The 119,632-nt window shown below is 39.8% G+C and overlaps 1 protein-coding gene and 1 long non-coding RNA gene across 9 annotated transcripts; one reads left to right on the top strand and one right to left on the bottom strand.

Annotated features, from left to right (window-relative positions):
* The first annotated feature begins 4,011 nt into the window (after positions 1–4,011).
* Positions 4,012–119,348, top strand: LOC124184622 (LIM domain only protein 3-like). 6 transcript variants are annotated; one of them, XM_046574551.1, is made up of 7 exons: positions 4,012–4,041; positions 16,381–16,510; positions 60,656–60,686; positions 107,572–107,683; positions 108,194–108,457; positions 117,477–117,729; positions 118,641–119,348. In XM_046574551.1, the coding sequence occupies exons 2-7, from the start codon at positions 16,505–16,507 to the stop codon at positions 118,785–118,787; spliced, it is 813 nt and encodes a 270-aa protein (XP_046430507.1). In that variant the 5' UTR covers positions 4,012–4,041; positions 16,381–16,504; the 3' UTR covers positions 118,788–119,348. The 6 variants fall into 6 exon arrangements, with proteins under 6 accessions (XP_046430507.1, XP_046430508.1, XP_046430510.1 ...); XM_046574552.1 differs by lacking the exon at positions 4,012–4,041 and adding an exon at positions 78,380–78,449 and having other exon boundaries at positions 15,973–16,510; XM_046574554.1 differs by lacking the exons at positions 4,012–4,041; positions 60,656–60,686 and adding an exon at positions 78,380–78,449 and having other exon boundaries at positions 15,973–16,510.
* On the bottom strand, positions 5,804–7,360 carry LOC124184623. 3 transcript variants are annotated; one of them, XR_006871228.1, is made up of 3 exons: positions 7,242–7,360; positions 6,564–7,041; positions 5,804–6,340 (listed from the first exon to the last, which is right to left on the bottom strand). It is a non-coding gene; the product is annotated as an uncharacterized LOC124184623 (long non-coding RNA). The 3 variants fall into 3 exon arrangements; XR_006871226.1 differs by lacking the exon at positions 5,804–6,340 and having other exon boundaries at positions 6,514–7,041; XR_006871227.1 differs by lacking the exon at positions 5,804–6,340 and having other exon boundaries at positions 6,514–7,141; positions 7,242–7,340.
* Positions 119,349–119,632: the final 284 nt, after the last annotated feature.

The following is a 119,632-nucleotide window of genomic DNA, read 5'->3' as shown; positions in this document are numbered from 1 at the left end:
GCTAGTAGTGCTGCGATGTAAAAAATGATCGGGGAATGTGGAGTTGATGTGGACTGATTCTCCGTCACAGCATATTCGAAGGTAGTCTCCTTTATAGACCAAGTATCGATACTGAAAACTTCCAAGGAACTTGAAATTTCTTGGACCATTTGTGTGAATGCAGCATCTTCCATAAAATACTGTCGTGGGCCACACGTTCGTATAGGTGAACTTAAACTCGATTGATTGACTAAACTAATGTCATGCTGGAATGTATGCGACAACAAAGCAGTCAACAACTGATCATCTACTCAAATCCATACACAACTCAACATGTAAACATTAAGCTCCAGCTGACCCAGATCATTTTCGACAGCGTAGGTGTAACGGCGGAGTTTAGTGTCTACAGTTCTCAATTTGCGATGAATAGCGGGGAACTCGGTCTGCTAACAGGGAGCAACTAACGAGCACCACTGCACACACAGCAGACCATCGACAACTGATCGTCTCATCACCGTGCAGATTAACCGGTTAGCGTTGCTATTGAGCGAGCGTCCGCGTCCATCAGCGATGAACACGACACTGATCATCCAATGTTCTGTGGCGGATGATAGCTGTGCCGGTGCTGAACACGGAATCAAGGTTTTGTGTAACCAACCGTCATTCTTTCCCGATCAGCTACGAGGAATGTGCTTCTTCCACGTAGCTTTTATACGTACAATGCTTGTTTTTGTCTCGAGGTTGCTGGCCGTCTCGGTGTTGGCCTTAGCGTCAACACGGCGAGAGGACATATCGATTACCCGGTGCAGTTAAAGCGATGGAATAGAAGACCGTTCGTCTCACCCCTGAATCTACGTCGCAGAATTCCTGATGTGACGTAGGTGGGTACACCCATCATTTTCGCGGCTACACACGGACGATCTACTGAGATTCGGCGTACTGTACTCACGTCAGTATGGGTATGTATATTTCTGCGTCTAATCAAGTTTGGAGAATTGGACTCGACGGGCATTCCACCTCATAGTCATATCTTGCTGCAGTATTGTAAGCCTGTTTACACCCACCTGCCTAGACCCAACGTTTTCACGTATGAACTCCGCGATGGTAATACAGTTGGGGTGGTGGAGGGTTAGTTACTCGGGGTGTTGGTTTGTTCGCTGGTTGGCTCGAGTTAATTATAACTGATGGTTATCAACCGGTTAACTCCGACACGCCATTACGTGCTTGGACTGGCGTTCTGTCTGTTCCAGGCTGACTGTTACTGCGCGTTCTCGTAGTCGACGGCGGTTTCGTAGCGCCATTCGACACTTTTTTTCAATGTGCACGGATTTCATTCGGGATGGAATTTCTCTCTCCGTTATACCTGTCCAATGAATTTTGAAATCCGTAATAACTACCGATTGAATGGAGAAGACGAAGGTCGCGTGAGTCAGACACACGCTTTGCGAGCAAGGGGGCGAGGGATAAAGTGGAAAGAAAATAAAAGGCAATCCCAATCACTTTTCTACCGCTTCGCAAGGAGGCGAGTGGGCACCAGGCACCAATCTAGTAATTCTCTCTAAGCAGAACAAATGTTTTCGTTCCTGGCTTTGCGAGCAATCATCGCTAAGTCTTTTAATTTCCTATATTGAGGATGGCTCCGGGGTGTACGGCGGTGGTAATTGGCTGTCAGGGCTTCCCAGTCCTACCAACCTACCGGCAACCAACCAACCAACCAACCAACAACCCCGAGAGATTGGTATCGCTTATAATTAACTTCTCCATACCACGAAGCCGGCGTTCAGAGCCAAGTCACCGACAACCGACGCAAAGTAGCTGTATAGGTATACCTCCGCACGAGGTGGGCGGAAGATTGTCCCGTGGAAGAGTTTCTTTTGCGGTTAAAACCGTCGGAAGTATGTGTGTGGGAAAAATTGACGCCCGTTCTAAACGTCCTTGCCTTATACGTAAAGCTTCTCGAAACGTGCGGCCCAATAATTATTAAGGCCATTCGTTTCACGCAAATATGTATCAGGGTCTGTTGACTTCGTTGAGAAGAATTTCAAGGCGAACCTCAGGATCGGGGCGTCAAATTTTTATACATGCTTGCCGGCAGTCGTGATCATCGCATGTTTGTGAAATATCTTCTCGACACAGAACGTACGTCGGTGTTGACGATGCCAGAACATAAAGTGTTACTGCTGCCAAGGCGGGAGTAAAGTGCTTGGAGAAAAAGGTTCAGACGCAAACATCGCAAAGTAGGTGCAAAGAAAAACAAAAATTCCCCCACGGTCGTCAGCATTCAGCCTGTAACGATCAAATTTTCGAGAACTGTTCGACATCTAAGCATCGCAAGGTCTGTACCTATTCAAACTTGTAATTCCAACAGTTTGAAAAGTTGGAAAAAAAATAACACGCGAAAGAAGGTTCGGGGCACTTCTGACATCCGGTTGGAATATTCAAAGTATGTATTGATTTTAAATCGATCGACAAAATATTCGAGAGAAAATGACTGGGGATTTCAGTTTCCGGTTTTATGTACAGTCGAATGCATGTATAGTATGTTCTATCGACAACTGTGCACCTGTTGGCTTGTACGTAATATGACTGCGAGCTGTGTGTGGAGTTGAATTGATTACATTGTAGTTCGAAATGGGCAGAGAATTTTGCGTATTGCCAATTGATATATATATATACACGCAATACATTGCGAGTTACAATTATCGACGCATCCAAAGGCGATTTGCAATTGCCACTGAATCAGTACTAGTTTGCATTCATTTAAGTAAACTGATTCCAAGGGTGGAAAATTGTAATTCGAACTCATTGCTGATGAGAATGAGACGTAGAGAGTGTGGGTAGAAAATCAAAACAGTTACGAGTATAATTAAATTTTTCTTCCAAGCGATGGAGAGGGAAAATCAAAAAAAAAATCGTTAAAATTTACCGTATAGTTCTTTCAAATCCTGAAACGCGGGCATTTACGTTTATGACGTACACGCACAGCCTCGCGAGTGTCTGTACATATATACGAAAGTTTTCAAGTACCATCAGAAATATCACTGTTCCTCCTGCAGGGGTGCAAGTTTCGCCCCCTGCTCGGAGGAGGCGTATTAAAATATCCACTTCAGAAAGAATCCCTAACTTTTAAAAAGCCTACTATTTGAGTGAGTAGCAGCCGCCTACAGTCGGTGTGCCTCGAAGCGAGTTTTATGCTTCCCGCGCCATGCGGTTCGCGTTGTAGTAAGAGCAGGCGACAGGCGGGCACAAGGAGGGAATCAGGCGGGCAGGCAGCGACTGGGAGGAAAAGCTTCTTTGAGTGTGAAAGATACAGCGGGCGAAAGCGAAACAGTCGAGGAAAGAGTGCTTCTCCTCCGTGGATTCGACGGAGACGAGGCGTACGGAGTTCTGCGCGCGAGACCAGAGAGTCCTCTGAAGTCTAAGTAACATCCATTCTCGCCTCCTTTCTCCTCCTTCTCCTCCACCTCCTACTCACCATTTACTTTACTTTACCCTACTATACTTCACTTACTACCTCTGCCCAGTTTTTATTTGCAATCCCACTTCTTCTTCTTCTTCGTCCTTTTCTTCTTCCTATAAAAACCCACACACCTGTACGAGTATTTACGGTGTCCCTCAATACGCCTCAATGGTCAATCCCACGCGTAGAATGTTTTCACGAAGATGGCCAGGAATTCAGGAAACTTACACCGAATCACGAGGTTCTCACTCCCGGTATGAACGTGCGATTTTTTACTCGAGAGACTAAAGTTAAGCGAGTAACTTATAGTTTATAGAACTTGTAACTGTTCCTTTCGTTACTTCACGTGGAATCGGATTTTTAATAGACAGTCGACAGAAGAAGAATTTTACAGCTGGGTTAACTAATATTGCAACTTAACCGGTTGACCGGTGCGAGTTCTTGTAGTTTTTGTGCCAAAACCGGTACTGGTTTGTTTGTATATTTTTTATAATATTGAATTTTTCAATTCTGATTTCAGATTTGAATTCTGCGACCTCCGAAACAATAGTGGACCAATTTTCGTCAAAATCCATCGAGAAACATCAGAATTATTAAAAGACGTATGTATATACGATCCATTACCAGTCAACCGGCTGATTTAATACAACGATCAAATTTCAATATCAAACTTTTATGCAGAGCTGTTTTATTCATGCATCGAATTCAATGGTATTCGAATCAATTGCGCAGGTACATATAACTTTTCTTCCGACGAAATCTATACCTTACAAAACAATTCCCCTCAATTTCTCGACAAAACAGCAAGTTCCAACCGATTCAATATCACATATTTTATGCTTCGCAATAATATTTTCCAAGCGACGCGTCGTGTACCCACAAACATACGACTCGCCGTCGCGACTTTTCCCTGCAATCCGAATAACCGCACCGCTACGGTAATTATAAAGTAAGATTACACAAAGCGTAAAAGTAAGAAAAACAAAAGGGAAAAATTGTAATTTTCGCCGCCCTCCCCCCTTCGCCTTGTAACATTTCCCAGCCGTGAATTTTCCGGGGTTTAACAAAGTCTTTGGGAACGAGTGTATCAAGGGTGAACCAGACGAGCCTTGGTTTTCGCCCCCTGAATATCAGTAGTAGTAGCCCTTGGTAACTAGTTTCTGAACAGGTCACCCCAATTAACGGTTCCACATACACCAGCCAGCACCACCCCTGGCGCCAGCCCCGCCCTGCGGGAGAAACTTATAATTGCGAAAGGAGCTGGCAATTATAATTGCCCCCCGGGCCGGGCTGTTGTAATTATCCAAAAACCGTCCGTGAGCCTGGCTTCATGTACAGTTGGCGCCTCTTCCCCCGACGTGACTTATTACCACTTCAACTTCCGGCTCCTGGCTTCACGACGACGCCGCGGCGTTTCTTCCCATTATTACTCGCGGTACGATTCGCCCCTGTTTATCGAGTTTCATTCATTCGTCATCCGCGTGCATCGGATTAAGACGGCTCTGTCCTTCTCTAACGATTATTTCGAAGGAATGGATGGGAAAAGCTCAGTCGGTACAGCGATTATGTATCAATAACGTGGTTAAGATGATTCGAGTAATTGTTTTATTTAAATATAATACGTGTAACTGTGTGATTGTGAGTATTGCACCGAGTAAAATTTTTAGTTGCGGTTACCGCTCAGTCTTTATTAACTATTATCATTTTTTACCACAATCGAAAAATATAGTTCTTGGTAGAAAATGAAAATTAGTTTTTTAGCTGTTACCGGAAAGTCTGATATCCGTTGCTATTCTTTCTCATTACGATCACTGTTGCTATATTTTCTTGCAACTGTTGCGAAAATTGAATGCTAGTACAAAAATAAATTGACGCTGAAGCCTTGTTTAGCTAAAAAAGTAGAGTAAACCTCAGAAACTGATTTTGCGTTGCAATTATCAAAAAAGGATCGTCGATAGCGCAAAATGGTTACGCGTACCTCGTTTTTCGTAATTCCAACAATATTCAAACAGTTTTTTAACGATATATGTTTTACTGAATTTTTCTAGTTATTATAACAAATGAAATTTTTCTCGGTGTGCTGATATTTCGGTTATTGTTGATTACTCACAACCAGCCGAATGAAAACAGTCGAGTTGAGATTCTTGCACTGTTACGGCGACTGGAGTAACTTGAACGACTTGAAATTCGGAAGCATCGGTCTGATTTTAACTTTTAGAATCTCTAACGCTTCAGGGAGTGAGCTGTTAAATTGAAATCCAAACAACTGTATATAATTTGTTTGTTTCAACGATGAGAACATTATGTTACAGAAGGTCTGAACTTTGTCATACGTTTATATTGGTGAAAAAAATACTTTTCAAAAACCAGTGACATCCAATAACGACGACGTTTGCGTACAAAAAAAATTTCACAGTCAAGTTACACCGCTTTTCAAAATTGTATTGTTTTTGCTACCTAGCTACCGCAACAATTAATCTACTGCGAATTCAGTTGACGTCAGCGTGAAAGTTACGGTAACGGTAACTGGATTAGATTCCAGTCAAACTGATTGTCACATTTAGTAGAGTAAACTTTTGTTTATATTAACCATCGCTTGAACGAGCCCGGCAAATATGAGCCGAACGAAAATAGCCACTTTTGCGGCATCACAGCTTTGAGTGCTTTGCAGAAACAATGTGGAATTAGATGAAATCCCCGCAAATTTGCGTAACGTAGCCACCCGAACTCCCTTCTCTCTCCCGCTCTTCTTCCCCTTGCTTTTCCTCTTCTTCTCCTCCTTCTTGTTCATATTAAAATTTCTCCCGCAGCCCCGCGAGTCGGGTTAAATTGACGCCGGAGGCTCGGCCGAGGCTCGGCGTCGAGGAGAGTAAGATAGCCGCTCGGCGTAACTCTCTTGGTCTGGTAGCAAATCGATTATTTAAACGGTATATCGCATCCTACCTACACTCACGTCGTAACGGGGAGTCCACTCGTGAGTGCACACAAAGAATTACACGGAGTGGGATAACGGGACGATGCGATGGAAGGGGGGGGAGGTCGGGGCGGAGGGACGGAGCCAAGACTCCGGTCAATTAAGTGCAGGAAATTAGAGTTTTAATTACGCAGTCATTCAGAAAATTACATCGGGGCCGCAAAGGAGGTGCTGCGCAGCCTCGAGGAGAGGAGAGGAGTGAAGACGATGACGGCTGAGAGGGTCTCCTTACCACCCCGCTGTACAGGGTGTTTTCCATTTATAACGAATAATGGCTTCCAATCTAGAGGATTTCATTATTTCCGAAACCCGACCGTGGCGTTGCCCTTTTTTTCCATCACCGTCTTCCTCCCTTTTGAATTATACTCGGAAAGATCGGTTTTGCGTAAGCGATTCTTGCGCTTATCTCAGTATTGTGTTCTGCTGGATTCAAAAAGAAGCGGGTACTTGAACAGTTTAAACGATACATTACAAACGTTTCGATACTTCGACAAAGCTCCAACGGATTTCCATTTTGCGGAACTTGTTGCCAACGGTCAATTGGATAAAGAATTTCCGCAAACGAGAAGTTGAAAACCGGGACACAGCGTGTGAGTAATTGCGAAGAACCACGTCGATCTCGACGACGCTGTTAATTATCAAAAAGGTGTTCAAGCTGACCATTATGTATTTTAAAAATACTCCAAAAAGCCACTGCGTTATGCTACGGTTGAACATGCTCGCTCACGCTTTAGATAAAAACGTTGAATGTGTCACGGATTAGCTAATTTTGTCTCAAAAGTGCCGACCGTGCTTACAGTCTTTTTAGAGGTGGTTATAGTTAGTTACCTGCAACGGTGAAACGTCGGGTTTGTCCGTCTACGGATCCGTTGCCTTTTGTCCCACGGTGAACGAAGCGGCTAGGTGGTAACTGACGCAATGTAAATGAGTTAACTAGAGGATGATAACTACGAAACACCTGCTTCTACAGGAGCTACTTGGATGCAACCTTTCCTGCAGCTCTCTCACTCTCTCTCTCTTTCTCTCTCTCTCTGCCGTTTTCTCTCTCGTGCACGCGCAACTCGGCATTGTTCACTGGAGACTTTTTGTCTTCGACCAGAGATAAATTATCCTGACAAACAGCGTGTAATAATATTAGATGTACGTAACGGGGCGTAATTATCTTTGCGTTAGCTATAGTCGCCATTCACAGTTGAATAAATATATAGTCCCCCATGCGTCAACTGTATCGACAATGTGCAATTTACCTCGGCTCACTATCGTCCTTTTTTGGTTTGCTGTGTTTTCACCTTTTAAAACAGCTCTGTAATACCAGATCAATTAATTCTTTGGCAATCGTGGTTAACACCGAACAGTATCGATGTGCTTGTCGATATTGTTTGTATTGCGATGCGGTTAGGTGGAAATGAATCTCGGTGAAAACAGAACAAGCTTATAAGCTGGAAAACTGTGTTGTTCCACAAAAATGTTGACAAAGTTTGTTTAATTTTATTTCCTTGATGTTGGATTCGTTCAATGTACTACTTGTAAATTTTATTTACTTGATGTTGGATTCGTTTAATATACTACTTGTAATAAGTGAATTTATTTTTCGTTCTCCAGCGTGTTTTATAATAATTTTAGCTATAGTAGTTTTTTTTTCTGAAAATATGTTCGCGAAGAACCGTCTCGATAACCGTATCTATAACATCGTTCCATTTTCTTCCAAGTTCTATTTGTTGATTGACAGAATAAAATTGTTGTTAAACTGTTTCACCAAAAGCTTCAAAATTTTGAAATCTCCTCCGGGAATTTTCAAACCATGCATTTGCACGTCCTTCAACTGCTGTTCCAATAACTCATAATCTTAAATTATCCGGTACAAACTTGAGTCGAAAATAATCTTTCAAGTCACCCAAAAAAATGCAACACAAATTTGGTATACTATCTTTTATCGAAAAATTGTTACTCAAAACTTGTATTTGTGGTCTGTTGTTAGCTGTTACGTTACTTGCATGTAGTCCGGTTAAACTAATTTCCGCACGTGATGCGTCAATTTTCGTATTGTATTTTCTTTTTTTTTTTTGCCTCTTCTCCAATTGTTGTCGAAGAGTCTGTGTATCGTGTTATTGTTCTGAATCCAACATTTTTGATTTAGTACGAACGACTTTAGCCGTGAATCGAATTTGCCAACGGGCGTACCGATTTTATTTGTCGCTCGAAGTTTCGATCTGGTAAACATGGAATTACATTAATAGATATCTTAAATTACATCAATAAATTGTCCAGTTTCTTACAATTAACTAAATGGATTCTATCTGTTCTTCTTACTACTCACATTAAAATATAATCTTTAAAAACGATCATTTTTCAATTCATGACATATCACATTCACGCATAACGGATTAAAAACTATTATACCTTACACTACGATAAAAAAAAAAAAAAAGAAGAAAACCATCGAATCCAACGAGACCTGGTTTTACGAAGATGCAACCGGAAGTACGCAAAAAAGCTCGTCACACCGATATACCACGTACAACGTAGATCGGAGCTTCGCGCGGGTTTGGCAAACGAACTTGGGGCGTGGGTAACGTAATCGATTGATTAGGTCGTAACCCGACAAAGATTGTGGAACATCCCGTACATTAGCAATCAACCGTCAGCCCATTCACTACGGGCATCGTACATATAAACCTATACATTTACGATACTGCACACTGCAGGCAGCATACAGAGTCAGGAATACACCGCATCTGTAACTGATGCCTAACCCTAAACTACAACGACGAATCGGGGTGGCGAAGTGGCGGCGAGAGGAAGGGAGGGACGGCAGGGTCCGGGGGATAGGGAGGGAGGGAGGGGAGGGGGCAAATCTAATTACATGGTCTGTGACGGCTGCTCGATGGGCGATCCTGACCCCCCCCCACCCTTTCCGCCCCCTCCGCCCCTGAACTTGCCGCGGGCCATTCGGTTCTCCACAGTGATATTACCTGGCCGAGTTGACATCCGGTTACGAGTTATACTTCGCTAGCGTCGAGTGGGTGGTGGGTAGGTTGGTGTACAGAGCTACAGATGGTGGAGAGAGACACCCAGACCGTTACTCGAGCATTAATTAATGCGGCTCCGATCTATTTAAATCGATTACACGAGTTGCAGTTGTTAATTATCTTCCCCTCCGCCCGGCCCCGTCTTTTCTATAGACTGGGATGCAGGTAACTGTATAAATAATTATAACTCAGCGTGTGCGCTTGTATAATTTTCACTTTTCAACGCAGTGTTTGAAATTAAAAAAAAAAAATACTACAAACAACGTCGGTTCTCGGATGGAAGATTATTAATCGAGGATTGAATGAAAGTTATACTTATATAGGTATGGAAGAAAAAATATTTTTATACCGAGGACTCCTCTATACGCGGTGCATTTATTTTATACGGTTTGTGTTTGGACAGATGGTATGTGTGTACCGACAATGTGTGTACGTGTTACGTTGGCGAAAGAGATAAGATCGGTAGATTAACTTCGGCTTGCCGTTGTACAGAACTGACATAATCAATTGCTGCGTTGTGGCACGCACTTAAACATCGTTAATGATTTATGAATCGAGTGCTGCTGGCTACGAGATAGCGAACATGTTTGAATTGTTCATTACAGCGAGATTAGCTTCTCGTATAGAAGTTTTGAACAACGGGTGACAGATGTCAGGAATTTGTCTGTTAGGTATTTACAGTACGGGAGGAATGTCAAGATATAGAGAAATAGATGTAGAGATATAGAAAGTTGACTGGATCTAATTTTCGAAAAAGAATCTCTCATTGAAATCCAAGGCTGCAGAGGAAAACGCCTGTTGCAAACTGCGCAGATTGAGTGGTTCATTATTTTTAGAAATATCGATCATCTTCAATTTGCATAAGAAAATGACAAAACGAGCCGTAATACGTGTACGTAAAAACATTGAAATCGTATTGGTGTTCCAAAAATTAACAACGCTCGGATCTTTCTGATTGGAATTCGTCCAAGGTGTTGAAATATTTTTCAAAACCATGGAGACATTGCTTTGATAAATTCAGCCTTTGAATCATTGTCATCCCGCAATGGATGCACGGATAAATTCTCAATACGCAGCTTTCTCAAGGATTCGGGTGTTCCGTTATTCTCTTCACAATTCAACCCTTATTCCTCAGTTTTTACGCGAACAATAAACCGCCGTCGCTTTTTAAATCCCACCACACCATCATGAAAACTACATTAACACAGAAAAGTACACGAGCCAAAATCGGTTAGGAAGTTGCAACAAAAGAAAAAAAAAAAAATCATCAAGACGTTAACTGAAATAATCGAACGAAAACAATACAATGTAGGTGTAATACAGGTATGGAAAAAACATCCCCGGCAGCGAATAAGCGAGTTGTCGGTACACGGGGTGAGAGGGATGCACGGGAAGAGGAAGAAATGGTGGGAGGGGGGGTGGAGAGGAGAGGAAGCCGTAGATGAGAGAGTAGAGTGTTAATTTTCGAAATGAAAATGAGACATCCATCTTTCACGAAATGCTTGGCACTCGACACTTGAGCACTCAGCCCCATTCTCTCACTCAACGCATTAGAGTAATGAATTAATTTCCATCCCACCCCTCCCCCCGACCGACGGCAACCCGCCATCGCCACCCACTACTCGCTATCCTGGATTTAAAGTCTATTTTCTTAATTATAACCGAGCGACAATGGCGCCCCGCGTGTTATCACTTTGCTTAAGTAACGTGCCTAAAGTGCGGCTGTTAAGCGGCCGCTCTTATTTAGTAATTAGCCATTAAGATTAGTAATTTATTTAATGGATGGGAAATGAAATGTAAAAAAGTAATTTCTCTGCAGTATACGTATACATACGTATATATATATATATATATATATATATATATATATATATGTGTGTGTACGTGTGTATGTATGTATCGGGTATATGGACTTACAGTATTACACAGGCATGGCGCAGGACGCCAAAGTGGAACACTTGATCATCGAAATTGCGAGTAAAACATTACTACACTTGGGTACTTACGCCCTGCAGCCTGCAGGCTATCAGTTAATTTAACGGCCCGAGCCATCCCTTATGCTGCTCGATATTCGTCCATCGATATCCTATGTATATACATATATACGTACATACATATATATATTATATATATATATTATATATAGACATACATATATATTACATACCCACTTTCATAAATTCAATATCAATTCAATTTCATCATATAAAAATAACACCCCGTCGTCAACGTTCTGCTAGGCGGAATTCTCCGATTACATAAATTGATCGTTCATACATCCAGGTGCTTTTTTTTTTTTCATTTTACATAATTTCTAAAAGCATTTTCACTGTATATGTATATATGTATGTATATAAATCAATCTCGTCTGCATCTTAAGACCAAATCCAATTTAAGAGTGTTTACCGATCGTTGTTAAGAGCGAAATTCTGATCGAAGGGGAACTGTAATCGCGAAGAATATGAGTTTGAATAATTATGCAATTTATATAATCATTTCATCGAGTTGGATCGGGAACGAATCTTATACGAACTCCGAGTTCGTAAAAAAATATCTTGGTCGTCGAGTGTTTTCTCGTTGATATTGAACTTGGAAGACTTACAAAACCGTAAACTAGAATGTAACAGTGCTTGGGATCGTTTTGACGTTCGAAAATGATTTCTCGAATGATCGAAGATGAAGTTCGACAAGCTGCTGAGCGAACATAGCCGCGTTGTTATTTCGAAGTCGATTTAAGATCGCGATAAGAAAATTGTGACGGAACTATGTTTGGATGTCGTAAAAATGTTGGTAGCAGAAGATATTACCGTATTCATGGGATTAGAAACCATTAACCTTTGAGGGACAGTTTAATTACAGAAGCGATTAAACATCTTAACATGTGAACACACTCGAATGGTAAAGCAGGGAAAACGCGAGGTGGCAGAACCCGTGTGCGACCAATTAACATACTAATAACCAGCCGGTCTTGAGAGGACCAAGCGTAAAACCGCTGCATGGTTAAATTAAAACCTCTTAACCAGTCTAAGGAACGTGGAACCTGGTCCAGTAGGAGAGGCGTGATTTTCTACGCGTTAGAATAATTGCTAACCCTATCGCGAGTAGAGCGAAAGGCACGAGAGGGATGAAGAAACATCTCTCGAGGAATAAAGCGGGATTTCGTTTCGGGTATCCAAATCGACGTTTAATTCGTTTTCTCGTCAATTTTCACTCCCACTTCTTCTTATCGTCGCAAAAATTCGACGCGGGCTTTTCACGATCGCGAACGATAAAAATTCATCCAGTTAATTCGGTTCGCTTCGATGCTGCGGATGATCGAGGGGGGCTCAAACCCCTCGCTAGAATCTTAAAGATGAAAGTGGTTTCTTACTGAGCGTGGTGACGACGCCCACTGAACAATTTAAATCTTGCACTCTCTGTTTTATATGGGGTAGTTTTACTTTGACGGTAAAAAAGGTAATGCTAAAGTAGAATAAGAAGGGGAGAAAGCGGAAAAGACAAACTCTCCGGGGGGGGGGGGGTGGGGGGTAAAAGAGTCCGATGTATATTTATACACGCTGTGTCGCATCGTATACTTTTTCAGGTTTTTAAGCTAATTGTGTTTCTCCGTCGTTTCCGTTCTTGCCGATTCGTCCATCCAATTTTTTTACTTTTTTGTTTTTGGAAAAAAATCACGGTTTATATTATTTCCGGTTAATTAATGCGAACAAAGTTTTTGAAAAATATTATGCAGAGAAATCACTGATTGCTTGGATTTTTATGTATACCTGTGTTTATAGATTGTGAAAAGTTTAAACCAGTCGTTACAGGAACACTGTACAAGGGGATAATATTCTTGTTCGTAATTCTTCGCGTCACCGTTCCGTATTTATACACTCGGGAGTTTTCTTAGGACGCGATTAAAGCGCCCCACATAAATGCGGCCCCTGCATCCGTCTTCTTTTCCCTCGTAACACGTTGCTGCATTTTCAATTACGCGAGGTTTATATTCACAAACATTTTATAAGGCAGGAATGCCGGAGTCCCACGCCAATAAGAGTGCAGGTCTACACCGGAGAGCATGTTAGGCATTAATACCGACGCTAATGAGCATTTCTAATTACGACAACGAGGAATAATTATAACTTATGATATTAAACCGCACGTGCACGAGAGGGGAAAACAAATAAAACTAATTGTTAATGGGAAGGATATTTCATCAGATTTATAACGGTAAAAACAACGGCAATCATTTTCTTGCGGACTAGCCCAGTTATTATACGTCAATTAAAATACAATACGCGAACAGTAATTAGCTGATTAAATCGAAAGCGAGAGGTCTGAGCTGCGTGTCGAATCGCCCTCTGCAACTCTGGTTTCTTTTCTCTTCTATTTAACTTCGCCGAAACTTGACTGGCCGCGGGTTTTCTTCAAGTTTTGAAGAATATCCCCGATCTGAAAGAAAGAAGAAAAAAAAAGGTGCTCTTGATTAGCGACACCGAAGAAGATTGGAAAAAAAGTATCGACTTACGAGTAATAACAAAGATTGGATTTGTATTTGCGTAGATGTGCATTAGAGTTAGAATTAACGATTTTACAATTATTATTAAATTTTTTAACGTCAAAGAAATTAACGATTCTACTACTTTATCTGCAAATCACTTTTTGCCACTAAAATTTTGTCGGTGCAACGAGGATTTGTACGTTCGATGCGCGGGACGGGCGACTTTGTTCCTTTTGTTACAACGGAAATTGAGATGGGTAAAAAAGATTTTTCGTCGTACCGCTCGTATGCGTAATAGGTATATACGTATATACGTACAGCGACGATCGATTGTTTAATAAAAAACCGTAGCTGTCCGGCGGTAAAGCCTTTACGCCGTTGTCAAATATCTCCCCAGCCTTTTATTACGGGAAACTTTTGATAAAGGCCAAATCCCTCAACCGCTAACTCTCTATACGTGTACATGGGGCGATAAAGCTCGTTCATTTTCGAATGAAATAAATAAGTCACCCGTTATAATCGGGAAATTCAAACATGGAATCGAAGAAAAACTGCTGCATCGACTTACTTTGTTAAATACCTGAATCTTACGATGTTGATTTAGAAAATGAAACGTATAATACATAAGAAACGGATATGGGAGCGTATTTTTTTTTTCTTTATCTAGTTCTACCTATTTTATTTGTCAAGAAACATCTGCTAGATAATAACGAAATAATTTGTCACTTGAAAGTTTGAACAACCGATTGCGCTTTTCTTTAGACAATAACAACAGCGCGACTCAATTCATATTGTTTCCCATTATGGTCAGTCTACTAACAACAAATACTCCGGTCCTTTTAATCATTTGCGGAGAAAAGCGTTATTCATATTACGCGTAGCTACATTGCTTACGGATTTTCTCAGAAAGTTCCGCATCCATGAACGGAATACCGCGACAAAACCTTAATCTTTCCGATTAACGACCGTAAATTTTTCATTCCCAGGGTGCTTCACTTGAAGTTGAAAAATGTAACTATTCAAACGAATCGATAAATAATACGCGGTCCAAACTTGAGTGATATTCAAATAATTTTACGTATTCTTCTCCACCCAATAATATAAAGCCAATTTTACATAAAATAAAGGAATACGTATAGATGTGAATAATATATTGCAACGTTTTGGCGAACGTCACGAAATAAATACGGGTTCGGGAGCTTAATTGGCGAATCAATCAAAGGCGGAAATTAAATATCGAGAAAATGCCTTAATGACAAGGAAGTGTTTTCAATTCAACGTCCGAAACAAGACTGTTTTTACAATAATATCATTTGACGCAGCAATCTTATTCATTTTATGACACACGAAGTCTTACATGTCTTTTATCTGTGACGACTACTGGAACGGTTGTAAGGGTGATTTTACCCTTTCTAACGATACGTACGTACACGGAATAGACGAGTCTTTGTTTATTATCTACGATAATTAAGGTTGTGTATGACATAAATTAATGCGTAACAATAAAAAACGATCATCTTTCTCTCTCTCTCTCTCTCTCTCTCTCTCTCTCTCTCTCTCCCTTTCTCTGGCGCGGTCTTTTATCCCCCGTCGTCATTCCGATCGGTATCTCGTGTAATTTCACGAAACGATCGAGTCCCGCGATCTCATCCACCTGTAATATCTATACCGAAAAGAAGTCCCAACAGGGAACCGAAGAAATCATTCGCCTTTATTTATTCCCGGCTCTCTCTCGATCGGATCGAGTCCTCCTTCATCCCCCCCCCCTCCCTCGCCACTCACCCCTCACCCTCCCCCAGGGCCTCGGATACCTTCGCACGTACCTGTAAGGACGGGGGGACACATCCAGCGGCCGATACGGCGTCGCGACGCTACCGAGAAGGGACGGGGTTTGGGAGACGACGGGCGTCGATGGGGTGGGAAAGCGGCACGCGTATCAAGCCGCATTGCGCATGAGTGGGATTTTCCCCGTGCGTGACGTCACCAGCTCAGTGGCACCGCGACGCGCGCGCGAGTTCATTCTCAGTTGGACCGCGGTGACGAACGGACACGGAGGCTGTCGGTGAGATAAGAGGTGGGAAAATTTGAGGGACGACAGGTGCGAAGAGGGGTGCTCGTTGCCCCGATACTACGCTCGTCTCACTTCCACCCCCGCCCGGGTAGGGAGGGAGGGAGAGAGGGTGGTTATCCGGTTACGGTGCGTCAGGATCGACGATTTTTTTCATCCGACGTATCTTCAGTGACGGATTGATTCGGTGCGGGCTCTAGATCGTTTGATACAAAACACAAGTGCGGCCCGTCGGTGCCTATTTATTTACACACGTACGCAGACACACGGAACAGTGTGCGGCGATTACAGCAGAGCCACGCGACTCTTGGTGGTGGTGGTGTTGTTGTTGTTGTTGTTGTTCTTGTTATTGTGCGGATGTTTCATCTCATCTTTGTTAATACGCAGTGGTGATACGCGGCGCAAATGGTTCGTTGAACATCCCCGAGGTTCGATTCGATCAGATGCTGACTCTTCGGGCCGGACTATCCATTCCGGATTTTCATCACCTTCTGAGCCTCGCCGTTGTCTGATGCCGGTGAGTCGACGAGATATTTGTATAACATGTTTCACCTGTTGTCGGGTATTTGATTCTATTCTTTGAAAGCATGATCAGGCGACGGTGTTTTACCGCAGGTTTGTAAGGTAAATTTAAACTACACCATTTTGTATGCACTCGCAATGAAACTTGCTTGTATATAGTTGAATACGAAAATCAAAAGCTCGTTGGAATTGAGTATCGAGTTCTCGTTATCGGTTTATTTTGTGTCTTGTGCTTTACAATATTATAATCCCACGATTTATAAGGTATCCTGTGTTTATCTTTTTTTTTTCTTTTTTTTTCTTATGCGTGTGTATTCTACGTTCAATTCTAATAACACATCGACACGCGTTTCTGCGACTGACTCATTATACGTTATGAAAATCTTGTATGCATCTGTTAATTATCCTGATTTTAATTACAAGCCGAGCCGTAATATTCGCACGGTTTTCCCTTAATGCCCGTCTATCCCACTACTCACGTACGCGCGATAAGGGGATCGAGGTTACAAGTTTTTAGGTGAGTTTTACAGAAAACTGCGAGAGTCGAATAGACGACGCCGCCAGAGAGACCGACCGAATCGCTTATCTTTTCATCCGCCTTACCGTCTGCGGCGATATCTAATGAATCCGACCGCCGTCAAGTAAGTCGGAAGTCAATCTTCGCGGCCGGAAGCAGTCCTCCCCCCCCCCGCCCGCCCGCCCCCTCCACCCACGCCGCAACCGCCACCCTTCAACTTTCCCCGCGGCGTCTCAGGCCCCCCTTTCATATCGCCGGCGTTGATCCTTCCTTCTCGCTCGCACTCTTCGTGACGAGAAGGCAACCCCTAAATGAAATCCTGAAATTAAAGCCGTATATTAACCCCACGGCGTCTCCTAAATTAAAAAACAACATTTTACGGCGAAGGCCGGCCTATCCGCCAGAGTTGTGCGCGGGGCACCCTCTCCCTCCCCCCCCCTCACCACTCCTCATACCCACCCCACCGATCTCTATACACACAGGGTTATACCCGGTCTCGACCGCCATTCTATTGTCCGTAAATTGCGTTTTTAAATTCGCGGGCTGACGCGGGGCGCCGGGACGCCGGGCGTCGGGGGGGGAGGGCGGCGGAGAAGGCGCGTGGCCCAGTTAGCGCCTTTCCAAAATCTCCGGCCACCCCTGAATCGAATAGCGTTTTCCCTACCCTATGGCCTGTTATACACCAAGCGCGGTTTGCCACCGTGTAATGGATTCGTGGAAAACTTGGGTCGGCTTCTGCGGCTTTTGGTGCAACGGTTATGAGCGGGTAATTCGCTCGGGGAATCGGCGAGGATGTCATTGTTTTTTATCCCACCCTTTTTTTTTTTTATACGATGTTAATTTTTTATTCTTTCTTTTTCATTTTTTCACGAAGAAAAGTCGCGCACTGAGAAAAAACGGGACAATTTTTTACGCTCTTTTTGCTTTTATTTACACGTATTATGCGTAGTATTCTGATTCGAAAGACTAACGATTTCGGGTTTTAATTCGAAAATCAAAAATACCCGCACCGATTACGTATGTAATTTGGCCGAAATATCGAGTTTCAATCGTGGAAAATGTAACTATAAACGTGAACCAAGGCTAAAAGAAGAAAATATATTTTTAAATCCTAATGTACTTGTGCTTATTATAATTATCTTCGCAAACCATCTCTTACACGTTATTTTTCAAGATTAAAAAATAATACCGATTTGGATGAATTTCAGCCAAGTTTAAATAGCCTGTATCGCATAGCGACAAGATTGAAAAATTTTCAAAAATATATTATTATTTGTTACATGTAACTGAATGAAAGAGGTTTCAATTAGTAATCACGAGTTTAGTGATTTTCGTTTATATAAATAGATAAATTGGCAATTACCGGCGTTTTAGAATGGAATCGGTACATGAAAAATCAGTTTCACGAGTAAAAATAAAATATTTTTTTCAAATCCATCAAATCTGAAATTGTTCAAAAGAAATGTTTGTCTCTCAAAGTCGAATCAGGGCGCAGCTAATTATACCAGTTGAAAAATACTTCCAATCGTTGATAATTCACGAAAGGACGAACTGTTCTATCTGAAAAAAAAAAAGAAAAAAAAATCGAAAAGTAATTAAAGAAAAGAGAAAAAAAAAATGACGTTCCTGTCAGTGCACTCGACCGATCGAAAGACGTTACAGGCATCGATGCAGGCATTCGCCGCTTGCTGTACGCTGCTATATCAGTTCCGGGTCGCCTTGATTTCACGCTCGTGATTGGCTGAGTTCACCAAGTGAAGTTGGTCGGTCGCGGGCCGCGGATGCACACGTGTAAAATTAGCAATCAACGCTCTCCGACGACGGAGATTCGGCGGTGACCCAACGCCCAACGGACCGGTTGAAATTGGGAGTCCTGAACCTCCGACACGGCTACCCTCGAGGAGGATCGAAAACCTCGGGTGAGCGTTAATTGTTCGCTTTTTACCGCCGATGTACCGCGACGAATCCTCGACGCACAACGCGTTAACACCGACCTTTGTCGTTTGTGCCTCGCCGCTCGTCGGCTCGATGTGTACATTGCGGCCCTTGAAACCACTCGGAGAAATTACATTTTGATACAGCTGGTGCGAAACTTGATTAAAATGAAGGTCGGGCTGCAAACGCGTTTGCCGGAAATATTTTAGGAATTGTGAGATAATTTTATACGAATATGCTTTTCAAGATTACGCAAAGGGTCGATAGCGATTGGAAATGATCAGGTCATCCAGCCTTCTTGATATATTGTAACAGCTCATTGGTGAACAAGTAACGAACTTGTACGCTTGTTGCCTGTGACATGTAGGTACAGGATGGTTGTCAAGAACCCTAATCTGTGGTAGAACTTCATTTTTAACTTTAGAACCGTCTGTGAACTGCTTTAAGAATTGTTGGAAATCAACTATACTTTACAAAGTTTTCAAAGAAATTCATTGCAATTATACCCGAAGAGAGTGAGTTGTGCGATAGGAGGAATTTTGAATAAGTATCAACGACCGCTTTTCCAGCATTGAAACACATTTTTTTCCTCAACAAATTCCCGTTCACTGAAACGCTGAGACAAAAGTCTCTTTATTCAGGTTCAAAGTCCTGTGGAAAAAGTTTCGCTTCATTCAGTATCTCCTATTTCGCGATCGCGCATTGCACTAAGAACGACGCTGGGCGTAAAGAATATCCGAAATCATCAACGCGGAATTCGAGAATCTTCGTTTCCTACCGAAACGGCCAATCAGCTGTTCAGGCGTCGCCATATTTTCCTGCGACAGTGGCGCCGCGGCGCGAGTCGCGTCCGCAAGGTTTGGAAACGCTCCGTACGTTGGGAGCAAGGGCTGTATAATGGAAGTTGAAATTGGTCGGGCCTGTCCTGGCTGGGCAAGCGAGCGGGGTCGACGGGGAACGGAGGTGAAAGCGGGTGTGCCGTACGAGCAGCTATCGGCGGAAGGGAGAGGGTGGCGCATTCCATGCCGAAATTGCTTCGCACTGCGATCCGACCGAATACAAGGATCCGGTCTGAGGTTTAGGCTTTCGTCGTCAAAAAATACGTAGCTAAACCGTAGAGAGAGAGAGAGAGAGAGAGAGAGAGAAATAGTGCGGGATAAAGAGCGGGACGGACGGAATAAAGAGAAAGACGGAACGCCAGAGAGAGAGAGAGAGAAGCGTTGATTAAAACCGCCCTTCGAGCGAGCGAAGCCGGGCACATGTACACAGAGAGGTGAGCGGGTGTGTTCAGAAACAGTCGGCGAGAGTGGAGGTGGTAGGTGGTAGGCGAGCCAAGGCGTTGCTTGCTTAATTACTAAAAGCTAATCAATTCCAGGGAAGTAAAGTTTAAATTGCAAACTGAAGTATAGCTCTCTTCCTATAACGTGTAGGTGGGTGCGGGGGAGGGGGGGGGGGGTGAAGGAGGCGAAGGGGGGTGGGGGAGACACGAGCCACCTATTTCCACCCCGCAAAGCGATATTACTACTTACTACATTCGACGGAATTACCCGTTATGTACCTCCACTCCTCTCTTCCCCTTCCTTCCTTCCACCCTCCCTCCCTCCCTCCCTCCCTCTCTCCCTCCATCGCCCCTCTGGATCGCAACACCCTGACAAGTCGTTGAAAATCAAAACTGCGTGTAATCCGACCCCTGTTTATTTATACCAGGATCGAGGGTGGACGGACGGTGAGCTTGCGCAATTCTGATGACCGGTGAAAATTGAAAATTTTTGTTTTATTTGTCAGGGGAATACGGATGAGGGAGAAATTTCACGTTACTCAATTCTCTTTTCTATCTTTAACGATTAATTACATGTGATTTCATCGAGTTTAATCTCAATTTATTACGGCGAAATTGATACGTCATTGATAGTAAGTTTAGCAATAATTGAATACATAAAATAATTGATTTCCTGGAATGTTTAATTTATTTTACGGTTGTCGGATGTGCGTTGGAAATTTACCAGTTTTGATTGCATATCGCAAGGCTTTGTATTTTGATATACCGATAGGGATTTTCTGTTTTTTCTTTGCATGTATTTTAGATTCGTGAGTCGCGTCAATTTTTAAAAATTAATCTTTGAATCACCTTCGTGTCACATTGTTCTCATTGGTGACGGGGATTGAATTTTATCCGTGAAAAACGTGAGAAAATTCAAGTGATCTAACCGTAAATTTTTTTAAACCACCCTTACGATGTGTTTATAGCCGAATTAAATTTTCGCACACATGATTTTTTCAACATTAATCCGTTTAAAATTCGAACGCTCATCTTTTTCATCTTCGACTCTTTCGGTAGTTCTTTAGCGATTTAATCATCGTATGCAGTGTAATTGCTTTCTTAGAGGCTAGATCAGTTAACCTGATTATTATAAAAAAAAGAATCTCCTTGGAAAGACGTAGAAAGGTAAAACAAATCTGCGAATGCTGGCTCGCTTAAAGCTCAAAGATTAATGGTTGCCGGGAAGGATGGCTGCGAATCGGATAGTAAACTTGGTCCGACTACGTGTGTATAATATACGTATAAATGTATGTACACAAATGCACGGGGTATAAGTCGTGACCGAAAGAGCGACGTCTCTCTCTATCTCTCCCTCCCTCTCGCTTCTCCCTTATTCTTTCAATCTCACTTATTTCTATTTTTCTCGTTGTTCCCCCCGCGACGTCTGTCTCTCTTCACCACTCTTCTCGGCAGCCCTGTCGCGAAAACTGTATCAACTCTCGACCGTTGGTAAAACAAGCAATAAAATCAATGTCGTTACTGCCAATTCAATCCGCAAGACACATTGCGCAATTCCACGTAGGTAGGTATACAATTTTACGCCAGAATGCCCCTCCCGCTTCTATTTACTTCGTCAGATAAGGTACTCCCTTATTCTCTGTATAAATCCACACACACACACACACGCATATATACCTAAGCGTGCCTCTATGCGTACCACACCACCTATAATTTCAGTCAATTCTCTTGTTATTACACTTACAACACAAATAGAAATAATTTCAATCATCCAACGCATCTTCTTTCAATATCCTTTTAACCAAATTTTCATTCACTTTTCCCGTCGTTCGGAAATTGTACAAGAAACATTTTTTCTCACCGTCAAATTTTCTTCACACCTCCGATGCGCGCACTTTGAAGAAACCGTACGCTTGAGTGCGCTTGCGCCAAGTTTCTCGCTCATGCGCAGTCAGGCTGACCGACGACGTTCGTGCGGTCGAATTTAAGTTGCTCGGGGTTTTCGAGGTTACGTCGAGTGTCGATAAATTTATAAAGTATTTTAATTACAGAATCGAACGAGTGTGTGACATGATCACGCGATCGCGACAAACTTTTCTGTATCATCAATTATTTATTAATCGACGAAGTTTTAGCCGGCTAAATTAGGATTATGCGGTGTTGAAAATTCTTTTGAAATATTTGAATCCCGGTAATCAAACATCAACTTTTTCCTCGCGATATGGGTTATTGACCGTATATGTATACAAATGTTATACGTATATATATATGTATATATATGTATATCTGTGGTGTTATGAATAAAATACGACTCGCTGGACAGACGAATGGTAGGTAGGTGGATATATGTATAAGGTTATTTTCACGTGGGTGCCTTGAATTTCGGAGGTCTGCGCAGACTTAATTTAATTCCAATCCAACACGCGATCTCGACTCGTATAATCCAATACGTCGAATTACCTTGTACCAGAGTTAAGCCCCCCCTCCCCCTCCTCCCTCCTCCCCCGCCCAGCCCCTGACGGCGCTTTTCTAATTTTTTAATCAAATTATACGCCAACCTCTCTTCCTCTCTTCCACTTCCTCTTTCTCCGTCTCTTCGTGTATTCATCCCCCACCCCCCTCTCCTATGCCGTGAAACGCTATTAGTTTATAGTTGGCCGCGTGTATTGGACAAAAATAATGTATTTGGCCGGTACCGCGGTTGCATGGTGGGGGGAGGAAGAGGAAGGCGGAGGAGGAGGCGAAGAGGGGTGGAGGGACGGAGGGGGAGGGGGCTGCGGGTTCACCCACTTAGAAGGATGGACTGTGCGAAATTGCGAAAACTAATTCCATTTCGTCGGCGTATAAGTCTTGGCTTCTCCGGAGGCAGTAAACCAATCACATTAGAGGCGCCCCCTTCCCCTCCACCACCCCTCCCCGCCGCCACCCCTTGCCGCCTTTCCCCCCTCACCATCCGGCATCTCGCTCGCCAACATCACCGCAACTTCTGTTATCCGCTTCTGCAACCCCCACTTTTTCCTTTTCCTTTTCCTTCTCCTTATTCTACTTCTTCTTCTTCTTCTTCTTCTTCTTATTCTTATCATTTTTCCTCCCCGTTTTCATCCTCTTACGCTTCTTTTTATTTTACCCCCGATGACCACGTGCCCCCGGATATCATGTTCTATACGTTTTTTGGTTTCTGATCGACGTGTGCAGTCCAGCTGCGTCGAGTTGATACCGAGAACTATGGGGGTGTCTTTGTTGAGGGAGGAGAAAATTGTTGTATCACGATTTTTCGGTGGGCCTACTTATAGGTTGTACGATGTACGGTGGAGGACGATTTGAAAACGGTTTTAAAGGATCCGCGAAAAATGTAGACTTATAGATTTTCAGCGAATTATGGGTGTGTGTGTGTGTGAGAATGTAAACTCATTTCACTTTATTTTTACTCAAGTTCGTTTCTCATTTTTGTAATTTTGCTCCAATTTTGGTTGTTATTATAGAAACTCGAAATAATTTGTTTGGAAACCCTTCGATACCATGTTGTCAAACTTTTACGAAGATATTTTGAAAGCTTTGGGTCAGAACAGTTTCATACAGATTTTATCTTCTTGACAGAAATGTAAATTTTTTTGGGTTACTTATTTTTTCTCTCAAACTTATTTGAAATCCGTTAGAAATCTTCCGAGAATTTATGAAAGGATTCAAAGGATGTATCGAGGAGTACAAATATTTTAAATCCATTACGATACTATGAATTTGCAAATAGGTACACGATTTTTAATTCCTGATTAAAACATGAAAATGATCACTCCAGGTCTGTGAAAAAATTTTTTCATTGTTAATCCAGAAGACTACGAGATTCATTTTTGACGAATCAGAGTTTGGAAATATTGCTTATTTTTATTCTTTTCGAAATGAAAACTGTGTAATTGTAAATTGTGAATACTTTTTATACGTATAAAAAGCTGCATCTGAAGCAAAATCAAAGTGTTCAAAACTGGATGATATTAATACTCTCGAATTCTCGGATGAGATTCGCTTATTAATAGTAACTTCGGGCAATATCATTTACGATTCAACGGCGCAAGATTCAGTAATTAATTACATCGGATTCCCATCGGGATTGAATCCAGCAAATATAGATTCATGCCGGAATGAATGTTACCGGAGCCAAGTTGGGTATCCTCTGATATTTGCCTCTCGAACCGCCGCGTGTAGAACCAATCGAATCGAATCGCTCAGACTTTGAATATCATTATATCATCATTTCGTTTAATTAATTATCATACCTGTAACCTTTCTTATGGTGTACCATAAAACGAAACGCATCGGGGACCGCGACGATGATCGTTAAACGACGCGTATCGGGCAGCATTCGCCTTATGCGAATGCAGCAGATCGAAAAAAACGCGAGAAATCGAACGCAACGTACAGGGCATTCCTTAGGAACTCGATCAGCTTCTAATGGATTTTCTTTTTCACCATGATCAAAGCGCAAAATACGGTTTGAAGCGATTAAATCGTTTTAGAGTTAGAAAATTTATGGATCGTTATGAAATATTTTCAGAAGTGGAAGTAATCTTCTGTTCTGTTTCTGTTCGTTTTAATGGGTTCAAGAAATTTTAACCAATGATTTTAACGTCGCTAACGGCTTCTACGAGGAAATAACTTTATAAATTAACGTGTCGATAGGTTTGTGAATTAATTATAACTAACCTGAATTAATGAGAATTAACTGGATTACTAAAAATTAACAGAAATATAGAGAATTAACTGAATTATGAAAAATGAAGTCAAGTTGATTTGAATTACTTTGGATTCGTGCCAGAATTATCTGTTCACAGAGAAGAAAATTAAATTGAAATCAAAAATTAAGTTGTATAAAAAAGAAAAAAAAAGAAAACTTCGAATTAACAAGATATACAAAAGAATGAATTGAAATCACTTTGAATTAGGTTGAGTCGTCGAGAAAAAATGGATATTCATGAATTGAAATGTACTAAGTTGAATGAAAGAAATCTATATAAATTAAAAAAAAAATTAATTTGAAATAAAAAAATATCAAGCCGAATCACACGAATTTATTTAAATTAATTCAGCTCAAAAAATGATTGCGTCACTCAAATCTTGACTTACTTCCTTCTCGAAACTGACGGTTGTACAATATTAGAAGAGTGGTGAACGAATGAACAAGGAATGGACGTGCAAAACAATATCCGAAAGTCGTGCGACTGTTTCTTGCTCAGAGTTGGGACAACGATGCGAAAAGTATTTATCAAACTCAGGATGATTATTGTCAGCCATTGGTCACGTGTTCGTGGAATACCTCTTACGTGTACGTATCTACGCTTTGACACGCAGCTATTGTTACATCTACCGCATTTTAACCACGGGAATTGTACCAATTAATACACATTCACATATATGTAACAATATGCATGCTTCTGTATATATTCACACGAAGCCGATATGTAATTTTCTGTCAATTAACTTATTATAATTACATCGTTTCCATATTTAGCGATCCGATTACCTCCCAGGCAATTTCTCTCCGTCTTCTCATCCCTGCACAAGTGTCAGCTGTACGAATACACGCGTATGTACAAATATATATATGTATATCTACGCTGCACCCTAGATCGCGTGATGATGCTAATTTTATTAATAGAAAAATAATTATGAGACGAAAAAGGAATTAAATTAAAATTCAAACAGGCTCAGGTGACATGCGTGAATATGTACATATATATATGTATGTATAATATTAATTATGTGTGTATCTAAACGTACAACGGTGTATATCCGGTGTGCAATAATATATTATTTTTACATACAACTCGATACGTAATATATTACACATGGAAACCGTTGTGACAATTTATCGGTTTAAATGGATAAGAAGATGAAGAAGAGGAATAATATTAATCAACAAATGAGCTGCCAATAAGGACAAGAAAATGAAAAAGGAACAGAAGCTTACCTTCTTTCTCTCACGGTGTTACAACCAGTATGTAACGGTTTTTTTTTTTGAGGTTCAACCGATACGTTTTGATTTTATGTTATATTAGAAATCTAGATATATTCAATAAACAAAATACATTAAATCAGGAGGAAACAATGTAGAACACAGATTTATTGAGTTTTGGTATAACCTTTTAAAAGAACAGGCAATCATAGAAAATCTCATTCACTCTTTCATTCACACGTTAAAATTACTCAATGCGATTACCGACGTTTTGTATATAATTATTCTGGTAAAATTTTTGTACCATATTAACGAAAGACTGGCTCTCTTTTCCTTTATGCTTCAAATTTAAAAATGATTCTAGTGAAAGAATGAATCTACTGACAAAGGACTCTAAATTATGGTGAGATTACAATAAAGTTAACAGACGAAGATATAAAATACTGACTTAAGAAGGCTATTACAGATTTGTGGCACAATCCACCTACAAATCAGTAATGAAACGATGACTTAGCTGGGAATATCTCTGATGAAGAGAGGTGGCCTAACGGCTCCGTAGATGATCATGGATGTTGAAGTTCTTGGATATTCCTTTTATAGAATCGGTCTTCACCGATTATACTGCGTGGTCGTTCGTCGATCAGATATTTGGATTTGTTCTTTAGGCTCACAGGCTCCGAAAGATTGGGATTCCGTTGGGTTACACTTCTTGTATGAATCGTCGTCTCAAATTTTTTTTTTTTTACTTGTTTTGTTTTCCCAAATGTTAACGAAATTACAAGAATGTGAATATGACAGGACTAGACTTTATATCGACCGTTCGCTTCGACCCCGGCTCGCAGAGAGAGAGAGTTACACTTATTTCACCGGATAGGTGATCTTGACCGACGTGACACCTAGAGTTAAGCGTTTGCCCTTTATTTTGAAACGTTGTATGTGCTTAAGGCGCGTACATACGAATTACTTTATATTCTATGTGACTCGCATGTAATATCGTTACATCACCCCCCCCATTTTCGAGATTGTTGTGAGAACGAAAATATCGAAAATTACTCGTTATCCTATATTTGCAGTAAAATCTAAAAACCTCTCTTTAAATTACTTCTTACTTATCAATCATTCAATCCATTCATCCTTCATCATTCATCATTAAAATTATCATTTTAAAATCTAATCACATTTTCTTTTAGCAAACATTTTGTTTAACTGGACTTACATCTAAAAAATTCTATAATCTATGCATGTTGGACTTATTAGAACATTTGAAGGATTCATGACGAGTTTTTCGTGAATTTTCATTACAAAAAATTATCTGTTATTTAGCACTTGGATTTGTGGGCTGATAATATTTGCGTAAACTCACACGATTGAAAGTTCCCAAGTTTTTGTTTTTATTTTTTGTATCTATTAAATTATATGCATTTTCATTAACTTTTTTGTTTATTTTGTACGGACCTTTAAACAAATGGAAGAATTTGTGTGTTAATTTATCGATAGCGGAGGATGGATATGGTACACGTAGTAAAACTAGATCTCCTTCATTTAAAATTACAGTTGAAATTGATTTTTGATTCCGGCTTCTATATTCAAAATTTTTCTTCAAGTTTTCTTTGGCTAACAATATTTTAATATCGTGACTATTTTCAATTCTGTCTGGAAATTTTACAATTTTTGTTAATTCATCATGCGCTGTTTTATTAAAATGAAGTTCGTATGGAATAAAACCGGTGCTATGGTGTGTTGTTAAATTTAATAATTTTTCGATTTCTTTGACATATTTTGCCCATCTAGTATGCTTATCATTGCAGAAGGTACGGAAAAATCTCCCCAGTTCTCTCATCACTCGTTCAGTAGGATTGGATTGTGGGTGTCTAATTGATGAATAGCAAACTTCTACTCCTTGTTTTTCTAATTCGACTTTCCATCTAGCAGCTGTGAATTGAGTTCCATTGTCGGATAGCAATCTTTTTGGTTTTCCTACGTTTTTAAAGTACTCGTTGATTATTTTATTTAATGCTATTGTTGTAGTAGCTCGTTTTATGGGGTATAACGTAACTAGTTTTGAAAATGCATCTATTGCAACTAACAAATATTGGACTCCCCCAATAGATCTCGGCAGAGGGCCATAGAAGTCAATTGTAGTCAATTCGTTCGGGTGATCAGCTGTTACCTGCTTGTACTTTCCTTGCATGCTGTAGGATAATGCCTTTGTTCTTTGACATGTGTCACATGCTTGAATACGTTTTTTGATACCTTCTCTCATTTTTCGCCAGTAATAATATCTGTTAATATATTGGTATGTTTTATATACACCCATATGACCTATTTTTTCATGTACAGAAATTACGAGTAAATCTACTATACTTTGTGGGATTACTACTCGCCAATTTTGATCGAATTTACTTTTATAAAACAACAAGTCTTCATGTACTTTGTAACAACCATCAGATGAATCTGTATTGCATTTATTTATGATATTTTTCAATTCCTCATCTTTTATTTGCAATTGTTTTAAATTTTTCAGGTTTCTTATCAACGTTGGATTCATTTTAATAGTTTGAGATGCGATTTTGTTTAGTTCGAGTTCTACATTATCTACTAGCAGTTGGTTTATTTTTGCTATTAGTAACTTGTTACGTTCGTTTGTACTTTGTTTCCCGTTGATATTTCGGCTGAAAAAATCTGCCACCACATTATCTTTTCCTTTGCAATGCTTGACTGTGAATGTGTACTGTTGTAAGATTACAACCCATCGTGATAATCGTGGACTTAAAAACGGTGCTGTATTTATAAAAGTTAATGCTTTATGATCTGTTATTATTTCAAATGGACTTCCAATTAACCAAATTCTAAATTTATCTAATGCATACATTATTGCCAGTAATTCCTTTTCCGTAGTTGTGTAATTTAATTCTGCTTTCGACAAACATTTACTTATAAGTGAAATAATTTTATGGTTATCTTCCTCATCAATTTGGTACAAAATCGCACTTATTCCAAGATCGCTTGCGTCTGTTTGTACTCTACATATGACGCCAGGTAAATAGTGATTAAGGGTTACACAGTTTATAAAACTTTCCTTTATCTCTTTAAATGCTTTCGTATGTTTCTCTGTCCATCTAAACGGTGTATTGTCTGTTAATAAATCTCTCAAGGGCGTGACATAGTTCGAATATTTTATGCTAAACTGCCGGTAAAAGTTACACGCTCCTAAAAATCGTTGTAAAATCACTTTACTTGTTGGTACTGGAAATTCTCTAATCACCTTGATTTTGTCTGGGTTGGGACTAACTCCCTCAGGTGTTATAACGTATCCGAGAAATGCGATTGACTTCTTACAAAAAAGTGACTTATTTAGACGAAGTGTAAAATTGTGTTTCATTAAACGATCAAATATTAGGCTTAGGTGTTTCATATGAGAATCAAAATCAGTTGAGGTTATTAAAAGATCATCTATATAACAAGTCAGAAAGGAGGTAAATTCATTACCTAATGCCATATTTAGGGCACGTATGAATCCACTTCCTGCCGTCTTGAGACCAAATGGAATTCTGCAAAAATGGTATAAAGTGCCACCGTGTAAAAAAGCTGTATATTGACGTGAATTTCTCTCTAGCGGGATTTGCCAATATCCATGTGTTAGATCAGTAGATGTCATGTATTTTACACCATGATATTTTCTTAATAATTCATTTATTGGTGGTGGACATTCGTTATCAGACTCAATTATGTCATTTATATATCTGGCATCTAAACATAACCTCACTCCATTCTCCCTCTTTTGTACTATTCGCAATGGATTGCAGTATTGACTATTTGATCTTTCTATAATTCCTGCTTGAAGCATTTTCTTTATCTCTGCATCTACTGCTTCTCTAAGTTTAAATGGTACCGGGTATGATTTTTTAACGATTGGCTTGTCTTTTAGTAATTTGATAGAGTGTTCATAAATGTTTGTACATCCGGCTTTCTCTGAAAATAGTTTTTCATATTTAATTAGCAATTTTTCCAGCTCAACTTTTTGCTCTTCACTTGTACCCATAAGATTATTCGCGATCGACCGGACAGATTCGAAAAAGTTTTGATCATTTGTTTGAGATCTTGTTACTTGAATTTGTTCTATTAAAATTGATTCGATATTTTCATCCAATTTATCTTTAAAAAAATTGTGATCTTCCGATTCTACTGTTTTCTGGCAAACTAAATTCTTTTTGTAAAAATTATGGTCTTGTGATTCTATTGTTTCTGCGTTATTTTGTTCATGTTCGTTTACATTTTGAAATACAGATTCATTACATTTTATATTATTTTTTACACACATCAAATTTAGATTTTCTAATTCATTATTTCTCGGATTATCTCTTTGATCTACCGATGCAATTTTATCAAATTCACTTATTGCTACACATATATTTTCCTTATCTACTAAAATATTTTTATCAATTTCATCATTTTCTACAAAGATATATTTTAAATTTATTTCTGTTTCTTCATCAATTTTATTCTCTTCTACACAATCAGATTCATTGTCAATTTGCATCACATTTTCATGTGTTTCTGACATTTTATCATCATTATCACATTCAGGATCTTTAGTTGTGATATTTTCAAAAACTGTTTTTATATCTTCATCATCATTTTTATTTTCTTCATTATTATTCTCTTTCTTTGAATTCTTTTTAAATATTTCTTTACCTATTTTTTCATGTTCTTTTTCTGAATCTTCAGTTCTTAAAATTTTGATATATATTTTCGCGTTTTGTGCAAATGAGCTCAACCTTTCCGCAGGTTCCCGGTCGTATGAGAAAAGTGGTGGAGCTATTACTTTACCTTTAATACTAATTGTTTTCTGACCGTAATCTAAAACTACTTTATTAATATCAAGCCAATCGTTACCAAAAATCACACTACTAGACAGATGCGGTATAATTAAAAAAGCTGTTGTGATTTTCTGCGATCCTATATGAACATCAACCAAAATTTGTCGCTTAACCGCTGTGGGCTTTTTCCCAATTGCTGGTAAAACTACTACATTTGTAACTGGTAGTTCATTTAAACTATGATTACCTTTGAGAGATTTATATACTTTTTCAGACATACATGTTACTTGGCTTCCTGAATCAAATAAAGCTACCATTCGATAATTTAACACATTTATTACTACATTTGGACCATTCGATAAGTTTTGTTTTACTCTTTCAATTTTTTCTTCAGCATTACCAATTTCGTGCATTAAGTCCTCAACTAAATTTGCATAATCCCAACTCGATGTCGGACTTATACACATCGAGCTGTTTATTAGTTTAAATTTCTATTTGGACTGGTTTGTAAATTATTGGTGTTAGTTTGCATTTGAGTTTGTAATGACTGTATCTGATTATTGGTTCCTGAGAAATAAGGTGGTGGATAATTGACGTTTGGTAAATTCATTTGGTTGCTTGTTGATGCTTGAACTTGCGGTTGATATTGCCATGGTGATAAGTTTGTACCAAATTGAGGATTTTGATAAAAGTTGTTTGCAGCATTTGGATAATTTTGTTGCCTACTTGTATTATTTATCTGTTGCTGTTGTTTATGTTGAATTTGCATGTTGTTTACATTATTCACTTGATTGTTGTTACTTTGATTTTGATATTTGTGTTTATTATTGTTTCTTTCTTCATAATTTACATCTAATTGCGATAAAGCTTGTTCTATTATTTTTGTATCCGCCATATTCACAGTTGCTAGAGTATCACGAATTTTATATGGTAATTGTTGGATAATGGTATAGTTTATTTCGAACTGGTCTAGTTTCGGTAATAGGTATTTTGCTTCCTTAAGCTGTTTAAAAAAATATGTTTGAAGTGAACCATCCTGTTGATTATACCTTCTTGAACTCCACTTTGTTTTGACTTTAACTTGGATTGGAATGGAATAAAATTTATTTTTAAAGGCTTCTTTAAAATCATTATACGTGTTGATAGTTTCTTTACTCGCTTCCCACCATATTTTTGCTCTACCTGATAATTTACTTTCGACTATCGACAATTTACACTCTTCCTTCACACATTTTAACCTGAAATAATTTTCCAAATTTTCCAAATATTCAATAGGATTTATAACTTCTTCATCTGTAAACTCGGGAGCTTTGGCATCAATGTGACTTCGTTGCAAACTTACTATTAACTCACTCACCGATATTTGATCGTTATTGGTAACTGGTTGTTGAACTGGATTCTGTATCTGTTGAAGAGCCTGTCTTTGTTGTTCGTTCTGGAGCTTCAACAATGCGACTTCGTTTGCCAGCTGTGCGTTAGTTGCTTGTTGTGCCTGTAGCTGTTCAATCGTATTTCGTAAACCCGCGAAACTCGCCATTTCCTCCTTCAAACGCTCCAGTTCTCCCTCCATCTCGCCTGTATTATTTCGTATTTGACTATTGCCTGCTTTTGATATGTCAGGTTCTGACCTCCTTGGTTTATTTGTGATCCTTGACCTAGTTTTAACAGGTGTTCTTTTAATCGTTGGTGCCATGTACTTTTGAAATTCTTATATTTCTATTTATCGCGTAATATATGTTTCTTACAATTACTACCTAAGGTCAATCATACAAACATTCAACGACGAAGTTTCAAATTTAATCCTATGTTTACTTTCTTTATGTCTAAACTTTATGTTCGGGCGCCATTTTGTAACGGTTTTTTTTTTTGAGGTTCAACCGATACGTTTTGATTTTATGTTATATTAGAAATCTAGATATATTCAATAAACAAAATACATTAAATCAGGAGGAAACAATGTAGAACACAGATTTATTGAGTTTTGGTATAACCTTTTAAAAGAACAGGCAATCATAGAAAATCTCATTCACTCTTTCATTCACACGTTAAAATTACTCAATGCGATTACCGACGTTTTGTATATAATTATTCTGGTAAAATTTTTGTACCATATTAACGAAAGACTGGCTCTCTTTTCCTTTATGCTTCAAATTTAAAAATGATTCTAGTGAAAGAATGAATCTACTGACAAAGGACTCTAAATTATGGTGAGATTACAATAAAGTTAACAGACGAAGATATAAAATACTGACTTAAGAAGGCTATTACAGATTTGTGGCACAATCCACCTACAAATCAGTAATGAAACGATGACTTAGCTGGGAATATCTCTGATGAAGAGAGGTGGCCTAACGGCTCCGTAGATGATCATGGATGTTGAAGTTCTTGGATATTCCTTTTATAGAATCGGTCTTCACCGATTATACTGCGTGGTCGTTCGTCGATCAGATATTTGGATTTGTTCTTTAGGCTCACAGGCTCCGAAAGATTGGGATTCCGTTGGGTTACACTTCTTGTATGAATCGTCGTCTCAAATTTTTTTTTTTTTACTTGTTTTGTTTTCCCAAATGTTAACGAAATTACAAGAATGTGAATATGACAGGACTAGACTTTATATCGACCGTTCGCTTCGACCCCGGCTCGCAGAGAGAGAGAGTTACACTTATTTCACCGGATAGGTGATCTTGACCGACGTGACACCTAGAGTTAAGCGTTTGCCCTTTATTTTGAAACGTTGTATGTGCTTAAGGCGCGTACATACGAATTACTTTATATTCTATGTGACTCGCATGTAATATCGTTACAAGTACTTATATACGTACGTGCAATTCGCAATCGTATGCATGCGTATATATCGAATGAAATTAAGCCGCGTAATGAGACACCCTCGTTCGCTCACCGCAGTATAAATGCAACGGTGCGTGTGTGTGTGTGTGTGTGTTTCAACATTGCGTGCGAACGCTTGCAGATTATATTATAGTTTTTTCTTCCATTTACGATGTATATTCATTTGATTTATTTTTGTTTTTTGGACTTTCGTAACGGGACTGTCTATTTTAAAAAATAGACTTAATATAGATAACTTAATATAGACTTAATATAATAAAAAATAGAAAAAATATATTCAGTGGCCATATATTTGAAGACTGAGGTTAAATTTGAAAGAGTTTGAAAATTAAGGAAACCGAAATCATCGATTTGTGGATATTTACCTAAGCAGTGTCGCACGAAGACCGAAAGCATGACCGATTTCTCGCAACCGATTTTCTCCAATCTTCGTTTTGCTGTATAAAAGAAGCCAGAAGCAAACAACCTGACCGTGCGTTTACGAAACACACGATTGAAATTTCTGTGACTCGCATTTATTATCCCCGAATCTGCAGAGTTTCATTTGATCTCGAGCTTGCAGCCTCGGTTACGGGCAAATAGACAGAGGGATGTGAAAAAAAGTTGATATTAACATTGCGGTTTCGTTCTGTTTGGTCGCGTTTGCTCGACGCTGACATGACGTGACGATGAAAAAAAGAAGAAGAAGAAGAAGAAGAGCGGGTAAAAGGAAACTAGCGATGGGGGGGGGGGGGGGGGGGGGGGTCGAAACAAAACAGAAAAATTGAAAAAGGTGGAAAAAGGTGAAAAAGAAAGTTGGTAATTATAAAATTAGTAAAAACAATTTATCGTTTAATCTTGCATCTCCTCCCACTCCGTTCTCTCTTTCTGCCCCCTCTTCTCTTCTTATTATCCCCCCCCCCCCCCCCCTCCCCTATCCTCGCCGCTGCCGTGATACCCGACTGTCTTATTCTGCCTCTGGTGAGAGCCTTTCCGCCGAGCAATGATATACCCTATAATAAAAATTTTATAATTACTTTTTACTTCTATTAGGGAAATTTTAATTAAACCTAAGAATTTCTTAACGAGAAAACCAGTGCCGTGTTCCGCTCATTCAACGGGAGACGGAAAGAAAGAAGGAATGAAAGAGAGAAAAAAAAATGAAGAACAAAAAAAAAAAAAAAAAATAAATAAAAAGAAAGTAAAGGAAAAACGGATATACGAGAAGAAGAGAACGGCAACCCAACTGATGAAACAGCACTTAAGTCACGGTGTTTTAAGTTTATAGTATTACACGTACTGTACGTATGCCACCCTGTATAAGTATTTGCAGTCTATGGTCACTTTGTTGACTCAACCAATTTTGCATCGTACAAACGGAGATGTTTTTTTTTTTTTTTATAACTTGATGCATTTTTTTTCTAAACTTATCACGATTATTCGTTGTATTTTTATGCTTGAATAAAAGTACATGGTTTCACTTTTCTGTGAAACTTTCATTGCAATATTTACAAGGTTTACGGTAGTGACGTTAACGCAACGAAATATCGTTCAATCACAATTTTGCAAGTTTAAAAGTGAAATTCAAGAAGTCGTGTTTTGAAAAAGCGATTCTCATTCAAATTAAATCGTTAAATTGATAACTTGATTTGTCTCAGCGTCATCAATTTTGTAGATAATAATAAATGACTGATAATATTTCCATCCGATTCATCAAATATATATTAAATTTTCTAAATGACTTCATAAATCATACGAACAAAATTATTTGAACGGTGCTTTGAACAGCTGGTTACGAGTAAATAAACGATTTTGTACGTGAGAAAATTTCACCTTTAGCAGAGAGCAAGGAAAATAATTTTCCCAGTGTCAAATCTGATACCTCAGATGCTTTCGAAGCGAGTAAAGTATGATTACGATACTGAAACATTTCCTTTATCATCCTGTTCTTTAATTGTTCGCATGCGTTAGTATATTTGAGTATACAATATATGAGTATATTTAATATGTATACACGCATATACATATCTTGGATATGATGTACAACCGACATCGTTGGTTTTTGGGCGGCACGCCGCTATATTAGAACGATCAGCTCCCCCCTCCGCGGGCGGAGAAAATTATATTTGATTCTAATCTAGCAAATGGGACGGCAGTACAGTCTATTTATTTACACTTGACTTGACTCGCCGCTGCTGTTGCGGTGGTAAAAGATTTGTCGGGACCGTGCAGGAAAAAATTGATCCAAACGTGCGCCGTCGAGGGGTGAAAATTTCTATACGTTCATTTTCTGCTCCGTTCGAAGGAACAAAAATTGCGGTGCAACAAAAGCGAAAGGAAAACGAAGAACACAAAATCTACGGCAAACTAAAGGAATTTGGAAAATTTGAGGATGAAGTTGAAGAAGAAAAAAAAATAAATAAAAAATAACTGCGGAGAAATTATACCGTCAGTAGGGAAAATGTTCGACGTTGAGAGCGGGTAATATTTTTCCCAAGGATCTTTCCCGCGCGGACAATAGATTTCCTAAATCGGGAACAAGTTGGTCGGGCATTTATAGACACACACCAGTCAGGGCTCGACGAAGTGGCTATTTTCCACCGACTGCGCTCCGATTAAAAATCCAATTTCGTAGAAATAAAATGCCATTTTACCAAAACTTTAACCCCTCTCCCCTCCTACTCCTACTCCTACTCCGACCTACCGGTAGCAATTTAGACTCGGCCATTTTAGGACCAAGGAATGTTCTCAGAGAGAACTAATTTATTTAGCAGCTCTCAATCGGTCAATAAATTTGCGAATCGCTTTCTCGCTCAGCTCTCGCGCGCATCTTGATACTTTTTCCATTTACTGAAATTGATATTACTTTCGCCGAGGCGACGGCTATCTCGATATATACTTGTGTGTGTGTATATATATATATTATATATACACGAACACACACGTGTACAATATTCGTTCGGATTGTATCTAACCGGCACCTCTGACCTTGTATCTATCTATTTATCTGTCTATTTATCTATTTATCAAAAAAAAAAAAAGCAGACGACGAAAAACTTCTTTTTTAATCGAACGCATTTTTACTAATGATTGATTACATTTTTTATAAGCAGTTAAAAGCCTGGTAGATTTAGTTCGATTTTATTTAACGATCGCTTGTTTTTTGTTAGAAAACTATTCTTCACGAATTGATTCGGAATAATGTTTTCTGTCGATAGCCAATTTTACAATGCTATTTGTCGATTGAAACTATTATCAGTGCTATCAGTTACATGTACGATGAAAAGGTGAACGTGTGAAAAAGTTTTCATCTTTGAATATTTTATGCATTTGAGAATTACGTGATGTGAAAAGAGAATATCTTAAGAAATTTCCGGATAAATGTGAAAACGACCTCGCTGCATATTCACTGTAAATTCTAGATGAAAAACATGCAACATAATTTGATTTGATCCAAGGTAAATAATGAAATATGGTAAAAATTGGTACTTCATTCTTTTTCCAACTCACTCACTCTAATCAATAATTTTTTTTACAACGTTCGGTATCTCCATATTTTTTTTCTTAAATATCCGTCTCTTGAAAGTTACTCGGGTCAAATTTTTCTCAGTGCATTTTGTTGCTTTACGAATTTCTTTTTCATATTCAAAATTTCATTTTACTCAAGATAGCTAATTTGCATTGAAACATCATAGTTAAAGACTATCTCAGAATTTTTTCGGGCTATTTCCACGCAGTGATATTTTACGAGGAGTTTCCAACGACCCCCGTACTCAATACAAGATTCTAAAAAATTAACGAGACAAAGACCACCGAGTAACTCGAATTAACCTCGTCTTTCTCTTAATTCTCGTCTTTCTAGTTTTGCGTGATACAGTTTCTAGAATCGGTAGGAATAGGAAATTAAATTCTGCCAACCGCGCTGTCAAGCCTTGAATTAATTCACTTCACTTTCCGGGATATTAGAAATCTAATTCACTTGCCGGATTACGCCTCCTTCTCCTTTCTGCGTACCTTCGTGTAATCTAACTTACAGCGTCAACTAACGCGAGCAAGAAAGACCGAGCCTCGGATCCTTGCGTGCGTGGCTTTTAATATCACGTTTCTACTCGCGAAAGCTGATAAAGCGTAGCGTAATTTCCGAGATTCGGTATCGTTTCACGGCAGTAATTGACACTCGAAGAAAGAGCTAGAGGCCGAAAAAAAACAAAAAAAAAAGAAACTAGAAAAACGCGAGTAAGAAAAGAGGAAAAATCGTTCATCAGAATTATATATTATACCTACTTGAGTTTCATGTATTCGGGTAAAACTTGCCAGAATCACTGAAAAAGAGCGTTATATTTTTCAATCTTTGTCAAAAATTTTGTGTTTATAATAAAACGTGTCTGTGTCTTTCGAAATTTTCTATTTCGTTTATAATTGACGGAATATTTTAGAAAATTAGTGTTCGATTTTTTAGTCTTACAATTAATATTATGTAAATATATTATAAGAATCGAATGCTGTTGCAAAATAAGAGAAGATGAAACACGTGCGTTCTGTCGATGAAGGAAAAAAAAACCAACGGATCAGGATAATTTCTCCGTGAGAGAATTATCGAGACGCCGACGAGGGACTTTTCCGAGTCGTTGGTGAATTGAGCCGTGCAGCTGCCGGGGCCTTTGGAACGTGGCCACCGCCAGAACGGAGGATGATTGAATTATGGAGCGGTCGCGAGGTGCGCCATTCGTCGGTAGCTTTTGTCCAGATTTTCGAACCTAATTTCCCGCGGTTTCGCGCGCCACCTTCGTTCACGATGGATTAACTTCTGCCAGCGCGGCAGACTCCGCTGATAGAGAGAGAGAGAGAGAGGGAGAGAGAGGGAGAGAGAGAGAGAGAGAGATGCTCTCTATCCCATAATTCGCGTTCTCGGATAGACGGAGGAGGATGAGGAGGAGGACTGAAATCCCACCCGAGGCAGGTTCTCAACACAAATTCCTTTCAAAGATAATTAATTAAATGACCAATTAGGGAGATTATAATATGCCCTTTGCAAATCGCGCGGTATTCGTCTGCGTATATACGTAAAACACCGTCGGCGTATTCTTTGTCTCTTCTTCACTCACAAGGCCACCCGACTCTTATTCTTCCCTCAAGTATTATTATAATCAGTTTTTACTTTTGCAGCTGTATCCGTATAAGCTCTAAAGGCAGTTATATTCCGCAATTTCTTCATTTATGTACGTAGCGTTTAATTAGCAATTATAACTGTACTTGTGTATGTATGGGACATTTCACGCCAACTCAGCGAAACGATGATTGTGACATATTTTCATTTTATCATGGATGTTTCCCGTGTCAGTGAGACTTCTGAAAACGTTTTAAATAAAAGAAATTTCACTTGTTTTTAAACACCCGTCTTTGCTATAGGTATGAATTTTTCCATCTCCAAAAAACCCAAATTCGTTTCTACGAATCAAGAGAAGAAACGTTCAGTTTTCTGGAATAAAATATTTTCACGCAATATTAAAAGTGGAAGAACCTTTTTTTTTCTATTTTTTTCAATTCCTTTTTCTATTTTCATACCTGTTCCAAAACTATTACATTACATAACGCATCTACGATTTGATCAGCGACTCTTTAAATTTGTTTACCAATCCTAAAACGTACTCACGATTTATTTTCTAAAATTTCTTTTTTCAATAGATTTTCGAGGAGTACGAGAATAGGAAAAAAATCGATTGAAAAAATAAAATGAATACGATTTCAAAAGTCGAACTCAGCGTCCTTCCACTCCGATCGTGAATCTAGCGTGAAAATTTTTCTTTCAGATGTCGTACTAATGTAGGAAAAATTCTTGATGACGTGAAAAAATTTCACGGTCAACCGTTTACCGAGTTGGCGTGGAATGCCCTATATACGCACGGTATTTCTCTACTTTCATCGCGTTTATACTTACGATTAACCGAATCGCAGGTTCGCATATTATATACACGCACACGATGCGAACGGTTGTGTTTGTACAGGTTGTTTGCGAATTTAGGACAAAGAGATACGAAGCTTTCCTCGCGTAGGTACTTTCAGAGAATAATAGGTTACACGAACCAGTTGCCTCTAACTCTGAAATGAATCTCTTTAGTTAAATATATGTAGGCGTAGGTATAACCTTTTAATATACATGCATGAATGTTATTGAGTGCTTCTGTGTAATTGTAATTAATGCATAATTGTTGGACCTTCAATTATTGAAATAATTGAAACGGAATGTGGGGTTTTGATGATACGTTCAAATTTTGTTAGGGCAACAATTATCTGTCGAATTTCACGACAATTCAGGGTTTCGTCGGACTCATTTGCGTTACGATTTTACGTCAGAACCTGAGCATTGTTAACAAGAACAGCGTTAAGAATGATTGTAAAATAAGATAAAACGGAAAATGTCATTTGTAACGTAATTATATGTATATTTGAGGGGATGAGATTTTTATCAGTTCATGGTATATTTTATTCATAAAGTGTGATTTTTATTGTATCGTCTTAATTAATATGCCGCCCAAACGATACATATACATGATATTATGTCGCACTGAGAAAAATTTCATTTGTTATAGTAACTAAAATTGTTGGAATTACGAAAAACGAGGTACGCGTGACCATTTTGCGCTATCGTCGATCCTTTTTTGATAATTGCAACGCAAAATCAGTTTCTTCGGTTTACTGTAAATTTTTAGTTAAACAAGGATTTGACATCATTTTATTGTTGCATGAGCATTACATTTTCGCAGCAGTTGCAAGAAAATATAGCAACAGCGATCGTAATGAGAAAGAATAGCAACGGATACCAGACTTTCCGGTAACAGCTAGAAAACTAATATTCATTTTCTACCTAGAACTATATTTTTCGATTGTGGTAAAAAATGAAAATAGTCAAGGACTGAGCGGTAACTGGAACTAAAAATTTCTCTCAGTGCGTGATGTGCGTTTTATACAACAGAAAAGCGAGCACATAATATTAATTTCGTTCTTAATCAACACGCGAAACGGTAAGATTTATTATAATTGAAAATCCGCCACCCTTGAGACAATCTGTGCTCATTCAGTAGGTATACCATGCATGTATAATATGTTATTTCACGCATACGTATACATTACCTATATATATATAGACTTATATATTATGGGTGCCTACCGTATATGGATGTAAAATTTTAATCCGCTCAAGAATGAGAGCTGCTGTTGTAATTATTATTTTAGAAACCGGCAAGCTTTTGTGCGGATTAATTTCGAGAGAGTAAATTAGTTCCGAACTTGGTTGGTACGGTTATATTGCATCACGTTCCGCAGCTAATAGTTTATTACGTGAAATCAGCGATGGGTAGGTGTGCAGAGAGGTTGGTTCGCCTACGCCAACTAACGTTCAACTATTTATCGCAACGCATACATACAAATGCCGATATAATTCTACGTTATTATATCCGTTATTGAATACATTATAGCTGTATTGTTGTAATTCAGTGGTGCATCTTGATTTAGATATTGATTTCTATGTTCAATTGTTGACGTTGCTTTTGTGAAACTATGGCATCCTGCTCTTTTTGTTTTTACAATTTCAGCTTGATCTCATTTATTCATAATTAATAAAATTTGGAACAACGATGACGAAGAGTTATCCGTGAACAAATTAGGTGTATACAGCGTGTTGTGACATACATTTATTGTACATACTATGTGTGTATAATACATGTTCACTTGATTTCAAATTTCAGACACTAGCGTCTCATTACAGTGGATGTAATGTGATGCGGTTAACGGAAAAAGCCTAAGAAATAAAAAAAAAAAATACATCGTTGTACTTGTAAAGAACAATTGAAAAAATTGTCGAACAATTAATAAATTGGTAGGTCAAGTTGTTAGTAGACAATCTGAAACTGTGCCAATTTTTGCTACAATTGCGATAATTTTAAATATTTAAGACGATAATATTCTAGAAACGGGATGCGAGACTTGGTCCGTGGTAGAAAAAAAAACCAAACATTGTCGAAAGAAATTTTTTTCACTTACGTAAAAGACGTGAACAAGTACTGCATGTTTGAAGAAATAATTGACGCCAAGCGAAAAAGTTTGCAATTAGGTTACATTATTGTGCGGTAAATCGGAACTCCGTTACATTGGAATAATATCTATCATGAGATTCGGGCCTGATCGGCGATCGCGAGTCACGATTTTTTTATTTCTTTGTTACAAATAATTGTCACTCGTTGTTACACGCTTTTGACTCGGAACAAATCGATTACTCCGAAACAGAGACGTGCCCGATTATCTCTTTAAATTATTGTAACGTCCATTTTACAATTCTTTGGCACAGCTGTGACAGAGTGGAATGAAAATTAAGTTGAATCGATCAGGTCAAAACGTTTGAAAAAATTAATGTCTCCTTACTTTGAGGAGGACGAGACTCATTTCTGATTTTGTGAAAATAGATTTGGTTTTATCGATTGGTTGGAATTATAATTATCAATAAGGAAGGAGCGAGAATTTTATCCGAAGATATTTTTAACGAAACCAAAATTCGTGATATCCGATTAATCCAATATTGTAGGTTTTCATCATTAGTTGTACGTAATTTTTAATTGTTTTTTTTGTTAGGTATATCTGTGGGTAGGGTGGTTGAAAAAAATTTTTTTTGTATCGCTCTTATCCCCGCAAATTTTAGTGTCTGATCGATAAAAGATCCTCCCAAAATATCATTTGTCTAGTTCAAGTCTAACAGGTCGCTCTTTTAATTTTAATTTTCCATTCATTTAACATGCGAAAAATTTCACTTTTCATGAAAAGTTAAAATACTCGTTAACTATTCAATATTTTTCAAATCAATACGTAGATCATTAAAGCTGATTCTTCGCGCTTTCCAAATTTCTATAGCAAAGCATAGAGCGAAGCATCCTTGGAACACATATTACAGAATATTTGAGGCGTTAGGAGGGAAGAAAATACTTTTTTTCTAACCAACCTACCAGTGTCAGGATGTCGCGTTATAAAATTGAGGAGCGTCGAACCTCTCGACTCGCTAATTAATAATCAGACAAACAAGAAATATCCGTAAGTGGACAATAATCGAAAATATAATACGAGGTACACGCTTGGTAAGGGAAAAACGTGCAAGTCCTTGCGATCGAATCGCGTTTCAGACTCGGACTGCACCGCCGTATATGTATACCTATTCCTGTTACATCGATAACTAGTTAGTCGTGGATTGGATTTTGCGAAAGTCCTTTGCTGATCCAAACTCAATTTTCAGGATCTCATTCGGAAAACATAACTTACTTCCGATATTTACGAGTTCCATTAGGAAGCTGTCAGCCAGTGATCCTGTTGCGTTGTGCCGTGGCGCTCGATACGCTCGGCGTCGAAGGAAAACGTCTCCGTCCTCCACCCCACCCCCCTGCCGCCCCCCTATTCAACCACCCCCTTTCACCCCTCATCCTCACATCGAGGCGTTGCATCCTCGTCGACGGATTTATCAGCGAGCATCGACTTCGCGGGGTGTAGTTGGCTACAGTTCCTCCTCCGCTTTCCGATGCCTGCAGTTGGTAAGCCTGAAAGGCACCCTAACCTAGACGTCCTCGTCGATTATTATTCGACAACTGTAAGATTTGGAAACCACGTGCTGGTCTTAGAGAAGTCGGTCGAACGCGTTATTCATATTATACGTTTTATTGGAAGCATCGAATTCATGGAGGAAATTGCAGTGCTCGATTTCGAGTGGAATTTGTGCCACACCTGCAATATGGGTCGTGTTCATTCGTAAATGCGTTTTTTTTTATTTTTTTTTATTTTTTATAACAAAAAATCAACGTCGTAAACCTGAGCAACAATTCATCGACACGAAAGATCTGAAGATTGTAGCGTATTGTCGAAAAGTTTTAAAACTCGTTGAGGAAAAACTTTGTTGATCGTGATTTTTTGATTCTGCGAAATCATTTAGTGAATACTTGAAGTGAAAAAAATTTTATACGACGCTCAAGGTCAAATATCTCATTACTTCTACAAATTTGCAGTAAACGATCAGGCACTCTTAATCGATGAGAGGTTTAATGGTTTGATCGAACGGTTTCGTACAACGATTACGTATCTGCAGTATCGTTTCGTTGGCACCATTTGTTGGAAAAAACAAGTCAAAATTAGTGAAACACTTTTGAATGCTTTGGAGATCGAATAGAGTTTTTATATTTTCTTCAATTCCATAATATAACAAAATTATTTCTTACGCAATTAATCAATGAATGACATATTCTAACATGTTTTGAGAAACATTATCTCATCGTAGGTGTTTTTGAAAAATTTCAAGACTGTTTCGACGCTTGGAGAAAATTTATGCTTCGTTCGAATGACGAACGAGTTAGAAATATCAAATCTGCGATCATCGGGACGATAGACGTGAAACACGCGCCGCGTTGTGTTGTACAGATCTAATATCACGAGCTATGTTATTCCCAGAATATAAATGCAGTAGGCGCTTATGCAGTTGCGTGGCGAATGGGTAAACTATAAATGCGCCCGTACCAACGTCACGGGCATATCAATTTTTCCGCATTGTCGACCGGAGTCCTAGAGCTGAAATTGTTTTCGGATCGTCGCCGGTTTTCCTTATTCAATTTTCTCGGCGGGGGTTTTCTTCCGGCGCTTTTCTCTAGACCTCGAACCCTTCTCTCCGCCCCGACGGAACCCGAAAACCCATGGAAAACTCACTTGAAACTGTCAGGGGGCTAACCTGCCGATGATTTACGACGGAACCTGTGACAGCGAGAAAGATTCGCGACATGCACACCAGTCACGGCTTCGCTACGTATTATATACGCGATTTTCTCTCTATCTCTCTCTCTCTCTCTCTCTCTCTTTCTCGACAAACGATTATTAGCGGATTCGATGAGGATACGGGATTATAAAGCGTTACTTCATTCAATTTTCACGACTCCTTTTTATTCATTCAAATTCTACCCTCGTGTTGAGAATTCAAATTTAAAACATGTTTTGATCAATGTTCCAATATGGCGTCGCAGCTGTGTCGTCAGCTGTTTCGTTTTACAGGTTAATTATGAAGATACGCGTAGAAATAACCGAGGTACAGAAAATGGCAAAGATGGAAATACGGAGGTACAATTTTTTCTCCGACATTCCCTGGTTTTGCGTTATACTTGTTTTTATCTTGATATAATATTATTTACGATCTTTCATCTTTTCGCCGCGCGTTCGAAGGTCGATTTCACCGTAACCTTAACCTAAACCTTTTCCCATCCCTCCGATCCCTCCACCCACCAACACAAACGCAACAACTTGGTATTATATAAATAATATTTGAAAGCGGCGCACGCGTTGAACGTTAATTTCACCGACACCTGGAGCCTCCCTAGCCTCGTGGGTCCGTTCGCCGTGGAAGAACTCCACATTCTCAATGCACCGCATTCATCTCGCGTCCTACAACCCATCGCAATATTTTCCAATCAACTTTATTCGAGACATAGAACATCGCATGCAGGCTACAGTTACGCCCGTATTTTATACATGTTGCCAAATTCAATGCGTATTACGTAAGCGTATGCGGAGTACGTGCAACAACAACGATATCAACAACAACAGCAACAACAACAAGAAAAACAACGTGGGGGGGAGTAACGATATAGCGAAAGATGAATGTAGAGCAATGAAGAAAAAAAAAAAAGAAAAAAAAATGACACGAACGAAACAGTAAAGAAAACAAAAAATATTGGAAATATGAAATGAAACTCGAACGAACGAAGAAAGGAAATAGGGGGAAATAAACGCGTGCACACATTATTTGTTTGGTTTTATTTTTTTTTATTTAGTTTTTGTTACCCTGTACGCTGTACATATACGTGTATGTTGTACCGTACATATCGATATGTTGGTACACACTGTGAAATAAAACGGGACGAGGGTTGCCTGACTCTATACGAAAAGCCGATTTGCTGGAAAGATTTAAAACGAAATCGATGTTTATTTGTTTTCGCGGTTCTCAGGCCTACCCCTCCGTGAAATGGATCTCGCGCCCTCTGCCGGGCTTCTTCTTCTTCTTCTTCTTCTTGTTCTTCTTCTTCTTCTTCTTCTTCTTCTTCTTCTTCTTTCTCGCGGCTCGCCCGATGCCGCTTACCTTTTCTTATATTATATACCAGGCGACGCAAGGGCGTGGAAATACCTCTATCATTCCTTCAGGAGGAAACCAATCTATAATGCGACTCGAATACACGATGAAAATTTAAGGGGAGAAAAAAAAAGAAATTTGAAATGGAAACAATTACACTCAACAAAGCAGAGAGCATGCTACTCGAACGTATTGTTGTTTACTTATCTGATTGATGCAAAATTGATATATATATATATATATTGATTACGAAAATTCAACGCGCAAGTTTGAAAAAATGAACGAGGTACGAAGTTGAATATCTTGATTCAGTTTTACAATCTCGTTTCGAATTTCTGAATAACTCGTATCACATGTTGTTGCTTGTAAAGGGATGGCTCATTTTTCTTGCGACGAAAACGGTGTTGACAAATCGGAGAATAGGAGGATCCTGGTATCAAATTTTCAAATAGGTAAAAATCGATTTTCACAGAATTTCAAAACATGTAACGATGTACCGTGAAATGTGAAAATTGAATAATCACTTGCGAACTCTTCGGTTGCTATCATACGTTTTTGCGATTTTTTGTTTCTCATCCAAGTTTGAATTTTTAATTCTCCCGTCTGTTCCGCATCAACGTCGGAAAGGAAAAGAACACGCATCAGCGTGTAATGGAAAACACGTACCTACGTATCCGTACGATCATAAATACCCGCGTAAGAAACGCTACAGTGCTGCAGCAAGAGACGGGGAGGAAAGAGGAGCTAAAGTTCCGACCATACAGCCAATGCATAGAGAATTACGGAGTATCTCGCGTACTCAATATCCAATAGAGGGTAAAAATCTCTTTTATATTAATGCGCTCCATAAATATTAGAAAGTAAAATATAAGAGCTGGAATGTGTGACCCGGGAACTCCGCGGTGATGGAAGCTGCGAATCGGGGGTTATATAGGGGACTGAAAATGAAATCCGAAAGAGTCGCGTATCTCCGGTTATGTTATACGATTCGAATCGAACAATTTTTATGTCGGACATCGAGGGTACGGATCGTAATGCGTATCGTGATGTATTCAAGAAAATGGAGACGGTTCAACGTTACGAAGAAATTGCGGTTCAAACTGTGTATTGTTATTTAGAAAATAACAGTCGGAATATTCCGCTCGTATAATAAATAAAGGCTATAAATAAAGAGAAAAAAGAATTAATGCTCACGCGAAATTAATATTTTTGAATCTTATAACAAGTATGAAACTTTTGGTATTCCAGACAAGAGTGGCTGTTTAAAAACACAATTTATACAAATACCAGTCTGCGGGTAATATAATTTTATCGTTGATTTTGATACATTTTAATTTGTAACGCTGGCATAATTTTATTAATCGATTCGTTTTCGCGTAATTATAACAAACATTTATATTTACATAACGTTCATGCACGGTCATTATATCTATATACGTATCCGTGTCACTTGACGTTGTGTGCGATACGAATAATATAAAATTAATAACGCTTGATCCCACAGGGTGAAAAGTTAATTTCCTTTCGTGTGTAATACACACCCTCACCTCTCTCTCTCTCTCTCTCTCTATATATATATATATCTATATATACATATACACGTCATATCTATATGCGTATTAATACGCGCGGGAAGCGCATCTTTGGTAATGAGATTGGACTCTGCTAGAGGGATGTTATAAGGGCGGTTATAAAGCTCTCCGTACAGCCAAAGTATCGTTCAGCCAACGCACGTGTCTCGCAGCGGTAATGTCAATGAATATTTTTCTTCCCACCGTTTCCACGATATCGCGTACAACTGTTGCGAATGATTCCTTTTCTTCTTCATTCACCTATGGCGAACGGGAATTTGTCACTTTTTCTTCAATTTCTTTTTCATTCAAGGGACCAATACTCGTTCTCGTTTGATTGACCGTATATTATTCTCGGAGCGAGTGCTTCGTCCGAGGAAAATAAATCGTTTACTCTCCTCTCAAGGCGATATTTGCATGGTCGTGTATATGCTCTGCAAGCTTTTACACGCAACTCGCAATATACACGTATACATACACATACATATACATTATTTGCATGTATTGTATATACAACGGATTATGTGCCAATCTATATGCATTATGTAAAATTTCCCAGTCTATGTGGGTGCATTATATTTATATACATATTATATTTATACTCGCCGTCATAATATCGGGTATACGATACGAAAAACCAAGGACGTTGAGTTATTACGTTCAGATGGTAGATATCAGAGAGTCGCAGGGGTTTTATTAAATTTGAGACAATTGGAAACATGACAGCTCCTTAATAAGCTTCGGGGGATGTGACACCCGCCCCTTTCCCACCTCGCCTATCATCCGCCACCCCTCTACCGACTTCGCCTGCCCCCCCCCCCCCCCCCCCCCCCGAACCCCCTGCGCAAACATCCCGAAAGCCAATTATTTCCACTCCGGGACGAGCGAAGCATTTCCAAAAGACATATTACCTCGTCGCCAACCCCCCGACGCCCGGCATAGAAATATGCCGAATAATTACTGGCATCGCGTAATTCAAACTCATTTATGCATTATCAAGGAGATTGGTTGCCCGAAAAATCGATCATTTTCATTCATTTTATCACGAGATTCTCGCACATTGAATATTTATCACATTATTTTATTAGGCAAGCTGCGGAGATTTCTTTAGGAGTAAAAAAATACGAGATACTCGATATGGGAACGAACGCTTGGATTCAGATGCCTCCTTTCAAATCTCCTAGAAATTTTTTAAAATCTAACAGATTCGTTCGATTTCACTCTACGATGCCTCATTTTATTCAGATTTAATATCGCTGTCCGATGATCATACCGAATATCAGTGCGGTGTTGTTAGAATTACGTATTCAAACACGATGAGAAGACAATGTTTCAGTGAACTTCTAGGAGTAGAGGAAACTAATACCTCATATCTTATAGATTTTTAACAATTTTAAAGTGACCTGAAACGAGGTACAAGTATCCAAGTTCTAGTTATTTAATTTTGTATTTTGACTGAAACCTTTATAGATGATTGCTAGTACAGTAATGTGATAAATATTCAACGAACGACTATGTCACAATAAAATTAATAAAATATACCAATTCTTGTTGAAACGAATGTCTTCGAATAAATTTCTGCAGTGAATATGTACGCGTTATTAGAAGAAATAAAATTAATCAATTTATATTTACGCCGATTTTTAAACGACCAGTCAAGAGAATTGAGTTAATTTTCTCATTTATTCGAACGGAATTTAGTTGACAGATAAATCGAGATATCTTATACGAATTGAAAGAAGCCACTGAAAAATCAACCGAAGTTTATAAACTTTACTCGAACGGTTGTTCGATTAACGCGGATTAACCGAATCTGATGGGACATACGGGCCGTCTCTCAGATTCTTATCGCCTGAAAATCGATGCAGAGAATCGCTGTATAGGCGGGTATGCGGTGCAATGCAATGCAAGAAGTGTAAGCACACATGTTGAACGGTGAAGCACACAGCAGTATTTCGCGAATTACACGACAACGAATCAAATAAGAAACGTCGTCTCCTCTGTATACGCAGGTTGTAACCTCGGTAAGTGGTAGACACATGTAATAGTGTAACAGTAGCCGGCCGGCTCTCCTGTTCACCTACTTCAATAATTCTAACGAGATTAATATCAATTAAATCATCGCGAATGTTGATATTGCATTCTCCAATCTCGTGTAATAATTGAAACTGCGTAATTACGCCCATTTATACACATGCGGGATACACGCGGATAGCAAACTCTAATAGTCACCGCGTGCATTTGCCATCTCTCCATTTCCATCATCGACGTACGTCGTCTACACCCGTGTACGTATGCAGGGTAGATATCGTATGTATAACGCACACTCGTCACGCCCAAATTGACTGCCGTATTATGACTGAGGTTTTTAATTGATCGAAACGCGCGTAGTTGGTTAATTACGATGACTGGGTTTCGCTATTAATTTTTATTTTTTCAACCACCCGATGAATTCTGAAGCCTCGAGATTTTCGATTACTCGATAAAGTATAACGTATAACGAAGGGAATAACCTGTTTTGTGTAATAGAGCGGCGCATGATTGTGCTCATGCACAGAAGTACGACACGGTAGGTATGTAAGGCATAGTCGCATATACATGTGTGTGTACGTATGTATGTATGGCACGAGAGGCAGGAACGTCGATATTTATTGCCAAACATCGGGTGAATGTAAAATTCAGTTTTCAATCTAAATGCACTCGTATTGGCCAAGGGGTTCTCTCTTCTGGCGTGCACGCGCCTTGAATAAAATGTTTATTGTGCATTAAAATGAGCCACCCTATTGGCTCCTCGATCTTAAGGTCCGATCCTACTGGCTGATTTTACGCTCTAGGCGAAAGTAAGATTGGATAACTTTGCGTGTGCGCGGTTTGAGTTTTATACAAGATACATTATTATGTATTTAATACGATTCGTTTTAGATAAAGGGGCCTCTTTCCTTCCTTCCTTCCTCCCTCCCTCCCTCCCTCTTGCTTCTCCGCCCTCGTCCCCTGATCCTGTTCTTCTCTTTCTTCTTGATTTATGCTCCTGGGATCGGATGGCGGAGATCAGTTTTCATCCAAAGGAATTTCGCACTCTTCTCCCATCGTTCAAATATCTTTCCTTACTAGTCCAAACGTTTCATTTATTTATTTATTTTTTTATTCTTAAGTATAGATTTTTCATATTTCTTTTTGTCAATAAATAAATACCACGCTAACTAAATGTTTGAAAAAATGTGGTATCTGATTCTAAGCCGTGCATATTATTCTTCCCTTTGCCACTTTGTTTCTGATAGAAAATGAATGCGGAAAATTTTTGGCAAAAATTATTACAGCCGTGTTGAGCGAAGATTGAATCTGAATAATCTCACTTCAGGATCAAAACTGACAAGTCATAAAAATATGAAAAAATCGAAAGAATGAAACAAAATTCTCCGGCCAACAGCAGCCGAATATAATTACACACTTTTCGTCGTTTGTTTTTAGAATCTTCGTTGTGGAGCTGGCCCCGATATGCGCGTCGCGTCGCCTCGCGTCTTGCGGTTTGAATTTAATTAAATATTCTTAGTGGTTGAGCGCAGTCGACTTATCGAACGTAAGGCAATTTAGGCCGTTTCCTCTTTTTGCATTTGTTCCTTCTCATTCACGTTTTTTTTTTTTTTTTTTTTCTATTTGGTGTAACGAATTAAACGCTTTCGAGGCTCTCTTCTCACCGTCCAGACCCCCGAAGAATTCCCGCGGATCACGAACGCGCCTCAATGCAGCTTCGTTCCGTGAAATGAGAAAAAAAAAGAGGTAAAACTGTCTTATCGTCGGTCGGTAAGAACATCGACTGACATTATCGACGCAGCAATACCGACCGAGCGAAACCCGTTCGTTTCCCGTCGATCCTAGATCATTACATTCCGGCACCTGTGATCCGTCGGGTTGTTTCAACGTTTCCGCACCTAAAGCCGCGTCGGCCTCATGCAAACCTTATGGACTCGTCGACGTGGTGCCTGTCCATAGTTGAAACGGAGCTGGGGGGGGGGGGGGGGAGGACGGGACTCAATTACATTAACACTAATGTTATTAGCGCGGCGGCTGGAGGAGGATTGTTTTTGCCACGTGTGTCACTCCAGACTGGCCGTATGCACACCCCTTCGCTCTTGGTCTGTCCGGACTGAATTTTGCAGACGGCATTTGAGTGCATTAGCAGATTTAAACATTCCGTTTTTCCTTCCTTTCCTTTCCTTTCCTTTCCTTTCCGTTTCTTTCGGTGGCTCTCTTTTTGGGAAAAGTTTTTTTTATGTTGCCTTGAATCCTTTTGCCGAGCTTCTCGGTTCACGTTTTTGCAATTTTTATCTGCAGACGGAAAGGATTTTGGAGAGCGTGGCTGGAGGGAGGAAAGGCACCGCCTCTTTTTTTTTTTTTTTTTTTTTTACTTCTTTCAGATACCCAGGGATTTTAATGGTCCACGTTATTATGCGAGTTTTCGGCACCGCGAACGCGCGCGAGCCCGCTAAACTTTTCAACGACAATGGAAAGTCGCTTTAACTGGATTTCGCGGTGTAGTACCGTTAGTCATTTCAGTTTTTCAAGCCTCGAAAGTTTTTTAACCAAAGAAAAATAGTCCCCGCTTCGCATCCTGAACGATTTGTGGAACAACGACGTTATGAAATTTAGGAAATAAAGTCAAGCTCGCATTCTGCTGGATCTGCGATTATCATTTCTTCGACAAATTTCGTTGAAATCGAAACAATGCGAATTTCACTTTCGGCAATTTTTTACAAGCAACAATTCCGTGGTGCGGACCTAAATTAATAATTGCAACCTTAATACATTCGGGAAAAAATTCTTTTGAATTTTTTCCTAAACAAAAAGATTCTGTTCGAATATTAACCTATAAAATAATTTGCTGATTTATGTAAGCGAGAAAATTTCATTTGATTCAACTGAAATTAATCTCTAACCAATGAATTTTCCTTTCGAGGAAGAAAATGTTCCAACAGGTTCACATCAAAATAGATATTTTTCTGGGCGTCTAAGGAACAGAATCTTTGGTCATAATCAATATTTCGTCTAATTGATTATCGTGAAAAAAAGTTGTACGTGAAACAGCAATTTCGAATTTTCCTCACAACTGTTTGGTTAGAAATTGAAACTGTTGATCGAGGATTAATGAAAGGGTTCGAGTTATGCCGTGATTCCGGTTTCAAACCGGGTACTCGATGCTTTTCCCGTGTAATTAATTTTTGACACGTGATACGAAAAATACGAAAATCCGTTGTTCACACACGCGTGCGCGTGTTTGTTTTTTCTTTTTATTTTTTTTTCTCTTTTTTTCGTTTAGTTTGTTTTATAATCACAATATCTTCCCAATCTCATCGACGCCACTCGTCGATTGACGGGTTTCACGGTAACTCGTAATTATAACGTCACGATCAATGTCCGTTTTGACGTGTATAACGGGGACGGCGAATCTCGACGCCGCAGCATATGCGGCGACAAATTTTCACCCGTGATACGAAACGCTTTCGGATTATATTACTATTAATCTGCGGCCGTGGTTGCAGCTGGAGTAATTTTCAAATTCGCCTCAATTGCGGTTGACGGATTTTTTTTTTTATTAAAGATAGAAAAATTTTGATGCTACTTTTGCTTATCTATTCGATCGGCAAATAGGTTTTATTCGAAATTCTTTATCATGACAATGAAAAGTTTGTACACTTTTTCGATCTTGATTAAGCAGAAAAATTTCGCCGCTACCTTTTTTTACTTTGATCGATTTTTTATGAGAATTACAAAGACCGGCTGATTTCTAGTTGTAAAATGCATAAAAAATCATTGCAATTTTTTTCTCATTCGCTACGCGAATTGAGTTGCCTATTCGATAAGAATCTATATCACGTAATTGCAATTTACGCTCTGATCCGTGCAAAATTCTTTTCCTCTCTCTGTGAAGTGCTTCAGTACCTTGGTATCCTTCTAAGGATGCGTGGGAGGTACAGTCAGGTTAAAAATGTGTCGAAATAAAAACGTAACAACACAAACGTTTTAAAAGTCTTACCGAAGTTTACCGATTAGAATCAGACTAAAAAAGTCTGCCTGATCGAGAGCAAAATTTCAAAGTACTTAATTTCAGTTGTAAGTACCAATTTTTATGAAAAATGTGAGAAAAATTACATTGTTCTACTTTTCTTAGCTGCAAAAATGCCAAGACTCGTTTGATTTCGAAGAAAAATAGCTTATTTTATTTGTAAATGATTGCCTCTCAGAAATCGTTCAACGTTGATTTTTTAAAACCTTTACAATTTTCATACGATCAACTAACGATTGGGTCAGAAATACGTTATTGATTCTCGAAATCCAACTCGAGCGGTTTGTGAATAATTCATTTCAGAATAAGATGAGTAATATTGCATATCGGTCACAAAAACAGGACAATGAATACGAATTTTTCGGTGAAAAAATATCAGAACAATGTAAAGTATTTACAGTTAAAAGTTGAAATTTTCGAATTTTTCCCTCTACGCCACAAGAACTTTTTAGTTAAAGGCAACTCAATTGGCCGAAGCTGAACTTTTGTACTTGATTGTACATTCCAAACATTCTCAAGTATCACTTGATAGATACACCGTTGCGTTTACAGTCCCGGCTAAAAAGGGTCTGTTAAAATGTTGCACCCTTTCAGGCGGATATATATATGTATATGATATATATATGAGAATAAAGCTTCCCCTGTACAAACTGGGTGTCTAAAAACTCTTTCGTTTTGCCTCCATCAGCTCTGAACCAGTTTCGAGAAGCTGCCGTATTTTCCCTGTTTTTTCCAACGTGTAGGACGTATAGAATCATGGATAAAATTTGCACTTATGTATTAACTGAGTTAAAAGCGTCCTTTCGAAAAAAGATTCTGTTCAGAAAATTTTCTCGACGGTGTGATCGGCCTTTTCGTAAAGATCGGACATTAAATTACGCTCATCAGAAAATAACGATCAAGCTGCTACAAGAAAAGTCTTGTTTGAATTCTTCAAAGTGTACCACTTTCCGTATCAGTCACTTTATTTTGTCACGTCTAAGAATGAATAATAGAGTAAAATTATTGAGATAGACAGACAATTATCGGATACACGCACACATTTTTCATCGTTCAGTTCTTTTTTGCCATACATGAAACTCGTTGACGAACATTTGGGTAAGATGTTTCAACAGAGAACAGTTCCCACGATCTTCGCTGTATCTCGTGTAAGAAAAATGTTTACATATCTACGCACGCTTGACGCACGTAGACATTTTTATTTCACCCGAAGTTGATTTTATGGTACCACGAACGCGCGTACGCGCACATGTCGCCAATTTTATACAACTTTTTTGCGATTGTCAGTGCCGGATGTCCTTCATTACGGTCATAAACTCTGCGCATCATATTTTCTTTGATGTTGGTAGCGCGAGCAGCGCCGCGTCTCGCAGATGAGCCAGATGCTCCCGCGATTTTCAGACGTCGATGTGCTTGTTCTACACGTGTACGTATTACGTTATGCATACGCTTAACCGTTTCCTCTTGTAACCAAACTCTGCTTCGACACAATTAACTCTGTTACTGTTTCGTCGCGAAAAGTATAACTCTGCCATCTCTCAAGCCGCGAATTACGAATGCAGGGTTTTGTCTCTTGATTAAAGTAATCAATCTACGACGTATCTGCTTGTATAAATACATAATTAACGAAATTTTCATGCGTCTGGACCTTGTAAACTAGTTTGCTCGTTATGTTTAGATTTTTAAAGATATTCTTTATTTCAAGCAACACGAGTCAAATGAATCTTTGCTTCTTTAATAAATAGCGTTCGAGTTGGTCGAAAGTGACAAATTAACGCATCGGTGGATATGCGGTTGTGCATCTGAATTTTTATGTCGAATGAGATGCTTGATTTCGGAAATTCAACCGATCCATGCGTTTTCGAGTTCGGGCTCGAGAATTTGAATTCTTCAATGCTGCAGTATTGACCGTTTTAAATTAATCGAGATTAATTCTGTCAATCTGTCGCAACATAGATCAAACACATTAACCAAAAAAATGAAAAACCATATCTCTACCATCAGTCTATAATATCTGTTCTACGACAGAAATTTTTTCACATTTAATAGCGAATCGTTGTTCTATCCCTCCAGCTTCTTGTCGGGAAATCTAAAAAGGGAGAATACAAGATAAGACGACGTTTTCAAAAAATCAAATCTTGTACTTACTCCCAATTACTACAGGACCCTGTTTCCGTTTATAATAATTGTTCAAAGAAAGAGACAGAGAAAAGGGGTTTGAAAGTCGGAAGCTTACGATTAGTTTGACCGCAGCTGATACGTATTATTAGGCGCGCGATACGCGTGTGCCCGTATCATCGGAGTTCGGGATGGTGGTCGTACTTAAGACTCGGTTAATTATTTTCTTAAAATTGCATTCCGATCCGATAGGAACCTTCTGCAGGCAATATGAGAAGGCAGCGGGCTAGCATGGCAATCTCCTTCCATCCAATATCCGAGTTTTTTGACAGCAATTTCGGTCACGTCCGATAATATATCTGGATCATTAATATAAAGCCTCCCCACCGCCCCTTCTCTCCTCTTCGGCTCTCTCGACGCGACGGGGGCCGAGGAGGAGGACGGGTGACGGGGAAATTGCTTTTCAATCCCCGGCTGCCCCTAGCCACCTTCTCCCTACCGAAAACCCCTCTTACCACCGCCCACACTCCCTACGATCGAGACCGGACCAGATATCATCCTCATTCTACACATATCGTTATTCCCGAATCGAACCTTCCGATACACGCGTCGTTGCCGTCCGCTTTTATAGGCACTACCAGGGATCGCGTTTCTCGCGATTATAACCGGGATGACTTTTCGGCATATTTAATGCAATTTTTAGGAGAGTTTGTAAAAATTTGACGTATTGCTGTTAGAAACGTTTGTTGTTGGTGTGTTTTTTTTCTCAAACATTTTGCCGAAATCTTATCTTTCATGGCTTTTATTATATCGAGAAGATTCAATTTCTATGGAAAATAAATTTGACAGGGTTCGAGAAGAAACTCTTTTTCCTCGCAATATTTTATCCTTTGGGATTGTTGAAATTCTTTGCAAGCATTGTCGAGGTTAGTTGGTGATTTTTAAATGATCTCAATTCACGAATTCCGATTTGTCTCAGGCGACAATGAACCCCGAAGAATATACTCAACTGCGAGGTGATCCATAGTCAGTTTACACTGAGAGAAATTTTTATTTCCGGTTACCGCTCAGTCCTTGACTATTTTCATTTTTTACCACAATCGAAAAATATAGTTCTAGGTAGAAAATGAAAATTAGTTTTCTAGCTGTTACCGGAAAGTCTGGTATCCGTTACTATTCTTTCTCATTACGATCACTCTTACTATATTTTCTTGCAACTGTTGCGAAAATTTATTGCTCGTGCAACAATAAATCGACGTTAAAGCCTTGCAATTACCAAAAAAGGATCGACGATAGCGCAAAATGGTTACGCGTACCTCGTTTTTCGTCATTCCAACAATATTCAAGCAGTTTTTTCAGCGATACCTGTTTTACTGAATTTTTCTAGTTACTGTAGCAAATGAAATTTTTCTCACTGTATATATGACACAAGCGTGTAAAAAGAGAGCGAGCAGTATAATCAGCGTCACGATAGCTCGTCCTGTTTAGGGAAAGCGCATCTCGGGTCATAATTGTTCCAGTCGAACTTGCGTGAAATGAGAGAACCGACTGTAGACGAGGGTCGTCGTCGCGTCGTGTGACTTACGCGGCATAACATGTGCATACCTACACATGCCCGTGTATGTTCTTCGCACAGATGCCTAAAGGCAGTGGGTATAGCGTATGGCGGTACACCCTCTATAAAGAAGAGCTTCTCCCTTTCTACCTCCCTCCATCCCCCTCTCGATCAGATAAAAAATGTATTATGGCCACCATGATGGAGGACGAATACCTCCGACAGAAACCCGGTAGTAGGCACGGCGGTAACATTTCTTCCTGTTTTTATAACGCCGTGCCTGATTCCATCATTTTCATACGAAACACGGATTGCCCCCGTCTCTTCTCTTTTACCGCGAAGCTCACACTTTACCTTATTCGAACTTTGATGCAGGGCTGCGATCTAAGGAAATAAGTTCGTTGCAACCGTCGCAGGTTGCGTTACCAGCGAAAAGTGTTAAACGGCGTAATATTCGAACGTTTCATTCCAAGAATTTACTCAGGTTCATAAACTGTTTCACCAGTTTTGTGTCTACGGTAGATGGCGGATCGACTCGTGCAAAGCTACCTGTTGGTGCGAATTTTAGCTCGGTAAAACGGACACGAGGCTGAAGATAGCAGCCAGAATTAGCAGCTGAACTTTCTAATGTTCATTCGAATAAGGTAGTGAATTTTTACAATGCATAAAAATCAATTTTTAGCCGCATTTTGTAGAAAATTTTCTCGTGGTAAAACAATATTTCGTTGTAAATATCAAAATCAATGAAAAAATTGTTTCAAAATCGCAAAAAAAATCGTGTCGAATAAAATAGACTTATAAATACAAAATCTCAATTTTACTTTAGTGAATTTAACAAGTAATACTTTACTCATGGTATTATCAAAATATTGAATAACCTCTGGTAGATTCATTCGTTAAATCTATTCGGTGAATAAAGATTAGTAAAATTTACGAAATCACGAGAGCTACTAATTGATTACCTCTATCAAATGATATGTTACATCGTGCATCGATAATTTGTTTTTACTGAAGTGGCAAAACACTCTCTGTAACGCGTTAAAAATCCTTTCTCGAAACAGACGTGTGTCAATTCACAATGGCATATCTCTTTGTCATTGTTTGATGTGGCATTAAATTCATCTAGCATAAAATACAATCAAACGATAATGTTTTTAGTTACAACAATCAGATAATCATTTTTCAATACTTACAAAATGATGTAAATGATTTCATATCCGATTTCGCAATCGCCACAGAATCTATGGGTTTCTGGTGACCTAACTTTCATCAAACATTAGTGAAACATTTTTCTTTCTGCGCACTATGAATGTAAAATTAACTAAACATTTTAGTTGTGTAAAAATAATGTTCGGTCGGATGTATGTTGACCCTGAATTTTCATTGCAAGGACCAAATTTTGGTCATTGCGACGAATTTTTATTCCGCGTGTATTCCGTCGAAAGCATGGTGGTAGAAGAAAAGACGGGATTTTTATCAAGTGTCTTTGGATTTCAAAGCAGTGTAACGTGGCCTCCTTAAACTCCAAAACCCGAACGCCAGTAGTTCAGGATTTTTAAACTCCTTCTACCACGTTCCAGCCTCGGTTCCTAACTAAAAATTTGATCATCGGCTGCCTAATCGCAGACTTGCCAACCGACACCTGAGGCGCTTACATCTCCAAGAGGGAAATATCGAAGCTTTATTTAAATCGAGGGTGGGAGCGGTGCATGGAAGCCGTATGGGTATTTTTGCGAGCGAAATGGTAGAATCTCGTCGACGGTAAGGTAAAACGGTAAGGCTTCCTCGGTTTTCCCTGTCACACTGGCAGGCTTACGTACACGTGTACTCAAGAGGCGAAAGAATCGACTCGTCAAGAAGAGCGTGGACATAACTGACCGGGACAGAGCGGGTGTATGTACAGAGTCTCGAAATCGGATTACCAGCTTTCCTCTTGCCCTGCAGCAGGGCGGGTATTGTGTATCGAAAATACCTGAATACCTCCGAACCCCTCGGCGTGTCAAGACCGTCGGTCTGATCGTGGGCGAAGCTAGTTGCTCACGGAGATGCTCGTGGGTCTGAAGAGGTGAGAGACCGTAGAAAATACTTGGCTATAGCCGGGACGAGGAAGGACAAGGAAGGACAAGGTAGGGGCAGGACACCGGCCTTGCGTCCATGCTGCTAGATGGCTGACAGAAGCCATGCGCATCAGAATCCACCTACTTAAGCACGGATAAAATTACCCCCGGTAACGCTTCTGTCTTTCTTACACCCCGCTCGCTTCAATGCTGCCGCCACGCCGCGTACGCCAGACCGAACTTCGTCCATCTCTGCTCCGGGCTTCGGGGTAAATAACTTACCAGTCTACTGGAAAGTATCCGCCAGGGGTTCTCGGCGCGTCTTTGCCTTATTCCAACTCTCTTCGATTCTGGTTATGACGTTTTACTGGCAAATCCGACAAATTTAGCTACAGAAGTATCGACGTTTTTTGGAAAAAACATTGTACCTCGAAGAGGTGCACGGAAATGTTGAATGGAAATAGATTTACAGCATGTGGTTTGATCGGAAGGAAGAAAAAACTGACTTGTGTGTATTATGAGTTTAGTTTCCGATCGTCAATTTGGTACGTCAGAAAAGAGTGGAGGTTGAGAAAACGTTGGATCGAAGAGGTTAGGTACCAGTGACGTCACAAGTGCCGTCGCGAATCAAAGGTGTTGGTTGAAATCGCGCGGGATATTTGAACAGTAATAAATTGCTTTCATCGCGGTCGAAGAAAAGTAGCGTATACGTTATCTTTTCACTGTTGAGAAACATTTTCATATGCAAAAAAGAATCTTTTACGCCCTGCAACAACGAACGTATGAAAATATTTTAACGATGATTCGGATTTGGAGTTGCGACGTGACTTGTACGTCGAGTTGTTTGAATATTGAAGGTCTTTGGACCGACCGAATCATCTGCCATGAATTGCGAAACGAGTTGGGTTTTTTGCAAATACAAACAAGCCGCATTACGAGCTGAGAAAACGAGGCTACCGCGATGAACGTCACGAGGGAGATAGCAAAAATACCGCAGACACGCAGCGCTCGAACAAAGCCACCAGATATGATTCCGCCTAATCACCAACTTCCTATGCGGGTATTTGGTCGGCTGGAATATGTTTAAGTCCGCTGTCCTTCGTTATATATCGCGCAGCTGGCTTATTTTACATTCCGGGTGACCGGGTTGTTTTGTTTTATTTTTTGTTAATGACGCATGAAATATTTAAGCCCTCTTTTCCGTCTCCGTTATCGCGGAGCTACCTGTGCACTGCTATATTAATGCATGCGCGTGTGCGTGTGTGTGTTCATGCATCGCTCATTCCGTAATACCCTTTCTTTAATTCTGTTACAGGCGCGCCTGTCACGTCAGCAGAACAGAACCGGTGAGTGAATATCTCAACGGCATGCAAAGCAATTGTAAACGTATCCCGTATTTGATCGGGGTTGTTTGACTTGCCGAGCTTTTCAAAATCTCTCTTTTACCCTTTCTTAGAAAATGTGTAAACCTCGAAACAAGTAACCGCTCATGTATTCAAGTAAGTCAAACATCAAAAGAGCTGGAGTATGGAAGACTGACTGATTATCAGGGTTCGCTACGGCATTGTTGACCGAGTCTTTTACCACTTTCTTTTTCTACATCGAGGGCTTCTCGACTATCCTTAGTTCTCTGTATGAAAAATACATTCGAAAGGCGCCGGTATCGCTCGAAAAATTATTTATTAGGAAGACAACAACGATGCCGTAACAAGTATCGCAGTACTCGTCGGCGATCGGAGAGTCGTGAGATCTCTTGAATTTCTCATATCGCATGTTTTTGCGTCAAGGTAGAAAATGATCTTGATTCTCGGATGTACGGGGAAGTGTTTAAGAGTCAAGAAACTTGACTTAAAAAAGACAAGCATGTTTTTAGCGACATCCCGTGGGCACGAGGTTATCGGAAGAAAAAGGCGGAAATAAAGGAAACAAAAAAAAAAAAAAAAAGAAACAAGATTGAAACGCGGGGCGGTATCGCACCTGCGCATAAATTGTAACTTACCTGTGAAAGATCGTACATTATACACACCGTCTAATGAAAATGCGAATAACAACGATAGCGGCGGATTCAGGGGCGTGCCGTGCCATACTGGCCGCGTACGTATGCAGTAAAGGGGAAAGCAAGACCCCGTTAACTTGGAGCTCTGATTACATAGCAACTGTGGCGCATAACCGCCGCGCGTCTGTCTTTCTCAAAGACCAATTTCCGGGAGTCGATATGCATATTTACATGCACCCACATACATATATTACACATTATACAGAGGTCATGGGTATGTGGGATCTAGTCAACCTGGTGTACGACAGCACTGCGAGTTTCTCGTTATACGGGACCGAGGAAAATTTCCATATCTCGGTAATTGTAATTCACCGCATTCGTTATTTACAGACACGTTGCACACACGCTGCGGTACGCGTGTAACTATCAAAATGTCACCGCACACAGGCACGTACACCGATCGAGTCGACACTCTTTACCTCCGTCATTCCGACGGCTAGATACGCTGTGCTTGCGGGTATTTATATTTATAGACTTGTTCTAATTAAAACGGAGCAAAGGTGAAAGAGGTCCTCGGGTTTTGATCGGGGTGAAGAGGTTTGGCGGTAACTCGCCGTTCCTCCGCGTGCACCTCGATTATGCACTTATCGACCTTTTTTTCACCGACAACACTCTTCGCTTCCCGCAGTTTCGGGCAGAGCTTTTTTCAAGCCGTTGACCGTGAACGCTTGCCACCTCACGAATATTCGACTTTATCGCCGGGCGATCTTTCCGTGGGCAGACAGTGGGACTTGATCGGTACATTCACCCTTGCGAGCTTCTGATTGCGCCCAACGCGTCCCACCGCCGTTCGCGAACGCTGATTGACACTTGTTCCTGTCTGGCAACGCCAGTGCCGGTTGAATTTCCGTCGTCTCGGATCGGGTGAGTAGAGTGAAATTTACGCGTGTCGGGATGTGTTGGATCTGAAAAATGGATGTGCACGATACTTGGGTGTGCGGTAATCGACGTTCGCTGCTGTGTATCCGATGCTTTAACGCCCTCCAAACGATGACGTGACTCTTGATCGGTAACAAATACGCGAGACTCAAATCTAGGCTGTTTTTTGAATTTCTACGTACTTTTTCTCTAGAATTTTTGGTATTATTCAAAGGTTTGACATTAACCATCTACAGACTGTGTATTTTAGCTCTTTATCGATTCGTCGTCGAAGTTCTGTTCAGGTGTCGTTTTAACGACAGTTTAATAAAGACACTGTGCGAAAGAACGGATCCTGCTTGAACTGACGATATTTTTATTTTTATTCACCGAGAACGATATGTATCTGAAAAAATTGATCAAATTTCACGGCTAAATCGCGCATGAAGCGGAATTCGATAGTTTGATCCTTCGTTAGCGTGTGAATTACTAAATTCGACACGACGACATTGCGATTTTACTTTCCAGCGATACATTCACGCAATTCAAAATAATAATGTTCGTAAAAAGAAATGATTGGAACTGAAATTGAGAGAATTTAAAAACCCCACGTCGAAGATGCCAAGAATGAAGGAACGATTGGCAAGAAAAATAAGTGAAATTTGCGTTAAGATCACGGCTGTAAAAGTGATCGAAAACGACGACCTCTGGCGCGTTTACGAACGGCTACGTCCCTGGTGGGCAAAGTTCACCGCCTCCTCGTCGGGAATCGAACAGGGATGGCGTAGCGCGAGCCCCGCGACGTCGACATCGTCGCCCTCGAGAGGGAACGAAGGGAGGGAAGAAGGAAGGGAGGCTGTACTTAGTTAGCGGACAATGCGGCCCCTAATGAACAGCCAGGGGCGCCAACCCCCGCCAGACCAACTACAACGGAGCAACCCGAAATGACCGAGTCGCCCTGTAACACACGGATGCAGAACGTGTCGCAGGTGCCGGCAAGTGGAAAACGTCGCGAGCGAACAATCGCCTTTCGTCGATTTCACGCTTTGCCAGTTGCCGGATCATCGAGAAACTCGGGAGTTTTTGTTGCTCGTATGATTTAGCGAACGCTTTTTTTTACAGCCAAATTTTAGCTAGGCACTCTGAGTCCCGACTTCGTTACAGGGACGATAGTCAACGATGGTTGAGAACCGCTGTAAGCCTCCGTGGTTGTAATTGGATTCAATTGTCCCGCGTTAAATCAGTGACTCCTCCTTGTCTCCTTCTTCCCTCCTCTTGCCAGCTCTCTCTCTCTCTCTCTCCCTCTCTCCTTCTCTCTCGTCGTCGCTCTTCGCCGATACTATTCGCTTCCCTTCGTCGCTCTGCCGGCTATATCCTTCCTTCCATCATTCGTCACTAGGGCGACAGATCGGGTTTGTCGAACAGGTGAGGCATGGAAGACAACGCCGATTCGATTCGAATGCCAGTGTATTATAATTCCTGATTTACTCTCAAAGTTTATCACGTGTAGGGAACATGTTATTTTCATAACCGTGTTGAACGATTCTGGTAAATGCTTCCACTGGATGGTTTATCAACTTTTCCTTACACGTCTTCGAATTTATAGTTATCGTTTTTCACCTTGCGCACGAATTTTAACGTTCGCAAGAAAGACGTAATAATGCCAGTCGGATAGAGAGATCTATGTAGCTTTCAACGGCTCAAAAAAAAAAAAGGAATGAATGTAACCAACAAGAAAAAAAAAAAAACGTCACGGAAAATAGGCGTCCGATTTTTAAAACGATGCGAAAAATTATTTCGTGATCAGGACATCGGAAGTGCGATGAGTCGGGATAGTGAAAAACCTTTGACTAATTCAAACTTATTGCTTTTTTTCAAAGAGCGACAACACTGTCGTGCACGCAGGCTTGCCTGATATTAAAATGGATGAAGTGATTGGTACATTTATCAGAAATACAACCGTTTTTATTTAGTTTAATTTCAATCGGTACATTTGACCAGTAGGACAGAGACTTACGGTTTAAATAGATTCGGAACCCTGATTGATTTACCAGTTCGATGTTACAAAAATGAAGCAATCGTGTGAATTTTATTGAAAACCATTAACAACTAAAGTTCCTTTATTTGGATCTGCAATTTTTGATTTTTTTTTTTAAATTTATTTCTAGAACCGATTCTTCCAATAAAATTCTTCAATCTTCCAACCTTGCCTTAAGTACTTTTGCAATGGACTGCGCGTCGCTGCATGCATCATCAAGATGTTAATTTAGCACGTTTTTGTACCGGAGATGTCGAATAGTTATTTTCAAAACGTGAGCAATTCTATCTCCGCGTTTTAAACATCGTTGGTACAGCAGTACCTCAAGCGTAGAACCATATCAAATTTGAAAAAAGTGAAAACACCTCGCACCTTAAGTGTGCAGGGTTATTCCGTTGCTGGTAAAACGCGAAGCGTGGATAAAAGGATAAGAAAGATAGGAAAAGAAGCCTCTGACGTTGCGGTTGAAGGTGGGAGAGGAGGCTGCAGTGAAGAGGAGCCATCTGGCCAATTTCACTTCGTACCTACTCTACAATATCCTCGTTGACTAAAAAGATATCGGAACTGTTCTTCAGCCCTGAAACTCCGGCTCCCTGCCGGAGCAGCCACCCTACGCTTCGTAAATACTCGCCACTCTATCTCATTGGTAATATTGTAAACGGTAATTTTACTAATGGCACTGTGCCTCGGTACCTCGTCTCTGTTTTTTGTCTGCTGGCCTGAGTACGGGAAGGAAAGTGAATACGTGCGGTAGGCAGGCATTAATGCGTCATCCCGAAGGGCCGCTTCCTACGATTCCGGGCCTACACTGAAAAAAATTTCACTTCTTACAGTAGCTAGAAAAATTGAGTAAAACAGTAATATATACATAATAATAATAATAATAATAATAAGTAACCTAATGTGTCATCCTGACTATGAAAAATTGTCAAAACAATTGAGCGACGTTTTGGGTATTTGAGTCAAACCATAGAGTTCACTTTAAAGTCTCATGGAAGAATTAATCTATATACACGAAAATTGCTGTTAAAAAATTGACGTACGCAATTGTATGAAAAGCGTGTGTAATTGGACTGATTTCAGTAGGGAAAAGTCGTACGTTTGTGAGGAAAAAAATAAATAATAATTGGGGTATAGTGGATATTGGAGGTATTTCTATAGATCCAAGACTTGGAGTTAAACGTTATTCCGGTGTATTTCTGTTTACTTATTCAACACCAGACAACAGGCGCGTCGGCATCGAGTGAAGTGAGCGTAGGCAAAAGAATAGTCTTGATCTAAGAAACCCTCGAAATGATATATCTGCGTAATTTATCTCTATATATTTGAAACGTTGCCTGCATACTCGTTTTATCTCCCACAAATGTTTGCCCAAAGAATTAGTGAGAGAAAAGAAAATCTCGTTTTATCTGCCGCGAAGAATTAGGTTGCCCCGAAATTTATACTTGTGGTAACAGAACGATGCCGTCTTATTGTCGGTTTGAAATATCATTTCTTATACATCCTTGTACAAGGCTTTACAATTTTCAAACCAATCGAAATAAATGCTCGTTTTTCCACAAAATTACAGGAAGGAAAAAAAAAGTGGGGCAATCTTTTCTGAATTAATGTTTTTCCAACGGTATCCTTTTCGTCTTGCGGTTGACTGAGAAGCCTGTACATCGTCAGGGAATTGGACGATTCTGATATGAGAAGAGGCGAGTCTCTTGTCTGTTATCTTTTCTTGAGTTTACAATTATCTGTTTATTTATCATAGCCTTGAAAAAAAAAAAAGAGAAAGAAAGAAAAAAAAAACCTGGAGAAAGGAAAATAGGAAGAGGAGAGAAAAAGAGAAGAAACGGCTGAACGCACATGCTTGCCCTAAGTTTACAGTCTCCTAAATTTATGGATATTTGTACAAGGTAGACATCACAAGGTAATCGTTTAAATAAACACGGAGTTTACGGGCTTTGCCGATTGGTAAGAAACATTTCGAAAAATTTACACCACCTAGGAAAAAAAAATATACCATTTTCACAGTTTTCTTTGGAATTGGTGTATAATAATTCAATCACACGTCCGAATACACGTTATTTTTTCTTCTCTTTATTCATTTCGCTTCTTCATGCTCGCGGGCAGTTAAAAATTCAATGATTTCAATCTTTCTAATTTATATTGCAAAGTATAAATAAGTTTTCTATTTCATCGCAGTTTCACATTATACGTGCGTGCATTTAATTTCGATAGTACAGACGTAATATCAAGCACTTTAACTCCTTTACGATCCTTATCATTAATTAACTCTGTTTAATCGAACGTTTATAACCCAACCCAACGTTCCGAGTCTCTGGAATGACTTGAACGAATGAAATTTAACGAACGCTTAGTTGGGTAGAAAAAAGGCTATCAAGTGTAATCGTCACTTAAATGCTAACGCAAAGAACACTCTGCGAGTATTCAAATCTATTCAACTCGATATTTAGTTTTCTAATGCTCGTGTCGGCATTGCAGCCAGGCAACAGTTTCTCCAACAAAATGTCAATCTTGCCGTGTAAAACTCGGCTTGGTTGAGAGCCTCTGTTCGAACACGGTGGGTTCGCTCTTCGTCTCTCCCTCTTTTTCTTTCTCTCTTTCTCTCCCGATGCGAAGGGTCGCGTCGTCGTCGACGACGGCGAGGACTCACGTATTAAATACAGGCCTCGTTAAAAAATTCTGGAAAGCGAGTCACGATTGGCCGTCGTCTACCTCTACCGATATCTCTGTCGCACCGCTGGTTGACTTTGTGCCGCGGTAATTGACCCTAAAGCAGCAGAGAAATTGGGAGAGGGCTCGCCATTCGGCCAAACTATTCCCCCACCCCACCCCCCCCTTCCCCCCCATTCTTCTTCTTTTTCCCGCAGTCCCCCGATCGTTGTTAAATTATGTACCGTAATTTGTTTATGCGAGGAACGATCGAGGATTTATCCAATTGTCACGTCGTTTCATCACTCGTCAGTTTTTTCGAACCAGACTTTTTAACTTAAAATTCTAGGCCAGCTATTTATTTGAGGGTACACTAAGAGAAATTTATAGTTCCGGTTACCGCTCAGTGCATAACTATTTTCATTTTTTTACCACAATCGAAAAATATAGTTCTAGGTAGAAAATGAAAATTAGTTTTCTAGCCGTTACCGGAAAGTCTGGTATCCGTTGCTATTCTTTCTCGTTACGATCACTGTTGCTATGTTTTCTTGTAACTGTTGAGATAATTTAACGCTTGTGCAAGAATAAATTGACGTTAAAGCCTTGTTTAACTGAAAAAGTAGAGTAAACCGAAGTAACTGATTTTGCGTTGCAATTACCAAAAAAGGATCGACGATCGCGCAAAATGGTTAGGCGTATCCCGTTTTTCGTAATCTAAACAATATTCAAGCAGTTTTTTTTAACGATACTTGTTTTACTGAATTTTTCTAGTTACTATAACAAATGAAATTTTTCTCAGTGTATATTTGCGTTCAATAATGTTGTCATGTAAAACATGTAAAGTAATGAAAAATGTACTCTCTCAAAGGATAATAGAAAAGAAAAAATCTCACCAACTCTCCACTCGAACAAACACTGTATACTGGAACGCGTTTTGAAGATTGAAAAGAATTGTACAATTACAGTTTTATTCGACATTCGGCAATGATCGATTTTTATTTTTGAATTCTACGTTCCGTTTCTTTAATTTCTTCCCCTCTAAATTTGACTTCATTCACGTTGCACGCAATTAGGATCAGGATAATCGTGAAAATCGGCAGAGCCTGAAAATGTTTGCGGAATTCTTTGACGCACTTGTCGACAGCGAATGCGGAATTTCGAGTTTCCTAAAAGCATAACAAACGGTAGGTACATAAATTTCGATTTTCCCATTTCCCGAGCGCGAGCGATGCAGCTGGCTGAATATTACGATCGTGAAAATGGTTCAGTCAAGTACGGTATAACGTTTGGCTAATATTCCTATAAGATTAATATAAAAGTTTTCAACCCTTCTCTACGAGCTGTGCACACAGGGAGGGGATAGAGCAGACCAACAATTTCCTCCCGGATCGGGTCGGGTTAGAGTCGGGTTATGAGCTCGCTCAGGATAATTTTATCTATAGCTAAGACCCCGGGATGTCTGGCTTACTACGCCACTTACGCGCCATACCTTGCCTTAACGATTCCAAGCAACTTCGCGCAGCTTTTTCTCCCAATTAACAATTTCACACGAGTCCGGATTAAATTATCACCGAGAAAATTATCAAAGATTACTTTTTTCGAGCGATGAACCTTCACGGGTGTAGAAATCTTTGTGCCGACGCTTATCGACGTGTTTTCGATGCCAATTTTTTAGGCACGAATGTTTGAGTTTTAGTCGTGACGGATTTGTTTTCGTCGAATCATATCGAATCTCAACAGTCGTTTGTTATGACAAATTTACGTAGGACATAATTGTGCGACGATTAACTCTGGAAATTTTGAGGCATTGGATTAGAACAATCCGGAACATTGAATCTTTTCGAAATTTCAATCCGCAACCAAACTCTCAACGGTTATTTATTTGTTGTTACCTTTTATTTCTGCTACACAACGCGAAACGGTGGAAATAATTGCGTCGTTACGAAGTATCTGAAATGAAAAATGGAAGTCGCGTAATTTCGTGAATTCTTCATGTTTGGATATATTTAAATACCCTGCCTCTTTCTAACACTTGTAGCTCAAGTTCTTCTTCGCCCCAGTTTTTTATCGTCCCTCTAATTTTCACCGTAGATTCACAGTTTGCAGTCTGGAATGTGATATTATAATACTCGAAAACGACGAAAGATGGATAAATTAGGCACGTGTAATTAAATGCGCGTATACTTCGTCACGTTAGATTGGAGCGTGCAGCGTCGCTAATATCGGGCAAGAGTTTATATTTCCATCAGCAGTCCGTGAATAATTATCATTCGCAACGGTGTTATTTCGTCGAACGAAAATTCCAGAGGTGGGTAAAAATTTAGCCACGCATTAGATGCGCGATTATTCGCCGTGGCGGTGTTTATTATTCCGAATTGAAAGAAGAAAAAAGTCGTGGCTAATCCAAAATCTCGCAGCTGAAATACGGAATCAAACCGTCATTTATCCTAAGATTCTAGTAAAACGGGTATCGTTATGATAAAGGTTAAAATATTAGTTAAATTGAAAAAAAATGCGGAACAATGGGTAAAAATTTATTACGGTACCACGTTTTCCGTTTATCGCAACTTTAAACATGTTTCGCAACTTTAAACATGTTAGCCACACATCTGGAAAGGCCTGAAAATTTTCTATTTTGGTCATGAAAATAACCAAAAATATTAGTTTTCTATCACGGGAATTAGAAATGATTTTTTGAGTTCACAAATTTCTTTTCTTTACGTCGAGAATAAAAACTGGCTTGAATCGAATTTTTGTACATTATATTTTTTTCAATTCGAATTGAATTTAAACCGATACAGAGTTAATAAGCTAAACGATTTAGGTTTCAGTAACTACCAGAACTGGGTCTTGGAGAATACCTGGAAATGTCATGGAATTTTTTTCTCAAAAATTTTTAGCTATTTTTAAATTTTATCTTAAAATTTTTTAGCCCGTTAAGTCTGTTGGCTTATGGATTGTACGCGATAACCGAACAACGAAAATTTCTCTCTGTGTACGACGAACAGCTCTGTTTGGAAATGTATTCCAGAAGTCGGCTCCTAATGGGCAAAAATGAGCTCATTATAAACGAGGAGCACTCGACGAAGCCGGGAATTAGGAGGCGGGCATGAGTTAACACCAAAACCCTCCAGTGCAGCCTCTTCATCGTCGGGGCATAGACGCCTTTCACTCCGATGTCGTGGCGCGTCTGCGGACACCCGTCTTCCCATTTTTCATTTTTTTTTTCTCTCCATCTCGCTCTCGTGCAAACCCCGTTTTTACCACTGATACGAATTTTACGAGGGCCGAAACTTGAATCCTGAATTTTAATTAGGCTCCTTCAAAGATTCTGCTGAAGAGAGAAGATTAGGCAAATACTTGCTCGGGATTTAAGGGGACTCTTGGGTTTCACCGCTTCGAACTGTTTCCCCTGTGTCGCTAATCGCTGCATCTTGATTGATAAGATAGCTTCGTTTCTTTTTTATTTGCTGAGAAAAATATCGGTTTGTCAGTCAATAAATATTTGTCCGGTGTAAATAAATCGGTCGATTTCAGCATTCGGTTCTCCGGTTTTTTATTCTCCTCTTTTTAATTCAATGGTATAAATAACGAATGTTCCTGGACATTTTTTCGACGCAATTCAAATTCAATTGAATTGATTATATTGTAAAGTGAGAGAATTGAATCGATGTAAAGGGAAAAAAATCCCGATGATTTATTAATAATTTCGTTGATTGAACAGACAGTTGAATTGAGTGATTCGAAAAATTGATCGATCTAAATAAATTCACAGAGTGAAGTTAATTCTGCTCCATCAAGTGAACACGCTGGTAGCTGCGACTGATTACAAAAACAGATAAACGTTTTCATTGTTGTAATGATTGCCTGATGAACCCGTCAATTTCCGCCAGCAACGCAGAAGGAATTTGATGAATTTACCACCCAAAGTATAAAGAAAGAAATGTTATCTTTTAAAATTTTTTAATGAAACAATTACCATCTGATTCGACAAAAAAAATTCGGGTTATTAGGTAAAACCACATTTATTTTAACGAACAGAATATTTCTTTTGCCATATTTAGTGAATCCTACAAATTGTGCGCGCGCGTGTGTGTTTATTTTTTCTTTCAATTATTTTAGTGTGAAAAAAACAGTTATTTTTGAATTTTTTCACCTCACGTTCCGGCGAATATGAATGCACGAAATTGATTGTGAGGCAAGTTCGTGAATGATATCGTTAACGGATCGTATTGTGCGTTTTCGGGGAGAAATATAACCCGCGTTTGGTATCCGCTCGAGATTTGATATCCCGGTTTGAATGAGAGGTTGATGCGGCGTTACGGGGCTAACGGGAATAATAACAGCAACAACGACAACGACGACAACAACAACAGTGGTGGAAAAAAAGCATCAAGTACGTACATCAGGAATGAGCTGCAGGCGACAATGGTCGTGTTTAATTGCGAGTAACGCGATACGTGCGTGCCCCATATAAGCGGCTCGATCTGTCGGGGATTTTTTCGTAAATTTCATACACAGGGATAAGGGGTTATGGGGATCGCGAATTTGTGTGCGAAACAGGCGTTGTACGTTCAGCGGAACCGACAAACGTGCGCACGTGCATACGGATACGCACGCACACGCGCTTGGAAACCTATATAATATATAGCTGCAGAGATCCGGTCGAGTTGTGGCGTTGATTGCGCCACAAAGGGTGCAATTATGCTTGGCCCTGCAGCAATCACGGGCCATTCTGCGATTCCGCCGTTTGACCTGCCTGGCCCCCCCCCCCCAAAGCCACCCGCCGCCACCTCTCGCCCTTCCTTTTCGCGTCTTTTTATTTAAATACAACCTTCAATCCCATCCGTAGTCAATGCAATTTAAACCTTCGTCGGTGGGAAGTTGGGAAAAATGTGTTAATGAACGATTGTGGGGAAAAGAAATGTCGTAAAATTAATGAAAACCGTACGAATGAAAGAAAGAAAGGAATGAAAGGAGAATAGAAGGAAAGAAAAAAAAAAGATAAAATTCGGTGCAACGCACGTTTATACCGATAATACATTTTTTTCTCCACTTTCCCTGATGGCGAATGTACATGTATATATTATAGCCGAAATTTACGAGGAATTCTTAGCTTACTTTTTACCGTATATAATCCAATTATAATTCTCTTGTACCCCCAAAGTTAAACTCATCTCTTTACCAAGAATTTATTCATCCGAATTGTATATATGTTGCGAAATTTCTTTATATACTTCGCGACAGTGAAGAAACGTGTCTGAATAAAGCCTGTGAATTTTCAAGTAAACTAACAAAACAATTTTATATTCCCATATAGTAATAATTCTTCATTTTTATTACGTATTTAAATTTTTCCTTCACCTCCGGTTGGATCCCCAAAATTACGAAGGCGAATTACACGCGTCACATGATTAATTACGACTGGAATAATTTTTTATGCCTAGTTACGGTAATAAGATTGATTGCATATTTACGGAATCAGATTATTGAAAAAGTCGGCAAATTTTGGGCATTTATATCTCTGCAATCGATTATTCGATTCGATTGGGGTTTGTTTTAAACGAACGTGTGCATATCCAACTTTGGTTACATAGTTTTTTTTTGTTTTTTTTTTATCAGAATCGATGTATATGAAGCATTGCTATTGCCGATAAGGTCAACCATTTACTTCGGTGCGTCATATTTAGCGCCACCTGTGATATTTCAAAAACGGTTATACCGATTTACTTCAAATTCGGAAACGGCATTCTTGTACAATCCACCCTCTTTGTCATGATCTGATTTCTTCCATTTTCAATCCCTTAACAAAACGGCCACCGTTTGAAGTTGAAATTTTAGTTTTCGTTTGAATTTTACTACTTTACTTTACTAATAAAAGAAATGTAACGATGAATTAAAAGAAAATTTGCAAAAGAAAACAAAACCATCCTAGAATACCGCGTGACAAAGTTTAAAGTGAATCGATTTAGTGGTTTTAGAGATATAATCCTGGGTAATGCAAACCATGTCGTGCGAAATACGCTTTCCGTCGATTGATTTTAGTGAAAAGAAATATGAAAGAGAAGTTCGGTCTACATAATTTTGAAACGTAAAAGAATAAAACAAACCTCGATCGAATTTAATAATTTTTCATCGTCGATCTGTAAATTTCCAATATTCACCCACTTTTCGGCTGTATGCATGCGTAATATACTCGTATAGCTATGCAACATGTATTATACCCCCGTAATTATCCGAGGAAGCGGTCCATTAGTCCGAGCTGAACCGACTAATACAACACTCTGGGAGGTCCCTTGGAAACGAAGGGATCCCCGTACTCCGGGGGGCCTTTGGGCCCCTCGTACCCCCGTTTGGAACGAACGCCGCATCGTCTCGGGTCAGAAGTGTCAAGTCGAGCCTCTTTCCTTAATTGAGTTTTTACGTTTCTGAGTGCTTCTTAGCGGAGGTCCGCGTCATGCGTTCGCCTATCGTTACGATACATCCAAGACCCTCGTTTTCTATACAAGTTCGTTACATTTGCTTGGAAAAACGATTCATTTTCATACGATACACATCCTATTAGGGAATTCTTTAACGACGCGCCGGTTTTTTTTTTTTTTCCCGCCCACAGGCAAAAAAAGAAACGAAAACGTTTCAAGATGTACGAGTCAACGTCATTTTAAATATAATTTGTTTCGATTCGCCAACTTGTTTTCACTTTTTCAACGATTTTTCATTCAAGACGAGAAATCTCGTACGTAATTGGATGTAAACAATTTTTCCCACAAATATCAATGTTCAAATTAATCAATTTTTCGGTCAATTTTTTCACGCCTGCCAAATTTAAACGTTCATGTATTTGGCCATTTTTTCTCAACGTAATTTTACTAAAACTCGGTGATTCCGATAATCCTTTGAGCATTATTTGTTATTAAAAAAAAACACATCAATATTCACTTTGAATCAATTTAATTATCTGCTCAAAAATAATAAACTAAATTCATTAATTTTCAGATGGAATAGTTTATTGTTTTAGACCATCATAATAATATCTTTTGACACTATCCAAATTGTAAAATGATTTATTTGTAACATAAAACAAGAAAAAAAAAAATCAATCGTTCGCTCAATTTTTATACAAAGCTAAATTATTAACGGATAAATCGCTAATTTTTAATTGAAATTCTGCTCGTATTTTTTCCGCCTGTCAGTCATGAACTGTAGGAAATTAATCGGTAATGTTAATCACAGGGGAAAATACTCCACGGGAATGTAAACTCCCACGATTTTTTTTAAATTTGTACTCGTTGAAAAATTGTTGGCCGGTTTTATTAAATTTTGTTTAACATATTGCATGTGATCGTTTTAAATATACAATTTCATTCAGTTATGACGATTGCTGGCACAAAATCGTAAAATTATTGTTTATCAGGCCGCGTCTCGAGATGATAACAAGATCATGCGATTCGGTGTAATTCGTCAACTTGTGGGATATTGTTTGCATGATGCAGCGGGTTAATACCGTAATAATACGAAGAGGCGATACCCGAGTTAAACCGTTCATTTCATGGAGCATAAAATTAGTTCTTCTTCATCTCCTTCTCCTTCTTCTTCTTCGTTTTCTTCTTAGTCTTCTTCTTAGTCTTCGTCTTGTTCTATTTCGCGGTTACGGAGTTTAGTAAAACAGGATGTCGCCGTGACGATATAATTTAAGCGTTGGTTTATTGTATAAAAGGCCTCGCTGCCAGTGGAGCCCCTAGGGATATATTCCAGATGTCCCTGGTCTCAGAAGAATTTTAAGTCAACTTACCAGGCCCCGTTGCCTGGATGCGGGAAGGCGTTTTAAAACCTCCTAATCTCTCTCTCTTTCTCTCTCTCGCACTCTTTTTGCCTCCACCACTCGGTATTAACGTGCTTTTGTGGTTACGTATTATAAAGAGAATGGAAACTTGCCTTCCGGAAGCTTCATAACCGCGACAACTTCGTACGGGCGAGCTTTCTTTGAAGTTGACAAATTCATTCTCGGTTCATCATCGCCACGTTTATGCGTAGCTTTTGCGAATTCAACAAGCGTGACGATCACTAGTAAAATTGCTAATTTATTGCAATTAAGACGTTGAACTTTACGACCAGTTTTTTTTTTTTTCGAGTCATTTTTTCTTCTTCCATTCCGCCGTATGTGATGGAAAGTTGAAAAATTTACAAGTTGCATACTTTTACCTGACTTACAAAAATTCGCGTTGTCTTATACACACAAATTTTGGAAAATCACTCGGCATGAAAGTTAAATTGATTTTTTTTAAACGTGAAATAAAAATAACACCGTTCAAAAGAAATAGTCAAAATTACAAACGCATCGATTCGACGAAATTTTCTTTGATTTAAGTAAACAGTGGCTAAAGCAAGTACCGCTTATGTCAATCAAAACAATAAAATAACTTTTCACTGTCAAATTTTCATCAGTGATGTTTTAATTTTTTTTTTTTTTTTTTTTTTTTTTTTTTTTTTTTTTTTTTTTTATCCCGGGAAGCTGCAATTTCGGTAAAACTTTGTTCGAAGCTGCAAGTAAACGATGCAACTGTGAAGATATATTGAAATTATTCCGTCTCGTCTGAGGCTTCCGTTATTGAAGTAATTAATCAAAATCAAGTACAATATGAGACATCACGTGCAGTAAATTAGAAAAAAAATATGACAAATTTTCTACCACATTCAAACGGTTATCCGATTCTATTTTTTTCCACCATTTCCGTTCGGATAATACGTACACGCAATAAAGAGCGAAAAGCGCGGCTTACTACACGACTGTTGACGTTATTCCTTTTTGACAAACGTACGTTATTGCAACGTTCCAGGCGGGGGTAAATTTTATTTGCTTTTTCTACATCTTCGCCTGTGTATTAAGTTTAACCGCCATCCGGCGGGTGGGTGTTATTGTTTGAAAGCTTCGGTGTCAGGCTGGTGGGCTCTCTCGCAGTTTCAAGTTGGGAGCCAATTGTCAAAATATAGAGGAATTCATAATACACTCTATGCCTCATCCCTAAAAACCACACCCCTCGAATCTGTGGACAAATATTAGCACGTGTTTCCACCCTGAACCCTTGGTACACATATACCTATATGTGTATACCTACTCATCCGTGCCCGAAAAAGGACCGGATTTCTACGGGATATCTCGCTGCATTTCCTGCAGGGATAACCTGAGAAAATATACCGATTATTCCCCGAGGACTCGGAAAACGACAGTTGACAGCCCTTCGTTTTTGCCGACGACCCTCAGAGTATGGTAAACCTTTGTCGGATTTACCGGGAACTTCGGACGGAGTCGTTATGAAATTACGAGAAATATCTCTCTCGTCATGTCCTGTGGGAAATGAAACACACCCTGCAATGTGGCGGACAAGATTTTCTTCCTTCAAGATGCGCTCAGGAATCGAGACACAAAATATTACTCATTTGAACAGAAAATTTTTGATAATGCAAACATTATAATTTTTTATTTAATATCCTTCTCGTCGCTTTGTAAATCTATCGGTAATTTGGGCATAATGTAACTTGATGTGGAAACAAGAATATATTGAAAATTTAATCATTTTCTCGGTGAATTTTTATCAACAATCGAAACTGTACGAAAACGTACATTCGAATCAAACCTGCAGGCTGGATTTATGCGGAAATGTTCAAGCTCATATCGGAGCGGGATTCCGAATCAATTTCGAAATAGAATATCTCACTCTTTGACGCGTTTGAAGAGTTTTGTTTTTCAGGATTTTTAAAAAATGAATTCTCCACGAATGGTACAGTTATTGAAATTATTTTCCTGGTAATATCGTTTTTGTCAAGTTATCAAATTTCAACCAGCTTTGATCGTATACGCGAATTTATCGCAAAAGACGATTCTTCTACGTGAGAAAATTTGAACACATGTACAAGTAGTAGAAAATTATAATAAATAAAAAATATAATAATTGTAATATCAGGTGAAAATATTCATTTGTCTTTCACTAATTATATCAAATAGGTACTTAGCAAGTAAGACAATGACTACTAAAAATCTATTGCGACGAAAAATAATCGAGTTTGATAAATAATCGATTATACCCGATTAATCGGGGAAAAAATAACGGATCATTTTTGGTAATTCTTAGTATACGAATACAACAAGCTGATGGTGCGTTTCGATTCTTTTCCTTATTCGCTGAAATTTGTTTCCTGGTTTCCCAAGGGACTGTGACGTCACGCGGAGAACGCTCTCGGTAATGAGTCGAGCGTTTCGAGTTAGCTTGGGGGAGGGGGCGGGGGAATCGGGGGTGGCATAGGAAACGTGCGGAAGGAGATGAGGCCGCGGGCGGAAGGAAAGGAAGAGAGCGAAAGAGAAATATAGTGGAACGAGGATATTGCCTGTTGGGTGATTTATCTAGTAATACTGGCCGACAGCCGCGAGCCGCCGAGCCAGGCAGGCCAACCACCACCAGGCAGCGAGCCAGGCAGGCCACCTTAATTCTCACAATTTTTACACCCCTTTTAGCCCGTTCTTAGGGGGCGAGTCGACGCCCAACGACGCCCAACGACGCCAAAGCCGGGCTGCAACGACGCGGCGACGGTGGAAATTAAAAACTCACTTTATTATATACGCGTCTCATTCCGCAAACCGAGAACCGCGCCGCCATCACGCAGGAATTAATATGAGTCCGGCCCTGCAGAAGCCGCGGCTTGATGGAACGAATATTATTAAACTTGTCCCACCGTCGCGGTGTGTAAAATATACATATCCTGCGGGGTGAACATTTTATACGTCACACAGCGATTTTTCCGCGTTTTCAACCCTTCGGTCACTTGTTGATGTTCCTGTGCCATTTAGAAATACTTGGAAGCGGTAGGAAAAAGGTGAAAGGAGTGTGAGGAATTTTAAAACGTGCTTGAAACAGGCGAAAAATTTTCAAAATCATCCGGAAACGCGTCTTTCGATACTTCGGTGGTGTGTAAAATTGCACAATTTTGGTATGAAGCCTCGTGCTATTTGAATAAAAAGTTTACAAAACCACATGAACGTTATACGAGTGAAAATTGAAATGAAGAACTTTATGTGAATAAGCATTCTTGCAAATGACAATATGAATTGGAAAATATCGAATCTTGGAGAATATTATGCTAGAAAATTATTTCCGTCTCATTGTCAGTGAAAATGATTAGCTACGTGATTCTTGTACGTAAATAATTATTGCAGTTGGTTTATCGTAGCGAACAGTGTTGGAAAGTTTTTGAAATTCTACCCAAGAAATCGACATCGCATTTTGAACTTGATGTCGAGATTTTTTTTTTTTGGCTCTCTGTTGTCGAAGTAGGCGTTTTTTTTTTTTTTAATAAGAAAGATTTACACACCGCAACGTTGCAATTGAAAGGTATGAAATGTGGTTAAAATTTTTCTTCTCCATCTCTTTCAGATTACTTTTTGATGGGGCTAAACACTGATCTCTCCAGGAGAAGCGAGAACTACTGAGTCTACACTGGCCGGTGAGTACCTGTAAATTGTAATACCTGCATAAAAAACGTAGCCTCACTTCCGCATTACCATTACGCTGAAAATCGTAAAAGAAATGAAAAAGCGAGGTAAAAGAATTAAGAGACGCTAAAAAAAAAAAAGAAATGGAAGAAACTCGTTACCATTACAGTGAAATAAAAGTAGGTAGAGAAATTTGTCCATTCAATTGTGTATTATTTAATACGCGTTTAACCGTCACCGACGGTCTAAGAGGTCTATTCCTTTTCGGAGGTTGACGCATAATAGATCTCCTATACGCATACATATATGTATGTTATACGTATATATATAATATACGTACGCCCGTTGCTTGACGACACATCATCCTCATCCCCCCCCCCCCCCCCCCCTCAGTTCGTCTTATTAATGTCAATAAGGCAATTATTGTCGCCTGAATGGGATGGGAAGGCATTTCACTCATATCCCACTCTATCCAACTTACTTGCTCTCGGATATAGCGAAGGATTCGAACAATTCCTGGCTCGCTTCGTCAAATTTCATCCGAAACTCGGTGAGCAAGCCGAATAACCGACGAATCGCTTAAAATCATACGAAAATCTGCAAGATAAAAATAATCCACAAAATTTTACGTGATTTCAAGTGAATCGAGAAATTACGTTGAATTTATGTTTTATTGTTAGACAATTTCTATGTCAGTTTTCGCTATTCGGTTATTGGAAAAACGTTAGTCAAGAATTTCATGTTTTCTTTTGATGTAATTTACGGCGGTTCTTTTCTGTATAAGAAAAATATTTCATTCGAAATTATTTATTCGGATTATAAGGAAGCTCGAGATTCGGATTAGGAAAACTTATTCTTGATGAATAATTGTTTGACAAAATTTCCAGCCAGTGAACATTCGGCGAAACTACGTTCAATTGTCAATTGCATTCATCCGTACAGACGAGAACGATTATCTTTTGAAAATACTATTAAATAGTAACACACTGAGTGAGATTTTTAGTTCCGGTCACCGTTCAGTCCTTAACTATTTTCATTTTTTACCGCAATCGAAAAATATAGTTCTAGGTACAAAATAAAAATCAGTTTTCTAGCTGTTACCAGAAAGTCTAGTACCCGTTACTATTCTCTCTCATTATCATCACTGTTGCTATCTTTTCTTGTGACCGTTGTAAAAATTTAATGCTTGCGCAACAATAAATCGACGTTAAAGCCTTATTTAACTGAAAAAGTAGAGTAAACCCCAGAAACTGATTTTGCGTTGCAATTACCAAAAAAGGATCAACGATAGCGCAAAATGATTCGGCGTACCTCGTTTTTCGTAATTCCAACAATATTCGAGCAGTTTCTTTAACGATACCCGTTTCATCGAATGTTTCTAGTTACCATAACAAATGAAATTTTTCTCAGTGTAGGCAGGTATGAATAACAGATTGATTGGGAATTTTTGGGAAAACTGTTTCTTGTTGGAAAGCGTATTAAATCGAGGGTTGTTCGTTTCGCGAGCGATTCGAAGCCGTCGCTATTTGAGACCGAACGGGGTCGGTCTCAATAATAATGTGGACCGAGGGAGGGTCCCGGGTCTCCACTAAGCAATATCCCTTCCCCCTTACCGCTCACATACCTACCTGTTCATATTATTGGTGTGTATAGAGGCACCCCCGAGCAATTTATTTATTACCAGTCTCAGCGCATTATTATTGCATTTTAGAAAATGATTGCCTTTTCCCCCGGATGCGGGTGCCTCGCACGCTAAGCGACGAGATCCTCCATTATTTTTCACCCTGAAATTATATCCGCGCCGATAGAAATTTCTTGTAGTTCCGTGGTTATAACGTATATAGGTGTCTTCATTTTTTAATCATAACTGAAAAACATACAAGTTTTCGGGTACTACGACCAAATGACTCAGAAATAATAACCTGTACGAAGATAACTCGAACAAAAATACCCCGTACAAAAATAATCCACACAAAATAACCTATACAAAAATAACCAACACAAAATAACCTAAAAAAAACATGACTTACGCAAAATAAACTTGAAAAAAATTATCCAAACCCGTACAAAAATAAATTACAAAACATAACCCATGACGAAAGTAACGCATGTGAAATTTAATTCAATTTAATATAATTAAAATTTTTGTCAATTTTTTTTTGTCGTGGGTTGTTTTTGTCTTTAGTTATTTTTGACAGTTTATGAAAGCATGTGTTTACACGTGTTATGAAAGCCGGTGACGCGAGTTTTGCGTACCGATTGAAAATTCTTGAAAATTCTTTTTTGTCACAATGACTTGAATGGAGAATTTAGTATCGATAATTGTAATGAAACTAAGTAGTTACTTGTATCGCATTTTCTTGTGGCGTAATTCCAACGTTGTAACCAAACCGTTGTTGCAACGATACGCATTTCGGTGTTTGATCTTCTGCTGGCTGTGAAAAGTGAAAACTGTCTTATCGCCAGTCCGGAGAAGGAGAAGACGCAGGGAGTGAAGAACGCGTTGATAGCGGAGCGACGAGAAACTGACGGATCGGGGCAATGGCGCGGTGTCGAGTGACAAGGGTGCAATTAGCCAGCCTGGCTCGGACTGCTTTGCCTCCCTGACGTGTAAATTATACGGCACGATTTTATCCAATCATCAGGATTAACGCGTCCCGGCGGCTTGGGTTAGGTTGGGTTGTATTTTCGGTTCTGCGTAATAATTACAAGGTCGAAATTCTGCGTGGTAAAAAGTTAGTTACAGGCTAATGCTGCAGGGATTTATCACCGCGTTATACGAGCATTCAACCTTGCAAAAGCCGTTTCGGCGACCTTTTACAATCCAGAAATTCGTATACGCGGTGTTTTTCGAATTTTTTAGCGAGTGACAAGCGTAATCGCATTTTCAAATTCTGGACTTGTTGAATTCAAAATTGCCGGTCTCGTAATTTCGCGTCACGAATTGGGAATTATCCAGAATTTTATAACTCGTTTCGCCAAAGAATTTCTTGTTTTGCAAAGCTGATTTACTCGATAATCGTAAATACGGAACGACGCGACGAATCGTTCTGTGGTGTTTAAGAATTTGAAAAAAGTCAACACTAATTGCCAGACGATTTTCAGGCGGCGAAGCAAAACTGAAAAACTTCTCAAAGCTATCAAACTTGGAATTGAATTACAAGAATTTCAATTTCTCTCACAATCAGAGTTGGCTTAAACTTTTCTTTTTACTAAAATCTTAGAATAATATTTGGATTTTGGATTTTAAAACAGAAAACTCCGCACACACAGTTCCGGTGGTCAGTGGAGACTTTTCATCCAGTAAACGTAGCAATAAATTATTTCTTCTGCAGTTAAAAAGAGAGGAATATCTCGATTCAATTGAGAGAATTGTTTTCTCGAAAATGCTTTCTTCCATCCAATCTGAATGAAAAATACCCCGTTATTTGGAAGTCTTTTGCAAAAATAAAAAAGGGATCGGAATACGAACTTATCAGAATATTTGCTTTTCGATGGCAAAAATTTTTCGCGTTGAAATAAATTTTAATCGAATCGTTCATTTTGTGGGACAATGTTGGAATAAGTTTTTTCTCTTTTTTTTTCTGACAAACTGCTAACCCACAAGCTTCTTTCGTACGTATATTCATGCGATTCGAAATTTTTTAAATTTCTCAACACAATTTGGATCCTTTGCTTTTTGATTTCGGACTCACGATCAGCAGCCCATGTATCGTTAAATTATACCTGCCTATATGTATAAGTATATAACGTACGTATGTGTGTAATCAGGTTCACCTAAGGAAGGATGAAACGGGGGGAAAAACGGAAAACGGCGAGAGCGTGAAGAGGATGAAAAGGGGCGGAGGGCGGGAGGTTTGAGTAAAAAATTCAGCGAGTGAATAAATCAAGGGATGTCGCAGCAGCCTAGGCTCTGCTTTTAGTTTAAGTATCCGGGGTGGCCAGTCCCTCGCCGTTCGCCTATATTTTATCCCGTATAATGTCCTCGAAAAGAAATAGGTAACTAGGTGCCCGCCAATCTTATGTACATCAATGTATACAATATACACATACACGTGTGGTAAGTGCGGATCATGTATTGCGTGTGTAGGCGTTACATAGATTTCGGAATATCAGTGAAAATTATTAGCTATCGATATATTGTCGATGAGAAGGCAAAGGGCGCTGCGGGAAATATCGCGGAGTTATTTCTATTTTATTTTTCCGTTTCTATTGTATCTATATGTATAGGAAATGATTCCGGAAGAAATTTCTCCGATATTCTTCAAGTCTTATCTCCGACCGATTTATTCGATTTTCGTTACTTCTGTATTTGCTGATTTTAGAATACGAGAAAGAAGCACTTTTTTCAAACTGTATCCTTGCGAGAATCTGCCAATTTGAGCTCCTTATTCAAATCTAATAATCGCGTTGGGTAGAAAATTTAGACGACGGATGTAAAGGGGTGAGTTTCAGTAAGTTTGAAAATTTCCGTTAAACAATCTTGCACAGAAATTGATGCTACAATTGTTTTCTCATATCTATGTTATAAAAAACGAAGTAACGGAGGCACAGAAATTTTACGAAGTATGATTAAATTTTCTTTATTCGAACAATCACTGTATATAGTAACTATTTCATCAGTTCACTCCGTCAAAGAAAATTCTTAGCAATAATTGAATTTATGATGAAGAATGATTATCGAATCCGACAAAATTAATAAAGTATCAAGCGGCGAAATAACGTTGTTTTGGTTCCGCTGAATTAGCAGCAACCCTCTTCACCTGCAGGTCACGAGGGCGCGACAAGACGTTGCGGTAGATTATTTTCGCGCCGAGGTGTTTTTGATACCAAGTCGATTCCGCCCCCGCTCCGATATCGTTTTCGTAATGTATACAGCGCGAGGGTTTAGTTGGAGAGTGGCCAAGGTAGAAAGCGCCTAGTTCTTTGGAGGACGACGGGTAAAAGGGTAGGATCTGACGATTTCAAGCCTCGAGGGGAAACGAGATTTAAAAGAGAAGGAACGAGGGTTACGTCCGAGTGAAGGTGAAAAAAACGAACATGTCTCTCTCTCCCTTTCTCTCTCTCCATCTCTCTATCTCTCGCGCTTCCTTCTTTCCCTTGTTCCTTCGTCAAGACTATCGTCGATACCTGATAAACGCCATCATCAGAGTTTCGAGCACGTTGTTATTTTACTCCGTATTCTATTCACTACCATTCCAGCAGCAGCTCTCGCAAATTATTACCAAAGTTTCGATTGCCCTGTTCGGTTGCCTCAAACCTCCGTGAATCTTACTCCCACCTCAGTCCGCAATTGTATCGCAACTTATAATTAGCGATCGCAATTAACAAAAGTCTCAACTGGCTCATATATCTATTTATGCCTGTTCAACGGGGCGAATTAAAACTTAAGACGATCGTGTTCGACGATCGGAAACACAAAAGTACGAACTAATTAACCGCGAGTATATGTAATTCTTGGGTGATTTTTCACTCTGAAATGTGGAAGAAAATTTCAGAGAAATTTCTACCACGGATTTATCTGCACAATTAATGCTAAAGGGAATTCTGGAGGGTGGAAAAAATTGCAGGAATAACTGCCGCGGAGTGAAAAATAAGGGTAAAAAGGTGAAGATAGAAATGAAAAATATATCGTGCGTGATTTGAAAAATCGTTTGCAGTTGTTCAAAGGTGACAAGTTGGCGTGTGTAATGTCAAGGGCTGTCATTCGTCGCTGCTCTAATTGGCTGTGATATATATTTCGTTGGTTTAAATCACCGGTTATTAATATGCAACTCGAAGCTTATAATAATTACTCGAGTGCAGGATGGAAAAGTGGCTTCAGCGTTATTACTCTCTTCGCCATTGCGTGAGTTAATTTTCCCATATCGTGTTACGTACCCCGCGTTGTTAATAACTTCACGTCTGCATGCGTGAATCCATGTATACGTTTAATATATACATATGCAGACTACGGTATCCCAGCTATATAATAGTGGTATCCAATTTCCTGTAAACTCCTGACTCTGCAACCAAACCATCCACATTTTTTACACCAGTTAACATTTTACAACCTTCTTCGACGCCTCGTCAAAACTGTCATACGTTGTGGAAATTGATTTTCACAGGTTAAAAAACAACAACAACAACAGGGTTTATATTTTATTCAATCTCAACGCGACGGGAGAGTTAAAAATATTTATGTAATTGTTATATTTTACGGACCACGTTTCGTTCCTCTTACCGCCAAATTAATTAATTGTTCTCAATGTTTTGGCGTGAACTCAATGACGCAAAAATTGCATCGCTATATGAAATTGTCTGTAAGTTTCTTGAAAGGTTTGAAAAATAGTTTCTCGACTATCCGTCTTTCTGCTTACTATCTTGTTCGGAAAATTGGAAATTTCTTTAGATTTTTGACTTTTCCGTTTTTCAAAAGTTTACTACTTTTTCTTAATCTCAAAATGAAAATGCCTGAAATTCTAACCCGACTATGATGAAAAATTATTTTTCATGATTTTCGTTTAGAGCTTAAAATTTAATTTCTTACATTTTCACCAGCCTCATTTCTTAGAAATGCATAATTTAATTTCTGCCGAAGATCCAGAATTGAAACGGCAACCGCACTCGCGTCGCAATTTCAATGCTCCTGCAACCTAATTGCTTCTTGTCGTCGTTGAAATTTGCGCGATCAGCGATGATTAGGCTTAAAACGAAGCGTCAGCGACGCGAGGTTAACGACCCGATACATACACGTACGTCGTCAATTCTTGTTTGTCTCGTAAGATAAACTCGGTCTTGGCAGTGCGGCGAAAAAATCGGGGCTATAGGATAACGCGAACGCTGTGCACCTTGTGTATTCCATTACTCGTATACGGTGTTTGGCAGTTCGGCGTTTCATTGTTCACGGCATCCTAGGATCGTGTTGCAAAAACTTCATCTCGAGTCTCAACTGAAGCCAGATATCGAAAATAAATCAATTTATTACTGTAAGACCAACGTGAAATAAAAATAAAAAAAAAAGTAAAACAAAGTGAGAGTGGCCGTAATAAAAAAGAATAGCAACACTCGTTGTCATTTTCTACCGAGAACTACATTGTTTATTTACGATAAAAGGTGAACGTAGTTGAGGATTGCATATTGCATGCATAGTAATTGCGAAGGGTTGATCGCTGTTGTAATCTGGTATAAACAGATTACTGTAATATCGTGTACCCTTTGTAATTTCATGTATTTTTTGTAATCTCATCTATTCTTTGTAATCCCGTGTATATCTCTGTAATCTTGCCGTAATCTTTTCGATTTTTCAAATTTTTCCTAACCTCTGAAATCTCTGCGATCGTTTGTAATTTTTTGTAATCCTGCTGCAATATTCGCAATCTTGCTGTAATCCCTGTAATCTTTGAAATTGTAATCGGCGTACGAATGCCATTTTAGCACAGTGATTAACTCCTCGAGTAATTACAATATGAAATGTCTCTCGGTGCCCGGAAGGGAGTGTAATAAAATTCTTTTATACATTGGCGGTTGATCGGCCGATTCGGCGACTCTAAATAAATAATTAACGATTTCATTCAACCGAGCTACAGGAGCGTATCAAATCGGGAATATGTCCCGGGTGTCGTGGGGTAGGAATCGGGGAAACAAAAGCGAATCGGCAAAATACCTCGGGACGAGAGTGCACCCGCTATATAGTATAATGCTACCTACAGACTATTACGGGCATAGGAAGGGTGGCTCATCTTGTAATGGACTCAGGAGACAGCTCCGAGTCAGCTAATGGACCCTTACTTTCCCAGAAAAGCTCTTAGTATCTATGCCACTCGAGCATCGGGGCTTTCATCCGATGTGATTCTGGAATTTTTCGAAATACTCGGGCGATAGCCGCGATTTTGCGGTAATAATGCGATTCCACGACGCTCCCTCTCGCCTAACAATCACACGAACACCGTATGCGAGGTCACGATTGACTCTTGCATCTCTATAGGTAAATGTATACCGCATCGATTCACTGCCTGATAAGGCTTGCAAAAAAAGTTGCAATCTTTCGTTCGGAATATCAAAATTCCGCACGAAGAGTCGAAAAGACGGTTTGAAACGAGATTCAAAGATGCGGCAGGACTCGATGGAGGTATATTTAATTGAAATGGTGTCACTGACGTTTGACAAAAATGAATTTCTTCCTCGGCACCTCCATTAATCACGAGTTATTGTAGATAATCTTAGTCAAAGGCGCGTCGACATTATTGAAGATTTATTTCAGTCGGTCTGTAAAGAATCAACACTCGTAAGAAAACCAAACAATAACGCGATCTTGACAAAGTACTCTACAGTTCAAATTACTAATACTTTGAAGAGTTGATTCTCCGAACAAAATCCAGCTCAACGAGTTTCAGTTTTTAAACCCTGGTTTTCGTGTTTTTTATCGTTCTTCTTGTTTCATTGTTATATTCGTAAGGTAAGAAGATTTCTTAAAAAAATACGTGAACAAAACACGGTAGAATTACAAACAAAAGCTTAGATATCGATACTGATTCATTTCAAATCGGCAAAAAATCCTTTTGATTTTACCTTGGGATGGCTTATTTTAGTCAAAAAATTATTTTTCGCAAGGTCTGTACAGAAACATATTTTCTGTTTTCCAGCAGTCAATTAATTATTATCATTTGCTGATGATGATAAATATCAGTGAAATGCCGTAAAATTAAATATATAACGATGCCAGTATGTTGAAAAAAGCGATTGAGCGACTATACGAGTAAAACGAACAACTGTAGGGTAAAATTTAATCAATCTACTACTTTTTTTTACATCAATATTAAAGCGATATCAAACGAAGTATCCATATATTCAAACTTTTCCTCATGATTCCAGTCTTCCGTTCTTCTTGTATCAATTTTCCAAGTTCGTCTCCATCGTCTCTTGCGTTAATTGGCAGGTGACCCTCGTTTCCTTAGACCCCGCGAAATCCTGCGTGCATGTGGCATCATCTCGGAAAGAGAAAAAGCAATAAGACCGGAAGGCTCCTCGGGTCTCTTTCCCTTTTATTCCATCTTCCGCCGGCGGTCCCCGCGCCCTGCATCCCTCGTCCAGGTCCCGGTCCACTCCTGAGAGTACCCGTCCTCCCCCTGGACGTCTGATGTCCGATACATCAGCCCCATGCATAATAAATCCCAGGCGGACGGGCGCGGGTCGGAGAGGAGAGGGTGGGATGCCGTGGCGGATCGGGGGTGGTGAGGGGGGGGAGGGAAAGGAGAGTGGAGGAGAGAGACGGAGCTAGCACTCTCCTCGGCAAAGTCCCGAAACGAAAGTCCGGTGATGGAGAGCCTCCTGGATATCAATATCGGGGATTGTCCAACGGACGAACTTCACCATCAAATTTTCGTAAATACGTTTCCTTTTCTTTCGATCGGACTTGCGTCCCTCTAACATTATTCTAACATTATTTAATCTTTACTGTAACAGCATTGTTGTGAATATAATTTCCTATGGTAATTGAAACATGTCGGAATTAGGTGTTTCGAATGCTTAATCGATAAATAAAAATTATCAAACGCAACCAGAAATTAGCGACAGCTGAAACGCGTTCTCAATGTGCGCCATTCTTGTGAAGTCGCTATTCAGTATTCATTATTTCAACGAAAGGTGATTCGTTATTGCTGCGCAAGCGACAATCAATTCTCATCAATAATTAACTAAGATGAGTCTCCGTTTCGTGCACAATATTCATATGTTTAACCTGAACAATCGCCATGTGAAAAGCTCCGATCCATGCCTTATACTTTTGGGTAAATTCAAAGAAGAGAAATGAGTGAACCGTTGCAATTTTGACGTTCCATGTCAGCAAATGTACTCAAAGTTGGATTTTCGTTCAGGGATGGGCTTAGCCTTCGTCATCCGCGTGAGGAAAATGGGTCTTATCAGTTTTCTCCGCGTCTCGTAAGCGTCTTGTTTAATGCATAATGCCACTTGAGAGGCTGCAGACTCGGCGTCTAGTACCTACGGATGGAGTGGCAGACGGACGCCGGTTCAGGACAAAGCAGACAGCGTACAGAAAACCTCCATTAAAGTCCCCAGAAGTGATTACACCCCCGTCCTTCCCCTCCGCCACCCTTTTCGGCTCACTTCGTTTTGGTTTTCTCGCGATCCTCCCGCCTCTCCGCGTTTCGCCGATATTTGACTCGTTGACCTGACCGCGACACGACGATCCAAGGTCGAAAGCATTCTGCGTGCTATTTCGTATCGTTATTTGATTTATCGGCTGATTACGATCAGCTTGAACAGCGCTGGTTCGTTGTTTGCGGAACGTTGTGAAAAACGTGAAAAAATAAAAATAAAAAAAATAGGCGGAGGCTTTCGACGGCGGTATGGAGGGTAAATCTCAGGTTGATTAGTGACAGCTCTGACAATTTAAAAGCCGGGTAATGATGAAATTAGGTATCTACGTGCTCACGGCATGCTCGTCGCACCTGCGAACTCGTGATCAATTTAATCAGGAACCCATCAAAGTTCCTCGTTTAATTAAAAAGGGGGGTTAAAAAAAAATGATGATAATGATAACAATAATAAAAAGAAGAAAACGTTGATACGTACGTACGCAACTCGACAAACAGCCGTCTCTGACCCTATGGCTGTAAAAATCAACCAATCCATTTTGCAATCCTTTCCCGTCGTGGCGAGGCACACGCGAAAGAAAAAAAAAAAAAAAAAACGAAGGCATAACAAGAAAAGGTCATACATAGCCTTTCCTAATTTAATCTGCCGAATGATTCCGTGATTCCCGAACGGGAAACCCTTCATTACTTAGTTCCCACCCCTCTGAGCTCCCTGCGATCCCCGCTTGCCGCCCCGCCGTGAACCGCTACACAACACTAAATCAACGGACAGTGTAATTTTTGTAATGGGAGGTGTGGCTTGTGACGGGTTGACTGTCGGTATCCTGGAGGGGATCGTTCAACCGAGTGGGGATAGCATCCCTCGGTGCTGGAGCGTGGAAGGGAGACGCGGAGGGGAGTTTTCTCCACGGGGATACAGAGGGTCGGTTTTAAACTCGCCTGGCACTTTCGTCATCCAGAAACTCTTCCTCTGCACTTCCGTTCCGATATCGTCAAACGGAATTCTTGACAGAGGAAAAGTGAGGGTGTAATATATTCCTACCTCCGTTTATTAAACATCATAAAAAAGGATAATTTCGCTAGTTAATTAACGAAAGTGTAACGTATTCTTTTCGTCTGTACCGACATTGCTAGGCTTAATATTAAGGGTTCACATTTTCAAGCGTTTCTCAGGATAGTCACCGAAGCTTAGGATTCCTGCAACCTATCAAATGCAAGATGTTCAGTACCAGTCTAAGTCTTGGATAGATATTCTTCTCAGTCAACCTTGCTTTTTATCTACTAGAAATTGACTTTACACACTTTCTGGTCGTTTTTCCATCATCCAAGCGTGAAAAATAAATTCTACACGACGGCGTAACAGACCCGCGGATTATTTTCCGCGGGGAGCGGATGGTGAAAGGGGTGATTCGCGTGGCGAGATATTCCAGTGGTGGGGAAGTGGCAGCGATGGTGGGGATGGCGGCAAGGTGGTGGGGCGTATTCGAGGACGGGGGGGCTCGGTGGTGGGGATATAGGGGTTGGTTGGTGGTGGGGGGATTTATCAGACTCGACGGCGTGCGGCTCCCGCCGCACGCGACAGTTTACAGCCAGCTGCCAAAGCGGCAGGTTCTCTGGCGAAACGTACGGAAGGCTGGAGTGCGAGGGTTGTGACTCTGTTAGTCGATTGTAGTGGCATTCGTTGTTTGTTGAATAAGATACGTCGCTTCTGTTTTTTCGTGAAAAAAAAAATAAAAAAAAATCAAAATCAAAATAGCAACGAACCTTGGTGTTACGTGGCAGTGACGTTCTTTTTCTAATTTTTAGAACCAAAAATAATATACCAAAAAAGAAAAGAGAAAAGAAACCGTACTAGTCAGTGAGATGTTCAGTAGTTGAATTGTTCGAACCGTGTATCGATTATACAATGTTGTTGAGTTGATTATCAATTTGAGAGAATTGCTTCTGTTTAATTCGGGTTTGAAGTTTTTTTTTTTTCTTTTTTCACCAATCTAATTGTGCTGCGGATGATTTTTCGACTCGACACCTTGAAGAGAGGAAAAGTCGTGCTCTGACGAAGATAATACGAAGAAGAAGAAGAAGAAAAAGAAAACCAAGGCCTTCAACCCCTTGCGAAAGCTGTGAAAACCAGACCGTTATAACACATCCAGTTAAAATTGCTCCCAACGTAAAGTCACCACATGGTCCAGCTACGTCACCAGGTAAACCAAAACAGTCGATTTAAGCTCGACAATTCATCGATATTGATAAAACTTTGTTCTATACACCGTTTATCGCGATCAAGAATTGCGATAAATCTTTTGAAGACGTTGCATTTTTCCTGCAACGTTTAAATTAGGATATAATTTATCAAAATTCACTGTTAATAATACACCGTGACAAATTTATCGCTGCACAGTTTCGAAGTAATTTATGAATGCATCGAGTTTTGCCGTACTCGAAAAATAAAGAAGGGTTTCGAATAACTGGGACAGTGAGGAATAAGTAAGTAATTGGTACCTACGGTGAGTTGATTACGTATTGTAATGGACTCGTTAGCACTGAACTCGAAAAGGAGATAGGAAAGCTATAAGCGAAAAATCGAGGAATGAAAAAGATGAAGGAGTTTTCCCGGTGTAACTGGAGCTTTAACAACAGGCACTCGTAGTCGAGTATCTCGTTGTTTCGAACACTGGTTGGTGCTTTCGTTTAATTTGAACCTCTTGCCTCTGTTGATATAATGAACCTGGTATGTGGGCACCGCGTAGACTCACACCGAGATACCAACCAACCAACATCGACCAATTCCTGTATTCGTATTCGTATATTCGTATCGGTCCGGTTGGTTTTCGATAATTGGCACTAGTTCCAGAACCCTGCAGGCTCGTTAGCCGACCAAGTAAAGAGAATGGCTTAATTATTTCGTTTGAAGTTTGAGAAGGGGTTAGACATAGGCGTGTATATACACGCGGATATAGATATACGTGTATGTATATACGCGTTCGGTGTGCCGAACCGAGTATGTACCTACCTACAAGTATATCCACGTAGAGAGTAGGTGCACGAATAAATTGGGAACAGGAACAGGTCGTTTATTTTGCACGACAAATTGGTCGGGCTAATTGGCTAACTGCTGTGTATTTTGGGGCCGTAAGGGGGTTGCTCCTCCTCCTCCTCCTCCTCCACCTCTTACTACTACTGCTACCGCTGAAGAATTTAAAAATTAAACCGTTTCATGACGCCTCCCTGTGTTCTTTGAACACGGTTTGATTTTCTCACCCAATTATATCGGTTACCTCGGACCGAAAATTGGGAATATTCACAGGTTCGGTAAGGTTGCGAATGATTTCCATGAAACTTGGCTTTTTTGACTGAACATAATAAATTTTGGTATAATTTCAAGTTTTGAAGTCACTTGTTCGTCGGACAACAAAATTTGTCGTAAACATTACAGAGAAAGAATTTGAGTAAAATTTACTTTTGACAAATTCATTTATTTTGTGAAAAATTTACCATCGACATCAGCCCAGTTCATATAATAAATTCTTTTTTGAATAGTTACAATTCGTGACTGTTGACATCAGGTTAACGATCAACTGGAAAGAATTACGTTCATAATTTGCAAGCAGCTATATGATTCGATTACGTCGATTGACGAATTGAAACACGTCACAAAAACGCCCAAGTTTTTATTCACGTAATATACATTCCAGCTTCCCAGAATTTAGTCTTGCGGATGAAGAATGAAACACAACTGTAACATTTTTACACCCTTAACAAGCAGAAAGAAATTCGAAAGAGTAAACGAAAAAAATAAATAAACGCATTTAGTGATAATTGGGTATTTTGTTCTTTGACATGCAATTAGCGAGATGTAAAAATTGTCGGAATTGGTGAAAGGGAAGTATTACGCACCCGTACAAAAGGCCTAATTAGCTAAACGCGTTTTGCGAAACGAAACATAAACTCTCGCAGAGAACGTTCTTATTTTTCTCATCGCTGTTTATATTACGACTACGACTTTTTCGCTTCATTCGTACTTCCACCCCGACCTTGTCTCTCTCTCTCTCTCTCTCTCTCTCTCTCTCTCTCTCTCTCTCTCGCTCCCACTCCCACCCCTTAATTTAATATCCGAAAATGCGTGGGCAATAATTCTTCCGTGAGGCAATAAAATGCTATTTGGGTATATCGAAACGGAGAATATAATCTCCTCAAGTTTTACGCCCCTCCAATATCTCACAACTGACCGCTCAGCCGGTTGCCTGGCCGTCAATCCTCCAGAGTCGAGCCACTCGAAAGTGTGTGTTGCTTTTACGTAAATTGAAACCTGGAGGCTCCGAGTTTCCGCGGAGAAGAGAGGAGCTTTTCAAGTTTGAAAACTGCCACGCTAGGTGGCAGGAGTTTGTCTCCCGCACTTTCGTAAAAACTTCGAAGTACAGGCGAAGTCAAATTCTTGCTTCATACACGTCGCATCGACTTCTTTTCGCATGAAATTTCGCCAAGAATCGAGCGGATCGAAAGATGAGAATGTTCGTCGTCTCGGAATGTGGCGTTTTAGAGGAGGGATTTCTTCCTTTCAATAACGGACAATTAACAATGGTTCCGTATCGCCGGGCAGAATGACTCTATTTTCTCCATCCGGTATCTCGAGACAGAGCGCCCGGTGCCTGTATCCTTTATTTTATTTTAGTTGGCTTCTTCCTCTTTTCCGCGTCGCAGCGCGCACTCTCCTCGGATTCCGCGAGCGTGTGTATTGGCTTCTTCTTCTGCCAGCTTCCTGCCTTTCGATTCGATCTTTCGATTATCAAGCCCTATCCCTGCCTCAGCCGGCTAGTCCCATTGTCTTCTTGGCTCTTTCAATTAATGTTTTGATTGATTTCAACCCCCGACTCGGGACACCGTCTACCCTTCGACGCTTCTCCCACTCTTTCGCTCTCTTTCTTTCCGTAGAGCAAAGATTGAGTCGATCTGAGAATCCGGCTCTATAGCGCAATTCGAGTTCAACTTGTTTCCTTTTTATTTTTAGTCGAGGGATTTTTTTTTTTTTTACTTCCCTTTTTCCTCCTACCCTTATCCATTCCAACAGCAGTCGCAAAGTCTTTGATACTTTTCGGAGTCTTGGGTCTTCTGCTGTTATATCGTTCGATCGAGGTCAATTTCAAACTGCAATTGCATATTCGCGAATCTGCGGTGCGATTCGGATCTTTAATCCTGCACTGTTTGAGAAATCAGACGTACCTGTATCTTGATTCTTTATTTATATTACACATTTTTTCATCACCAACTTACGAATTCGACTCTTACGAGATTACCTCGTAACTCTTTTCCGTATATACACAAGCCTTTCCGTCCGACAAACGTTTTCACCTTCGATATTAACCCCAGTGCCTTCGACCAAATTTTTCACTCTGATACTAGACCGAAATCGCGATACATTTTCGTCGATTTGTACAGGAGCTTTAAACCTAAAATTCTCGGCCTTCTAACCGTTGAATTCCCATAAATTTATCGGCATTACAAGCTTGTAAAATAAAGCTCTGATCTTATTGAAAACATTTTGTCTAACCTCGATCGACGTACCCGTATTTCTTGGCGAACGTGAGAAATTACATAATTTCCAAATTGCACGGACCTCAGCAGTCACGGGTTTTTTCCAATTCGCTAATAAAAAAAAAAAAATGATTAATTTTTAATGAAAATTTTATACCCCGGCAGCGATGACCGCACGAAATGGAATTATTTAGATCGAAAGGGTTCGCCGTTGGATTTAGTTATTTATCGTAAGAATGTTGTATAAAGTATCATACCCACCCCTGCACGGCAACAAATGAATCAGGGACTTTTACAGCCAATCCTTTTCTGCACGCGCCCGATCCGCTATCAATGAAATTGCGATTGCCGCCAATTTCTCCGTGTATACGAGGCGGCAGCGCAGCGCCGCGTCGCGTCTCGTCTCAACCCCCCGGCGACGTAAGACGGAGGGTGGAAGGCGCTTGCCGGTGGCTGTTTTATTGCGAGATTTGCGGCATGGCCTTCCAGTGTAACAAGACCTACCGAGATCTTAATAGAATCTGAACTCGGACCCGGTTGCCCTCCCCTTCGACGCCGGCACCCTCATCCCCCTCCTCCCCCACCCCTCTCGGTGGTCCATCTTGACCGCTGCAATCCAGCTTATTACAACTCTGCCCGAGTCGGTGTGTCGTGCGCATGCAAACGTAGGAGTGATTTATAAGTATTGCTTCCAACCCCGGATATTTTCATGAAAATGTATTTTCACTACCCCGATGTAAAAAGGTGTCGCATGATGCAGGTCGGTAAATATCCCACAATTGTGTCTCAAATCTTGCGGTTAGCGAGAGAGTCAATTTTTAACTTTTCGCATTATTTCTTAGATCGAAAATAAAGTATTTGTTCGTAGTACAGTGACGTGTGAGTATCGCAGAGTAAATCCTCGAGTTTGAAATTTTTTTTTCATCGGAGTGCTGGTCGGATTGTAAGGGTAAGATTTGGAATTAGTTCGAAAGCGGATCGTTTCTTTACCGCGGATAATGATCTAATTTATTTTCTTTAAAGACTCCTCGGCTTTTCATAAAATTTGAATATACGAAAAAGATAGCGAGTGCAGCGTTAAAAAGTAGGCTAATTGTGATGACTAACTAACCAAAATTACATGTCAGTCTTAAAATTACATGTGGTTTAAAGTTGACAATTCCGTGCTTTGGGACAGCTTACCAAATTTCATTTACTCTCTAAGACCTTATATTATTATAGTTGACGATCAAGCTTTATTGATCGAAATTTTGGACACCTCGTATATTTCGATTTTCGAACGTCCACCCGTTGTATTTTTCGCAGCTCCGCGCGTGATTTGAAGAAAGGGAAGGGAAGGGTGTTTCTGCGCGAGTCGAACCAATTTTATATTTCATTCCCGTATTTAGATTTACCATTTTAGATATTGTAAGAACAAAAATAAGTTTAAATTGAATTCCACCCCCTGTGTCCCCGCGTATCCAGACGCACCCATCCACCCACCCACCCCCACACACACTCACACAGACTTTCGTCAGTTTCCCTCCAACCCTCGCATCACCATCGGTCGGTTATCCGTCCCGCATCTCTTTCGAATCCTTGTCGTCCTGCAGAGCTCTCTTCGTCGAGCAAGGGATGGGGGACGATCGCCCCTCTCACTTATTGTTCCCCAGCGTTCGCGCAACACGTCCCGGGCTAATTTTTAACCGGATATATATCCCGGCACCTCGCGCCGAGTTCGGTTCGCCTATCGTTAATTGGATCCCAGATGAAGGAACGAGAAGGCGGGACTCCAGGGGGATCAGGATGAAGTTAGTAACGTTACTGCAACGATTCGTGTTTAGGAAAAATCCTTACTTCGCGCCTTTAGGAATGACTGAAATTCAATAAAATATACTCATATTTTGCAATGACGACTCCTTGAATAATGATTTTGTCCTCGATGTTTCTTTATGTTAACGCAACTAACTTCAGTCTCATCCAGGGGGGAGGGGGGATGGATGGATGACTTTTTCGTGGTGTATGTTCCACATGGATATGTATATATGTACAGCGATACGTAGGGGCGGAAGGAAGAAGCGGTTCGAAGGGTGGAAACGTCTCGCTAGACTGGGGAGAATTAAAACTACCGCTATCCCCGCAGTCCCCCCATCTTTTCCAGCTTTTATGCACTGTCGTAGAAATTGACTTCGTCCGTGTTAACCCTTCGAGGGTGTTGAGGCGAGGAACGAGAAGTTGAGGAGCAGCCACCGCGCGATGGTCACGCGATCTCAACCCTGCTTCGCGGCGTTATATTCAAGCTTTTATGTACGTATTTTTTTTCTTTTTTTTCTATTTTTTTGTTTTTGTCGTGGTCACGGATTGGCTTTGCTGCGGCTACGAAGTCAGGGGAGGTCTGGAAATCGTTTTGTAATACGCTGCAGGAAATTGAAAATTTGTCGGTGAAAATTTATTCGGGTTTTTCTTCTCACCGAATCGGGGAAAATATACTTTTATACTCTGGTTACTTTACAGACCAACGTAATAGAGTAATGTCGAATTTTTATCGAAACGAGTATCGAGTGACATTTTTACTTCATTTTCACTCTAGTTATTCAACTCAGACTCGCGAGAAAAATGTTTTGACTCTCTAAATTACTTTCGAATTTTTTAAAAATGGTGCAATAGTAGATAACCGCATGCCAAACTAGAGAACGATACATACTTGGAAAAAAAATTTGACCCAGACATGTATTCTACATGTTTTCCATAACCTCGCCCCAAATTTTGCGTAAAATAATGTTTAACGACATCATCGCTTGGGGTCGAAAACGTTTCGATGTAATCCAGCCAATCCAATCCAACCCAAGGTCGAAAATTATGTATATACAGCTGATATTTACATGCTACCGAATAAATTTAGCCAACCGTCTGCAACAACTCGCTGCAACACGCTTCTGACCCCGGGGGTAAAAAGTGGAGTCGAGTTGGGGCGGATTGTAGAACTTTCGGTCGAAAAGCGTTCGTTAAGACCGAGCGTGCAGGGTGGGGGACCGGTTACCAGACTACGTACCGTTCATTAGAGCGTCGCGACTCCCGGGGCGTCGTCCATCTGTCACTGATTCGAGCTTGCAAATAAATACACCTACATGCGGAGACACGCCGACCGATTAATTACTCGGAACAAACTGACCGAGTTTATTACTCGAGAAAGCCGAGGCTAAAGCTTTTTTTAAACCAACGGTTGCGATCCGTTTTATTCGAGTGGAAGCTGTAAAGGAGGATCAGTTTGTTTTCGGAAAATTTGTACGACGCGAAGCGTAATTTCGATTACGGGTAATGAAAAATTGGTAAAATCTAAATGCCCAATAATGCTTGATGTATGAAATATCGATGAGAAACTTCGCGTTCTTTGGATAATTCTTTTTTGCGACTTATGGCAATTTTACTAAATGGATATAAAAATGGTAAGCGATTCTCTGACCTTCGATGAATCGATCGATAAAATCTGTCGGTGTGCGAATTCTTTACAAACGAGTGAAAGTATTTTTGAATTGTAGTCATACGCTGTGATTCTTTAGAACTTGCCGAGTCCCTGGTTTCGATTTGTTTTTAAATTGCAATTCTGTTTCCCCATGCCGACGAGGAAACCAAGAAGAAGCGACCGTCGAGCAAGAAGAATAAAATAAAAAAATGTAGCAAAGTATCAACACCTCGCAGAGACCGACCGACGAATGGCTTCTGGGTATCGGAAAGATGATCGTCGGCTTCGCCGTGTAGTAGTTTGAGTTTCTCCGTCAAAGGGAGCTCAAAGGTGCTTCACGTGTGCACGGGTCGTTATATTCCGAAGTTTTGAATAAATCCTCGGTGCCGCGGTAACGAGCCCACTCCGGGCTGACTCCGAGACAGGCTGAAAGTCCCGAATTTTAATTTCACCCCTAACAAGGGACGGAAAGCAGGCGGGCAGGCGGGCGGGCGCACGACAAGGGCGAAGCGCCAGACGCGTGGGAGGGAGGGTGCTCGCCTGGGTCCTTCAGGACTCCGGGATTCCATCCTTCAGGATCATTATATCGCCAATTAGAAGATTGCGCCCGCCAACGTCTAACAAGCCGGCTCGAGTCCTTCCTGGGGGACTTGCGTCTGCCTTACCGACTCCGTGCTTTCCCCTCGTCTCTCAACCCATAACTGTCACGCACAATCAGACCGATACCTTCGCGCTGTTCGGCTACGACTACGTTGGCTTCTCTTCCTCGAAACTGAGGACGTGAAACGGTTGCTGGTGCAAAAAATTGTCTAGGTAACTGTAACAGAGGAGCATCCTGCTGGGTATGACCTTATAATTTTCATGGAACAATTTTCAACGCGAAAATAGACCCGGAAAGAAAATCACCGGAGTCATCTCCAAGATAATTCTGTGACTATGTTGTGAGGACAGAGAGTAGAAAAATTGCCTGCTCTTGTCTAGCCTCGGATGTTTCTGAATTTTCGTGTAATCGCACAAGGAGTGTTTCAAGCCTCTGGATCATGGATTCTGCCGAAATTTATGCGAACTTTTTATCTACATATATAGGCCTACTTTCACTAACATTACTATTTATCACATATTATCGTATTGGAGTCAGTAACATTATCGTAACGATTTATCCTGTGGAAAAAACTTTATTCCAGATCGTGGAATTATCTGAATTTTAATAAATCGAAATAAAACAAAACACACTTATATTCCGATATCTTAGTTCCTTAAAAATCATTATAAAACTAAGAAGATAGTGATTTATTTTCCATAGCCAACGAAACCTCTGACATATCTCAGGGATTCAAGTTTGATCGGTATTACTTCGGAGCAGCAGTAAACTAACTACCAATTTTTAAAGATCTCAATTTTCAATTCTCTACCGACTGTGGCAAAGAAAGGCGCTCATTGGATGAATCTGCAAACCATGAGCATTCACAATTTTTGGCACGATCCGTGATTCGGAAGCCCGATACTTTCCTTGCCAGTTCGAGTGTCCAGAATTATGCAGGTGAATTAAGTCGCTGTTCGGGTGTCAGGATGGAGAGAATATCGCGTATCTTGCGACTGGGAAATATATCTGTACTTTCTCATTCTGCATCGTATATGCATGCGCCGGTGTAATGGCGACGGTCTCAATTAGTCGGACTTACATCGCTGGGGTCCAATTAGACGCGGTCTAGAAGCCTGCCAGGCTACACCCTGTTTGCTTAAGTCTGAGCTGCCCCTGGACGACGGAGCTGCTGGTTCTACCCTACTAAAGGTGTCTTTTCCCCTCGCTAATGACTAATTAGCGGCCTCTCTACTCGTACAGTATAACGACACCGGGCGGCTTTGGAAGGGGGGGGGGGGGGGGGCGGATCATTATCGCCGAGCCGAAATTATACACGCACGCCCAAACACTGACGCGATATTACCCTGGTCATCTTTTCAGGAGTGTCCACCTTCGTGCCCAGGTCGTACTACAAAATCACACCTGCTGAGGGTGCTTATCCAATCTCTGCCGAGAATATCTGCATGCACGGAATAAACATCCAATCCTTTCCCAACCGAAGTGCCGTTTTTGACATTCGACATGAACGATGTTTTACAGTGAGACTTGACAGTTGGTTACGTTGACGTGCAATGACATGCATTTTTAGGAAGAATCTCGTTGCTTCGAAACTGAATAGCATTGCTTGAAATCCTTTGGAGTTATTGGAAATTTGCAGAATAACGACTCTTCCTTCATTGTTTCGTTGCGTTAAGAGTCACTGTAATCTCAGCCCCGTGATGTTTTGTTTTTCCGTTAAAGAATCGGGTTTCAGTACAGTCACGGTTTTGAAATTTTTCGCAGAAAGTAGTCCGTAAGTCATTCTCCATTGATTTACAAAATATACCGAGCATCATCGAAGAATATTCTCTTTCGTTTCTGATATCGCACTACCGATAGATCGATACCAAGTTCCGTGAAATGGATTTCGAAGCTTGTTACCGCAGTGATCAAAGACTCGTCAATTATCTTGGATAAAACGATTTCATGAATCTGTTTGTAGGAAAAAATCCGAACGAAAACCGTAACAAAGGGGGGGGGGGGGGGGGGGGGGAACTACGAAGAAGAAGAATACAAGAAATTGCCATAAAATTGAAAAGTACGTTTACAAACACACACGCGCGCAGATACAGATACGGCTGTACGTATTTCAATAAAGACGGGTCAGCCGAATCGAGCCAAGTGTCCTGCAGGAATCGGCAACCGGCGCCCCTCCCGTTTTCCTCTCCCTCTTCTTCTTCTTCTTCTTCTTCTTCTTTTGCCGCTTGGTAGTAATTTTATTTCAATGGCCGTATACCGACTACTGCCGTCAGCTCCGTCTTTCTCGTCAGAGGCTTTTTATACAATATTCCATGCACGATACACCCGTACACACATGTAGGCAAACATATATGTACATACATGCCTATATATTGGTGCGAGAAAAGTTTTCCCTGCGTATAGAAAAGCGCCTGTGCATTTTACGGGGTTGCCACACGCGTTTTTATATCATAGACAGACACACGCACACACACACACACACACGTTTCTGCAGCACACTCTCTACTTCGGGGCTTTTCTTTCCTTTACATTTATTTATTTCCTAAATGTCCGTCCCTGCCGGCTATTTTATATTTGACATTTTTATTAAACCCCCTCCATCTACATTGCACCCTCCTCCCTTCTCGCGGGGGTGTCGAGGGTGGCTGCTACTGGACGGTCCAGCGAGTCCGGACCGTGCCTTCCATATTGCTGTTAGGGCAGTTTCATAATCTCATATGGCGGCTCTTATTGACCAAATAAAAAATTGTATCCGCGCCAGAATCGCCGATCAGATATTGCTGCAACGTTTTTTTCCCCCCGTGTTTATTATTTTATTTTATTTTCATTATTTTTTTCTTTTTTCTTCCCCACCTTTTCACTTGCCTTTCACTTTCTACTTTTCATTATACTTCCTTATACTTTTCTCGGTTCGTATTTCACTACTTCGTGCGATATTGTTCGTTATATCGATACCGTTTGTTTTATTTTTTTTCACCCCCTACTTATTACATTGCAGGAATTGCCTTTGAAAAGTTTCCCACTATGGACAGTTGCATTATTTAAATCTCCGTTCATTATACGTACCTACTTTTGTAAAGTCGATCCCCTTTACTTTATTCTGCTCTTCACTTTAATCGATTTATCAATTGTTCCAGCTTTCCAGCTGATCAAAGTGTGAAAATCCTCTCTCCACCCGATACCTTTTTTTTTTTTTTTCTTCTTCCTCCGGAATAACTTACAACCTCAATACAGACACCATTCACACTATTTCTCAGCAGTCAATTTGTGTCTTATGCATAAGAAACATTTTTTTTTTTTTTTATCTAACAACTTCTCAAAGTACTCCAGAGTATTTCCTTTGAAAAAACACATCTAAAAGGTTTTCGTCCAAGTTTAAAGCGCTTTACTTCCATTTCCATTTCCCACATGTCTACCAGGGGCGGGTATAAGGTATTTGTCTAACTCGTGCGAGATTCCCAAGGTGCGGATACCCATAGCTTTGCATATTCGTATTTCGCACTTGCGTGCTGAGTTATTTTTTTTTTTATTTTTTCTTTTTTTTTTTCTTTTTTTTTTTCTTTTTTTTTTTTAGCAAGAATCTATCAGTATTAATCGTAGAAGGAGTTATCACAATTTGCAAGGCGTTGCTAAATATATGAACACCGTATTTATTTACTCTGTTTTATATTACCTAATTGCAAATTTTCAATTTGCAACGCGTATCGTAGTAGCCGCTACGTTCCAATCGGTCTTTGTAATGCGAAACGATTATTAATATTTGTATGATTTCGGTTTAACAAAGACGACTGTACGGCTGTAAGCACTGCTTTTCCATCGACCCGCAAGCGCTAATTGTGGTTCAATTCTGGCTGGCCGAAATTCATAATACCAATCCCTAGTTCGTCAATTATTGGGAATTATAGCTACTGCACAGGGAAAGCCATAGATGTAACTCATAGACTTTTCATCTATTGATTATCAACATAACTATCATTATATGCCGGAGAAAATGCATAAATTTTGCAGTTTCGTCATACTTTGGATCCGCTCTCGATTTTTTTTTTTTTTTTATATAAAGTGACTTGCGTTAGTTTGCTCAAGTTTTCAAAGCTTGAAACATCAGGTGTCGCATACTTGCTGCGAAAAAGTCGCATAGAATAAAAATAGCAAACAAAATGCAACCGAATCGTGATCTAGAATACTAATTATAAAAAAACATCAACCAAACGACATTCTCGAACACCGTTGAAGATTAAAAATTTCAACGAAATTAAACGAGTTTCGGGAGTTTTGTATTGCACCAAATCGATATTCATTCGGGGTAAATCGGCAAGTTACACACAAAGAATTGGCGGGAGGTATAAGTGGAAAACACGCAGATGAGACCCGGCGTACTGTTATTAAAGCACAATCGAGATTATAATGAGACACAGAGCAATGCCGCGGCAGCGTAAAGGTTTGAACAAGGTATGTATCTACAATAAGGCGGAATGAGAGGAAAGGAAGGGAAAAAACGAAAAATAAAAAGTAACACGAAACAACCCGTAGGCAGCGCTAATTTAGCCCCAATTAACGACCGCCCCTCTGTTTGAAAATACCCCGTCAGAGTTGCAGCGGTGGCATTTTTTCAACCTGCAACCCCTCACTCTCCCTCTTTCTCTCTCTCTCTCTCTCCCTCCACGCTCCGCTTGGTTCGCATCTACATACCTGCTACTGCTATTAGCATGTATACACACTATCGCACGTGTCCTCCTATCACGCTTTCATAACTGCACGCATGCGCTTGCAGTGACTTGACATACCATGGTACGATGTATGTACACACGACTACAAATCTTCCGTATCCGAATCGACGTTCCCTCTCTTCATGGCGGTGGTGGTGGTGGTGCTTATAATTCGCACCGGTCTCAGCGCTCTGAGAAGGCCAATTAGTAGCATAAAGCCAAGCCGAGGGATGTTTGTATGTAATAATGGATTGTTACTCAAAGTATCCGGCTAATTAATTAAGCCCCCTCCCCTTCCTCCACCCTCTTTTGCTCCGTACTCCCTCCACCGCCACCCCCTCAAACTCTCGGCATCCCCAACCGTGCTGGCGTCCTTTAGGTTTCCTAGAGGCACCTAACCACCCTTGTATAGGCCGGAGTTAGCAACCTTTATAAAGCTCTGCGTATCCACGCGCGAGTTTCACAGAGTTTCGTCCTTTAGCCACCCAGAATGCGAATCTACACGCGCGCTTCTTGTAATGGGTCGAACTGATAATATGGTATAATTGAATGATCGGTCGGTTTCAGATGTAATTGATTCAACAATGGTGGAATATTTGCTGACTATTGGAATTTTAAATTAGATCACCGAAATGGTTCTTTTGTCGTTTGGCTCAATGGAGATTTGATTTTTTAATGTCCATGTCGAGCGGTCGATTGCGATAAGCGTTTGGTAGCGAGTATAATCAGGGATTGTTACAAGTTTCTTATGGGAAAAAATTTAATTATGATCGATCGAAAGATAACAGATACTTGACAAAAATTTTGATGATACTTTGACACAGCTTGTGGAAATATTGATATTCATGATATATTCTTATTTTGACTGATTATTGTAATAATCGCAAAGCCGTATTTTTATAATATTTTTACTAGCGATAGAAATTACGCTTCACTCGTGAGATTTATAAAAATAATCAAACTTCCAGTGTCAATTACAATATATTATAAAACTTGGAAAAAACGGATAATTGGAATTGAAGTACTTTTCTATTTCCATCTCGTCAACAATAAGGCATAGGTTGAATTTTTTGAAAAAATTGATGTGTCCAAATTTATCATAAAGCAAATTTGTAGATTTTTCTAAAAAATCTATTTAAAGTATCAGGAGTTTATACATCATCAACGCGATAGACTACCTGAAATGAGTCGACACTTTCGCAATTGTGTACGAGCTATAATTAGAATTAAGATTGTTAAGCAGGAAAGTGAGGGAACGAATGCTCAGGCTACAATTATGGTATCAGAAAAAAAAGAGAGGTGAAATTACTCTATCATTTTTGAAGCGGATATAACACGTCATTTTATCGTTTAATTTTAATGCATTATCACGGTTCGTTATGTTTATGAGTAAGCATATATACTCTGCTAATTGACTGAGGAAAATCATTGATAAGATTTTTATTTCGTTAGCATAAAGTGTGTATGGTCCTATTTTTATCTTTCGAACTTGATATGATTTTTCACGTGGCTAATTAGCCGAATTTAAAATGTGTTTCATTTATATAACTAGCGCAGCAAATCTATTCGCAAAGAATTGAATAATACACAATACACAAACGTTTTCCCTTCGCATAAAAAGAATGAATAAATAAATTAGTCGCGTATCGATTTATTGTTTTCTTTCCAATCACGGCCGACTGATTGTGAGTGTAATTCACACTAGTGAATATTCTTATCACCCTTGTTTTTCATCCACCTTTACTTTTTTCTTCTGCGTAACGTAGAATTGAAAACTCGTCACGTGGCTGTTGGAACCTCATGTTGACCAGGTGTATAAACTCGAGACGGTGATACGGTCGATCTATTTTGCGTGACCATAAAACGAGAGCAGTGATTCCGTCAACCAAGCCTCGCAGTTTTATACTCTCTAATGAGCTCTCCTCCACTTCGCATGGCCCAGTGATATAAACTTTGCACGCAACGATTCGCAGAGAATTCTGACAACCACGGCTGCATGTATAAACAACACGCTTGCATACATTCGGTATAGCGAAAGCGATTATCATCAAAGGTCTCAGAAGCTTGAGGGATCAACGTACGCAAGGTTTGAAGATAAAAGAAACGCGTTACGCACTTTCTTCCGGCGAAAATCGTTAGCTTTTCGATTAATTTTGCTACGAGATAATTGTCAGATTTATCAAATCATTACAGTCGCTAGCTACAAAAGATCTGTTTAAAAATACAGATATAATAAACCGAATTTGAGATATCCTCTCCTTGCGAAGAAGTGGCATAAATGAATCGAAAATTTTCACAACAAAAAAGAGGAAAAAGAAACAACAAAATGAGTAAACATTTGAAAAAATCGCAGGCGATATGAATTTTACCGGGAAACGATTGAATTGAAAATTCCAGACTCGTAAAGCGGGTCAACTTCGCAGCTTTCGTTCGGGAGAAAAGCGGCGTACTTCGACCCTCGTTTGATGGGGTTTTCTGCGAACAATTATGGCGAGGCATTTGAGAGATTTCTATTGAAATTCAGGGGATGACCGAGTGCGGCCCTGGGATGAATGACGCTCCAATTAGCGTCGCTAATTATTGCGCTGCCACCCACTTATGATGTGTGTATACGCTTATGTATACGGCCATACATATCTGTGCTGCGACTGCGTATCCCATCGGAGTAGAGATAACGCGTAACTCGAGTTTGCCGGACTAAAATATCTTCCAAACCGGCAATCATTTGTGCGTTACATCCGTATACATGCATGCATTTTATGTGGGTATGCATACATATGTTTGTATGAGCACGCACACAGATAAACCCGTGTATATAGCTGCAGGAAACTGTAGCAATTAAGCTTTTTATCTTTATACTTTTCTCTCGGTTGGTTTCTCTCCCTTTTCAAACCGATCGACGTGAGTCGACGATGACGAATGGGGAAAGTACGGATTTTCTAAACGTCGATACGATTCGTTAAACGTTGAACTTAATTTTTTTCCACGATAGAACAACGATTCCCATCATTTCTTGGGTAAAACCCAACGGCGTGTAACTTTTTCAAATTCAATTTTGTTTATTGATTGTCGGCGATTGATAAATGTTGTAATCGATAAATACAAATTCTTAGCTTTCTTTCAATTTTTATGGTATTAATCATAGAAGTGGAGAATCAAAAAAGGCCACAAGCGTCTACGACAAAAAATCTTAAAAATCGGAGACTGTTTTCTTTTCACTGCATAGTTATTTACCGATTCGACAATAGAATTGAAAAAATAGCAGTTTGTAATTATCCTCTTCAATTAGTGTCCATTATCTGCGGAAAGTGATTTCGGACACGAAATTTTTTTAATTACAAATATTTTAGTAAAAGAATTGATTAATGTGGAACGAATGGCACGTTTTCTGGCAATTAACTCATATTCTCATATTCTCTTCTAATGAATTGAAATCGTTTTTTTCTTATAAATAAACCAAAGTTAACTTCATAACGTTCTGGACTTTGTCAATCGTTAAGAGTAAAAGACTCAAGGTTAGTAGGTATCACAGGAAGTTGAATAGTGAGACCTGTTTCTATGCAGATAGGTGAAAAAATAAATGAAAAATAATCGCTTTTTGCTACGGGGCAAAGAAAACTCGGACCTATATTTAATTTTTAGCTGTTCGTTTACTTTGCTTCCTTTTTAATCCATTCTTTGTTTCTTATGTCGACTTAGTTTCTGCTTGGTTTAAGTTTTTTAAATTACACAAGTTTTCCACGTTGGGCAAAAACGTCGCTTCCGCAGTCTGATTTGCCAAAATAGAGAGGATATGAAGAACTTTAAAAAGGTTGGGATAAGTGAAACACACTCTTTCGCTTTCCACTATCAGTTCAGGCTCTTCCAAACTCCGAACAACTTACTGGAATTCCTAAGATCCTTTCCCTCTGGTTCCTCCATCCCTTTCTCTGCTCCGCCTGTTCCATCTACTTCTTTGTTATTTCAGTCCACCCGATTCATTGAGCAAGTCCGAATTTACGTCGTCTAAAAAGTAAAGTAACGGAGAACGAATCGAACGATCAGCCCCAAGCGTTTTAAAATAACAGAAAAGTTTCTCGTGCAACGTTTTATTACATAACGCGAGAAACAATTACTCGAGCACTTTGCGATTCAGTAATTTAAAAGAAAACTCCGCGGTACAAGTCATCGCGTACTGTATTATAAAACATCACTGTACGGCTATAATCCTTCGCCATTAGCTGCCGGCTATTAATCAACCCGAAGGACACGGTGACGAAGGCGGTTTCGCGCTGCAGCTCTCATGCCTGAGCAATCGATTCGAACCTTACGTGACTAAACACGTTGCAGGACTTATTATAACCCCCAAAGAACATTCTTATCGAGATTTTTATTACCCCGTGCGTATCATGCGCCGGAAATTACTATCCAACGGTCGAAAGGGACCCTGAGTTTAATTGATCAGCTTTGTAAGAAGTTCTACCGTGTTAACAGAGTTTTCTTTTTCTTGCTCCAAGTGTTTGGAGAGAAGCGAGGAATTGTTACAGGGTAGATTTGATTACATTTTTCAATAATTCCGTACTTTTCAATCCTCACAATTTTCTCACCCACGAAATACGACGCGTCCTCGCGCCGTTCGAACTCGCAACCCGCAGCACGTGCCTGCGATGCAGGGTGCCGGATGGCAGGCGTTTCGAGAGATTGACACGAACGGGAAAATCGCTCAGTTATCTATCAGTCTGACCGAAATTAACGAGATTTGCCTGATTTTTTTTGTTTCAGAAAGTGGTATAGTTCAGATCACGATGACGATGGATGTGAGCAAGTCGGAGACTAATAAAAATGGCTCCACGCAGCAGGAATGTGCCGGGTGTGGGAAAACTATTACGGAAAGGTGAGCGAAGGCCGGGTATAAAATTTTCGAATTTCATAGTCTGTCGAATCTTGAATACTTAAAGCTATTACTATCCAAAGTTTTTCAGAATCATTTTTTTTTTGTGACGTAACTTGAAACTTTATATGCAAAAAAGTGGAACAGTAGATTGTAGAAATCGGGTTTCCTGCATTCAAAACAATTATTACAAGTGGATTTGAATCTCCGGAGACTTTTATTTTTAGAGTTTCAATACCGCTCCCAAATATCTCCGGTGATTTGTTTTGTGACTGATTCGATTATGTTTTACTGCTTGATCGTAATTATTCCGATTCCTCGAACCATTTTAATTAATGTTACGTCACGCAGTTCTGGTAACGACAGAATTGGGGTCATTCTTCTTGACAGGTCAAAACCGTTTGACCATCTGCCGAAAAGTATCGGTTTAATCCTCAATAAAGAACACAACCAACGCCTCGTAATCGATTTTCGGATATCGTCTATAAAATTAACCACCTTCTGTTTTCACAGGTATCTACTCAAAGCCTTGGACCTGTTCTGGCATGAAGATTGCCTGAAATGTGGCTGCTGCGATTGTCGGCTGGGTGAAGTCGGCTCGACCTTATACACGAAAGCGAACCTCATACTCTGCAAAAGAGATTACCTCAGGCTCTTCGGTAACACCGGGTACTGTGCAGCTTGCAGCAAGGTCATACCGGCCTTCGAGATGGTGATGAGAGCCAGGGCGAATGTGTACCATTTGGAGTGCTTCGCGTGCCAGCAGTGCAACCATCGGTAAGTGACTTTGAATCACCAGCCCGAGCTGATGCATACTTTCTATTTAGCCGATCAGGGCTTACTTGTCGCAGCTTTGTTCTCTTTGCCGAAGAAATTGCCGAGGGCCAATTCATACTTCATCACCCTTTTTTCTCACACCTTCGCTGAAGTCGGAGAAACTCGACTTCAGGGACCAGCGCCCCGTAGTTTCTACGCTTTAGGTTCGCTACCTGGTGAATCTCGACTTCCAGGACAAACGCTCCGTAGTTCTGTCTGTCCAGGTCCTTGACCTGGTGACTTTCGACCTTCGGGACTAATTTTCCCTAGATTTAGCCGTCCAGGTCCTCCACCTGGTGGATCTTGGCATCCAGGAAAGGCTCTCCGTAGATCTGGCTGTCCAGGTCATGACTTGGCTACTTTCGACCTTCAGGACTAATTTTCAAGTTTACAAGTTTGATTATTAAAAACTTCATTTTTTGTACCATCAAACCAATATGCATGCTTCGGATAATATTTTGAATTGGAAAAAAAAATGTGAACGATCAGGATCAACAAATTGCAATTGGTGAGTAGTTGGCATAGTATACACAGGAATACATGACAATAACGTCGTTCAATTAGAGCTGATATTGCTGTGCGTCGTGTTTCAAATCTGTTAGCACTCAGCTGATTGTTCTGTGGTATTTTTTGACGAAGTTTATTGTCATAAAATCACAATACGTTATACTTACATGCAACTGTAAACGTGATTTGTAGCATTGTATAGAAAAAATCTTACGGGCAGATTCGTTTTGCGTCACATGCACAAAGACGGTGTTCATCCTATACACTGTGAAGCAAATACCAGAATTTTTTGGGGAGTTCATCGTGCCTAAGTCTACCCTACAACTATGTCATGTGGTAAAACACTGACAACTAGTAAGCGAGCGCACGAGCACAAAAACCAGTTACACTAGGCACCCGACCCTGAGCGAGCTTTAGCAAGCGAGGATCTTAAAGCTAGTGCTTTTTGAATTTTCAAAAAGTTATACGAAACTGCGATTCAGTTTCGTTCTTCTCTGTCTTACTTTGGTTTTTCTCAATCTACGGACGAAATTGAGTGGACAAAATTTGTTTAATCTTCATTATTGAAATTTGAAAATAATCAACTTTTGGTTTTTGGAAAGTGTATGGATTTGTACGTCGGCTTTGAGCAAATTTTAACGTATAAGTAGCGGTCGAGCAACTTCATATCTGGTATAATATTCCATTTCTTCATATTCCGCGTATTTGAAGTGACGTCTAAAAATCGGTGATGTAATATTGGAACCTTTATCAAGCTCCGTTGTGTGTTCTTTCATTCAGTTCACCTCGCGGGCAAATAAAACTGTAAGGGAAGGTATCCTCCTACGAGGCTCCCAATTGAAAAATCTGTCTTGCGTCGCCAATCTCCATGAAAAATATTCTTCGCTTCGGTTCGCGTGGCTCGTGGATGCGCGCTATCGCGTATGCATGTATTCGGCGAAGCTTGGAAGCTTCCACACACACACACACACACATGCGCGAACAAAATCCGGTGTATAAAGACAGGAACGAATCCGCGACACACACGGACGGCGACTCCTGCTACACACCTAGATAAAACAGGCGACCGGAGGGGGGAGAGAGAAAGACAGGCAGGGATGGTCGCGAGACGCGGTCCACTCCGGGGGTTGCTTTACAGGCCAGCTGGGAAATCACCCTCTATTTCGCCGCCCCCGCAACCCCCGATCCCCGCAACGCTACGCGATCGAGGCACCGAGCCAGGGGCCAGTTATATAATTATCTAGATACTGCTGACATTTTTGTATCAAATTGCCACGGCACATAGGGCAAGAGATTGCTTCGCAATGGGGTAGCTAAAGGTTACGCTTCAAGTTATTGCCGGCCTGTTCTACGTGTACGGATGTCTCTATATGTTGAGATACGCGTTTACTATGGCGCAGGGATCACTGGATACTCTGTCTTTACGGTACGTTCCTTGTCAAGTTCGCCTGACTTGACGTACAAAAATTTTTCATCCTTGATTCTACGTATTCGGAAAATTTATAGGAGAAGGAGTTACTGTGTAATCAGCCTGGAAGTTAATAAACTTTCTCTTTTCGCTGTGTCTAAATTTTTTAAGGCATAAAACATGAACTCTGATAATTTTCACTCTATATGTGCGACCGATTTCTCGTCCGATGTTGTCTCGAGAACGAATGGATAGATTTTAATGATTTTTGTCTTGATCGATGCGGATTCGACGTTAATTTGAAAATGATTAAATCTGTTAAAATGGAATTTTGTCCATTGGTTTTTTCAGTTTTTGTTTAAAATCATAGAGTTTCTTGACAAAATGAAAATAAAAATCTATTTCCATAAAATGTTATTTTCGCACAAATAAGTGAAGTAGCGAGAATCAAGTCGTTGAACTAATCTTTTCAGAACAGTCGATATCTCCTACTGACTAGTTACAATTAACAGGTTGTAGACTATTTTTCAGTTTTTTCGACACAGCTGCTCATAAATAAGAGGTTGTTTTATTAGCCGTCAAAAATTACATATTTCTCAGCAATTTTTCTGTACACAGCTAAGGATTCAATGTAAATCACCGAATCAATGACAAATTACCTGATGTGTCGAATAATTTTTATAAAATTGAATGCTGCTTTGTACTTACCGAGACTCTTATTGCTTGCTTGCGATCGAAAAAAAGGAGTCGTGAATTGTGGGCTCAGGGGCGGGTTGAATTTGCGCGGATTGCCAGTTATATTTTACGAAGTGGAATGGAAGCTGAGTGCCCGAAGGTCAACGAGAGAGTCGCGGTCCGCAATTACTCTTGGAAGAAACGCGGGGAGATTTATTTTTTCATTTCTTATTACCCATTAACTCCTATTGACGTTGGCTGCACAGTCATAGGTATACGGTTGTTGCAGTAAACCGGAGACTGACTATATATTATGTAGAGGCTGCTGAATTGAGACCGTCAATCAGAGCCAATTACAGAGAGCGCGTCGTCGCCAATTTGGCATTTTATTGTACACCTATACCGGTACCTACGTACGCGAAAGCGAAAGGTCAGCGTTGTTTTCCGGGTATTTGACAGAGGGAAATAGAAGGATGATAAAACGAAGAAGGATTGTACATTTTTTATACTACTCTGGGAAAATTGTCCTTACCCTTACTGGGTGAAAGAATTATACGATAGATTGTGTCGATGTATTTACTATCGAACAATTTTGCAATGGTTCATTTTAGTGGGTCTACGTTATGAAGAAGTTTTCACATTATACAATTGTGCATTGAGGAATGAAATATCTGTGCCATAATTTCTTTTTATTCTTGGTTCGATTCGTCGCGAGCCAACTCAGCCGGAGTTAAAAGTAAAGAGATCATAGAGGCGAAACCGGCCGGGGATCGGAAACATATTTGTCGTGATAAAAATAGGTTGGAGAAGGTGGCGGAAGGTGAAAACCGACAGAAAATACAAAAAGCTTTGTAAAACTGGATAGGGGGTGGAACGGGCGAGCTTATTGGAGCAAGGGTGCAGTTTCAAGCCTGCAATAGTAATAGCTCGTCCAAGCGTGCAACAAACGCTGTACAGCTTCTCAAACAATGCGCGAACAAAAGAGCATCAATTTTACGTTTTTATCGTCCCGTATTGTCTATCTTTGACAATGCGCGGCTCGTATACCATTTCCGTTATACCCGACATGCCGTTTCTGTCTCTACGAGCGTATATATTTTTACGCTACCGTGTAGGTGTAACGAGTGTATTCTTGATAACGCGGAACAGGTTACTCATCGCCAAATCATCGATAACTCTCAACTTTCCGTGGCCAGTAGTAGAGATGGACGTTGGGGAGGAATGGCTGACATTTGCATTTCTCTAGAAAAACGTGAAATTATGTTAAATTTAGTTATTCGTAGTTGCCCATTGGCTGTAGCTGTAAAATACATGATGATTCTCTCATGTATATACGTATTTTTTAGTACAGTTTAAAGTCATACCCGTAGTCATACTAATTCTAAAAAATTTGCATCGATTTTATTCGAACTAAGAAAAACTTGCATGAATTTGACTTAAAATCGATCAAACTTTGGGATGAATCTTAATAAGAAAGTGTTGCGCACGTCCAGCGGAATTCAAACAGATTCGTAAACGTATTTACGTGAACATTGATTTTGAAGATCGTTCCAGTGCTGTCCTCTTAACGTCGATGGTTTTGCAATATTAAACAAACTTCAAAGAATCGATCGAGATTGGTTTCGGTTTATTCCTAATCTATATAATTCTCGTCAAACGAGGTTCAAAAATTGAATTCAACCCACGCGCAGCTGCGTTAATACTTTTTCCCCTGGTATTCTCGAATCGTGTAACCCGCCTAACGCAACGACGTTGAACGACCCCGACGTGTAAAACGTGCGTGATTTTCGCTCAAGTAGGTATAATGCAAGAGTGTGAGGTGGGGTAGTCTCGGACTATCGCTGGAGAAATAAGAAAGCCGTTGAAATTTTCCCCGTCGACAGGCTGTCAACTTGCCAATATCTGAGAATATATGAATTCACCGAAAAAGAATCGGGAGCAATATTCGAATGGTTTACGTATACGATACGTGTGTCACAACCAAGTATCAATATTTCGGAGGGGAGGTTTGAGGGAATCTAGAAACGACGTGACGGAGAACGGAAAACGTGAATGCGGAATAGGTATCCTCGAAAAAAATATCCAGGTTTGAAAAGTTCAAATGAATCTCGATTTGATTAACCAGGTACATTCCCTGATATTTAAATTTCATCCTGACAAAGTTCTGAGAGTTCTTTTGAAATCGGTAAGAAATACCAGTTACACATTCAATTTCGGCTTCCATTATTGTAATATAAATTAAATTGTTTTAAATTAAGGAAATGTATATTTTTTTTTATTTTCTTGGCCCAAGGTCTGAACGGTAATTTTTACTAAAATAAAAATTCTGCCCAAGTATAGCATTAGTTTTTCGCAGATCTTAGATGGTCGACATCGATCGGTAATTTTAAAAATAAAATTTGCAAGAAGTCCTGATTTTTCTAATATCTGGTTTCTGTTTATTCCAATGGAAAAAATTAAGCTAATTTCATTTTTGAATATGATTTGATTATTCACACGGTTCTTGCTGAAAATCCGGCAAAGAAAATGGAATTATGTATATTTTTTGACATTTTATTTACATAAATGGAAAAAAGTCACATGCTGTAAGGCACCTGTTAGACTCGGGGTGGGCCCAATTTTTCCCGACCCAATTAAACCCACTGAGTTTTACCTGGAAAATCCGGACCAAAGAACAGTTTTTTAACCCTTTCAATGTTTTTTTTTTGAACAAAGGTGTAGAGCGTATATTTTTAGATTACATGTGTTTATTAGGATATTAAGAAAATGTCAAAATGAACGATTGACTTTAAAATAATACCTGACAGTAACATATTTTAAAGTAATAAACGTGAGTGTGAACTTGTTCGTAGCATATTATCAAGAACACATGTTAGACGAAAACTGGAGTAGCGCACTTGTAAAAAAAAGTATACACTAAAAAAGAATAACTCGATGGGTTATCTCTCTAATTCCATGGTCAAGAGACTGAACGAAAATGCAACGGCTAACGCATCATAAACATGTAACGAATCAAAACCAATTTTATAAGGAAAAAACCAAAAAACAGCGTGATTTTTGCCCATTCTGTTTAGACATGAACTGAAAATTCTAAAGTTTGAGAGAATTTTCTTCGCAGTCAAAAACAATGTTTAAATTTCGTTTCAGCGAGAAAAAACAAGTATATATATATATTTATGAAAGAATTTAGTTTAATTTTTTTTTCGTTGTCGCAATACAGGAGCAGAAGTTGGCGCGCAATTAGCTGAAACGTGACACGAGCCTGAACTCAGAACTCGCAATTAAACAGCAACAATTATACGAGGGTAACTTTAGACTGTAATAACACGCAATAAAGGGTTGCTTGGAGTAGCTGACTGGGCGCAGGGCGGAGTCTGGAGAGGGAAAACCATCCCCCTCCTTGGCTAGGGGATGATTTACCGATCCAATTAGCTCCACGGTTACTCTCCTAAAAAGACGTCCGGTCTAATTTAACGGGTGTCCAATTAAAGACTAACCGTACTATTTAAAATTGTCGAACTAGTTTTGAGTATACGTGTATATACATTTGCTGTAATGTATGCAATTTTCAAACATCTGCAATAGGATTGAAATAAACTTGATGGGTGGGGGGGGGGGGGGGGGGGGGAGGACTTCTCGCGTAGATATGCTTAGAAAATCAATGTGAAAATTTATTTTCCCCCTCAATGGCCGATTATTTCTTTTACCTTTCGTCCAACTCCGAGAAATTACCTTCCAATCGTATCCAAGCAACACAAACATCTTTGATTTCTTTTCAGCTCACATCTATCTTCATCCGTGTTTACGCGATAAATCTTGCGCACACTTTATTTTCCTTTAGTGTTCCAATTTCCGATATACCACCGTTGCGGCATTCCACTTTCCATCTTGCGGTACGTACGTACAAATCAGAGTTTGAACGATCGCACACGTTTTTTTTTTTTTTTTTTTCATCTATTTACATACACCGCTAGATTTACAAAAGTTTTGTGTACATTCCGTCGACCAGATTTGCACTAAAGAAAATATATCAACTTTTGTGGCGATAAAAATTGTTTTCCTTCTCTTTGCATTGAACACATCTCGCCATTTTGCGTTACATACCCCTCCCCCCCCCCTTCGTCCCTTCATCACCGCAAAAAAAAAAAAATTTCCTACCAAGCGAAATTTTGATTATTTTCCAATTGAACTACGTTCAGATTAAATATTTTTTTTCAATGAAATAAAAAAAAAAAAAAAAAAACGGAGTTGAAAACCTGATGCCTTCTCCTGAAATGATAAAGTTTCGGGGTTTTTCATACCAGAGATCGATCGACGTGTGAGCACCTATCTAATACTTCCCATCTATTGAGTCTAGATATTCGTTTCGAAGCGAGTAACGCGACACTGCACTTAACCCGAGAGTGCAAAAACTGTCAAAGTCGAAAGAAGTTGATCCGAGCGACAGGATATCCGGTCGTAGAAAGTTTCCGTGGAAAGTACGAAATGGCCGCATAAAAAGGTCCAACGGACGAGCGGACGTTCGGTAATCTGCGACGCCGAAGCTGCAACAGTCTAGGAGAGAACTCGCTTGCATAGAAAATTTCAATCCGGACAGACCGACGTGTAGCGTTGGTGAATTTTTAACTCCGGTCCCGCGCGCGGCCATAACGCACCGTCCTTTCCGCAGTCGGAATTTCGACGGAGGAATATATAGACGGTCAGGACTAACGGCATAGATATGTAAGCTTGAATAAATAAATTAAATCGCGTTTGGCTTGCTGCTGCAACTCGTGAGACCTTCCATTAGGATCGCTTTACGGCCATCTCGGGGCCCGCGAAATATCCTCGGAAGATAAAATTGTCCCGGATTCAGCTCCGCTTGTTGCAGTCGCGGCATGAAAAAGTGTCGCGCGTTGTCGTATAAAGTTGAAGAATATTGCTTTTTCGATAAACCGGGGTCAAAAATGATGCAAAGAATTTCTCGGACTGGTGTTGATGACGATATTTTGGGAATATAAAATAGTATCCGTTGAAGTCACTAAACAATTGTATATATCTGTTCTAGAATTGGTATCGTTTTAAATATTGTACGAATTTTTAAGAAAATGTACGTGTTACAATTTATAGGAAATATTTAGTGTGGTTGTAATTGCCGATGTTACGTTTTACGGTTTTACGCCGATTGCAACATTCCATTTGTTTTTGTTTAGCTTCCCAAGTTCCTGCAATCGGATAATTACGAACCATCGTCAAATTATTGCAACGGTTGCAGTGCGAGCAAAGAATAAAAAGAATCGAAATGTTTACGAGACTTGTAAAACCAACGGAAGCTGGAAATTTTTCTCCGTACAATAATTTTGAATTATCGTAATAAATGAAAGCAGTTAAAAGGACTGTAAAAATACGCTATATCTTAAATTGAGAATTCTTCGCGCTGCCTGCAACAATTGCAGGGAATAATTTTTTTCCCTATGCGCAAACGCGATTTCGCATATTTTTGCAACGCGGCAGACGCGGAATGCTGTTCGAATCGTTGCACGCAGCTTTTGCTCTGCAGTGATGAACGGTAGGAGTTAGCCAAGGGTGGGATGGGCGGTATATGTGTGTAGGTACGGGCGCATAACGCGTTGGTCGTAATTCCACAATCCGTTAATTCAATAATTTCAGTGGAAAGCTTGCCTCGTTATAACGGGATAATAGCTGGCTGAGCCGACGACCCGTCCGCGCGTTGCGATAATTCTGTTTCCCGAACGATTATGAATATCTGCTTCTACCAGCATAACCCTCTACCTCTACCTATATCTGGCTCTCCGCTCAAATGCAACGACGACGATTCGCGAATCGCCGCGTGCACTTGCATCCTCCACCTCCGCGGAATCGCCGCTATTTCGCCATTTCAGATATAAGCTTTTTTTCCTAGCTGTAATCAAAAAATTTTGTATTTTTTATGTACCTACCACCTACTCTGTTTTTTTTTTTTTTTTTTTTTTTTTTATAACGCTAGCTTGTAATATATTTTCTTTCGATTGTCGCAATAAATTGATGTTAAATCATTATTAAAGGGTAAAAAGTATCGTTGAACGATGGCTGAATGAAAAAATTTAAAAATACGTGGAAGAAAGTAAACGAAATTGATTTTGCGTTGAAATTAGTAGATACGTATAGAATCGCTAACGAGTATAGTCTCATGAAATGGTTGCTTGTACTTAATTTTCTTATAATTCAAACGGTAATTTTCTATCAAGTTTGAATAAGTGAAATTTTTCTCAGTGTCTGAAACGAGACGATATTGATTTTATTCAATTTAGATACAGAGATAGGCAACAATTACGTTGCATATATTTCTTACCATCGATACGGTGACAGGATGTGTATTATTCTTGCGTGTCTTCTTTGCCGTGCTTACAGATTTTGCGTCGGGGACAGATTTTACCTCTGCGACAATAAAATCCTCTGCGAATACGACTACGAAGAGAGGCTCGTCTTCGCGAATATGGCTCTTCACCCTCCCGCCTCGCTCGCACACATAAAAAGGCAGCTGCCCCCGACCCCGACACCCTCTGGACAGAACATGCACCCCAGTCACAGTCCGATGCAGCATCCCCATCAGCCGCCGGGCCCCATGGCCCAGGCGATTGGACACCACAATCACATCTCGAACGTGAGTAGTTTTCACCGTTTTTCTTCGAATCATCCCTCCCTCCGATTTCGGGGCTTCTAACATTTTTTGGCGGACGATTATTGTTGCGCCATTCGGCGATAACGGTGAATTTCTACTACTCGACTTACTCAGTGCTCGGCTCGAAAGCTTTTCGGGCAGCAGACTGTTTATGTTGAGCGGAGCCTTTAAGCTCTTTATCGGTAGTTGCATGGCTTTGCTTAGACGCTTTTCTCTCTCTCTCTTTCTCTCTCTCTCTCGCTTTCGCTCTCGCTGCGAGATTGAAGTTGTTCAATTACTCGGTTCTTACTCATTATACACGCAGCTGTGTTTATATTATTCGCCCGTTTCAAACTTCTCGTATACTCTTAATTACGATTAGCTAATAAACCGAATTTCGGTACAATGCCTTTTATATCTTTTGGACCTTGTTCCAAACGGTTTTGTCTTCATTCGCACATCGTTCTGCAAGAAAGTTTTTTTTATTTTGTTTTTAATTTTTTTTTGTGAAAGAATTTAAAAATTACGCGACTTGCAAAATGCAAGCTCGAAATACAAGTTACATAAATAAAGTTCTTCCCTCGAATCTCACAATTGAACTTTTCAAGCTTGTCGCTCACCAGTTTCTTTCATTTTTCCTTTGTTTTCCTCAAACTGTTTTCTACCAATCAGCTATCGCAAATTTGAATCGAAACATCGCTATTGAAAGTATGATTAAATAATAATCGTGTACTCCACAGTTCATTCTCAAATTATTATCGATAGCTGTGTTTATCTAGTCTAAACATACGGTTGTTTTCCAACTTCCGTCTCGCTTTCCACGTTTGCTTCAATAAAATTCACCGAAATCGAGATCGGTCGCAAATTTCAATTTATGGCTTACTGATTGGGGTTTGTAATCTGGGATGCTGCAGGGGCAGATATCCGGAGGTCCACCGAACATGAACGGGACCATAGGCGGGCCGAGGGGACCGGGTGACATGAACAATAACGGTCTGTCAGGGCCAGGAATCGGATCGGTAAAACCTCCGCCAATGTCGATGCCGGCGCCGACGAGCTGAGACGAGGCTGCACCGCCGATGAAAAAGCTAAGGTGTCTCGACGGCTATTGAAACGATCGTGGATCTACCTGGAAATCAGAGAAATCTATACCCAAAAAAGTGGCCCGCGACCTTACCGGCCAGAATACAGTGTTCGAAATTATAATCTGACAGACAGCAGCCCCGCAAAAAGCGAACGATTGCAAGCTTTCGGCTCTGCAATTTTAACGCGCGTGAAGAAAATTACGTTTTTTTGCCCTTTGTTTTCCAACTGTATGAGATGTATGAAATAGGTGTGAACAAAAAAAAACTTTCTTTTTTTTTTGGTCGTTTGCATTTTGTTTTTTTTTTTCCGTCTCTAAAAACTCGATCGATAGATGTCAGTCGAAAAGGTGCCGGATAAAATTTTGTGAAGAATAAAAACCGATACGTGGAACACAAACATAACGTGATTTATAAATGATGAAAGGCGAAACGAACTTCGAATTGTTGATTAATTTAGAAAGGAGAGAAAACAAATTATTGGTAATGATAATTTAATTTTTTTTTTACGTTCGTTGTCTCGGACGAAGTGAGAAAATAATAAATATGTAATACGTTGTATAATACGATATGTAATAATTTTGTGTAAGATACTTGTAGTGATTATTATATATATACGTATATTGTATATGTATATATATATATATACCCATACACACGCGGACACACAAACTAAAATACATATATACATGTATACATGTATATATATATAAAAATGAATCTGTAAATAGCTGTACTCTAGGTTATTACGAATATCTATTTGTAAGTTTAAAAATACGAGTATACGGTCATATTGTTTCATTATTATTACTATTGCAGTCTGT

This window comes from Neodiprion fabricii, chromosome 6 (genome assembly GCF_021155785.1).
Source record: "Neodiprion fabricii isolate iyNeoFabr1 chromosome 6, iyNeoFabr1.1, whole genome shotgun sequence".
Lineage (NCBI taxonomy): Eukaryota > Metazoa > Arthropoda > Insecta > Hymenoptera > Diprionidae > Neodiprion > Neodiprion fabricii.
The sequence above is the reverse complement of the archived record's forward strand: the minus strand, read 5'-3'. Positions and strand labels throughout refer to the sequence as shown.

Coding starts and splice junctions, on each gene's coding strand:
- LOC124184622 (XM_046574551.1), top strand. Junction 107,684..108,193: donor GGGAAAACTATTACGGAAAG/GTGAGCGAAGGC, acceptor CTGTTTTCACAG/GTATCTACTCAAAGCCTTGG. Junction 108,458..117,476: donor TGCCAGCAGTGCAACCATCG/GTAAGTGACTTT, acceptor CCGTGCTTACAG/ATTTTGCGTCGGGGACAGAT.